Source organism: Glycine soja, chromosome 18 (genome assembly GCF_004193775.1).
Source record: "Glycine soja cultivar W05 chromosome 18, ASM419377v2, whole genome shotgun sequence".
NCBI classification, from domain to species: domain Eukaryota; kingdom Viridiplantae; phylum Streptophyta; class Magnoliopsida; order Fabales; family Fabaceae; genus Glycine; species Glycine soja.
In genome coordinates, this window is record NC_041019.1 from 12,955,277 (window position 1) to 13,088,698 (window position 133,422).

The 133,422-nt window shown below is 31.5% G+C and overlaps 4 protein-coding genes, 2 long non-coding RNA genes and 1 pseudogene across 10 annotated transcripts; 4 read left to right on the top strand and 3 right to left on the bottom strand.

Moving 5' to 3' along the window:
- The first annotated feature begins 16,680 nt into the window (after nt 1-16,680).
- Nucleotides 16,681-19,831, top strand: LOC114396946 (G-type lectin S-receptor-like serine/threonine-protein kinase At1g34300). The gene is made up of 3 exons (XM_028359105.1): nt 16,681-16,718; nt 18,841-18,953; nt 19,512-19,831. The coding sequence occupies exons 1-3, from the start codon at nt 16,681-16,683 to the stop codon at nt 19,829-19,831; spliced, it is 471 nt and encodes a 156-aa protein (XP_028214906.1).
- A 6,479-nt stretch (nt 19,832-26,310) lies between these two features.
- LOC114396947 lies at nt 26,311-58,574 on the top strand (annotated as a pseudogene).
- LOC114395453 lies at nt 56,523-57,030 on the bottom strand. Its single transcript, XR_003663022.1, has 2 exons — nt 56,925-57,030; nt 56,523-56,827 (listed from the first exon to the last, which is right to left on the bottom strand). It is a non-coding gene; the product is annotated as an uncharacterized LOC114395453 (long non-coding RNA).
- A 678-nt stretch (nt 58,575-59,252) lies between the features above and the next one.
- On the bottom strand, nt 59,253-61,020 carry LOC114395452. Its single transcript, XR_003663021.1, has 4 exons — nt 60,777-61,020; nt 60,619-60,710; nt 59,915-60,009; nt 59,253-59,660 (listed from the first exon to the last, which is right to left on the bottom strand). It is a non-coding gene; the product is annotated as an uncharacterized LOC114395452 (long non-coding RNA).
- A 21,537-nt stretch (nt 61,021-82,557) lies between these two features.
- On the top strand, nt 82,558-92,916 carry LOC114395334 (GDSL esterase/lipase At2g42990-like). Of its 5 annotated transcripts, none has more exons than XR_003662997.1 (5): nt 82,558-82,992; nt 84,046-84,538; nt 86,873-86,962; nt 92,338-92,466; nt 92,568-92,916. XR_003662997.1 is itself a non-coding variant. In XM_028357084.1 (4 exons), exons 1-4 carry the CDS (start codon nt 82,609-82,611, stop codon nt 92,346-92,348), a joined length of 978 nt encoding a protein of 325 aa, XP_028212885.1. In that variant the 5' UTR covers nt 82,558-82,608; the 3' UTR covers nt 92,349-92,467. The 5 variants fall into 5 exon arrangements, 3 of the variants coding, with proteins under 3 accessions (XP_028212885.1, XP_028212886.1, XP_028212884.1); XR_003662998.1 differs by having other exon boundaries at nt 92,349-92,466; XM_028357084.1 differs by lacking the exon at nt 92,568-92,916 and having other exon boundaries at nt 92,338-92,467.
- A 17,002-nt stretch (nt 92,917-109,918) lies between these two features.
- On the top strand, nt 109,919-110,730 carry LOC114396948. Its single transcript, XM_028359107.1, has 4 exons — nt 109,919-110,036; nt 110,163-110,210; nt 110,327-110,396; nt 110,472-110,730. The coding sequence occupies exons 1-4, from the start codon at nt 109,919-109,921 to the stop codon at nt 110,728-110,730; spliced, it is 495 nt and encodes a 164-aa protein (XP_028214908.1).
- Nucleotides 110,731-112,200: 1,470 nt separating this feature from the next.
- On the bottom strand, nt 112,201-117,794 carry LOC114395586 (transcription factor JUNGBRUNNEN 1-like). The gene is made up of 3 exons (XM_028357410.1): nt 117,538-117,794; nt 116,889-117,175; nt 112,201-112,827 (listed from the first exon to the last, which is right to left on the bottom strand). The coding sequence occupies exons 1-3, from the start codon at nt 117,728-117,730 to the stop codon at nt 112,393-112,395; spliced, it is 915 nt and encodes a 304-aa protein (XP_028213211.1). The 5' UTR covers nt 117,731-117,794; the 3' UTR covers nt 112,201-112,392.
- Nucleotides 117,795-133,422: the final 15,628 nt, after the last annotated feature.

The following is a 133,422-nucleotide window of genomic DNA, read 5'->3' on the forward strand; positions in this document are numbered from 1 at the left end:
TGACTTCAGAGATTCAGTATGTCAGGCAAGCCCTCGACACATTCATCGCATGGCCCACACATCTTGTGAAACTTATATCTGATGAGGTATTTATATTTTTTAACATTATTAAGAGAATGTTGTTGTGTTAAAAAACTAAAAGAAAAACCCTAGGTTAATTAATTCATTTTTGATTTTATCAATATAGGATTCATAAAAAAGTCCACAGAAACCGGTTGAACCTAGTGAAAGGTCCAATACCGTTGTTGTAGTTGATCCCTTAGGTGAATTGTTCAAGAACATGTATGACATTTATTAGAAGCCTGTACAGTTATTATGGGATGCGACTAAATTTGGGCTTGTTGATGTACAAGCACCTTTGTTCATAACATATTCTGATGTGAATGAAATAATATCAGGTGACCAATGTTTGAACATCTCTATACTACAGTTGTGGATCATGCTAGAAATTTAAATTTCATAGTATCCTTTGATTAATTAATAACTTGAATTTGTTATGTCCTATTTCATTAGCAATTTACATTAAAACTGTTCAAAATAGGTTTATGGATGACTGGAGTACAAAGTTGGGTCATGGTTCAGTGTATGGATTCTTTGAGCCTCAATCCATACACAATGCAAATGATAGACGCAACCAATGTCAACAGTACATTGAAACAGGGGTCAAGGAATCAGAACAACAAGTCTACCTAGGAGCTTACTTGAACCAGTAAGTCAAATGTATGAAAGGCTTTAAAAACATTAATGGAACTATATGTAATTGGGTCTTCTTTGATTTAGGGCGCATTGGCATCTTTTTGTTGTGTGTCCTGGTGACAATATTGTTGTCTGGTTTTGTTTGTTGTGTAGGAAGCCTGATATTCACACCAAAGCTACAATTAACAAGTTAAGTATTAAATTATACATTGTTAGACAAGTGGCCTCAGATATCTTAAGAAGGGGGGTTAAATTAAGATATTACAAACTATTTCCCCAATTAAAATTCTATTTTAATTTCAATGCAAGTTCCAAGTTCCCTTAAAAATGAACTCTTAAATAATGATTCAAATTAAGCAATCTGAATATAAATATAAAGCAATAATAAACAAAAGAGTTTACGGGAAGAGAAAGTGCAAACTCAGATTTATACTGGTTCGGCCACACCCTTGTGCCTACATCCAATCCCCAAGCAACCCGCTTGAGAGTTTCACTATCTTGTAAAATCCCTTTACAAGTTCTGAACACACAAGGACAATCCTTCCTTCGTGTTCAGATTTCTTTACAACAAGAGACCCTCGGTCTCTCAATCCCTTATGAGAATTAGAAAGAAGAGAAGAATAAATCTCTCTTGAAAGAGATAGATTGTACAATTTGAGCACTCAATTAATTCCTTATTGAATTGCAAGTGTATTGGCCAAGGAATTCTTAAGAGGATAAAATGTTTTTGCTCTTTGAGAGAATAAGACTTTTTGTTCGGAAAAACTCTGGGCAAATTTGTGTTCCAAGTCACATATGAATAGACCTTTGCTGGCCATGTAAAAATCATTTGAAAAGTTGTGACTCTTGGAAATAATTTTTTGAAAATCTCCTCTGGTAATCGATTACAGAATTTGTGTAATCGATTACAGGCTTTAAAATTTGAATTAAAATTTTTATTAACTGCTGGTAATCGATTACCAATATTGTGTAATTGATTACACATTGTAAAATTTGAATTCAAATTTCTAATAGCTGTTGTAAACCATTTTGGCCACTGGTAATCGATTACATCCTCTGGTAATCGATTACTAGAGAGTAAATCTCTTGAAAAAGACTTTTTAACTTAAATTTCTTGGCCAAACCTTTTGCTATTTCAATTAGGAATTCCCTTCCTAAAATACTAGAGATCTTTTTGATATTGTATCTTGTATTCTTGGATCGTTGTCTTGAATTAAACTTGAGAAGTGCATTTTCATCAAATCATCAAGATCATATGGCATCATCAAAACATCAAAGACAAAGTCTTTGCTTCTACAATCTCCCCCTTTTTTATGATGACAATTTAATTCCTGAAATCAAGATACAAGTAATGATATATTGTGTTCACTCATTTCATACTCCCCCTATGTTTTGGAATTGATGATCACTTGATTTCTAAGCTTAAGCTTCTATACCACTCGATTTCTCTCCCCCTTTGGAAACATCAAAAAGCCAAAGTGCGTGGTAATTAATACAAGATAATATAATGAAGTGGACAAAAAAATCAATCATAAGTCATAACCAAACATATGCAAAACATAACATGAGTCATAACCAAAATAATTCAAGCATTCGAAAGTGAAAAAATATAATCGAAACAGTCATAATTCAAAAACACATAGAATCCAATCATAAAAGACTAAAGTCCAAATACCAAAAGTTAACTAAAGTGCAGAAAATGATAGCCTAAAGATCATAGCCAAATACACGGCTTATAAGAAAAGAGAATTATAAACTAAACACTAAGAAGATGGTGGTGGTGGTGGAAGATCGAAGCTCTGACGAATATAACCCACATCTTCTTCAAGCTGTGTGAGACGGATATCCATTCCTGCAAAGTGATTATCTAAAGAATCAAAACGCTCACCAACATAAGTGTGAAGACCCCGTAACTCTGAAAGAACTTCAGTCATAAGGGCTGAATCATATCGCTGAGGAGGAGGAGAAGGAGTACGCTCATCTTGTGGAGGAATTGCATCTTTCTTCAGCCATTGACTATTACGATCCTTACGGTAACCAAATGAAGTGACAGCACCAACACATATAGCAAAGGAACGCTTGACTTGAACAAAAGGTTCATCATCAAGAGGAATTTGAAAATGACGGAGAAAGAGGGTGACCAATTGAGGATATGGAAGAGGTGCATTGGCCTGTAATGCCTTATGCATTCGGTACCGAACCAAGTGAGCCCAGTCGATCTGACGACCGGTAAGGAAAGCCCACATCAAAATCAAGTCCTCCTCAGAGGCTTGAGCCAAATTTGAAGACCTAGGAAGCAAAATTCTAACAATAATATAGTGCATGATGCGATTATCAAAGGTCAATGATCCGGCCAACAATCTACCGGTCATTTCAGCCTGATCATTACAAACCATACGACGAGCATCATGACTAGAATAATCGAATTTCCAGTCATCAACAATGGTGCCCTCAAAAGGTGCACCTTGACTGGGTAATTTTGTCAATGAAAAGAACAAAGATTGATCAATGATCATAGAAATGCCATGCACCTCAGAAGAAATAATACCATCCTGAATTTTTAAATTGTTGTAAAAGACTTTAACAAGTTCAGGATAGTAAGGCAATTTTAAAGACATGAAATCAATCAATCCAGAGTTTTGAAACACTTGATAACAGTCAAAAGTCTCATCATTGAAGAAATCTATGTCTAGGTACTTAGGGTCTAGAATGATCCTAGAAGAAAATTGAGAAAGGTACCGTAGACATTGATCATCTGAAGAAAACAAAGTGGATGATCTTGGAGATGATAAGGAAGGATGAATAGGTGCTGTGGGTGCTTCAGATGGTCCGTGGTGGCGATGGCCAGCAGCAGCGGTGGTGGAGGATGATCCCTTTCGCTTCTTCAACGATTCTGCAATTTGATGAAGTTTTAGCGAATTTTTATCGGTGGAATCAAAAGAGGAGTGAAAATGATGAAGATTGGGCTTTACGGGACGTGTTTTGGTGAAGAATTGAGGAAGATATGAGGGTTTGAAGATTGGGGATGAAGGAGGCACGAAGAAGATATGGTTTGAAGATATGACGTGTTTTGAGGAAGATATGAGGGTTTGAAGACTGGTTTTTGTAAGTATTTATAGAGGAGGACGTGATGTAATCGATTACAAGGTTTGGTAATTGATTATAGGAGTGGTAAGCCTTCTGGTAATCGATTACAGGATGTTGTAATCGATTACAGGCTGTCTATTCTCGTGTAATCGATTACACTGAATGGTAATCGATTACCAGAGCATAAACTAGGCTTGTTCCTCTAAAAATTATCTATGTCTATGCTAAAAACATCTAATAATATCAAGCATTACTACTAATATGTATTTAACTCAATTATTCAAACATTAAACACACAATAATGCATCAATCCATCATAACAAGAATTTAAACAAAATCAAGCAAAGTAACATACTTAACACAAACAATCAATCATTTTGAAAAATAGATAATTCAATCAATCAATCCTTATTTATCCAAATCACTAACATCTAAGAGGCCTAATTCCCTTATAATAGAGAAGAATGTTTCTTTGGGGAGAGGTTTTGTGAAGATATCAACAAGTTGATTCTTTGTATCAACAAACTCTAACACACAATCTCCCTTGAGAACATGATCTCTTAGAAAATGGTGCCTAATTTCTATATGTTTAGTTCTAGAATGTTGAACTGGATTTTTGGAAAGATTAATTGCGCTTGTATTATCACACTTAATAGGTATATGGTCAAGAAGAATTCCATAGTCAGAAAGTTGTTGCTTCATCCATAAGATTTATGCACAACAACTGCAGGCAGAAATATATTCCGCTTCTGCAGTGGATAAAGCAACACTATTTTGTTTCTTACTATGCCAAGAAACTAGAGCAAATCCAATGAACTGACAAGTTCCACTTGTGCTATTTCTATCTGTTTTAGAACCGGAAAAGTCTGAATCAGAATATCCAATTAAGGTGCATGTGGAATTTCTAGGATACCATAAACCTATATTCATAGTTCCTACTAAATATCTTATGATTCTTTTAACGACACTAAGATGTGATTGTTTGGGATTTGATTGAAATCTAGCACACATACACACACTAAACATTATATCAGGTCTGCTAGCAGATAAATAAAGAAGTGATCCGATCATACCTCGATATTTCTTAACATCTATTGACTGACCGATTTCATCTTTATCTAAATAGCAAGCAGTTCTCATTGGTGTAGCCATGTGCTTAGCATTTTCCATGCCGAATTTGTGGATTAACTCTTTGCAGTACTTGGATTGATTGACAAAGATACCATCCTTGGTTTGTTTAATTTGCAATCCAAGAAAGAAATTAAGTTCTCCCATCATTGACATTTCAAACTCACTTTGCATGTCATGAGAGAATTCCTTGCACAATAATTCATTAGTAGACCCAAAAATATTATCATCAACATAAATTTGAACTAATAAAATATCATGTAATTTTCTCTTTATGAAAAGAGTAGTATCTACTTTTCCTCTAGAGAAGTCCATTTCTAAAAGGAACTTACTTAAATGCTCATACCAAGCCCTAGGGGCTTGTTTCAAGCCATATAAAGCCTTTTTCAATTTATAGACATGATTTGGCTTATCCGACATTTCAAAACCTGGTGGTTGTTCAACATATACTTCATCTTGAATTAAGCCATTTAGAAAAGCACTTTTAACATCCATTTGATAAAGCTTAAAATTCATTATGGATGCATAAGCTAAGAGCATTCTAATGGCTTCTAATCTAGCAACTGGAGCATATGTTTCTTCATAATCTATACCTTCTTCTTGATTGTATCCTTTTGCAACTAATCTAGCCTTATTTCTAATGATTATGCCATGTTCATCTAACTTATTCCTAAATACCCATTTTTTTTCCTATGATGGGATAGCTTTTAGGTTTCTCAACAAGTTCCCACACATTGTTTCTTTCAAACTGATTTAGTTCTTCTTGCATAGCAATTATTCAATGATCATCTATTATGGCTTCTTTTATATTTTTAGGTTCAATCATAGACACAAAAGCCATATTATTGCATAACTCTTTAAGAGAATGTCTAGTTGTTACCCCTTTTGAGATATCACCAATAATGTTGTCAAGGGGATGATCTTTTGAGGCTTTCCATTCTTTTGAAAGTTCATCATTTGATTTGGCTTCTTCTGGAGGATCTTCATTGCTTCCTTTCCCTTTTCCTTTAGAATCTTATCCATGAATATGAATTTGTTCTAAAGATTCTGCAATATCATCTACTATATTCTTTCTTGACAAAATAACATTAGATTCATCAAAAGAAACATGAATGGATTCTTCAATACTTAGTTCTTTTGTTATATATTCTATATGCTTTACTTTGCAATGAATATCCAAGAAAGATGCCTTCATCAGATTTTGCATCAAATATTCCTAGATTATCTTTACCATTATTAAGCACAAAACATTTGCAACCAAAAACATGAAGATGTGAAATGTTAGGTTTTTTACCATTATATAACTCATATGGAGTTTTCTTTAAAATGGGTCTTATTAAGGCCCTATTCATGATGTAACATGCAGTATTGACGACTTCAACCCCAAAATATTTTGGAAGAGAAGTATCATTTCATAAAGTTCTAGCAATTTCTTCCAATGACCTATTTTTCCTCTCAACAACTTCATTTGGTTGAGGGGTTCTAGATGCAAAAAAATTACGCTCAATACCATGTTCATCACAAAATAATTCAAAATCTTTGTTTTCAAATTCACCCCCATGATCACTTCTAATAGATGCAATCTTAAGATTTTTCTTGTTTTGTATAACTTTAGCAAGTTTCCTAAATGCTTGGAATGCATCACTTTTATGAGTAATGAATAATGTCCAGGTATATCTAGAGAAATCATCAACTATGACAAGAGCATAGTAATTTCCTCCAAAACTCATAGTTCTAGAAGGACCAAATAAATCCATATGCAATAATTGTAAGGGTTGGGTAGTTGAAACAATATTTTTGGGTTTGAATGAGGCTCTAGTTTGTTTTCCCTTTTGACATGCATCACATAGTCTATCTTTTTCAAATTTTAATTTAGGCAAACCAACAACTAAATCTTTTGAAATTAATTTATTTAAGTGATCCATGTTTATGTGGGTGATTCTTTTATGCCATAACCATGGATCATCATCTTTGCTAAAAAAACAATGATTGTTATCTAGTTTTAGACTTAAGTCTATCATATATACATTGTTGACTCTATATCCTACATGCTTTATATTGATGTCATGCTTATGTTCTATAAGACATTTTTTAGAATCAAATGATACTAGATAGCCTTTGTCACATAATTGACTAACACTACGCAGACTATGCTTAAGACCTTCAACAAGTAGAACATTTTCAATGGAGTTTGAAGAATTTGTACCTATTTTACCAACTCCAATGATTCTACCTTTGTTGTTGTCACCATAAGTTACATGCCCGCTTTTCTTGGGAGAGATATGTGTGAACTTTGATGCATCTCCCGTCATATGTTTTGAACATCCGCTATCTATGTACCATTTCTTCCTCAAAGATACCTCTTCATCGCTTTCATAACTTTTAGCCATTAGACAGAGGTTTATCTCTTCATTTTCTGAATCTTCAGAAGATTCCATATCATTGTCATCCCATGTGATGTAAGCCTTCTTCATTTTCTTTTCACTAAAATTTTTCTTTTCAGATTTCTCCATCTTTTTCTTGAAGATAGGACAATCAACCCTCAGATGTCCAGGTTGATTGCATTCAAAGCATTTTGGAGTAGAAGATGAAACTTTTGTCCTTCTTTTAGATTTAAAATTTGGTCGCCTTTGATTTCCTCTGATTTTTAGAAACTTGTTGAACCTTTTTACAAAAAGGCTAAGATCACATCATCTTCATCTAGATCAATTTCCTTATCACTTTCTTCTTGGATTGAAGATGAGGCTTTAAGAGCAATTCCCTTCTTTTTCTTGTCATTTTCTTCATGTTGATTTAATCTCAACAATTCCATTTCGTGTTCCTGTAACTTTCCAAATAGAGTAGCAAGAATCAGTAATGGCTGTTACTTTAGGTTGCCATTCTCTGCTTAAATATCTCAATACTTTGTTTATGAGATCTTCATTTTGAAAATTTTTCCCTAAAGATGCAAGATGATTTACTATATGTGTGAACCTCTTTTGCATGTCTTGTATGCTTTCATTTGCATTCATCCTAAATAGTTCATATTCATGAGTTAATGTGTTTATCCTATATCTTTTAACATCTGTTGTGCCTTCATGTGTTACTTGTAGAGTGTCCCACATTTCCTTAGCACTCTTATAATTTGAAACCCTAAAATATTCATCCATTCCCAGGGCAGATGTAATTATGTTTTTGGCTTTTAAGTTATATTGTACTCGTCTTCTATCTTCTTCAGGCCATCTATCTCTAGGTTTTTCTATTGTTGTGCTTCCACTTGTTGTGCTTCCATCTATTGTGGTTCTTTCTACTATGGTGGGTATATAAGGTCCTATTTCTATGGCTTCCCAAATGTTTAAGTCTATTGCCTCAATGAAAATTTGCATTCGGGTTTTCCAGTAGTGGTAACCCTCTCCATTAAAGATTAGAGGTCTATTGATTGAATTTCCTTCTGGAAATAAGAAGTTTGTTGAGGCCATTATTCTTGAAGCTTCTAAACTTTATACAAGAACGAAGCTCTGATACCACTTGTTAGACAAGTGGCCTCAGATATCTTAAGAAGGGGGGTTGAATTAAGATATTACAAATTATTTCCCAAATTAAAATTCTATTTTAATTTCAATGCAAGTTCCAAGTTCCCTTAAAAATGAACTCTTAATTAATGATTCAAATTAAACAATCTGAATATAATGTAAAGCAATAATAAACAAAAGAGTTTAAGGGAAGAGAAAGTGCAAACTCAGATTTATACTGATTCGGCCACACCCTTGTGCCTACGTCCAGTCCCCAAGCAACCCGCTTGAGAGTTTCACTATCTTGTAAAATCCCTTTACAAGTTCTGAACACACAAGGACAATCCTTCCTTCGTGTTCATATTTCTTTACAACAAGAGACCCTCGGTCTCTCAATCCCTTATGAGAATTAGAAATAAGAGAAGAATAAATCTCTCTTGAAAGAGATAGATTGTACAATTTGAGCACTCAATTAATTCCTTATAGAATTGCAAGTGTATTGGCCAAGGAATTCTTAAGAGGATAAAATGTTTTTTCTCTTTGAGAGAATAAGACTTTTTGTTCTGAAAAACTCTGAGCAAATTCGTGTTCCAAGTCACATATAAATAGACCTTTGGTGGCCATGTAAAAACCATTTGAAAAGTTATGACTCTCGGAAATAATTTTCTGAAAATCTCCTCTGGTAATCGATTACAGAATTTGTGTAATTGATTACAGGCTTTAAAATTTGAATTAAAACGTTTATTAACTGCTGGTAATCGATTACCAATATTGTGTAATCGATTACACAGAGTAAAATTTGAATTTGAATTTCTAATAGTTGTTGTAAACCATTTTGGCCACTGGTAATCGATTACATCCTCTGGTAATCGATTACTAGAGAGTAAATCTCTTGAAAAAGACTTTTTAACTTAAATTTCTTGGCCAAACCTTTTGCTATTTCAATTAGGAATTCCCTTCCTAAATTACTAGAGATCTTCTTGATATTGTATCTTGTATTCTTGGATTGTTGTCTTGAATTAAACTAGAGAAGTGCATTTTCATCAAATCATCACGATCACATGGCATCATCAAAACATCAAAGACAAAGTCTTTGCTTCTACATACATGCCTTAGTCTATTATGAATTGTCAAACTAATTTGGGGTACGATCTCATATTTACATTCATGGTTTTTCTTACCAGTGCATTGAAGACACTAAACAGTACTTTAATCGGTAAATCTGAACAACCTACACCTCACTGGGTAGAAGTAAAGGTTAGTCTTTTAAACAATGCTACTATCGGATTTACATAATTGGGAAAATTTGTAACTGTTTATGTTTATATTTATTTTCCATTCAATTTAGAGTCATGTTCAAACGGGAGGCTATAACTGTGACTATTATGTCATGCATTGGATGTCGAACATAGTCTGCGGCAATTTGACAAACGAATGGATGAAGGTATATTTACTTTAACAAATTTCAATTGTACCAATTGATATCAGTTTTTAATCATTTAACATGTATATAATTAATTTGTATATTTTTCATTTTGTAGATGGAACACTGATAGAATATCGAGGCCATAATAGAAATTCACCAGAAATGGACAGCTTTTTTTTTTTTTACAACTTAAAAACATGTCATTTAGAAAGCTTTAGATGACCTCATCTTAAATTTTTTGCAACAATACATGTTTATTGATAACATTATAAAGAACTTTGTTAGTTATATGACAATTATTTAAGAAGTAATATAAATTTGTTTATTACAAATTGCTTATTATAGTGTATTGCCACATGCCGAACATAAGGCCAGAGACCTTACCGTTTTTTCCTTCCAGGCTCAACAAAGTTTACAACAACAATGATGTTTGAGTTTCATGTTTATACATAAGAGAAGTGACGTGCACAACTACCCTAATATTTGTGTCTTTTTCTGTTGTATTAGTTATTATGTACTTGTTTTATATACCTCATCAATATATTGTGACTGATACCAACACAAGAAACGAGCTACGTGTCAATTACGTTAAGGTTTGTTCTTTTGATTAGCATCTTTGATTTGCTTGCTATCAGAATTTTCATGTTTTGCTAATTGGTTTGATTCTTGATATGGTTTGTTGCTTTACACAATGTCTTATTCACAAGATAATAGGTTGACAATGAACATGGGAGTTAAAAAATTGCAGGAGAAGGTGAAGAAATAAAGTGAGAAAGAAGGAAACAAGTTAGCTATTATCATTTGCTTTGAATTTGCATTTCCACTAACCATTGATTTAGGCCGCATTTTCTTTGCATATCTTTATAGGTGCATCTTTGAAGAAAATTGAAGAAAGAAAGAGTCATTGTGTGATTTGTTATTGGTAGAAGGTTCAAGTTCCTATTTTTAAACTTGTTGGGGTTGGGATTTGTCAATTGGAACATTGCTTATAGATTACATACACTTTTGCAGTGAAAATCGTGGAGACAGTCAACATAAACACATTGATCATGAGAATAGGCTGATTACTGAGTTCTTAATTTTCGTATGTTCGGTTAATTTAAGGATGCATATTTGAGTTGTCACCAATGTTGAGTTCATATCAATTGGTATATTATATGCATGCTATACTCTGTACGATTTTTTAAAACATTAGTCTAGATAAGCATTTAGATATGAGATTAAAAGTAATTTATTTGTGGTTCTAGTTGCTTAATATGCTTGGTGCTCATAACTATGTTACTATGTTCTGTATGTTGTGTCTTCTTTTGAGTGGAGAATAAGGTTCAAGAAATAAGGTTCATTGATCACCTTCAAAAGTTATGGTGACAGGATAATCATGTGGAAACAAATGGTGCATTCCAAGGAAAGGCAAAATTGCTCTTTGCTCTCATGCTGGAGACAAATGGGATGTTGAGTTTTATGCAAAAGTCAATGATGATGTCTATGTAAATATTGGTTAGTTTTTCTTTGACTTAAACCCTACATTAAGATTGAACTTACTTAAGAATGTTTCCATGAACTTAAACCCTACATTTTTTAGGAATGTAGGCTTCATGGTTAATGAGTTGGATAGAAGGAAATGTTAACTTAGGGGTTGCATGTGCATGCATGCTATTAGCTAGTTGTTATTGTTGTGATTAACATATTTTTTTGGAGTATTTTGAGTTTTGTTAGTGGCAAGGGTTTTTGTTGATTAATTTTCAAAAGGTAGTGGTTGTAATTTGTAGATTCATTAGTTTTACAGGTGGTTTACTTTGCTCATCACATTCCCACAACATTGGTTTACTCAAATCCCTCTCTGTTGTTGAATTGGTTAGTTGAAATAAAAATACAACTCAAATCTATTCATATAGAACTCATTCCTAATGTTCTACATTTTTCCTTTTTAATATTCTATATTAATTGTGTTGCTAATTTGAGGATTTTATATTAATATTGTTTTTTATGTGCAAGTTAAATTAATGGTCTATATAATAGGTGCAACATAAAGAAATAATAATTAAAAAAATTACACTTTCTAAGACGGTTCTTTCTGAAACCGTCTTAGAAAGTGATGCATATTAAGACGGTTGACACGCCAAAATCGTCTTAGAATGTAAGGTGTTCTAAGACAATTTTAAAGTAGAACCATCTTAAAATGGATCTGATACGAAGACGATTACGTCATATAAACCGCCTTAGATGAGCCTCTTTCTAAGATGCTTTTCACGAAAAAAACCATCTTTGAATGGAGGTGATTTTAAGACAGTTTACATTATGTAACCGTCTTCGTATAAGGCGCATTCTAAGATGGATTAGAAATTGTTGTCATAGGTGTATCAACATTCAACGACGTCACCTACGACGACGGTCAAAAACTAATGTAATATGCCAAAATTAACCGTCATAAAAAACAGGTTTTTTAGTAGTGGTATGAAAAACAAAATTGTCTTTATGTATTATCCTTGTTTCTTAAAGATTTTTATGTTATTTTATGTATGTGTATTCTTACACAACTAAACAAAAAAGAAAACAGAAAATATTAAACTCTTTTTCTTTCATTTTTCTTACCAAAAAATTTAGAAAATTACTCTTTTTGTTTTTTTATCATTTTTTTATTTTCTTTCTTAAACCAAACATAACCATAAAAAATCAATAATCAAATGGCTAAAACTATAGTAAAAGTTGCCACATGCATGGCAATTAACCAATTGAATGGTGCTCCTTAATTGCCTATTTCCATGGTAAAACTACACTTGATGGAGTAATATATTGTAGTGTGTTTGGATATCCTTGGGAGAGCACCCAGAGTGTTCAAACTAATCGATGGTATGTGGTAACACACTTTTCCTGTTCAACTGACTTGGAATCCAACACACTTTGCCTATTTCCATCTTCAACTGAAAGTTATACATATCCCAGCAATAAAAACTACGTATCCCATTGCCCAGAAGCAATCATGTCCAAAAAATCATACTTGGAAACTGCTAAACACAGATCCAAAACATAAAATAGCTAGCTAGCCGGTAAGATTAATAGATAGACAGACTTAGTTCTAGAATTTTAATATTGTGCTCAAAATTGCAGTTGTAAACGGTATTCAAACTTCAAAATCTCAAGGATAGTTTGTAGTATGTTTGAATTTTCCAAAACAAAACACTAAATATGATGTACAAATATATACTACATATAGACTGAGAAATTTGTTCTGACTTACATACATATGGACAAGTGAGAGATAGATAGATAGATAGAGAGAGAGGGAGAGGGAGAGAAAGAACACTATTTCTTGTATATGTTGTGAAGTATGGCCTTGAATTTGTCAGCATCACATGTGATTTTGAGCAAGCCATTTTGGTATCCATACTCCTTTGCAGACTGCTCCAGTAACTCAACAATGGTTTGATGCTGAATCGCTTTGATAGTTACCCAAATCTTCTCCATACCTTCTTTCCCTTTGCCTACAAGCACGGGAGCGTACCCTCTGCGACTTCGAGCTTCTTCCATCTCCCTGGTACTGTTTGCCCCTTTTTATTCTGCTTTCTACTTAATCTGTGGAAGCAATATTTATATAAGTTATTTTGGTGTGAACACAGAAAACACTTTTATGGCTTTATTGGATCAACGTGTGTGCAGAGATCCACTTGCCCTAGAAATAATTAAGTATTATTAAACAAATTAATTTTGGTTAAAGTTTTTTTTATGGATATTGAATTTTATAAATTTAATTGTTGGGTTGATACTTCATATTTAGTAGATTAAGTTTACAATTTTATATAAGTTTTAAAACTAAATATTATATTTCAATAAATAATATATTTTTTTCCAAATTTAAATAAATATTACCTCTATATATATATATATATATGAATGCTTATTTATTTACATGTTGATATACATGATTAGTATATATTAAGATAGTGTTACGTAATTTAATCGCTAGTTTTGTTGAATACTTAAATTCATATAATAAAAAGGTAAAATGGAGTAAGAATCTAAGACTTCATAGAATATAGATGAGATAATTGAAATTTATTAAGCTACTATAAGATAATGTGGATCTCAAAGATATTTTAATTAGTCACATTCAGTAATAATTTTACAGTGCTCAAGAAATTTCAATTAATGACAAAAAAGTGTTGAAAACAGTGCCGTCCTCTTTAAAAAACAAAAAACAAAAAAGCAGTATCGATCATTCAGTCATTTTCAATTAAGTGCAGTTGGTGCGTGCATAAAGCTAGTGTAAGTAGTTTACCATAGGTATAATTGCATTGACTTTATGAATGGTAAGATACAACGATTAGTATAAATTTTGGATAAATAGTCAATTTTATTTATAAATGTGTAATTCGTTGATAAATATGTCTATCAAAGATAAAAATATAAAATTTAATTCCTCAAAGTGTAAAAAGTGCGACAAATATATCCGATCGTTAACTTTCATCCGTCACCGTTAATAAAATAGTCTACATAGCACGGAGGGACAAATTTGTCATTGAAATGATTGTCAGCGTAGGGGTATATTTGTCATAATATTTTATTGATTTTTTGTATTTTCACTCTACTGACAAATATGTCCTTGAAAGATGAAAATGTAAAATTTATTCCTCGAAAGTATAAAAAGTGAAATAAATATATCCGGCCGGACGTTAATAATGAATTGTATAGGAGACAATCTAGGGAAAAAAGAATTAAAAAAATAGTAAAATACAATTTAAGATTTGAATTCTTATACTTTGATTTATCTATCTATTTATCCATCTATCAAATTGTTAATTAGTTTTTTAATTAATCAATATAACTACTTACTTTTCAAAATAAAATAAATTTCTTTGGTTTTGTGATATAAAAAAATTGAGTTATCATTTAAAAAAAATGAAAGTCTTTTATTTCTTGAAAGTTTTTGTTTCTTCAATTAATTATTAATTTGTATTACGTACTCTATCACAGTATGCCAATGGAATGCAAGGTCGTTGTAACCCCTAAATCACCGAAAGATACAACTCTACGTCCCAAAGGCAAAGATTAAACTTTTATATTAGTATTTTTTATTTTGTTTTGAAGTTAACCTCTGTATTAGTTTGAGCATTATTATACTTTTATTTAAATTTATTTGGGTTATTTATTTGTTAGTAATTGTTTTAATTTCATTCATATTATGTATAATAAGTGTTGTCTCAAGTGGAAACACATAAAGTTTATCTAAGGGATTCTTTTATATTTGAGGTATATATATACATTTTATTGATTAAGGAAAAAGACTTATGATTCCACTTTACCTTTATCTAGTTTAAATTTTGTGAGACTTTTTTTTAAAAAAAAAATAGTTAATTAATTTTTTTTTAAAATAAATAAATAAATAAATTTGGTCCCACGGCCAGTTGTATTTTTCTACTCAAAACTCTCGATATATTATTTTCAATCTAAATATAAAGGTACTTAAGTTGGAATTGGGATATGGAATAATTTTAAAGATTAAAAGTAAGAAATTTAGTAGAAAATTGATAATATTATAAGATATAAGATAATTTTTGTTAACAACAAAGATTAATGTTTGACAAGGAAATCAAAATAATATATATATATATATATATATATATATATATATATATATATATATATATATTAAGAGGCAATTTAAAAAATATATTGCATAAATACTAAAGGAATAGGAGCAGTAACTTACAAACACAATAATAATAATAATAATAATAATAATAATAATTAGTCACAATCTATTATTAACATCCAGCTATATTTGTTGTATCTTTTATATTTTCAGAGACTAAATTTTGCATCAGAGACACATTTGTCAATGGAGTAGGAAGACAAAAAGTCAACAAATATTATGACAAATATGTCCTTATGCTGGCAATCCACATTGACAATCATTTCAGTGACAAATTTGTTCCTCCGTGCCACGTATGTTATTTTATTAACGGTGACAAACAAAAGTTAACGCTCAGATATATTTGTCACAATTTTTACACTTTTAGAGACTAAATTTTGTATTTTCATCTTTCACTGACGTATTTGTCAACGAATTACACATTGAGAGACCAAAATGTCTATTTACCCATAAATTTTTGAATCATTCTAGCTAGGCATTAACTTGTATACATGAAAAGGACACCTGAAGCTCCGATCCTTGATTAACTACATGAGTGGTTTACCAAAGGTATAATTGCATGACTTTATGAATGGTAAGGTATAGCGATATGTATGAATCTTTGAATCATTTTATCTAGGCATTAACTTGTACATATGAAAAGGGCACCTCAAGTTCCAATCCTTGATTAACTACATGAGGTCACAAACTTAAAGGAGAAAATATAAATCGTCCAAACCTTTCAAATTGTAACTAGAAAAACTATATATATGAACATATGTTAATGAATTTGTAACTCCATCATTAAATAATTATCACAACCCGCTAAATGATTTTCTTAATATGAAGCAGTTGCATAGTTTAGAGAATTTCCTCAAATTTTGCCGCGAGGATAGTCTTATAAAATCATCACTAAAAATAGTAAGGATAGAGTGTTCCTTCGAAATATGTATTATTTTCACATGTTCCAATGCTATAATTACAAAATCATTATTCTTCAATAACATCAACTCAACTAAGATGCACGACATTGTTAGACAGAGAATATAGAGGGTGCCAATCTCTGTCTCATCCATTTTTCACAGGCTATTAATATCGTTGTACTCCACTTCCTTCAAGTTATTATAACATTGGAAGAGATTGCTACAGTGAAAACCATAATCATGCTGAGGTTCAAACAAAGAACAACAGCAATGATTAATAACAACTAAGGATATAGACCAATGGGAGAAGAGGGGCGGGCATCAAAGTCTTCTGTTAGGTAATGGACCATTTATTGTTTGTCTTGCATAGCTTTGCACGTACCGGCAATGTTGACCATGATGATAAGATGATGATGCTATGGATTACGTCAACCAAATTACAAGGTTTATTTTCATATTATTTGCTTTGAAAACTTGAACATTTATAATGACAACTTGAATATCTTTGCACTTTGTTGTTATTTGTATCAGTTATATAACTATGCATTTTGGTTCTAAATATATATTTTGTTTTACTTCAAATTGATTTCGATGTTGTTGGGCTGTTAAAATCTACTCCATCCAAACTCAAATATAAAACATTAAAAAATAGAACTCGTGTACAATGATTCAAAATATAAGATAATTAATTTTAATTAGTTTCACTATTTTTAATGAAATCATCCCCTGAAATATCTTTTATTTACTTTAGATTTTATTTGACAAAAAGTAACAATGTATAACTTGTTTTATCTTTCACTAGAAACAAAAGGTAAAACTTCATCTTCGATTGTCGTATAGCGACGTGATATGTTACGAAAATGTCTGTCTCTAATTCTTTTCGGCACGAAAAGTTGAGAATTTTCTAGTTGTGTGCAGTTGTTGAAAACAAAACCAATTACTGATAACATAGAGTGTAAACATGGGAAGAACAAGTTATTAAGAATTATATTATGTCATGACCGGAAGGTAAAGATAAAGTTCTTACGCACTCTTGAATGTTAACTTGTTAAACCTTGTGTCTGAATTTTTAAAGAAAAAACTAAAAAAAGAGGGAAAAGCAACAGATAATTTGCTTATCCAAAGTCTAATATTCAACTAATTAAAAAATCATTAACAAAACAATTATATATAAAAGAAGAGTATTAGATTGGAACCTTGTAACGCCATCCGCAGATATTTTATTCAAAGATGGATATGGAGGAAATGTCTTTTGGTTTCTTTTTGGGTACTCGTCAATTTATCATGTGATTTTGAATATTACACAGCATAATAAGGTTCAAGATCAGAAATAAAATATTGCAAAGAAAAATTGCAAGAGGTTGTGTGTAACAAATAGATATTGTTAAATAACCTTTAATTATCACCTAAAGCTCCTTTTTGTTTCTCCTATAAAATTAAGAAAAGGTCAATTACATATTTTATTACACTTTAGAGAGAAAAAGGATCATAAGAACATAATTTTTAAATATTTTTAATATCATCTATTAAAATACCCAAAAGAAATACTAAAATAATTGAGAGTCATTTCATATAGTGTGTCTAGCAGAAGTTAAAATGTCCAAGATAGTTTTTATAAGGTAAATTGAAATCATGACTATCTTTGAGAATGAATGTCAATAAAGTTTTAAATATTAGAAATATTTAATTAATTTGACTTTTATTCCTTTAACGTGTATTGTGTATAATTGTAAGCTCTCAAGTTATTTTGAAACCAATTAAGTCCTTCTATTAAAAATTAAGTGTTTTTACCAAAATTTAGAACCATGACATCACCAATGTTGAGATGATATGGACAGAGGTATGATATGAACAGAGTTGAGTTCTAGTTACAAAAGATACTTGGTCACTTATATCAATAACAATTTTATTAGACTCACGATATGTAATAAATTTTATTTATTTTTTCTTAAATATATTTTTATTCTTGATAAATATTCAATTTTTATGTTTATCCCTTAATAAATTTTATTTTGTATTGAATTTTTAATAAAATAATAATTTTATTTTTAGTCAATTATATTTTTTTAGTCCATGATAAATGAGTGAATTTTATATTTATTTTTTTGATAATTTTTTTCATTTATAATTGGTGAGCACTAAAACAAAATTCATAAATTTATTAGTAAACAAACATCAAAATTCATTAATTTATCCGAGACTAAAATAAAATATCAAGAACAAAAATAAAATTATTATTTTATTAGGAACTCAACACAAAATAAAAATTTATTAGAGATAAAAAAAATATATGTAACTTTTTTTTACACAATGTAATAAATTCTTAACATTGTGACCAATTAGCCTATTCCTTCTTGTTAGTCTTCCTACTTATTTGAACCTCTTCATTCTCATCTATTCCGCAACTTCCATTATGAGCCTTAAGATTTTTTGGAATTTTCTTACACTTTTTCTCATCAGGGACAAACCTAAGGGTCAAGTTTTGTTTTGGCATATTGGAAATGTTAGGATGGATGTGTCCAATGAGGTATCAGACTCTTTAAGAAGATTGAAAAAGGCCAATTGGCTTACTCGTATGTCTGTTGACTTAAACCTTTACCTAGATTGATAAGATTCTTCAATTACTAGTCTAATATCCCATTGTCCTAACTTCTTCTCCCTTTTCTCAGCCTTTTCAAGTTAAAATAAGACCAAGTCAAGGAGTCTTGCCCCCCCCCCCCCCCCACCAAAAAAAAAATTAAAAAGATATGATTACCTACTAAAGGTTACATAAGCAAGCACTCAAATTTGTGAACTATTGAAGTGTCGAGCTCCTTAATGTACATCCATGACTACATGTTCACATTATTAGGGGTAGGAGTTGTGGCCATATATTTCTTTCTTTAGTTTACCCAAATGGTTGGGGTCTTGACTCTTCTAAGAGGTTTCCAAATTCTCTATAAACACCTTAATCGAACTCCTTCAATCCTTATCCTCTCTTCTTTCTTCAAGTACTTCAAAATCCTATGGAAGTCAAGGATAAAGCTTAGGTTGGTTTGAGAGGAATTTAGGGTAAAAGGATCATGTCGACCTATATTATTGGTTGTACAAAAGGAAATTAAATAATCTCGTACAATAAAAATGTTCTACAGAATCATTCCAACAGCTGAGAGAAGCAACAAATGGATCCAAGGACAAACTCGGCCGAGATGCTTATGGTACGGTATATAGCGGGGTTTTAATCTTGGAGGGTCGACACGTTGAAGTTGCTGTCAAACAAGTAGAAGAGCAAGGTGAGAAAGAATTTGTTACAGAAGTTCAAGTTATTGCTCTGACTCATCATAGAAATCTTGGGTTATTGGGGTATTGCAATGAGCAGAATCACAGGCTTTTGGTTTATGAGAAAATGGAAAATGGGACACTTTTCAACTTCCTTTTTGGAGAAGGGAATAAACCCAAATGGGAGAGTTGAGTAAGAATTGTGCTTGAGATTGCAAGAGGCTTATTGTATCTGCATGAGGAGTGTGACCAACAAATCATCCATTGCGACATAAAGCCTCAGAATGTTCTTTTCGACTCAGTTACTCCCCAAAGATTTCAGATTTTGGGCTGGCAAAGCTGCTGATGAAAGACCACGCAAACAAGCACCAATGCTAGAGGGACAGTGGGTTATATGGCACCAGAATGGCTAAAAAATGCACCTGTTACAACAAAGGTTTATATCTACAGCTTTGGCGTTGTGTTGTTGGAAATCATATTTTGCAGAAGGCACATTGAGTTGCATCCAATGGAGGACGGAACAACGGGTAGTGATGACAGTTCTGTATCTGGCAAAAGAAAACAATTTAAGAGCGGCAGTGGTTGATGATCTTGAAGTTGAAAGTGATTTCAACCGGTTTAAAAGAATGGCAATGGTTTGATTGTGGTGTGTAAATCCCAATTCAACTCTTCGACCATCTATGAAAGTTGTGACACAGATGTTGGAAGGAAATATAGAAGTGGGTGTTCCACCACTCAACTGAGATTCATGGGCAAATGCTGCAACTTGCAGCTTGTACTCTGAAAGCATTGATTCACCTTGTGTTATTTTTCTTTTCCTTTTTTTTTAAAAAAAATTATGTAAGATGGTCAAGTCGTTTAAATAAAAAATCATATTTTTTTAGTTTTCCTTAATTGCAATTTTATGATAAAAGTCAAGAGAAAAATGTGTTTTACGCTATGAGTGTGCATCATTATTAAACTCAACTTAATTTCGTTAAACTAACCTTGCATAATTTGTTTTCTTGTAAAATCACATTAAATACTTACAAGCGTGGGTTTGGTCGCGTCTTCAGTAGGAGAAATTATTTGGTGATAGTCTTTGATTATCATCTATGATGTTGACCAATCTATGTGATAGTATTTAAGTTTTTTAATTTACAATAAAAAAAAACTCAATAACATTTAATTTTGTATGATCACGTAGAAATGCGTTAGAATCCAGGAACATATGGTATTTCTTTTTCGAGAGAAAAACATATGGTAGTTTAGGACTACTAATAATTTCTCTTTCCACAAAAATATAATAGTTTAATGTAATTGTTATTCTAGATATACAGGAAAAAAAATATTAATGATCGTATGGTAGTTTAGGACTACGAACCTTTTTTGCACGAAGCAATACATGTCTTATTTTTAACCAATAGCATATAGGTAGTTAAACTTGACGGAATACACGGGCTTACTATAATTTGAAAAACTAACCAATAAGCTTGTTTCGCATATTTCTTTTACCAAAATACTATCGTACCACTTAGCGTTTTCCATGATAGAAATACTCCTCAATCCCCCTTTTAATTGTCACTTGAGAATTTAGATGACAACGTATATATTAAAAAAATATGATTAATATATCAAAATAAAATAAGAATATCAAGTTATTTTAAAAGTAACTCTTTGTAAAATTACTTCATTTAACTACTAATTATATATATATATATATATATATATATATATATATTAAATTTTATTTATTCGTCAATTATGTATTTTGATATTATCTCAACCATCATGTATACCAAATTTAAAATAATCAGACAGGTGTAACTATCTTATAATATTGACATTTACTTATATTCTTAAAATGTATATTTATTTGTCAAATTGAGTTTTTATTTGTTGCAGTTATTCTTTAACGAGAACATTTTTAAGAGTTTTATTCAATGAAAATGCTTTTAGAAATATTTCTTAACTTCTTATCTTTTTATTATTTAATTTTTTTTCTCTCTCTCTCTTTTAATGTATTATTTCCATCTTTATTTTTAAATAATTTTAATGTTTTTAAAAAGAAATTATCAATAGTTAAAAATAATATCGTATCACAATATAGTTATTTATCCTAAATTTTAAATATGATTTATATGTTCAAAAATGAGTTGCTTACATTTAATAATAAAAAAGGTAAGTTTTAAAAAATGATTTTAAATTAGGTAGTTATGATATGAGATTAATTAAAAAAAAAGTAATTTAGGTTGAGATTTGAGAATATGAAACCCTTATGTAATAGGAAATTTTGAAAATAATTTTAGAATTTTATGAAATATAAAAAAATATATTAAATAAGAGTTTAGTGGTCTGTTTTACATTGTCAGCATGCATAGCCTTTTTGTGCAAAAGTCCATTTATGAATGTTTCCAAATATACATTGATCATGCTGTAGCGGTAGGAGTGTAGTGTAGGACTAAATTTGCATATATAATGAAGGTTCGGGTAAACATATATGAGACAATTCTTCCATGTTCCCTGAGTGACAACACTTAAAAGCAATTTGATTCGTTCAAAGTTTATCATCAGCTAATTCGTGGTAGCATAAAAATGCAAATACCGAGCTCTATAATCAAAATCATTTTCATCCAATTACTTGGATAAGAAAATTCGCAGGCTTGAACAAACTTGTATTGTGGGCAAGTTAGCTTTTTCTTTGTTCAACTTCAGCTTCTTTTATTTCTTGTTATTTTATACACCTTCACATTGATCTTCCCTCACTCCGCATCGAAAGCAATGTCTTCAGCTATACAAGAAAAATGACTTATACTTACAGATAAAATCTGTCACTAGAAATCTAAAATCCGTAAATAGATGTATAAAAAATTTTGTCCTACGAACATTTTTTATGTCAACTTCGAGGGGATATACACCTACAACTGATAGTCTGTCACTATAGACTTTACCTACGAATATATTTTTATCTATAATCAAATTTGACTATCACTATAGGTAACACCTACAATTTCAAATATGTAGGTAAAATATATTAATTTATACCTATAATCTCTAATTGTAGGTAAAAGTCAATTTACTTGTACCTATGGTCTTTTGTAGGTAAATGTCATATAATAATAATAAAACTAGTTCCTAATTACACTCTTTGCTAATTATAATTTTTAATTAAATATACATGAGCATAGATACATGAGCTTATTATTATGCTGCACAAAGTTAGAGATCTGTTTCAACATGGCCTTTGGAAAGTTACAACAACCTGCTACATACAATTAGATTTTTGTTAGCCTAATTTGTGATTATTGTAACTGGGTTGTGTGCTTTTTAACATATTGCAGCCCTTGATCCATTTGTCATTGTGAAATGATCTAGCATCAGTAGTACTATAGAAAATTTTCCAATTCACTTTACCTTGTTTTTTAGTACCATGTGCATAGTCCTTCCTAGGTGTATATTTTGGGTGCACCATGATCTTGCTCTTTACATGGAGGGAATCATCACTAAAATGTAACAAGCTTCTAAATTTCTAAATGTATAAAAGAGTTAATTCGAGCTGCTGGGCAAATAGACGAAGTAAAAACCAGACACTTGAACATTTTGTTGCTGGCTTACATCTTCATTTACCATCTAAATCATGTTCTTGAAATAACAAAAATGTCAACATATTAATTATTAAATGTCAACTTACTACATACATAGATAGTACGGATACACTACAAGCAATACCATATGCTAACAAAAATGGTATTGTCAACATATTAATTCTTAAATTTCAACTCACCTCTAGTTGAGATTGTTTGTAGTTTGATGATTTTTACTAGTAGAACCATTTGTAGGTACCTAAATTAAAAGAATGTTTTTTCTTTGTAAAGTATCATATAATAGTTAAATCGTTGAATTATAAATTCATACCTCCTCATCTATAGCTTCTAAGACTTGATTAATTTGTGGATCTTCTGCAAATCGCACTTTAAGCACAGCTACAAGGTTTTCAAGTAAATTCTCCAACTTTTGAATTTTATTGTTTACATAAGAGCTTTGAGATGAACTTGCTTGATGTGGAAGCTTGCTAGGTATAAGTCAATCACAGACATGTTAGCAACTATAAAGTAAAATAATATTTTTCACTATCACTCAATTATGCAAAACTACATCAGCTACTACTCACAATTACTTCACTTTTCGTTCAATCAAGAAAAGGAACAAGTAATACCATCATTTATATTTTACTCACAATTGCTATTAAGTAAAAAATATATTTGATTGGAATAAAAAGTTCTCAAAGCAAATCGTTGGACAGGTGCATAATATTCACATTCACATTCACGTCAAAAGAAAAAAAAAAACCCATATTAATGATGTCATATCATGAAATGCTGACAGTGAAGCAACAAAGCAAGGTTAAAAAATGGAAAAGAAAGCCATGATTATTCCATGCAACCTCCTGTAATTTTGGCACACCGAACACGATTCATCTTATACATCTCGCAAAACCCAATTTTAATATGTTGAAATAGAATTAATTTTCTTTAGGCCATCTAACCTTCGCCTAACAGCACAAACTCTCACATTCAATTAATAGTTACAATCATATGAAGCGAGCTTTCAGACGTTAGTAATTATCTCAATGGTGGATGGGCAAGTGTAGGGAACAAATAAATAATTAACCTCGTTTAATTTTTAACTTGATTTTCCTGTGTAACACACATGTGACATATTAATAATTTTAAAATTTTATTTCTTTAAAATTTTTAATAATTAGATTATACCACACCAACTAACCTTTCTATTTAGGAGTCATGTTCTGTACTAACAACTATGGCATCACCAGCTACAATGTGAGATGGTACCTGTTTCATACAAAACTCATCTCTCAAATTTTGTTAACCTCATTGTAAAGGGACATCAAAATAAACCCATGTACAATAAGTAACAAAAAAGAAATTCCCACAGAAATATAGGTTGACATTTAGACGAAAAAAAATATAAATCCTATACTATATCCCCCAAAAACCCTTACGAATTTATTGAGATAATTTGGATAAGAGAGAGCATCATCATGTAGATTTTCATTATTTCTAATAGATTAAACCAAAGACGAGAACAAGAACAACTAAACATGTAGAGTTTCTTAATAACCTTCAAAAACTTGGAACAAAATGATTGAGAAGCAAATGAGTCATAGCACTAATTTATTGATTGAGTCATTCACCATTCCACCTATCAGGTCCTAAATTTTCCCATTATGTGAAATTTAGGCCAATAAAAATAGTGTGAACTGAAAAGGTTTCCAAAAAGGCCATTAACTAAAGTTTAGGCCAGTACCAATATATCCTACAACCCAAATTAGAGCTTAAAATCCCCAACTAATTTGGGGAAATCATTCAACTCCATTCTCATAGACATAATCTTTTCAAACTTAAGGATTGAAATCCTAACAAGTTTGTAAGTACATGCAGAGGTGACACTGAACAAGAAAGAGATTAGAAAGGGTGAACATCACAAAATCAGCAGCACGATGATGGAAAACTGTATAATAGAACAAAGATTAAGTAACATTCAAATTGAAAGTTAAGGTTCCTGTCCCCCTTTTTCCCTCCTAATCTAGAGTGAGTCACACACAATTTTTTAGAACATGAGGATATAATTAAATGTGTTGTCTATACTTAGAACTGTAAACTGTTGGAATCTACAACATCTAAATTATCTAGTTATTAATTAGGATTTGCATCAAAACCTCACTCCCAATATGACATTCTAAAGTTCATGATATATCAGCTATGATGAATTCTTGAGGGTATGGGATTTAAGATCAATCTAAAAACCTGTTAATAAGACTTCAATCAACTTAGAGTGTTGGAAAATTTAATTACAACATAGGCATATCTCTTGCCTATGGAGCAGACTGGCAGAATTAAGGAGAAGTAAATCAAAGAGGTTGAGAAACCAAACCACTACTAGCTAACTTAGAGCTTTCAGACGTTAGTAATTATCTCAATGGTGGATGGTTGAAAATACTTCTATATATAATATATTTTAGAATTTTTATCAACATTAGACAAAATTGACTTTGGACAAACAATAAAATTATGAAGGGAGATTAAGCAAACATACCAGGTGCGGCGTTTGGCGCAAAAATAAAAATGAAAACTACTGATCAACCAATTAAATAATTAAACTAAACCAAAACCATACCAACCCAGCAACCCCATACAATTAATTAAAGACATGCACTACATGAAACAAATAATAGTACTTGTACTATACTACTATCAGCTTCTAAACGATACTAAAAAATAAATAAATAAAATAGCCATGAGAGTCCAACTTACATTAACTTGGTCTAAGCCCATTCATTAGAAAAACCAGAGGCTTATTGCTTTCACCATTTACAAATGTTTCCTCTGAACCCTACATATGAGGTTCACATGTTTCCATTCATATTTCTTATAAGACTCTTTTATGCACCTTATTCTCGCTGTCCCACTCCCCCTGACCCCTCACTCTTCCATACTATAGTCCTCAGATTTTTAGTTTGCACCATTTCCTAGTGTGCTCGTGTGCCTACAAATTTTATTCACTTCCTCCCACTCAGGTCCTTTCTTTTCAAACATAAAATACATATCTTTCTCTCTCTCTCTCTCTCTCTTTGTTTGTTGGTTATTAGTACAATTATACTACTACTATACTATGGCTTCTGCTAGTGGAAATGGTGTCTCTAATGGCTCTGGCTCTCCTTGCGGGGCATGCAAGTTCCTCAGAAGAAGGTGTGCTACTGATTGTATCTTTGCACCTTACTTTTGTTCAGAACAGGGCCCTGCTCGATTTGCAGCAATACACAAGGTCTTTGGTGCCAGCAACATTTCAAAGTTGCTTTTGCACATACCAACTCATGATCGTTGTGAAGCGGTTGTCACAATCACTTATGAGGCTCAGGCTCGTATTAGAGACCCTGTCTATGGCTGTGTCTCTCACATTTTTGCCTTACAACAACAGGTATACCATTATATGTTCTTCCAAAACTCATGAACTTTATGTTACTTTTTTCTGGATATGATACATCTTCTCATGTTCATTTTTTATGTTTATATATCCTGATAGACATCAAATAAGTAACGCATTAACACCTATTTAATGTAGGACAAAACTTAGATATGGAGTTCTAATGGTGTTTTTGATGTTGTTGTCTAATGAGAATTGAAGTTTTGTTTTGGTAATCTATGTGTAAACATTTGAACATTTGTTAAGCAGATTATTAAGATAAACCTTAAATTCTAATGGGAGAACAATGCCAAAAACACCTAAAATATTGTATGCAGGTTTTATTCTTTTATGCAAAATTAAGCATCAGAAAACATCTCACCACATAAAAAAACATCTCACCACAAAATTAAGCAAAAACCGAAACCTAAACACACAAGATGCAGCTACGAAGTAGATCCACACCAGCAAGAGCAAAGGAAGTCAAAAGAATTTCGATCTAGAAAACACAACAGAAGTTTACGGATCCAATAACCAAAAACAGAATGTAAGCACAAAAATTCATCCAAAATATAAGGTGAAACACACAAATCGCAGAATCGGTGATCGAAACGCACCTTGCGCAAACGAAACCCTATTTGTAGGGGAAGTGGTTCGGTGGTGGAGCAAAGGTAGAAGCAACAACAACAACAATTGCAAAGGGAAGTGATTCTAACCGAATACCAGGGAAACCATTTTCTCTCTCCCAAACCCTGCTCCTTTACATTCTTCTTTTTTCTTATCTTATTTTAACTTGTAAAATCTATTCTTTTGCACCGGATAATAAGATTACGTTGAATAAAATATTTCAATTTTTAAAAAAAATTATTAACTAAAAAATTTGCTTAATTTTTTATAAGAAAAACTTTTTTTTAATGAGTGTTTTAAAAATATTACTTGAAATTGTGTTTTTTAAAATGTTAACTTATAATTTTTTATATATTTTTACTCTTAATATAATTACCTAATTTATTAGTTATTCTTATTTAATAAATTATGATTTTGTAATTTAATAAATTAATTTTTTAGTTTTTAATTAACTTTTAAGTTAATTTTATCCCATGTAACTTATGTTTAAAGTTCGAAATGTATAACTTTTATATTATTATAATTTTTAAAAAATCATTTGAGGTTATACCTACACCAACCAATGGTAGGTATAAGACTTTTGAGGTTATACCTACACCAATCAATTATAAGCACAAGTTTTATGAAGTTTTATCTACATCACGCAATTGTAGGTATAAGTTTTTTAGAATTTTGCCTACACTGTTCTTTTGTAGGTAGTAATCCTTGAGTTTTACCTACACTAATCAATCATAGGCACAAGTTTTTTGGAGTTTTACCTACACAACGTAGTTATAGGTAGAAGTCTTTTTTTTTAGTTTTAATGAATTTGCCTACACCAAATAATAGTTGGTACAAGTGGTTGAGTTTTACCTACATTAGTCAGTTGTAGGTAAAAGTATTTTTGAGATTTACCTACACTAATTCATGTCTGTAGGAAAAAGGTGTCTGTAAGCATAGGTTATTTTTCTTGTAGTAATCTTTCTGCCTTTCATTATTGCACTACTTTCACTTTTGAATGGCTTACATGCCATACAATCAAATGCAAACATCATTGTCGATTCAAATTCTACCTGGAAGTCACCCTCGGGTGATTTTGAATTCGGATTCTATCCTCTTCCCACTGCTCTCTTTCTTGTGGGAATATGGTTTGGAAGAATCCCAGAGAAAACGCTTGCGTGGTACTACCAGAGTCCCTCTGTGGAACTAAATTCCCAAGTCCAATTCACTTATGCAAAAAACCTTGTGGTTGCATACCCGATCGGGACTATTGCTCAGACCACATACAGTGGTAGTGGTGCAACTTCTGATCACATGCAAGATGATGAAAATTTTGTCATGAATGACTCCAACTTAGAATCTGTGTGGAAAAGTTTCAATTCTCTTGCCAACATAATGTTACCGGGTCAAACGTTGCAGATAACTAAAGTCTTATATTCCAAGGCAAGAGGAGCTTCAATTCAAACTACTCTCATTGGGAAATTTCATGTTACAGATGCAAGACGATGGCAACTTGGTGCTAAAAGCGTGTCAATGGTCAGACCCTGCATACTGGTACACTTCAACCACGACCCGCAATGTGAATTTGGAGTTTAATGCTACCAGTGCTCTCTTGCACCTTGTTAGCGGCTCTAAGAACACCTACCCCTTAACCAAGAACACTTCAACCCCCATGGAAGATTACTATCACCGCACTACAATATATGGGAAAGGCAATTTCCATCAATATGCATATCACAGAAAGAACGGCACCGGGTGGAGGAGGGTTTGGAAAGCTGTGGAAGATCCCTGCAGACTGAATCTTGTTTGTGGTGTTTATGGCTTGTGCACTTGTAAGATTTGTGAAAATGAACCCACTTTTTATTGATTGGGGAATAATTCCCTATTTATACAAGAACTGTTACATTGGCCAAGAAGCTAATAAAGCTGTAAAGCAGAATTAGTCTATTAATAGATGCAGAGTTAGTTGTAGTTAATTAATTGACAGCTAATCTAACTACAATAATAACCAATAAATGAGCTGTACAATAAAAATATTGTCTTATTCCAACATCCCCCCACAAGCTGGATCATGGATATCAACCATATTCAGCTTGGAAAGAATAGTAGAAAAGCAAGGAAATGGAAAAGCCTTGGTGTGAATATCAGCCAATTGATCCTTGGAGGCAATAGGCATGAGATGAATGAGTCCATTTTGTACTTTCTCTCTAATTAAGTGGCAATCAATCTCTATGTGCTTGGTTCTTTCATGGAAAGTTGGATTTTGGGCAATTTTGATGGCGGATTGATTGTCACAATATAAGGAAATTGGGAGAGATGCAGTATGATGTAAATTAGTAAGAAGGTACTGCAACCGCTGAACTTCACATGCAGTATTTGTGAGTGTTCTATACTCAGCTTCACTTGAACTTCTTGAAATTGTAGGTTGCTTCTTGGACTTCCATGAAATCAAAGAAAGACCTAGAAATACACAATAACCAGTTATAGATATTCTGGTATTCGAACAAGCTACCCAGTCTGAATCACTGAAGGCCGTGAGCTTAAGATCATTAGTGGAAGAGAAGAAAAGACCTTTCCCTGGACAACCCTTGACATACCTAAGTATATGAAGTGCTGCATCATAATGACTTTGATGAGGAGAAGCAAGGTATTGGCTGAGTTTATGCACAAAAAAACACAGACCTGGCCGAGTATTTGTAAGGTAGATAAGCCTCCCAATGAGTCTTCTATAGCTTGTTGGATCAGGCAACAGAGTATCAGTAGAAATCTCAGGCTTAAAATTAAAAATCATGGGAATCGAGGCTGGTTTGCAGCCCAAAAGACCAACATCATCCAACAATTCAAGTGCATATTTTCTTTGAGACAGCACTATGCCTGATTTTGACCGAGCAACCTCCAGGCCTAAAAAGAATTTAAGAGATTCGAGGTCCTTAATTTTGAATTTCTGATCCAGAAAGGCTTTAACAACCACAATTTCATCCAAATTGTTCCCAGTCAAGACTATGTCATCCACATAGAACTAGAGAATAGTAATCAACTTGTCTTGGGTCTTAACAAACATAGAATGATCAGAGGGAGACTGGTGGTACCCCAAAAACAACAGTGCAGTAGTAAGTTTGGCATTCCACTGCTTGCTTGCTTGCTTCAAATCGTAAAGAGACTTTTGAAGCTTGCACACTAAACCTTCTTTAGGAGTTTTAAAACCAGGTGGCATTATCATGTAGACATCCTCAATTACATCACCATGTAAAAAAGGGTTATGTACATCGAGTTGATGTAAAAACCAATTTTTAGTTGCTGCTAAGGCAAGAACTAGTCGAATCGTTGTAAGTTTAACAACCGGAGAAAAGGTCTCACTGTAATCAACACCCTCAAGTTGCGTATATCCCTTGGCAACCAAACGAGCCTTATACCTCTCTATACTTCCATCTGCTTTCCTCTTGATCTTATAAACCCATTTAGAACCAATAGGCTTTTTAGCAAAAGGTAAAGCAGTAAGAGTCCAGGTTCTGTTACTCTCCAAGGCTGCAATTTCTTTGTCCATAGCATCTCTCCAACAACCATGTTTCACAGCTTGAGTACATGTCTGAGGCTTAGGGACAGTGGACAAAGAAAGTAAATACGCAGTGTGAGGAGAAGATAAATGAGTAAAAGAGGTAAAATCTGTGAAGGGATAAGGTGTACCTGAAAGATGATGTGCACTTCCCATGGAATTAAGTACATTACATTTGTATTCATTCAGGTATTTAGGAGTAGTTTTGATTCTAGTAGAAAATCTGGTTGGGACTGTAGAAGCAAGCTTCATTGCTTCATGATGATGAATCAAGATTGATTCAAGGTGTTTTGATGATAACAAAGATGATGACAAAAAGCCTATGAGAATGATTTCAAGATTAAGTCAAGAACAATTCAAGAATCAAGAGAAAGATTCAAGACAAGTTTCAAGTTTCAAGTTTTCAAGAATCAAGAACCAAGAATAATCAAGATCAAGATTCAAGAATCAAGAAAAGGCTCAATCAAGATAAGTACAAAAAAGTTTTTCAAAACATTGAGTAGCACATGAAGTTTTCACAAAAGCTTTTACCAAAGAATTTTTACTCTCTGGTAATCGATTACCAGTTTACTGTAATCAATTACCAATGGAAAGTTTTGTTTCCAAAAAACTTTCAACTGAATTTACAACGTTCCAATCAATTTCAAAATGGTGTAATCGATTACAATATATTGGTAATCAATTACCAGTGTGTTTGAACGTTGAAATTCAAATTCAAATGTGAAGAGTCACATTCTTTCACAAAAATGTTTTGTGTAATCGATTACAATGATTTGGTAATCGATTACCAGTGATAAGTTTTGAATAAAAACCAAAAGATGTAACTCTTCCAATGGTTTTCAAGTTTTTCTAAAGGTTATAACTCTTCTAATGATTTTCTTGACCAGACATAAAGAGTCTATAAAAGCAAAACCTTAACTTGCATTTTACATACATTTGAATACATTGATTTCAATCCTTTACAACCCTTGAGTCTCTTTGAACATCTTCTTGAATTTCTTCTTCTTCTTCCTTTGTCAAAAGCTTTCTAAAGTTTTCTGGTTTTCCAAACCTTGAAAACAAAATTGTGCTATTCATCTTTTTCATTCCCTTCTCCCTTTGCCAAAAAGAATTCGTCAAGGACTAATCGCCTGAATTCTTTTTGTGTCTCTCTTCTCCCTTTTCCAAAAGAACGAAGGACTAACCACCTGAAATCTTTTGTGTCTCCCTTCTCCCTTGTCAAAGAATTCAAAATGACACAGTTTGACAATTCTTTTGATTCTTCCCTTTCCCATAAACAAAAGATTTCAAAGGACTAATCGCCTGAGAATTCTTTTGTTTCCCTATTCACAAAGTTTCAAAGGACTAACCGCCTGAGAACTTTGTCTTAACACATTGGAGGGTACATCCTTTGTGGTACAAGTAGAGGGTACATCTACTTGGGTTATTGTGACTGAGAACAAGAAAGGGTACATCTCTTATGGATCAGTTCTAGTGGAGGGTACATCCACTAGGTTGTTCAAAGAGAACAAGGGAGGGTACATCCCTTGTGGATCTTTGCTTGTAAAGGAATTTACAAGGTTGAAAAGAAATCTCAAGGACAGCAGGTCGCATGGGGACTGGATGTAGGCACGGGTTGTTGTCGAACAAGTATAAAACTCTTGTGTTTGTCTTCTTCTTCCCTGCACTCTTTAATTTCTGTTGTGCACTCTAATTATCGCTTTTACTTTTGGTTAAGTTTCAATTACTATTCTTTACTTTCTTAACTTGGTAGTAAAAGCCTAATTAAATCTAGTAACATTAAGAAGAATAGATTTTTAATTAGTAAAGGTTCATTAATAATTAATTCAACCCCCCCCCCCTTCTTAATTATTCCGAGGCCATTTGATCCAACAGGGACAGGGGCTGCATTAGCTGCAGGAAAAACAAAATCTGCAGGGACTACAGTTGAAGCTTCAAAATCAGCAAGCAATGAGGCCGAAACAGGAGAAGAAGGGGTTGATACAGAGTGATCATTAATGGAGGATGATACAACAAAGGGTGCCTCTGTACCAAAAGAGTTAGACTCGGTTAAGGGAATGGAAGAGACTAGAGCAGAATTGACAGCATCAGAATTGATGTCAATAACAGGTAGATTGAGTGGGAAAACAGAATCAACAGAGAAAGAAGATGTATTGTCATGATAAGGAAAAATAGTCTCATAGAAAATAACATGTTTAGACACAAATATTTCTCTAGTATGCAAATCAAAGAGTAAGAAACCCTTGGTACCAAAGGAATGACCAAGGTATATGCATTTCTTGGCTTTAGGCTGAAACTTAGTCCTATGGGCTTAAAGAGTGGAAGCAAAGCAAAGAGTACCAAAAACTATAAGATTACTCAGATCAGGATGAGCATGGTAAACATGAAAATGAGGAGAGTGATTGTTTAAGAGTGGTGTGGGTAGCATGTTAATGATATGGACAACATATGTTACTAAAAAGGACCAAAAACATATAGGTAGGTGAGATTGAAACTTGAGAGATCTAGCAATGTTAAGAATGTGTTGATGTTTTCTCTCTACTGCACCATTTTGTTGAGGAGTTTCAACAAATGATGTTTGATGAATGATGCCTTTAGATTGGAAAAATGAAGGCATGGCAAACTCAAGGCCATCATCACTCCTAATGATTTTAATTACTTTATGAAATTGAGTTTCAACTAAAGCAATAAAATCAATAAGATGTTGTCTAGTTTCAGCTTTAGTTTTCTTAAGTTTAAGCCAAGTGTACTTAGATTTCTCATCAACTAAGGTAAGAAAGTACTTATGACCTTGAATAGAAGGAGTGGCATAAGGCCCCCAAATGTCAACATGTATTAAATCAAATGTAGACCCAATTAATGTTGTGCTGGAATTAAAATATAAATGCTTTTGTTTGGACAAGTGACAAGTATCACACGGTTTATTGATATGTGTGGAAATATTACAATGGAATTGCTACAGAATTTTGTAACAAGAATGAGAAGGGTGACCTAATCTATAATGCCACACATCATGAGTGGAAATATTGTTGGACAAGTGGCCTCAAATATCTTAAGAAGGGGGGGGGGTTGAATTAAGATATTACAAATTATTTCCCCAATTAAAATTCTACTTTGATTTCAATACAAGTTCCAAGTTCCCTTAAAGATGAATTTCTAAATAATGATTCAAATTAAACAATCTGAATATAAATGTAAAGCAATAATAAATAAAAGAGTTTAAGGGAAGAGAAAGTGCAAACTCAAATTTAGACTGGTTCGGTCACACCCTTGTGCCTACGTCCAGTCCCCAAACAACCCGCTTGAGAGTTCCACTATCTTGTAAAATCCCTTTACAAGTTCTGAACCACACAAGGACAACCCTTCCTTTGTATTCAGATTTCTTTACAACAAGAGACCCTCGGTCTCTTAATCCCTTTTTAGAAATAGAAAGAAGAGAAAAAGAAATCTCTCTTGAAAGAGATAGATTGAACAATTTGAGCACTCAAATAATTCCTTATTGAATTGCAAGTGTATTGGCCAAGGAATCTTAAGAGGATAAGAAGATTTTGCTTTTTGAGAGGATAAGACCTTTTTGTTCTGAAAAACTCTAAGCAAATTCGTGTTCCAAGTCACAAATAAATAGACCATTGATGGACATAAAAAAAACCATTTGAAAAGTTGTGACTCTTGGAAATAATTTTTTGAAAATCTCCTATGGTAATCGATTACAAGACTTGTGTAATCGATTACAGGCTTTAAAATTTGAATCATAACGTTCAGTAACTGTTGTTAATCGATTACCATCCATCTGAAATCGATTACACAGTGTAAAGTTTAAATTCAAATTTGTAATGGTTGTTGTAAATCATTTTTGGCCACTGGTAATTGATTACATCCTCTGGTAATCGATTACCAGAGAGTAAATCTCTTGCAAAAGACTTTTTAACTTAAATTTCTTGGACAAACCTTTTGCTATTTCAATTTGGAATTCCCTTCCTAAAATACTAGACATCTTCTTGATGTTGTATCTTGTATTCTCGGATTGTTGTCTTGAATTAATCTTGAGAAGCATATTTCCATAAGACACCAGAACGTCATGATCATATGGCATTATCAAAACACCAAAGTCAAAGTCTTTGCTTCTACATTCTCCCCCTTTTTGATGATGAAAATTTAATTCCTGAAATCAAGATACAAGCAATGTATATGCATGATGATATATTGCGTTCACTCATTTCATACTCCCCCTATGTTTTGGAAATGATGATCTCTTGATTTCTAAGCTTCTATTTCTAAGATTCTATACCTGATGATCACTTGATTTCTAAGCTTCTATACCACCCAATTTCTCTCCCCCTTTGGCAACATCAAAAAGCCAAAATGTGTGGCAACCAACACAAGATGATATAACTAAAGTGTCCATAATCAATCATAAGTCACAACCAAATATGAGTCAATCATCCATAAGTCAAAACCAAATATTATCCAAGCATAAATAAGTCATAACCAAATATAATCCAAGCATAAAAGACTAAGTGCTAATTATCGAAAGATAACAAAAGTTCAGAAAATGATAACGTAAAAAACATAGCCAAATACACGGCTTATAATAAAAGATAATAACATCCTAAAAAAAACTAAGAAGGTGGTGGTGGTGGTGGAAGATCAAAGCTCTGACGAATATAACCCACATCCTGTTCAAGCTGCATGAGACGGGTACCCATTCCTGCAAAGCAACTATCCAACGAATCAAATCGTTCACCAACATAAGTGCGGAGACCCCGTAATTCTGAAAGAACTTCAGTCATAAGGGTTGAATCATCTTGCTGAGGAGGAGGAGAAGGAGTACGCTCGTCTTGTGGAGGGAGTGCGTCCTTCTTTAGCCATTGACCATTACGATCCTTACGATAACCAAATGAAGTGACTGCACCAGCACCTATAGCAAAGGAACGCTTGACTTGAACAAAAGGTTCATCATCAAGAGGAATTTGAAAATGACAGAGAAACAAAGTGACCAATTGAGGATAAGGGAGAGGTGCATTGGCCCGTAATGCCTTATACATTCGGTACCTAACCAAGTGAGCCCAGTCGATCTGACAACTAGTAAGAACAGCCCACATCAAAATCAAGTCCTCCTCAGAGGCTTGAGCTAAATTTGAAGAACGGGGAAGCAAAATTCTAACAATAATATAGTGCAAGATGCGACAATCAAAGGTTAATGAGCTGGCCAGCAATCTACCGGTCATTTCAGCCTGATCATTGCAAACCATACGGCGAGCGTCATGATTAGAATAATCGAATTTCCAATCATCAACAATGGTGCCCTCAAAAGGTGCACCTTGACTGGGTAATTTAGTCAGTGAAAAGAACAAAGATTGATCAATGATCATAAAAATACCATGCACCTCAGAAGAAATAATACCATCCTGAATTTTTAAATTGCTATAAAAGACTTTAACAAGTTCAGGACAGTAAGGCAATTTCAAGGACATAAAATACACCAATCCAGAGTTTTGAAACACTTGATAATAGTCAAATGTCTCATCATTAAAGAAATTTGTGTTTAGGTACTTAGGGTCTAGAATGATCCTAGAAGAAAATTGAGAATTGTACCCTAGACATTGATCATCTGAAGAAAATAGAGTAGATGATCTTGGAGATGAAAAGGAAGGATGAATTGGTGTTGTGGGTGCTTCAGATGGTCTGTGGCGGCGATGGCCAGCAGCAGCGGTGGTGGAGAATGATCCCTTTTGCTTCTTTGACGATTCTACCATTTGATGAAGTTTTAGTGAATTTCAATCGGTGGAATTGAATGAGGATTGAAAAAGATGAAGATTGGGCTTTGTGGGACGTGTTTTGGTTAAGAATTGAAGGAGATATGAAGATTTGAAAATTTAGGGAAGTGGAGGCACGAAGGAGGAGTGTGGCTGCGCAGCGTGACTGGTTTTCGTGAGTATATATAGAAGAGGATGTGATGTAATCGATTACAAGGTTTGGTAATCGATTACAGGAGTAGTAAGCCTTCTAGTAATCGATTACAGGCTGTTGTAATCGATTACATGCTATCTGTTCATGTGTAATCGATTACATTTAATGGTAATCGATTACCAGAACACAAACTAGGCTAGTTCTTCTAAAAAATTATCTATATCTATACTAAAAACATCTAATCAGTATCAATCATCATTACTAATATGTATTTAATTCAATCATTCAAACATCATATACACAATAATGCATCAATCAAACATAATAACATGAATTTAAGCAAAATCAAGCAAAGTAACATACTTAACACAAACAATCAATCACTAAGAATAGATTATTCAATCAATCAATCCTTATTTATCTAAATCACTAATATCTAAGAGGCCTAATTCCCTTCTAATAGAGAAGAATGTTTCTTTGGGGAAAGGTTTTGTGAAGATATTAGCAAGTTGATTCTTTGTATCAACAAACTCTAGCACACAATGTCCCTTTAGAACATGATCTCTTAGAAAATGGTGCCTAATTTCTATATGTTTGGTTCTAGAATGTTGAACTGGATTTTTGGATAAATTTATTGCACTGGTATTGTCACACCTAATTGGTATATGATCAAGAAGGATTCCATAGTCAGATAGTTGTTGCTTCATTCATAAAATTTGGGCACAACAACTGCTAGCAGAAATATATTCCACTTCAGCAGTAGATAAAGAAATACTATTTTGTTTCTTACTATGCCATGATACAAAAGCAGATCCAATAAATTGACATGTTCCACTAGTGCTCTTTCTATCAGTTTTGGATCCGGCAATGTCAGAATCAAAGTATCCTATTAAGTTACAAGTTGAGTTCTTAGGATACCATAATCCTAAATTAATTGTTCCTACTAGGTATCTTATGATCCTTTTTATTTCACTCAAATGTGATTGTTTGGGATTAGATTGGAACCTAGCACACATGCATACACTAAACATGATATCAGGTCTACTAGCAGATAAATAGAGAAGAGATCCAATCATACCTCGATATTGTTTCATGTCTATAGACTGACCAGATTCATCTTTATCTAAGTAACATCCAGTACTCATAGGTGTAGCCATGTGCCTGACACTTTCCATATCAAATCTTTTGATCAATTCTTTGTAGTATTTTGCTTGATTGACAAATATACCTTCTTTAGTTTGCTTGATTTGTAACCCCAGGAAGTAATTTAGTTCTCCCATCATTGACATCTCAAATTCGCTTTGCATATCAAGAGAAAATTCTTTGCACAATGAATCATTAGTGGATCCAAAGATTATATCATCAACATATATTTGAACTAACAGAATATCATCATACTTTCTCTTTATGAATAGTGTGGTATCCACTTTTCCTCTAGAAAAATCTTTTTCTAAAATAAATTTGCTTAAACGTTCATACCATGCCCTAGGGGCTTGTTTCAAACCATATAAAGCCTTTTTCAATCTATAAACATGATTTGGCTTATCTGATATTTCAAAACCTGGAGGTTGTTCAACATATACTTCTTCTTGAATTAAGCCATTTAGAAAAGCACTTTTAACATCCATTTGATAAAGCTTAAAATTCATTATAGATGCATAGGCTAAAAGCATTCTAATGGCTTCTAATCTTGAAACTAGAGCATATGTTTCTTCATAATCTATACCTTCTTCTTGATTGTATCCTTTTGCAACTAATCTAGCCTTATTCCTAATGATTATGCCATGTTCATCTAACTTATTCCTAAATACCCATTTTGTTCCTATGATAGGGTAATTTTCAGGTTTCTTTACTAATTCCCACACATTATTTCTTTCAAACTGATTTAGTTCTTCTTGCATAGCAATTATCCAATGATCATCTAATATGGCTTCATTTATATTTTTAGGTTCAATCATAGATACAAAAGCCATATTGTTGCATAAATCTTTAAGAGAATGTCTAGTTGTTACCCCTTTTCAGATATCACCAATAATGTTGTCAAGGGGATGATCTTTTGAAGCTCTCCATTCTTTTGGAAGTTCATCATTTGATTTGGCTTCTTCTGGAGGATCTTCATTGCTTCCTTTCCCTTTCCCTTTAGAATCTTTTCCATGAATATGCATTTGTTCTAAAGATTCTGCAACATCATCCAAAATATCCTTTCTCAGAGAAATAGCATTAGACTCATCAAAGGAAACATGAATAGATTCTTCAATAGTCATAGTTCTTTTATTATATATTCTATAAGCTTTACTATGCAAGGAATATCCAAGGAAAATTCCTTCATCTGACTTAGCATCAAATTTTCCTAAGTTTTCTTTACCATTGTTTAATACAAAGCATTTGCAACCAAAAACATGAAGATGTGAAATGTTGGGTTTTCTACCATTAAATAGTTCATATGGAGTTTTCTTTAAAATGGGTCTTATTAAAGCCTTATTCAAGATATAACATGCAGTGTTAACGGCTTCAACCCAAAAATATTTTGGAAGATGAGTATCATTCAATAAGGTTCTAGCAATCTCTTACAAAGACCTATTTTTCTTTTCAACAACTCCATTTTGTTGAGGGGTTCTAGGTGCAGAAAAATTATGTTCAATGCCATGCTTTTCACAAAATAACTCAAATTCTTTATTTTCAAACTCACCCCCATGATCACTCCTAATAGATATAATTTTGAGATTTTTCTTACTTTGAATAACTTTTGCAAGTTTCCTAAATGCTTGAAATGCATCATTCTTATGAGTGATAAATAATGTCCAAGTATATCTAGAATAGTCATCAACTATAACAAGGGCATAGTAACTTCCTCCAAGACTCATGATTCTAGAAGGTCCAAACAAATCCATGTGTAATAATTGTAAAGGTTGAGTAGTTGAAACAATGTTTTTAAATATGAATGAAACTCTAGTTTGTTTTCCTTTTTGACATGCATCACATAGTCTATCTTTTTCAAATTTTAGTTTTGGCAAACCAACAACTAAATATTTTGAAATCAATTTATTTAAGTGTTCCATGTTTATGTGAGCAATACGTTTATGCCATAGCCATGGATCATCATATTTGCTAAGAAAACATTTATTATTATCTAGTTTTTGACTTAAGTCTATCATATAAACATTGTTAACTCTATACCCTATATGCTTTATATTAGTATCATGTTTATGTTCAATACGACATTTTTGAGAATCAAATGATACTAGATAGTCCTTATCACATAATTGACTAACACTAAGCAAGTTGTGCTTAAGGCCTTCAACAAGTAGAACATTTTCAATGGAGTTTGAAAAATTCGTACCTATTTTTCCAACTCCAAGAATTCTACCTTTGTTGTTATCACCATAAGTAACATATCCACTTTTCTTGGGAGAGATATGTGTGAATTTTGATGAATCTCCCGTCATATGCTTTGAACAGCCGCTATCTATGTACCATTTCTTCTTCAAAGATACCTACATGATTAAGTTTGTGACTTAGGTACGCAAACTTTATTGGGTCCTTGTGTGTTAGTGTTGACTAAAGATCCTTTTGGGACCCATATCATTTTAATATTGTTGCAATTTTTCCTAAAATAACAAGTAGATGTGCCATGCCTTTTTCTTCCACAATAGAAACATGTAATGAAAGGAGAATTGTATTTTTATGAGAAAGAAAAGAAATTTTTGTAAAACTTTTGTTGTTTTTCTGGTTTGTATCCAATTCCTGCTTTATTAAAAATACATCTTTGATTTCCTAATATGACATCTAGATTATTCTTGCCAATTGAAAATTTTGCAAGTGATTGTTTCAAATTTTTAATCTCTTCTACATATTTGCTACAACATTTACATGAATTTACTTTTTCATTAGTCATTATAGAAATATAATCTTTATCACTAGATTTAGAGATTGAAACTTCAGTTTTAAAATTATCTATTTCTTTGTTTAATTTTGAATTTTCTTTCTCTAATTCTGAAATTGTTTTCTTAGATGAAGAGACAAGTTTTGCTAGTTTAATTGATTCACTATGTAATTCAGCAAATGCATCTTGTAACTCATCAAAAGAAATAGATTTGTTAGAAGATGTTACCTCTTTGTCGCTTTCATAATTTTTGCCCATTAGACATAGATTAACCATTTCTTTTTCAGAATCATCTGACGATTCTAAGTCGTTGTCATCCCATGTGATATAGGCCTTCTTTGCCTTCTTATCTCCAATAGTCTTCTTTTCAGACTTCTCTATCATTCTCTTAAGGATTGGACAATCAGCCCTCAGATGTCCGGGTTGATTGCACTCAAAGCATTTTTGGATTTGAGATGACTCTTCAGTTCTTCTTTTAGGTTTGAAGTTTTGTCTTCTTTGATTTCTCTCATTCTAATAAATTTGTTGAATCTTTGGACAAAGAGGCTAAGATCTTCATCTTCATCCAAGTCAATTGAATCTTCTATGTCACTTTCCTCTTGGATTGAAGATGAGGCTTTAAGAGCAATTCCCTTCTTCTTTTTATCATTTTCTTCATGTTGATTTAGTCTTTGCAACTCCATCTCATGTTCCTGTAATTTTCCAAATAGAGTAGCAAGAGACATAATAGACAAATTTCTAGATTCTGTGATGGCTGTTACCTTTGGTTGCCATTCTCTTCTTAAACATCTTAATACTTTATTTATGTGATCCTCGTTTTGAAAAGTTCTTCCTAATGATGCAAGATGATTAACTATATGTGTAAATCTTTTATGCATATCTTGTATACTTTCATTTGTCTTCATCCTAAATAATTCATACTCATGAGTTAAAGTATTTATCCTAGATCTTTTGACATCATTTGTTCCCTCATGTGTAACTTGTAGAGTGTCCCACATATCCTTAGCACTCTTACAATTTGACACCCTAAAATATTCATCCATTCCTAGGGCAGAGGTAATGATGTTTTTAGCCTTTAAATTATACTGCACTAATCTTCTTTCTTCTTCAGACCACTCTTCTCTAGGCTTCTCTATTGTTGTATTTCCAGCCACCATGGTGGGTACATAAGGTCCAACTTCTATGGCTTCCCAAATGTTTAAATCTATTGCCTCAATGAAAATTTGCATTCGGGTTTTCCAGTAGTGGTAACCCTCTCCATTAAAAATGGGAGGCCAATTTATTGAGTTTCCTTCTGGGAATAAGAAGTTTGCTGAGGTCATTATTCTTGAAGCTTCTAAACTTTATACAAGAATGAAGCTCTGATACCACTTGTTGGACAAGTGGCCTCAAATATCTTAAAAAGGAGGGGTTGAATTAAGATATTACAAACTATTTCCCCAATTAAAATTCTACTTTGATTTCAATACAAGTTCCAAGTTCCCTTAAAGATGAATTTCTAAATAATGATTCAAATTAAACAATCTGAATATAAATGTAAAGCAATTATAAATAAAAGAGTTTAAGGGAAGAGAAAGTGCAAACTCAGATTTATACTGGTTCGGTCACACCCTTGTGTCTATGTCCAGTCCCCAAACAACCCGCTTGAGAGTTCCACTATCTTGTAAAATCCCTTTACAAGTTCTGAACCACACAAGGACAACCCTTCCTTTGTGTTCAGATTTCTTTACAACAAGAGACCCTCGGTCTCTTAATCCCTTTTTAGAAATAGAAAGAAGAGCAAAACGAAATCTCTCTTGAAAGAGATAGATTGAACAATTTGAGCACTCAAATAATTCCTTATTGAATTGCAAGTGTATTGGCCAAGGAATCTTAAGAGGATAAGAAGATTTTGCTTTTTAAGAGGATAAGACCTTTTTGTTATGAAAAACTCTAAGCAAATTCGTGTTCCAAGTCACAAATAAATAGACCTTTGATGACCATTAAAAAACCATTTGAAAAGTTGTGACTCTTGGAAATAATTTTCTGAAAATCTCCTTTGGTAATCGATTACAAGACTTGTGTAATAGATTACAGGCTTTAAAATTTGAATCATAATGTTCAGTAACTGCTGGCAATCGATTACCATCCATGTGAAATCGATTACACAGTGTAAAGTTTAAATTCAAATTTGTAATGGTTGTTGTAAATCATTTTTGGTCACTGGTAATCGATTACATCCTCTGGTAATCGATTACCAGAGAGTAAATCTCTTGAAAATGACTTTTTAACTTAAATTTCTTGGTCAAACCTTTTGCTATTTCAATTTGGAATTCCCTTCCTAAAATACTAGACATCTTCTTGATGTTGTATCTTGTATTCTCGGATTGTTGCCTTGAATTAATCTTGAGAAACGTATTTCCATAAGACACCAAAACGTCATGATCATATGGCATCATCAAAACACCAAAGTCAAAGTCTTTGCTTCTACAAATATGACTAGTAGTGATGTTTACACTATGTAATTGAGAAACTTATGACAATTAAAATGCTCAGGAAGAATCAAATAGTAAAGACCTTTGAATTCCTTAGCAGTACCAATCATCTTTAGGCATGTATTCATTAGCAAAAGACACGGATTATGGGTGAAGATTGCTCTACAATCAAGAGCTTTGGTGAGTTTGGTCACAAAAATGATATTCACAGAAAAATGTTCAACATAAAGAACATTGTGCAATATCAAAGAATCGATTAGAACAATGGTGCCCTTATACAAAGCCACAACAGTTTTTCCATTTGGCAAAGAGACAAGAACTGGTTTAATGGATTGAAAAGAGGAAAACCAGTGTAGTGAACATGTAAAGTGATCTATAGCACCAGAATCTAAAAGCCAAGTGGCTGTACCTGAAGATGGTTGAACAGATATATTGTGAGAGCTTACCAAATTTGCTGAGCTCACAATAGTGGCAGTAGGCTTTGCATTAGGAAGCAGAGCAATCAAATTAGCGAGTTGATCTTTGGAGAGACTAGAAAATGCCTCAGAAATAGCAGATGAATTCAGTTCTTCAGATGAGCAAGCAAAAGCAAAAATTTGATTAGCATATGCTTTCTTGGACTTCCAACTAGGAGGATAACCATGATTTTCAAAGCAAGTATCAACTGTATGATTGTTTCTGCCACAATGTGCGCAATGGCGAGATTGGCCTTGTTTACAGTATCCTCTGCCATGACCTAGAGAGGCAGTAGTATATGAAGGTGCAGACTGCACAGCTAACACAGCAATAGTAGTGGGAAGAATTGCCAAATTCATATGCCTTTCTTGTTGTATGATGATGGAGAAAACCTTCTCAAGAGAAGGCAGGGGATCAAGCATAAGGATTTGAGACCTAGCCTGGTTGTAAGGATCATTGAGGCCTTGAAGGAAACACAAGACACTATCAATGCCTCGATATTTCTGCATAGCCACAATTGATTTGCATGAACCTGTGGGTGAAGAATCACATGAAGGTATCGACCTGAAATTGCAAAGTTCATTCTAGAGAATCTTGACCTTTGTGAAGTAATTGGTGATAGAGAGATCACCTTGCTTCAAAGAATAAAGATCATAATGTATTTGAAGAATTCAAATGTAGTCGCCTTGAGAAAACTGATTACGTAGTGCATTCCACACATCAGAAGCTTGAGTGAACCAAATGACGCTGGTTGCAATTTCTGGTGTCACAAAATGATTGATCCAATATCAAATCAGGTTGTTGCATCGTTTCCGTTGATCGAAATTAGGATTGGAATCACTAGGTTTCTGAATTGTACCGTCAATAAACCTTAATTTGTTCTTCATTTCAAACACCATGGTCATCGCTTGCGCCCAGTCATGGTAATTCAATCCATCAAGCACTACTGTAACAATTTTGTTCGAAGGATTTTCATTAGAGTGTATGAAATAGGGATTGGAGAAATCTTGAACAAATGAAATGGTGGAAGTCACCGCGGTTGAAGGAGTAGAAGATGTGGAAGCAGAAGAAGCCATTGAAAGATTGCAATCAAAGAGTCGCAGAGATCGCGAACGAAGAATTGCAAGAAAAACTCAGAGAATCAATGGCGCAAGATGAAAAGAAAGACATGCAGAACATGAAAATCGTGAATCGCAAGAAAGAGAGAGTTCATCAGAGAGAGCAATTAACAACTGATACCATGTAAGATTTGTGAAAATGAACCCACTTTTTATTGATTAGGGAATAATTCCCTATTTATACAAGAATTGTTACATTGGCCAAGAAGCTAATAAAGTTGTAAAGTAGAATTAGTCTATTAACACATGCAGAGTTAGTTGTAACTAATTAATTGACAACTAATCTAACTACAATAATAACCAATAAATGAGTTGTACAATAAAAATATTGGCTTATTCTAACAGCACTTCTCCTGACAATGAATCAGTAAAGTGTGAGTGTATTCCAAGTTATATCCCATTGGATAATCAAGATGTGTCCAAAGAGTGTCACCCACCAACTACAATCATTTATTGTGTAGAGAAGAACTTCAAGCTAGAGGTGTTTGAGGACACTGATTTCCAATTTGATACTAATTGTGTTCGCGTAACTAGTGTTGATTTGTAAGAAGTCTGTAATGGATGATTGTAATATCGTTGCTATAACTTATAACGCTTCCACCTTTACATGTGCCAAGAAAAGGCTTTCCTTGTTGAATGCTAGAAATAGCTCTTCTTCAAAGGGACAAAAACCACTGCTTAAAGTTCCAAACAATGAGTATGGGACATCTAATAAAGCTACCAAGAAGAAGAGTTTTAATGTAAAAAACTTTTTTAAAGTTATGATTGCAGTTACTGACACACTTGCGTGTTTCTTTGGTGCCCTTGTTGTTGACTATCATCCTTTCACTCAGAGACTAGCAAGAAGAAAGCAGTATCTAAATGCAAGCGCAATTGGAATCAACTTCAGAGAGTTCACCTTCCAGGAGCTGCATGAAGCAAAAGATGGATTCATTAGGATTCTTGGAAAGGGATCTTCGGGCAAAGTCTAACAGGGTACTTTAACAATAAACAACACAGAGATTGGTATTGCAGTAAAGAAAATTGAGAAAAATGAAAGTTAATTCATGATTGAGCTCAAAGTTATTGGTCGTACCCATCAAAGAAACTTGGTGAGGCTTTTGGGCTTTTGCAATGAGAGTAGCCACTGAATTCTTGTGTACGAATTGATGTCGAATGGAGCATTGTCAAGCTTTTTGTTTGGAGAGGGAGAAAGGCCTCAATGGGGTCAGAGGATTGAAATGGCTATTGAAGTCACAAGAGGCTTACTATTACTTGCATGAAGAATGCCACCACAAAATCATACATTGTGATATCAAACCCCAAAATGTGTTACTTGATGCCAATCACACAACAAAGATTGCAGATTTTTGGCTTTCCAAGCTATTACTCAAAGACCAAACTAAAACAACCACTAATTTAAAAGGAACAATAGGTTACATGGCACCTGAATGGCTAAAGAGTGCACCAATAATTGCCAAAGTTGATATATACAGTTTAGGGGTTATGCTATTGCACATTATTTGCTGCAGGATGTGACACCCTCTACCCCTCACATATATACTAATAAGGAAAAAAAATTCAAATATTAATTAAAAGTATTTTTAAAACATTTTTTTTACAAGTCTTTCAAAGGGGAAAAAGGCTCACATTCATTTTCTTCTGCATCATATTCAAACTTGTCCAAATAAATAATAAAGTATTCTCGACTCAAACAAAGTCGTCTAAGCTTCATACAATTAATATAGAACCTATATCCTAATGTCACATCCTATCAGAGCGTTGTGTTCCCGTGTCCTTTAGCATGAGGTTCTTCATAGTCATTCACCTATTTATCTGCTCCCCCGAACACAAGTTCAAGATCATCACAGGATCCAAACACAACAACACACAGGGAGTGAGTTATCACATTCCTAGCTAATAGAGAAACAAGACAATTAAATATACATATTATATAAATGAGATACCACTTGCTTAAACATAGCTCACGTAACTTCACCACTTCGCCATTCAAAATTCACTTTTCAATCATCAATCGCATTACACAAGAATCCCACACTTCGATCATGATATAATAACACATCAATTAGCAAGCATATGCAACAATTATGCTAAGACTCAATCGTATATGCAATGTGGTACCATATCAGTGAAAAACCACCCTGGGGCGCTTAGGAGTACATAACAAGACACACCACACCATGGGTTTGTCATGTCACTCTCACTAAGTAAGAACATAGGGAGACCAGTCACGATGTTTTGCGAGAATGCTCCAACCATATGGGATCAGCATAGGCTTAAAGGAGCACTCAAACCCGGTGACCCCCAAGGCTTACACTCCGAAGAGTCCGTCAGGGCCTCTCCCTCCTGATTAAGGTCCAACCCCTAAAATAATTTTTTGCATGCAGACACTGCTCATGAATTATACAATACACACGACCTTACACTCGTGTTTTAAACACGTTCAACACAATTGCGCTACGATTTAACATTGGTTCCTAAATAGGAAACCTACATTTTCTCTTTAACACTGCGCATCAACGCTTTTCTCAAGATAACGCTGGTCGGGTTATTGTATAATTCATAGCTTACAACACAAGTAATTTCACATCAAGTGTTAACTACACACTTATCCACAACTAGAACTCATTCACAATTTCACATCTCATAGTGTCACAATCCACCATCACATGTTTACACGTATCTCACAAATTACCACATATTCAACTTTACACTTATACTCAATCTCAATAACAATATTATAATCTCAAAGCAAATGTTATTCTACAATTCATCACATACTCACAATTTGAATCATCATTTTATATCCTCAATATAACAATTTATATAAAAGACTATCACAACATGAGGACTAAAACCCCTCAAATAATATTACACAATTATATCAAAATCATAGGTCAAAATATACAAATATCAAGAGCACAATTTATCAAGCAATTTTCATTAGGACATCAATATTTTATTTATAATCATAAAGGAAAAATTGCAACTTAACAAACATCCCAAAATAAAACCTCAATTTAATCCTCTAAGAACTCCTACACATGTTCTCACTAATCCCCAACTGTGAATAACTCATCCCTTACCTCTAAGCGGACTCACGTGTCTTCCCACAGCGATAGCGTCATCTCTAACGGTTCCCTAAGATTCTTCCAGTTTTTCCTCCGACTGCTCCAATAGAGTTCCCAAACGTCAGAGAAACGGAGAAAGGATTAAAGCCTCCATTTGGACTATCTTCATGCGATTCCTTTTTCTCCCTCCACGAACATTATCTCACAAATCCCAACGTTTAAAGCGTGCGCAACTGAATTTCGAACAACATTTCCAAACTTTACGACAATCCAACGGTTAACGAAACCGAGATCGTAGTTTTACCAAGACAGCTCTGGATTTCTGAGGGAAAGAAAAATGTTACAATGAGAGGGGTATTTCTCTTAGCTCAGACGTGATATCCAAATTCCCAACGGTCAGAATTCTCCTAAATGGGTTTTGAACATGCTGTTTAAATTTCACGACAATCCAACGGTGAATAAGTCCGAGATCATCATTTTTCTGAGACAGGTTTGGTGGCCTACGGGAAAAAGAGAGGGTTTTGGGAGAGGAAGAGAGAAAAAACGAAATTGGTAGGCAAAGGAGACTGAGAAGTTAGTCTGAAAATTGACCTAGTATGTCGCTATTTATAACTAGGGATATTCACAACCTATTATTTACTTTATTTATTTATTTTTATTATTTTATAAAAAAAAAGAAACTCTATTTTATTCTCCATCAAATGAATAATAAAATACCCTTCTTATTTTCTCTCAAACCATTATTTTATTATAACTATTTTTCTTTATTTATTTAATTATAAAACATCATTATTCTCTAAAATTTTATATACGAAAAAAAATGGGATGTTACACAGGAGGCACATTGAATCTCGTCACGATGTAGAAGACAACAAAGATGATGATTTGGTTTTTTCAAATTTGGTTTTGAGGTGTGTGATGTCTAGGAAGATAGAGGTAGTGATGAGACACGACTCAGAATAGTTGAATGATTTCAGGAGGTTTGGGGAGATGGCCTTGATTGGACTATGGTGTGTTCATCCAAATCTAGCTCTTAGACCTTCAATGAAGCATGTGATGCAAATGCTAGATGGAACCGTGGAAGTTGGGATTCTATTGTGAGTCGAAAATCAGCTCAAGGCAATCCTAGACTTCGAGGGCTAGGTTCCTCTAAAGAACAAGAGAAGAGAAAAGTGATTTTATTTCTATGCCTTTCTTTACATGATTCATGTCTTTTTATAGCACTGCGGCTTATTGATTTAAAGTTGCTAACCAAATTCTAACAAATTAGTAACAGGTTCAAGGCAAATAACAGAAAGAAGATTCTAGTATCCTAGCAAATAACAATAAAGGATAATGGCAGACAGAATATGTTTGTGGAGCCAATGAATTCCTGCTAGGTCAACACCCCCTATCAAGGTTAGTTACACAAAATCATTCAGGTATTATGGCTTGGTCACCACCCTTTGATTTATGTCTGCTTGCTATGTTTCTGGTTGTGATTGTTTGGTTCATTTCATAACATTCCCATGCTCTTCGAAAAGCACCTTGTCCTCAAGGTGGTAATCAATCTTAAAAGTCTCCCATGATTCCCACAAAGTATCATCAGGAAATAGCCCTTTCCACTGAACCAAGACCAGTAGCTTACACTCTTCATTTGAGTAATCCCATTTAGTGTTGAGGATTAAAGGAGACACAATTAGTTCATTGTTAACTGATGAAGGTGGTAGTTCAGCAGTGAAACTAGCCATGTCAGGTGCTTGGTGTGATAGTTTGATAAAAGAACAGTGGAACACTGGATGAATGCGAGAGTTAGGTGGTAGTTGAAGCTGGTAAATCACTAGACCCACCTTCTGCAAGATTTGAAATGGTCCAAAAAATTGTTTAGTCAACTTAGAATATGTAGCTCCTGTTACTAATGTTTGCGGCGTGGCCTTAACTTCACGAACACCGAATCACCCACCTGAAAGTTTACATCGCGTCTCTTATCATCAGCAAAGTGCTTCATAGTATGTTGTGCTTTGAGGAGCTTCTTCTTTAGATTGGCAAATACAGCTTCACGATTAACCAGAGATTCATCAACAACATCAATGTTGGATGTTCCCGCAACGTACTAGGCAATATTGGGAGGTCGCTTTCCAAAAGTAATCTCGTAAGGTGACATCTGAGTTCCTGAGTTGATGGACGTGTTATATGACCACTCTGCCCATGATAGAAATTTTCCCCAAGTTGTCGGCCGAGAATGGACGAAAGCTTGTAGATACTATTCAATGACTCTATTTAGCACTTCAATCTACCCTTTTGACTGAGGATGATAGGCTAAGCTCATTCGAAGCTTCATGCCACTTAGTATGGATAGCTCTTGCCAGAAGCGACTAAGGAACAGGGGATCTCGGTCAAATACTAAACTGTGCGGCATACCATGGATTTTGCCGACATGTGCCACAATGAAGGCTGTATGGTGAGGTGGAAGAGTACCCAGGTGTATTCCTTTGGAAAATTGATCCAAAACTACCAAAACCATTGTGTGTCCTCGAAACGCTGGCAAGCCCCCAATGAAATCTAGGGACAAGTCCTCCCATGGTCAAGAAGGTACCGGATAATGATACTATCACGGTGATTGTGAGGATCCTTTTCTATTTTCTCACGAAAAGCCAAATATTCTGGATGAAGACATAATTCCTTCTTCAAGTCCTACAAGAATATGAAATTGGGAATGGTTAGTATTAACAATTTTCTAGTGGGGTTTTCAAGAATTCGTGAGAGGGCATCGACGGCGGTATTGGTTTTCCCTGAGCGATACTAAATTCGATAGTCATAACCCAACAATCACGCCAAATAAAGTTGTTGTTTAGGGATCTGCACCACTTGTGACATCAATTCTTTCAAACTCCGGTGATCCATTAGAATCGTGAATTGATGGCCCAACAAGTGTTGACCTCACTTTTTCACCACAAAGGTAATGGCGGCGAGTTCTCTGACATAGGTTAACGAGTGAAGAAGTTTGGAACAAAAAGGCTTGTTGAAGAATGTAATTGGGAGATTTTTTAAGATAGAATGGCTCTCATTCCTACCCTAGAAGCATCAGTCTCTACAACAAAGGGTAATGAAAAATCCGGCAACCTGATAACAGGGGCTTAGCAAATTGCTTCCTTTAGGGTGTCAAATGCCTTTTGCGCTTCCAACGACCAATGTAAATTATCTTTGGCCAAGAGATGAGTCAATGGGGCCGCTATCGAAGCATAACCTTTAATGAATCATCGATAAAAACCAGACAAGCCTATAAATCCTCTCAAGGCCCTGGTGGAACGAGGTGTGGGCCATTGTTGAATGGCTTCCACCTTGGTTGGAACGGGCTGAACACCATTTTGGGAGACCAAGTGCCCCAGATATTCCACTTGTCTCTGAGCGAAGGTGAATTTGGATAATTTAAGGAAGAACTGGCATGCGAGCAACACCTGAAAAACCATCTCCAGGTGTACCAGAAAGTTTTACTATAGATCAAGATGTTATCAAAAAATACAATGATGAATTTCCATAGATAAGGTGCAAAGACATTGTTCATCGTGCCTGGAATGAAGATGGTGCATTGCATAATCCGAATGGCATGACACAAAATTCATAATGACTGTGGGGCGTCCTAAAAGCCGTTTTACTCACGTCACCGTCATTCATCAGTATCTGTGATACCGCTGCAACAAGTCCAGTTTCGAGAACCAACAAGTGCCTCCTAATTCATCCAACAACACGTCTATGTTAGGAATTGGAAATCGGTCCTTAACGGTAATGGCGTTCAAGTCCATGTAGTCAACGCAAAATCACCATGATCCATCACGCTTTTTGACTAACAATACCGGAGAAGAAAAAAGGCTTGTGTTGGGTCTAATGATTTCCCTCTGCAACATTGCTTCCACCTATGCTTCAATCTCTCGCTTCTAGAAGTAGGGATAGTGGTAAGGTCGCACGTTGACAGGCTTTGAAGTAGGGAGTAAGGGGATGGAGTGGTTGGTATTTTGAGATGGAGGGAGGGTGGTTGGAGTTTGAAATAAGGATCCAAACTTATGAATTAAATTTTCAATTTTAGGATACAAAGGTGAGGTGGTTTTGGTTGAAGGAAGCTTTGGAGGTAAGAGGCGAATGTGGAAATAAGCACTGGCATTGTCGGTGCGGGTCATACGGCAGAGCTGGGGAGGGGTGAATGAGTGAAGACCACAGTTAGTGTCTCCCTTCAACTTGAAAATTTGACCATTACTCATGAATCTCATTATAAGGTCATTATAATCAGTGAGAATGGGTCTCAATGACTTTAACCATTGGACCCCTAGCACCACATCCACGCCACACAAGGGTAAGACATGAAGGTCCATGGTGAAGTTCTGCCCCTGTATTTGAACCGCAACTCCGACACACAGTTGGTGGCAAACAAAAACCTCATTGCCATTTCCTACCACGACCCAAAGGGGATGAGTGGGCTGAGCAGTGAGGCCCACGAAATGGATGAGGCGGCCTTACACGAAATTGTGCGTGCTTCCACCGTCAATTAGGATGTGGAAGACAACAAAGATGATGATTTGGTTCTTTCAAATTTGGTTTTGAGGTGTGTGGTGTCTAGGAATCTAGAGGTAGTGGTGAGACACGACTCAGAAGTGCTGAATGATTTCAAGAGGTTTGAAGAAATGGCCTTGGTTGGACTATGGTGTGTTCATCCGAATCCAGCTCTTAGGCCTTCAATGAAGCATGTGATGCAAATGCTAGATGGAACCGTGGAAGTTGGGATTCCTCATTTGGTATGATCAGATGATGGAAGATCAGGTAAGCTAATTTTGGTAGAACTATTTGTTCATTTCTTCATAGTTTTCCTTTCATTGCCAAAGATCATACAATTATGGGTTCTTTTTCTTTCATTAGTCAAAGATTCCTGGCTCTATTCTGATGAATTTCTCTAAGAACTCATGTTGAATACCGTAATGGAGTTTGTCAAAGTGGCCAATAAAGGCATTTTCTACTCTGCAATTATATCACAAGTTTCTCCATTGTTTTGTAAGTTAATTACATTGATACTAGCATTTGTTTGTGCCATAGCTTGATACCTTTTTTGGAAGAAAAATAATTTAGAATGAGACTTGACTCTTTGAGAGAAGAACTGCTTCTAATATTTGGATGGGAGGGAGGTAAGGTAAGGATATGTACATTTTGTAAATAAGAGAGGTATATATATATATATATATATATATATATATATATATATATATATATATATATATATATATATATATATAATGGTAAAATAAAATATTTCGTAAAGTGACTAATTGATACATGCATGGATAGTGTATAAAGGTTTTATGTAGTTTTATCAAATGAAAAAGTTATTATATATAAGTTTTTTCTTACAAAATTATATATAATAAATTTAACAACTTTTATAATAACCAAATGTGAGACCGTGCAAAGCACGATTTAAAACAAAATGTTATAAAAAAAATCAAAGTGAGAAAAAGAAAATAAAAGAAAAAAGAAAAAAAAACAAGAACATTGAATCATCCATGTCACAAGTTACTGGAATATATATATATATATATATATATATATATATATATATATATATATATATATATATATATATATATATATTATAAGTAAAAGTTACACTATCTTTTAATAGTTGATAAGCTTAAATGTAATAGTTACATTAAATATCTACAATTTTGGTAAAATATGCAATTTTAGGATTTTCCTCAAATTGAAAACATTGACAGTTAAGAAATTAATATTGACTATGACTATCATATCACTAAATTTAGATCATACCAAGTTAATTTTTTATCCATCAACCTTTTTTAAATTTAATGATAGAATCAAAATTGTTGATTTTACAAAACTAGAAAATTAAATATCTTTGTTTTAAAATAGAAAAATTAACATTGCGAAGTTTAAAAAATAAAAAGATTAAAATTTTTTATTTTGAAATAGAGGAACCAAAATTATATATTTTTAAAAATAGAGATATCAAAATTGTATTTAAATCTATTTGATTATTAAATAATAAGACTTTCACTTTATTCCCAAAATTTAGTTTGTTTATTTTATTTGTTATTTAAGGTACAGCACAAAATTAATAAAATGCTTAATTATGTCAATTTTTATGATAAAAACAATAACATATCATCTCATCTTACCAGAATATCTTAAGTCTAGCTAATCAAGTGGGTTTTGGCTTCCTTTGCTCAGCCTATTGATGATAGGATACGTTTTTTTTATGTTTTTTTTATAATGAACGTATTTTTTATGTTATACCTTCTTTTATTGTTAATACCAATATGGCAGATGTAATTTCTTCTGCATTCACTAGCGGGTTCTAGTTTTTCCTTAGGATTTTCCCCCTTGTTTTAAGAAAAAAAAATTACAGTAGTAGTAGTAGGTTTTCTTAGGAGAAATTACAGTAGTGTTTTAAGTGTATAATTATGAATTAATTAATGTATTATACTTTGAAATGTCAATAAATAAAAGTAATTAATATTTTCTTAATATTCTCAAAAATAAAAATATTTAACTAATTTAAGATAATAAAAAATTCAAAAATAACACAAAAGAATAAGAGAGTAACTAGTAACTACTAACTAACATGATATTTTTACAAAATTATTGCATACCAAATCCCGCTTCATTCTGTTTTTTCTTACATAACCCAATTTATTGGGCTCAACTAGGTAGGTAACCCGAAGGCAAAATACATGAGATATCTGGCTTTCACCTAGGAGATTAAATTTCTTTATTTTTTTAATTCAAGTTCTACACTTCTACATCAACATTTTTACCAAGCGAGGAGACTTCCATTTCCATATACATTACACAATACCTATGAATGAGATATGTGGAGAAAAAAAAGTATAATAGCATTAAAAAAATGAATAGAGTGAAAAATCATATAAAAAAAGGCCCAAATATTAATTTAATATTATTATCCAACTTTTTCACTTTTTTGCTGGAAGTTGGTGAAGAAACTTAGAAACAACAGCCTTTGACAATGAGAATTTAAGTATTAATGAGATGAGTAGAAAAAGTACAATAACATTAAAAACTAATGAATAGAGTGAAAGTATAGAGAAAAATAGAACAACTGGTACTGCTAGTACAAAGAGGCCATCTTACATAAGTTAAATGGACTATATTTATATCGATTCCAATCTGGTCGTAAAAAGTATTCCCATTTTACATTGTTTCATAATTAATGTAAAAATAAATCATTTAAAAATTGTTGTTCAAACAAAAAAGACTTAAATATAATGTCAATTTTTCAAATTTGGACCTTAATTTTTTTTTTTTTTGCTGTCTAAAATATTTTACTTTTTTTAGACCTCAAAATTTTGAAAATTTGTTTTTAGTCCATTTTTATTGATGCGTTAAAAGATGACAAATAACAATTTATGACAGCTTTTGAAGGTCAGGAACTTGGTTTTTATATCTTTAAATAACTACTAGAATAAGTAATTTGGGCTCAGGGATTGAAATCTCTTGAATCCAAAATTCAATCTCTTCTTAACAACACTCAAAAATCCTAACAACATCCAAAAATCGTGTTGTTCCTAACAACACCCATTTCACCCAAAAATTGAAATCCCCTAATATGTTAACCTTCTACTTTGATATATATGTACTTACTTACTCTGATATGCTTATTATAAAAATTTGTAATTTTTTGACATCATAAAAAGGAAGAGATTATTAGTTTATAGGCTGAATCAATATCCTTATTTTGTTTTGATTTATAACAAACAAAAGTATAAATTTTTTATATGGAAAAATCATTTGTCTTTAGGTCTTAAAACGAATGATAGTAGGATATCATCTTATGGCTAGATGATATAAATAAGCTTTTATTATTTTATATTGATTTCATCTTTGTTTCTAAAGTATGAAATCTTATCAGGATTATGGACAACGCACTTATGATTCTCAAAGTATACCATAGAAGTTTCAAACAAAAGGTCAATGAAAAGGTGTTCACGTAATCTCTTAATGGGTCTACCAAGACTAGAAGAAGAAAAAAATATCAATTTACTTTTTTACGCTAAAGCAAATATGCTTACTACAACATGAGATCTTGTCTACGTGAGAAAGTGAAGATACGCTATATTTTTTTGTTGGAATTTTTAATAAACCATATACAATATCAAATAAGCACAAAAACATATTACGTCAGATTATCAAGAGATTTTAAGGAATATCTGGATCCATAGAACTTGATTAACACGCAGCGGAATCTGATAGTGGTCACGAACAATTGGTTTAATGATTTTCCTCAACCAAATCATCTTCTTCCCACTACAAGAAAAATGACCTATACCTACAAACAAAAATTGTCACTATAAATAGAAAATCCGTAGGTAAATGTATGATAGACTTTGTCCTACGGACATTTCTTCCGTCAACTTTGAGGGGGTGTATAATGACGGTTAATTGTCTGTCACTATAGGTTTTACCTACTATGTATAGTGTGTAGGTAAAAGTCATTAACTTCTACTTACATCTCCTAACTGTAGGTAAAAATCTTTAATATGTACCTATCATCTTCAATTGTAGGTAAATGTTTAGATCTTAGAAAGAGCTTAGAACATACATAATTGAATGTGGGCAGTGCAACAACCCAACGATCCTTCTAGCTCCAACTCCAACTAGCTTTGCCAAGTTCATAATTACCTAGGCCTTGGCTAGAGTAGGCCCCATGCTCATTCAATAAATTCATCTATTCCCAGTATAAAAAAAAAGTCCATAACTCCATCCCTTAATCTTACATGAGAATCGAGAACTAGCCATCGGTACAAAACTTAAGAGAATAACACCAAGCACAAAAGTTTGAAAAGGAACACATGAGCCAAATGTAGGTTCTTCAGCTTATAAAATCTAGCAATACCAAGTGGTAAAGAACTAACAAGTTCCCTTTAGCACGCAGGAAAAACAATCATGCTTTCTACAGAATGTAGTCAGTGCACCACTTTGTCATACATATTCACTCATACCTTATGAATTCTACAATTTGATACATGACATAACTGTACAGAAAAATTCTCCAAAACTAATTATTACAATTATAACTATAATAGAAAAGGAAAAAGCAATTACAGGGTTATTTCCAGAAGAACTATCCAAGCACCCCTCTCCTACAGTCCTACATACTTTAGGCATCAAAATTCAGTTACAATACTTAAGTAGAAACCAAGAAATGAAGCATTGTTGACAGGTACTGACAATAAATAAGTAAATAAATCTCACCCATAAGTATACTCTTGATCGGCTTTCTTCCTAGACGCGGCCATAACAAATAACAAAAATGTAAGAAGACCACATCCAAAAGTCAAGTGAACCGCATCAAGCACTAAACCTGAAAACGCCAAAAGCAGAGATTCAATATGAAATAGTTCATTTTAAACCAATCATCCAAAGCAAACAATTCTGAAAAGTAAAATTATCGTTGTAATGAAAATTGAGCGCTGAATCTGACCTACGCGACCGGTGAAGAGTCCAAAGAGCCATTCGGTGGTGGAGTACGCGACATTGAGCGACATTTTATTACCAAATTTATCCTTCAGCTGCTTCATTTGTAACTCCCCACTCTACCATTCAAACTCATGACATCCTCTCTCTGATGTTTGGTCTCCACTTTTTCAAAACTTGTTTACTCTTTAGCTGTTACTGCAAATTATGCCCATTTTGTTTCAATTCTCAACTCTCACATCAGTTATATTGATAAAAAAAACTACTAATTACATATACAATAAATTAAATTCCAAAAGAGAAACACAACACAGAATATTCATGTTAGAGTAGTTAGTTAAGTGCTTTAGAGCTTATTAGGATTCTATTTGAACTCTGTTAAGCTTGTCGACAGCTATATCAAACAACTGAGTTTCCAATGCAAGCATCCTACGCTCATATAAATACTGTTCACTTTTGTTAATCAATGTAATTAGTATTCTCTCATTCCAGAATATTATAAGTTAGAACTCTCTCTCTCTCTCTATCTCTCTCTCTCTCTCTCTCTCTCTCTCTCTCTCTCTCTATATATATATATATATATATATATATATATATATATATATATATATATATATATATATATATATACACACACACTTAGATTTCTAACAATATGAGCAGTTGGGTATATTCAAAAACAACCTTTGAATTTTCAATAACAATCATGTTAATCTTATTTTGAAGTTTAAATTCACTAATATAGTGAATGGGCACCAAATTTAATGTCCAGCATCAATTTCCAACTTAAAACGCAAGATACTATAACATAACCAAGCTGCGAAGTATAGACTGTATAGTTGTTAATATCAGTTAGTATAGAAATTAATTAAAATATCATGTCAAAGTTACTGGTCAAAAGTGTAAAAGTCTAATGAGAGACGCAAACCAGAAAACAAGAAAATGTCGTAAAAGGTTTACCTTGATATGCGCATATCACTGTTGACATCACTGATGACTGTGGGTTCATAAAAAGTAAGTCCAAGGCTATGTCTTTTACCCCCAAGAATTACTTTTGCTCCCTTCAGATAAAAAGGATTTGAATAGTCACTAGTCAGAACTATTACCATTTGTTACTAGACCTCTTATCCATCTTGCTATATTTGCAAACAGAAAAATAAAGGAAAATGTACATTTGAAAAAAATACCGGTGTCACCGATGATGATGTATTTGAAGAGATAAGCGTAAGACATTCTTAGAGGTTAAGGTTGAAAATTGAGATCGATGGTTGGAATCTCGAATTGTTGTGCAGAGAATAAAAAGAAGGGAAAATGATGATTAGGAATCAAAATGAAATGTAAACAGTTCCAGCCAAGCGAAGCCAGGTGAGGCAAAAGAATACGTTTTCTTTATACTATACCCACTTTCTCTCTCCACATTTTGGATAAATTATTATTAGGTACTTCTAGATTATATAATATGATATATAATTTTAAAAATTAATAAAAAACATGATAATAGTATATAATTAAGTGTTATTAATATTTTTAGATTAAAAAATTTAAATATGTGTCATGGATTAATTGAAACCATAGAAATTTAATACTCCTGAATTTTCTAATAACTTTTCCCTCATTCCTTCCTCCTCCCTTACCACTGTTACGGAACTTTGCTGCAAGCTGCAATCAAATTAATAAAATATTATGATTAATGATATGATCAAGTATATCAGTAGAATTACAAAAACAAGAAATGACACGATGGGAAATTTACCAAATACTTAGATTTAACAACAACAAGTGTATGGATGAAATCTCTCTCTCTCTCTCTCTCTTGCAAGGATCAAAACGAAGTATATATCTGTTTCGTGTAGGGACAAAATAAAAAAATATTAGCAAGCACAAGGACTAAATCTAATAGCTTTATAACGTTGGCAAATGATGAAACAATTTGTAATCGACTTTTCATGTAGCAATAAAATGTTTTTCCATATAGGAACAAAAATAAAAAGTAGCATCAAATGTAGGGGTCAGATTTTTAATTTAACCCCCAAAAGTATTTCAAATTGTAATTTTTTTGTCAAGCATAGAAAAGCATTTTCTTGAATAATGAAGAATAATTCCCTTCAAACTATTAGTGGGTGTGTACACTAGTATACTAGTATTTCAGTCCATCAAAATTCCCCTATAGATCTTGGCAGGAAAAAAAAACCAGGTAAGTGGAACTGTCTATTCTCATTTCTAATTGGGATTTCCTATATATGTGACAATATCTAAAAATAATCCTATATATGTGACAATATCTAAAAGAAGCTAATTTATTTGCAGAGTTGTCTTTCCTATATATGTGACAATATCTAAAAATAATCCTATGAGTGATATCTAGATAGTTTAATCATCGTTTTGTAAGCTTCCAAGGAACTAAATCAGGATTTCTAAATGCTTGGATGACCAGCAACGAGTCGTTTTCCAGCCAAAGAAGATTCCAACCCCTTTGAAAAACAGTTTCTATGGCCAACATAGCACCATTTAACTCTGCATGTAAAACAATTGAAACACTAAGATTAAGAGAAAAACAACCCATAACAGTCACATTGGAGTCCCAAAAAATACCACCACAGGCCGTGGGATCAGGGTGGCCTTTAGCAGCATCATGGTGTTACATTTAACCCAAGAACAAGGCGGGGGAATCCAATCAACTTGAAGGATGGAAAAAGCTCTAGGAGGGTGCACCGTAACATTAAAAGCCTTTAGAATGCTTAAATCAGCTATGAAAGACCTCATAGTACCTTTGCTAAGATTACCAATGAGTTGAACCGAGGCCAAAATCAAGCACTTGGCTGATTGAAGAGTAACCATGGCGTTGTCAAACCTGAGTTTCTTCCTGGAAAGCCATATAGTAGAAATAATATAAACAACAACCGCAATATAAACATGAGTTAGTTGAGAGCTCTAATTCTGATCAAAAGCCAACAAAGCTTCAAGAATAGATGGGGACTACACGTTTTTTTTTAAACAAAGAGAACCATAGCCAAAGAGATTTAACAAAAACACAACCAAAGAATAGGTGATCCGAAGTTTCAGCTACTGAGTGACAAAGGCTACAACAGAAAACAATAGTGCAACCCCTTTTTCGAATGACATCATCAGTTGGCATCTTGTGGTGGAAAATCCTCCAAATTAGAAAGGTTTGGAGGGGGGAACCACATCATTTCAGATCATCTTGGTCTAATTAAGAATCGCACCTTAAGAATTCAAGAAACAGAAAACAACCTTGAGGGAGAGGTTCCAAGAATCAGAGTGGATCCATATTAGTTTATCAGGATAATCCTGAATAGGGATACAAACAACATTGATCTATTGGCTAAGATTTAGCAACTTATGAAGCAGAGATTGGGGAATGAACGAGTTGTTGCAAAGCACTCAGAAAAACAAAAGCTCAGTTAAAACCTCATAACGAGTTTGAAATTGGGATTGAAATTCCAATACAAACCTGCAACATCCTATTCTCCTCCAACTCTGTTTGTTGTGCCTCTATCGCATTCACTTCGTCCTCAGTTTCCAAGATAGTTCAACCTCACGTCCCTGAGATCGAAAACACCACAATTAGGTTTTCTCTTAATTAAGCGAAGGAGAAGTTAAAAGACTAACCTATAGGCACCAAAATTGAGAAGAGCGTTGGTTCGATGAGGATTCGGCGTGACGAGATCGGCAAAGGTGATTCCCCTGGGCACTCAAGTGCTCCTTGATGTTGTTGTGGAGTTTGACAGCGTGAACGAATTCGAAGTGGAAATCGGGGTTTTCGAACGGAGATGAAAAAGGTGCGAAAAGAGGGGAGAGAGATAGAGAGAGGAGAATGTCAAGATTGAGACTCGAGAGTGAGAAAAGGGTTTGATCCTTTGAAAGATAACAAGTCTAGAGAAACACATGTATATTTTATTTAATCTAAATTTAAATTAATTCTTAAAACTATTAATTAATATATTTTATTTTTATAATTATTTGTGTTTGCATATTATTAAATTAATTATTCTTGGTATATATATTTTTAAATATGACTGAAATATTCTAAAAATATTATTAATAAAATATGTATTGTAGAAACTTAGGTCATGCACTTTACTAAATTGTTTGATGATGATGGAACTTATTATATGATTGGATAGCATTTGGTGGTGTATAATTATTTTAGTTTTACCTACATCAAATAATTGTAGGTATAAGACTTTTGAAGTTATACATACACCAATCGACTGTAGGTACAAGTTTTATGAAGTTTCATACACCATGTAGTTGTAGGTATATGTTTTATAGACTTTTTCCTACACTAAGTTTTTGTAGGTAATAGTATTTTTGAGTTTTACCTACACTAATTTATGACTGTAGGCAAAAGAAGTCCGTAGGCATAGGTCATTTTTCTTGTAGTGTCCTTATGGGATCTTCGTTTTCTCTTCAGAATGGGAGAGGAGAAACCGTTTGTTGATTTGGTATATTGGAGACCATAACCATGCCTTATGTTTTAAACCTATTAGGGTTCCCATTATCCCCTAATGGACCAAACTGGTTTCCGCTCATTATGACCATATCAATTATCTGTTGGCAGTCTAATGGGCTCACTTAAATAAATCACTTTATATTGAACCCATTTGAATGTAAATAACTAATATAAATGTTATAATATAATATGTAGCCCATATTAATTAATTAGGAATTATAAAATTCCTAACAATCTCCCACTTGGGCTTCATATTAACCTTAGACATTTATATCACAAAATTCTTTAGGCGCGCAACCGTATATTATTTACTTTTAGACTCCTTTTATACAATCTGGTCCATCTCATATAGCAACAAGAAACCACTGTAGTTTTCATCATAATTTAGCTTGACTAAGCCACAATGATCACCACTGTTACTCATACTCGATGACATAGATCAAATATGGATAAGCGGCATGGAAATTACATACAATGTGATCTTAATCATGTCTATTTCCAACTAGTCCAAACTTTATTCTTTATAGAGATCAATCCAAAATGCAATACAAATATTGCACACAAACAAACTTATAATGAAATGATAAACTTCAACTTTATTTCTGCAAAAAAATCCAAATAACAAAATATTTGCAAACCGTAATATATAGAACATGAGTAAAACTCTCACTAAACTAAGGTACTATCAGGAATTACACCCATATGAGCAGTGTACTCGTGAAAAAAAAAAACTTTAGTATCATACCTTTAATAAGTGGATCAGCTAGCATGGAATGAATTCCTATATGTTCTATACAAATCTATATTTTCTGGATTCTTTATTTAACAACCAAATACTTTATATCGACAAACTTTTATTTGGTTGAATCCTTAATAAGACTGCTAAGATATTGTCTCAATAAACACCTGATGGCTACTTAATGTTGGCGACAACAAGTAAGCCAGTTACAATAATTTAGCAATCATAAATTCTAGTATAATGTCTCATAGCAAAATATTAACTCCACCAACATGATCAAATGTGAATCCTTATGTGAAGTGATTGCTATTAAAACATTCTAAAATAATCAAAGTCAGAATACCCAATGATCTCTAAACTTTTAGACTTTCGATATGAAAACACATAGTTTCTTGTTCTCTTCAATTAACGCATAATGCGCTTTATTACTTCTAGTGTTACATACCAAGATTACTCATATATCACCTTAGGATTCCCACAAAATAATTTCAAACTCTAAATTTTACACATGTAAATTTGGGATTCACATATGAGTAATTTAAACCATAGTAGTAAGAACAACGATAATTAAAGAAGAGAACAATAAACATGTAACGCACAAATAATCTTTATGGTAAATTTCAAGACCCAAACAAGATACCTAGTGCACCATTAATCCTCAATCTTTGGATTGAAAAAGACTAACTGCAAGTGGTACTCTCAATGCATTGATCAAACATTGGTGATAAGTCCTGTCAAACAAAGGTTGTCTTTGGACACTCCATTGCTCACATGGAAAACATTGGTGATAAGTCCTGTCAAATAATGATTTTCTTTGAACATTTCATTATTCACATGGAAAATCACACTATTTATAATCACCACATGTTTACCATTGCAAGCATGTAATTATTCTGTCAAATTGTGTCTTCCTTTGGGCCAAGCACAATTCACATGAATAATTTCATGCAACATCTGTGTAAATTCAATCATATAAATTTATGCAACAGAGGTTACTTTGGCAACATGTTGTTTCAATCAATTTAACCAAAAATACAAGACAATTTAATACAATAAATGGGAAGTCTTAAAATTACACAATTTAACCAAAAGAATCCTTTAAAGATACTAGAGAAAAGGTTTCTTTATAGTCAATGCCTTCCTTTTGAGAAAAGCCTTTAGCAACTAGACGAGCCTTATATCTCTCGATATTACCCTTTGAATCCTTCTTGATTTTAAATATCCATTTACAACCAATAGGTTTCACACCTTTAGGCAATTCGATTAGATTCCAAAATTCATTTTCACTCATAGACTTCATCTCATCCTTCATGGCATCAATCCAATTTTGAGAGTTAGAACTGTGCATAACTGTGCATAGCTTGACAGAAGTTGATTGGATCATCCTCTGTTAAACCAACACCATCCTTATGTTCTTGGAGAAATATAATATAATCATTTGAGATTGCATTTCTCCTCTCTATAATGGATCTTCTTAATGACACTTCTTGAGGTTGTTGAGGTTGCTCTAAAGGTATTTGAGGGAAAACCTCTTTGTTGTCCTGTTCTGGAACAATGTCAACAGTTTGAACATTGTCTTCTATTGCTGGAGTTGTGTCTTGAATAGCAATAGGTACGAGGACTTGATCATTGTAAATAACAGGTTCTTCCTCAAAGACAACATTCCTTATGTTTTCTTCCTTCCCAAACTCAACTTTCTCAAGAAATCTCACATTTCCCGTCTCGAAAAAGGATCTTAAGGTGGGATTGTAAAATTTATAGCCCCGAGAGCGTTCAGCATAGCCAACAAAATAACAGCTAATTTTTCTTGAGTCCAGCTTTCTTTCATATGGCCTATAAGGCCGTGCCTCAGCTGGACAACCCCAAATGTGAAAATGTTTAATGCTTGGCCTTTTACCAGTCCAAAGTTCATAAGGGGTTTTATTAATTGCTTTACTTGGCACCCTATTAAGGATGTAAACTGCGGTCTTTAAGGCTTCTCCCCAAAGTGACTCTGGCAAAGAGGAATGACTAATCATACTTCTCACCATATCCTTAAGAGTACAGTTTCTTCGCTCTCCTACACCATTCATGCTGGGTTTGCCCGACATAGTGTATTGCGGAACAATTCCACACTCTTTGAGGAACAGCGCAAAAGGTCCTGGACGTTGTTCTCCTGATCCATCATATTCCACACTCATTTATTTCCAAGTTGAAGTTCAACCTCAGCCTTGAAAGTTTTAAAAACGTCTAGGGATTGGGATTTTTCATGTAACAAATATAGGTAACCATATCTAGAGTAGTCATCTATGAACGTAATGAAATATTGTTGTCCATTCCAAGAAGTTGTAGGAAAAGGACCACAAATGTCTATATGCACTAGTTCTAAGACGTCTTTAGCTCTTTCGGCACCTAATTTCCTTATGTTTGTTCGTTTACCCTTTATGCATTCAATACAGACCTCAAAGTCTGATAAATCCAAAGGGTCAAGAATTTCATCCAACACAAGTCTCTGAATTCTTTGTTTAGAGATATGGCCTAAACGCTTATGCCATAAGGTGGCTGAATTCTCATTCAATTTTCGTTTTGTACCATGTGAACTTATTTGCAGTATTTCATTATAGGAACTAACAACATCAAGCATGTAAAGATTATCAATTAAAGAACCAGAACCAATCATATTTGAATTTTGGTAGAGACTAACTTTATTATTTCCAAATGAACAAGAAAATCCAAATTTGTCCAAACTAGAAATAGAAATCAAATTCCATCTAAAAGACGGTACAACAAAAGTCTCAAACAAATCCAAATAAAATCCAATTTTTAACTGTAATCTAAAAGTTCCAATAGCTTCCACTGCAACCTTATTGCCATCACCCACAAAGATGAATCTTTCATCATCACTTGGTAGTTGGCTCCACAGGCAACCCTGCATAGTCATACTTATGTGAGTAGTAGCACCAGAATCTACCCACCAAGTATCTTTAGGTACAAAAGCCAAATTAACTTCTGAACAAACTAGAGTAAGAAATTTATCTTTCTTCACATGTCATGCGGCATACTTGGGACACTCTTTCTTCATGTGTCTCGACTTCTTGTAGAAGTAACAGGTAAATTTCTCATCCTTATTTTGCTTCTTTTGCTGAGAAGTCCCTTCCGCAGCACCCTTAGCCTTTTTCATTTTCTTATTCTGAGAGGTTGAAGTCAAGTGAGCACTTTCAGTCCTATCTCTCTACAGCCTCTCCTCCTCTCGCACACAGTGAAATATAAGCTCATTGAGAGACCATTTGTCCTTCTGAGTGTTATAGCTCACTTTGAATTACCCAAAGTGTGCAGGAAGCGAGATCAAAACCAAGTGCACGAGCAGGTCTTCACCAAGCTCTAACTTAAGTGACTTGAGTTTTGATGCGAGATTAGACATCTCCATAATGTACTCCTTTATGTTTCCTTTGCCTTTATACTTCATGGAGATAAGTTTGGCCAAAAGGTTACTCGTCTCCGCCTTTTCATTTTTGGCAAAGTATTGCTAAATTTCCTCAAGGAATTTCTTTGCACTTTGACCCTCAGAAATAGAGCCCCGAAACGCCTCTGGAATGGAGCGCTTTATGATCATAAGGCACATTCGGTTGGACCGATCCCACTTCTCAATTTTTTCCTCATTAGAGGTTTCCGGAGTGGAAATGGGTCGTTTTGTCCTCAATGCCAAGTCCAAATCCATACAGCAAAGAACAATTTTTACGGCTTCCTTCCAGACCTTAAAATTTGTCCCATTTAGCATTGGGATAGAATTCACTTGGGCAGTAACATTTGCAGCACTGGTAATATTAACTAAACAGAGAACACAAAAAAAATGTTCACAGATAATCAAAGAAGTCATATAAAATATATATAACAAGACATGCAAATATTTCCCATAACAGATCCATCACAAGATACCTAGCACAACATTAATTCTAGTCTTTGGACAGAGAAATTAATTTGTAATTGGTACTCTCAACGCAATGATCAAATATTGACAATTAGTTCTGACAAATAATAGTCTTTCTTTGGACCGACTATTATTCTCATGAAAAAAAAACTTAATAATTGTCACATATTTATCATCGCAGGTATGTTATTATTTGGCCAAATTGCGTCTTCCTTTGGGCCGAACACAATTCGCATAAATAATTCCATACTAACATCCATGCAATTTAATTAAATCAATTTACACAATAAAGGTTACTTTGACAACATAATGGTTCAATCAATTTAATTAAAATTACTGGACACACAATCAAATGGAAAAGATCTGTAATGGTTAAATTTGCACAAATTTGCACCCAATTGTGATAGCAGTAAATGTTTGAAAAACTACATCATAGTAAACTAATTACGCACCCGAAACAAACATATCACGATACTATCATAAATTTATACCAACCACATGAATAACATAAATTATCAGCTTATCATTTATGAAATTGTGTCACGTACTAAATGTCAACACGAGATACGTAGAACCTTTATCCCAAATAGAATAATATGTCAGCAGATGCAACACAAACAAAACAAAAAATTGTACAATCCCGTAAATCAAATGTAGAGGCCTTTTATTAATTCTAAAGAGGAGAAAAACTTTGTGGCCATAACACATGAATTTAGGGGTTTTACAATTTTATTGATCAAAATAGTTTCTCCCCAAAATAAAATTAGGGTTCATATAACTAAAATGATCCAGATATAATACATATCAAATAGAGCTTTAAATCCCAATAATCTAACAATAATGGTGGCTCTGATACCACTTGTTGGAATTTTTAATAAACCATATACAATAACAAATAAGCACCAAAATACATTACGTCAGATTATCAAGAGGTTTTAAGGAATACCTGGATTCATAGAACTTGATTAACACGCAGCGGAATCTGACAGTGGTCACGAACAATTGGTTTAATGACCTTCCTCAACCAAATCACCTTCTTCCTTATGGGACCTTCGTTTTCTCTTCAGATGGGGAGAGGAGAAACTGTTTGTTGATTTGGTATATTGGGGACCATAACCATGCCTTATGTTTTAAACCTATTAGGGTTCCCATTATCCCCTAATGAGTCAAACTGGTTTCCGCTCATTAAGCCCATATCAATTATCTGTTGGCAGTCTAATGGGCTCACTTAAATAGATCACTTTATATTGAACTCATTTGAATGTAAATAACTAATATAAATGTTATAATATAATATGTAGCCCATATTAATTAATTAGGAATTATAAAATTCCTAACATTTTTATCTTATCAGAATGATTAGTTGGTGAAAGATATTGAATGCAACATTCATTGAATCTAATGACTATTTTCTCTCTCAAGCTCTCACACGAAGAGAGGAAGAAGTAAGAAGGCACAACAGGCAATGACTATTTTTTCATGCCTATCTATAAATACTTGCATACCTCAAAGCACAAAAGATAGAATATCTAGTTGTTTGTAACCATGCATATGAAAAGCTTTCTTATAATACTTGTGCTTTAGAATATCATGAATTTAACTTGTATATCCATTTGATAAGATAATATGATTGTGAAATCTATCCATAACCATATTTGAGTGTTTGTTTGAAGAGGTAATTGTAAAACTACTTAGGCAGGAAAAGTGGCTCGGAAAGAATATTTATAACTTGTAAACATACAGTGAAACCTAGTAGTTTAATAAGAATTAAGCATAATTTCAATAGTAGAGACGAATCATATAAAAAATTCTCTTGTGTTGGATGCTTGAGCTTTCTGCTATCTTTATGTTTTATCTTTGTGTTTCAAAAAGATCTTTTTGGGTTTTTTTTATCAGAAATGTTTTCCAAAAAGATTGTTTTTTCTTTAAAAAAGCGTCTTAATTCGTAACAGATATAATCTATTTATGATCTTTACTTCAGACAGAATTGAAGTCCTTTTGCGAAAAGATTTGCAAAAAGTTTTTGAAGTATAAAATAACTACTACTTTTATTGCAGTCGATCTTTAAATTAAAAGAATTCAATAATGTTAATTAATTAATTCATCTTAACTTAGTAGCCTCTCATTCAACTACTTATTTTCTAAGTTGAGCAACTCATCTAAATGTTAATCAGCTAATATCAATTATCATTTGACCAAATAGTAATAATTTTTCTAGGTATGCCAACATATACAAATAATTTTGAAAATATGATATTTGAGATTGCTGCAAGAAATTATTTTAGGTTAGCTAGTTATAGAGATAGTATGTAAAATACATTCGATTAGGAAAAGAAATAGAATATTGAAATAATTTATTGAAAAAGTGAGGAGAATGAGATATTAATTTATATAATTTAATATAATATAAGATTTTAATAATTTACATTATTTAGAATAGAAAACATTAAAAAAAATGTTAGGTCGGAGAGTAGGGAGAGTGATGTTATGATCATTCAATTCAAATTTATATATATATATATATATATATATATATATATATATATATATATATATATATATATTGACAGTTGTTGTTATAATTGGAATAGAGAATCTTTTTTTTCAAAAAGAAAGAAGAAATTTTGATTGGTTTTGTATCAATTCTATTATATTTATTGACGGTTGTTGTTATAATTGGAATGGAGAATTTTTTTTTCAAAAAAAAGAAGCAATATTGATTGGTTTTGTATCAATTTTATTATTTTTATCTCATTAAGAAAAAAATCATTTCAGATAAATAGAGATGAAGTTATACTTAAAACCAACAGTAAATAACCGAAATAACTAGTTATTTTGATATTCTTTCATTTATCAAGTAAATTCACTATTATATTATAAACTAGTATATTTTTATCAAGCATGTAAATCAACTAGTAAAATATTATTTTAATTTAACTAGGAGTTTTGAATTCAAATTCTAGATATACAATTGGGTTGAATATTCAAAAAGAGATCAAGTATATACAGATAAAGACAAAGAAATGTAATTTGAGATGGTTGAGGGAGAATTTAGTTAGATAATTGTGGAGATAATGTGTGAATGTACCATCAAATAACTAAAGAAAAAATATTAAGAATGTCTAAGGGAGAGAGAGTGTGAATTTCACTCTCTAAATTGTTTATCATGAATATATTAGAACGGAGAAAGTGTGAGAATTTTACTCTCTAAATTGTCTACCCTTATTTATAACATGAATTTATTGGAATGTTCAACATGAAGAGTGGGAATTTTACTCTAGTGAATCTTCCCCATTAGACATTTTAAATATTTTCTTACACATCTTTAAATGTGCATTTCACACACTACTTCCACAATTTGCTTAAAAAACAAAAATCTCTTTTAACCATTTGAAACTACCCTTTTTAGTTTTTGTATAGTTGACCTGCTTAACTACCTATCCCTTTCCATCTATCTCTTTGTCTCTATCTCTAAATTGGTTTTAGTATATTTTTTAAAAACAAATTGCAAGTCTGCAATATATAGTAAAAAATAATATTTTACAACAATTTAAATGATTCATTGTAAATCTAAAATATAATTTATTTATTTTAAATTATAATTTTTATATAAAAAACTATAAAATATTTATGTATGATTTGACATAATTTTTGTTTTGGATTGGGCCTAAAGAATGTCTCAGCCCATCTATAGCAAGTTTTGGCAGTTGCATCATTTCAACGACCAAGTACATTTTGAAATGCGATCTATCTATCTATCTATAATTTTTATAAATGCAACTAATGCTACTATATTAAGTAACTATTATTTTATTACACATCATCAGCCTTTTTTGGTTTACAATGGCAACAATAAGATTAAACTTAAAACCTTATATAAACTAGGTTGCCAATAGGCTGGCCCGAGTGATTCTCACATTGTAAGTATATCAATCCCTATTAAAAAGCTGGGAGTTGCTAGGTGCACCCAGTGTTATTGTTAGTGCACCCAACAACTTTTTAAAATTCCCAAAATGCCCCTATTACTCCTTCTCTCTGTCTATCTCGTCAGTGAACAGTGTCACCCTGAGTTTAAAAATGGCACAATGCTATCATTTACGCATTCTCTTGTTCTTTTCTATCTCCGGTGCGCAGTGCTTTCCCGTTTTGTTCATTTCGGTGAAGGTGAAGATGGAGGTAGTGGCAGTGTTCGGTGTTGCAGTGGTCGTTGGCGGCAGCATACGAGGTACGCAGTGTTGAGTGCATTTTGGTGTACAGCGTTTCACGCGGATCAAGTTAATCCGTAAGGGATTTACGTATCAACTTTATCCGCATGTATATTTCATTGTTGCAGATCAAGTATGAACTTACGGATCAAGTTGATCCGCATACTTCTTAGGAATCAACTTGATCCGCAAAGGACATACAGATCAACTTGATCTGTAAATGAGTTATTGATCAATTTGATTCGTATGTTCTCTGCGGATCAAGTTGATCCGTAAGAAGTTTGCGGATCAACTTCATTCGTAAGTTTATTCGAAAGTGTTTTGCGGATCAAGTTGATTCGTAAGTCACTTACAGATCAACTTGATTCGTAACAGATTTTATTTTAAAGTTTTATTTTTTTTATTTATTACTTTGTTTGTATTGTCATTTTTTATATGAATTTTTTATACGTGTAGAATGAAATAGGGTTTTGGCTTTTTGGTAATGATGAGTTATTATGTATAGTTTTGTATGTTATGTGTTGTATGTTTGTGTTAAAAAAATTTATTTATTGTTAAGATAAACGAAGATCAGTGGATGTATGAAGGTATAATGCCTAAAGAAGTGGATATGGATGATGAAAATGAAGAAGAATGTGGTGTGAATGAATCACATGTTGATTGTTCGGGTGCATTCAATACTTCTCAGGTAATAATGTTCATGATTTTGAGTGATTTAATAAAATAAATATGTTGTAGGAAACTGAAATTATCAGGATTGGTTTGCAGGTGTTTGACAGCCGAGAGGATGTTTTGCGGTGGGCTCGATCCGTTGCTTATGAAAATGGATTTGTGGCGATGATTGTAAGGTCTGACACAAACACAGGTAGTAGAGGAAGGACTTCGTTTATGTTAATTGGCTGTGAAAGGAGTGACGAGTATAGGTGTAGGAAGGAAGAATTTGTTAGAAGAGACATTGGGACTAGGAAATATGGGTGTCCCTTCAAGCTTCGTGGCAAGCCTGTGGTTGGAGGACAAGGGTGGATGGTGAAGTTGATTTGTGGGATTCATAATCATGAATTGGCCAAGTCATTAGTTGGACATCCATATGCTGGGCGATTGAGTAAAGTTGAAAAGATACTTATTGCTTATATGATGACGTCAATGGTCAAACCAAGAAACATTCTGTTGACTCTGAAAGAGTACAATGCGAATAGTTGTACGACCATCAAAAAAATATACAATGCAAGAAGTACATACCGTTCTTCCATAAGAGGAAGTGATAATGAAATGCAACATCTAATAAAGCTTCTTGAACGGGATCAGTATATCCATTGTCACATATTAAAGGATGAAGACGTGGTTCGTGATATCTTTTGGTGTCACCCTGATGCAGTGAAGTTAGCCAACACATGTAATTTGGTGTTTTTGATAGACAGTACCTACAAAACAAACAAGTACAGACTTCCATTGCTCGATTTTGTTGGGGTGACACCAACTGGGATGACATTCTTTGCCAGTTTTACATATATGGAGGGTGAACGTCTTAATAATGTGGTTTGGGCTTTAGAACGCTTCCGAGGTATATTTTTAAGACATGATGTCCTCCCTGGAGTTATTGTCACTGACAGAGACCTAGCATTGATGAATGCAGTGAAAAATGTATTTCCTGAGTGTACAAATTTATTGTGTACCTTTCACATAAACAAGAACGTGAAGGGCAAATGTAAATCGTTAATTGAACAAAGAAATGCTTGGGAATATGTCATGAATGCCTGGGGAACTCTTGTTGATTGTCCTTCGGAGCAGCAGTTTGATGAGTACCTGAAGAGGTTTGAAATGGTTTGTTCACCTTGGCCAATGTTTGTTGATTATGTGAAGGATACATGGATAATTCCACACAAGGAAAAATTTGTTACCGCGTGGACGAATAAGGTGATGCACTTAGGGAACACAACAACAAACAGGTATGAAATTATTCACTTATTTCGATTAACGTTAATGAATTGATGGATTTTTATTGTTGTATATGTTTATTGTTATTTGTGTATTTGAAATGTAGGGTTGAATCTGCTCACTGGGCTTTAAAAAGAGTGTTGCAAAATAGCCTTTGAGACTTATGCAGTGTATGGGATGCCATGAACAACATGATGACGCTACAGCACACGAAAATTAGAGCATCATTTGAAACAAGTATACATGTCGTTGGACATGTCTTCAAAAAAAACCTTATACAAGAGCCTTCTTGGAATGGTTTCAAGGTATGCTTTAAATCAGATTGCTGCTGAATTTGAGTGTGTTCACTATACTGGCAACAATCCTTCCAGTTGTGGTTGTGTGATGAGAACGACGCACGGTCTTCCTTGTGATTGTGAGCTATCCAAATATGTTGTTGGTTGCATCCCGTTGGATTCAATCCATATGTTCTGGAGGAGACTCAGTTTTTCAGATCAAGGGATATCTAAGCCCAAGGTGAGCATCAAGGAAGAAATCGAAACAATATCCAAAAGATTTGATGAACTTGATGTTTGTGGTAAGTTTACTCTGAAGACAAAGCTTCAGGGAATTGCGTACCCTGATCAAAATTTGATGTGTCCTCCTCCAGCAAAGGTTAACAGAAAAGGTTCATCAAAGAAACCGATGAAAATAAACCCAAGGTCAACAAAGCGTGATCCATCTTATTGAAGTATGTAGATGTTTTTCATTCTCAGCAAAATAGCATTTCGTCAGTGAGGCGTAGTTCATCATCTTCTGACCAACCCAATCCAAGAAGGATGATGCCAATGTTGGATCAATTTCAGCCATTTATCCACGACTTCATTGATAATATTGTTGATGTCGGAACTGATGGAAATTGTGGATATTGGGCGATTTCCGGTTTATTAGGTATGGGTGAAGACTCTTGGTCATTGGTCCGCACCCATCTGCTTATAGAACTTGCCAAATTTGCAGAAGACTATATCAAGCTCTTTGGTGGCACAGACAGATTTGAGGATTTAAGGATGTCACTACATGTTGATGGGTTAACCACGGTATTTAATTTATGTTTTTGATTTTTAAGACTTAACTTTAAAATAAACTTTGACGTCTATATTTGTTTCATTCAGGTCACTATGGATAAGTGGATGGATATAACCGACATGGGATATGTGATTGCATCAAGGTATAATGTAATCCTTGTATCCTTGTCTCACCAACAAAGCATGATGTTCTTTCCTCTTAGAAGTCAACCACCGGGAGATCCTTCGGTGCATCGCATAATTTGTATCGGTCACGTCTATGACAATCATTTTGTTCAGGTACATTGTAGATATAATTTTTTTTATATTTATGCAATCAGTTGTGTACGATTGAGTTAATACTTATTTATTTTTGCATGTACGATAGATTTATTTGAAATATCGTTGTCCTTTACCGCCGATATCATTATTATGGTCTACCAATTGTCATACTCAGGCGAAGCAGTGACCAACTCCATAAATTAGTAGAATGCAACATTATAGAAGCTTGATGTTGTACAAAAGAGACTATGTTGACTTAAATGATGATTGAAAATGTACCTTTGTTTATTTGTTATGTTAACATAAAAATTTGTTGCTTATTTGAAGAAAAAAAAATAAGTGCTGCAACTAAAATAAAGTACGCATGTATGATAAATCATTGTCTGAGTTGACAATATATTGGGAAATGCAACCGTGTTAACATAAAGCGTGACAGGACACTGTAAGACTTGACTACACATTGGGAAATGCAAGTGTGTTAACATAAAGTGTGTTATCATGTCACGTCATTGGTGTGGTTGACAACACAGATAGAAACCATGTGCACGCGTATGTATTTATTCTAAAAAATTGAATCAATAGTACTAAAACTCATCTATATCTATCACACAGCCGAACATGGTAAAAAATCAAACATTCATTCCTAACTCAACTCTTTGAGCAAAGTATGACATTTTTTGGAGAAACAAGCAGTCAGACAATTGTGAACTCCATATTAGGTTTTATTTTTCCAAATGGTTCCATTGTTTACAACGATAGTAGTGTTTATTTTCAAACCTCCACTCCAGTATCTTTTCGAGTACCTAACGCTTGTGATTTTCAAACGTTAAAAACCAGAATACACAATACCCATCAACTAACCGACGAACAATATTTGGATGAAATTTACTACCGGCAGTAATTCACAGATATAGGTAACCATGTTTCGCTTTCAATGTATGCAACTAAAAAATGATGATGATGTTAACACAATATTAATGTGTAATCATCAATTTTCAAGTGTTGGTCCGATTGAGTTATTATGCACCACTGGTAGAACACCATATGGTATATTAAACATACTTCAAGCCACTATGACCCCTACTCATGATGCCCTGCGGTATTACAATGGGAGGTGGAACATGCCATGCCAAAATGACTTTGTTGATTACTCGTTCACAAGAAAAAATCTCAAAAAGTTTGACATTCCTTCCGGATGTTCCATGGATGAACTGAAAGATTTGATCAAGCAAGTTGCACCTCATGGGATTCCTCCTTATGGTATTCATGAAACACAAATGGTAAGGCGATTGTTTTTTCGACAACCAAGTCACTATGAGTATTCACATGAAATTATCAAATTCGAAATTATTTAACTGAAATCCAACGATGACGTCTTGAAGGTGTTAGTGCATTCTAACTACTGGAAAAAATTTGGGCCAATAGAAATTTTAGTTGTTTTAAGTAAGCATGTAATCGAAATAGAAGATAATATGTCTATGTCCTTGTTGCAAAATTAGCATGGCTTAATTGTCGAATTTGATGCAAATTTTATTTCTTTCCACTTTCTTTAAGTTAATGTAATGTTTGAAGCTAATGTAATATTTTATGTTTGGAATGATTTTATGTTTCAATTCGTGCAAATTTTATGTTATTCTTATTCAAAAATAAAATAAAATCTCCATCTAAAAAAAAAAAACAAAGACACAACCTGCTTGCGGATCAAGTTGATCCACAGGCTACTTGGGGATTAAGTTGATCCGCAATCTTGCGGCGGATCAAGTTGATCCGCAAGCGACTCGCGAATCATCTATGTCACCTACGGATCAAATTTTTCTTCTGCGGATCAACCAAAACCAATGCGCGGATCAACCTCAATGACCTAGTGCACAAAATTATTTTAAAAAATACACGGGGGTATTTTTGTCTTTTCACGGGGGGTGCTGGGTGCACCACCAATAACGCTGGGTGCACCTAGCAACACCCTAAAAAGCTTCATAGTCATCAAATAATCTTAAACCTTGGTCCATAAAAAGGACATCTTAGTCAACATTAAGTAGAGTTAAGTCAAAAAGGTAAAAAATAAAAATAAAAAAAAGATAGAGTTAAGTCAAAGTGACCGATCTTAATCTTAGTTTTAAGTTTTTAATTTTTGATTTTATAAATTTTATAATTAATTTAGTAATATATATTACATATAATTTATAGGGACTCAAAGAATTATAAAGATTGAAAATAAAAATGAAATAATTTATAGGGACAGACTAAAAAAACATAACTTATAGAGACTTAAAACAAGAAGAATATAATGTATTCTTTTGACAAAAAAATATAATTTATAGGGACAAAAAAATGACATATTATATTGACCAAAAAGGCATTTGAGTGTTACATTAAGACTTGATCTAACTTGGTTGAAGTAGCTTGAAAGCCTATTTTGTCCTATTTGAAAGTCTAGCATATGACAGATTGTTTAATACTCTAAGCTAAGTTTTAAAAATGATCACATCAAGCCTAAAACATAGCCAATGATAAATACTAGACAATATTTTGCCTTAATTTTTTAAACACTTGAGACTTATTTAAGCCAAGTGTGGCTCAATGAATGGTATGAAAAAAATGATGGAACTCACAAATTAAGAGGGGAATAAATTAGTTTTCAAAACAAAACAGACTTTTAAAACCAGAGTTACAATAAACTTCTTTTACGCGGATCGTTTCACAAAACTTTGATATACCAAACTTAATTAATGCTGAATCAATGATCCTTTACACTAGATCCTTCGTTAAAGTTCTTTCTTTCAAAAAGATATTTTCTTGAACCTTTAGTACATTGATTACGACCAAGATGAGAAAGAAAGATAAGATCAATAGAAGAAGTACAAAACTTTTTAGACTGGTTTTCTCTTTATCACTGGAGAAGCTAATGCAGTTATCTAATCCAAACCTGAACTAGATTTTTACTATACATATAAAATTCTTAAGCAATCACGAGCAATCTCAGTTTCTACCCCAGAAAACGAGACTTAGGCACCGAACACCAGAGTCCTCTATGGATAAGAGTTTAAGAAAAACCTACCATTAGCCCAAACTAGAAACACCTATTCTAGCATGCCTTCAGAAATTCATGCACAAACAAGTAATGTGTAAAATCATACACGACAAACTAGAGTAAAAGATAGACACAACCTGATCAATCATTTCCACAAAACCTTGCTTGACTGAATAAGGTGTCTTCTTAAACTCAAGAAAGTATCCCAACTCACTTATCACAAAAAGATCTTTATAATCAAAAGATTAAAAGTTGTGAGTTACTATTTCTAAGCACTTCTCTTCTCTTTTTTCTTTAACTAATATTAGCACGAGATTCTTGCTCACTTAGAAGTTCATTTCGTTGTTGTATAGAAGAGGACACAAGGTGGTTATTTATAGATTAAATCTACAATGTAATCGGTTATTTCAATAAAGTAATCGATTTGATTATCTTTTTAATTGATTAAAGTATTCTTCCCAAAAACTGGAAATAACTCAAGAACAATGTAATTGATTATATCCTTAATGTAATTGATTAAAGTGTTCTTAATCACTTCTAAAACACTTATAGAAAGAGAAGTAATCAATTATATCACATGGTAATCGATTAAAACAGAGACTCCTGAATGAATCAGTCATTGTCTCAAAAACAACTGTGTAATTGATTATGATAAGGTTGTAATCGATTAAATCGATACGAGACATAACTCTGCATACTTATAACAACTTGTGTAATCGATTACTGTAAAGCTATAATTGATTAAAACAAAGAGTTTTTCCTTCTGAAGAATTTTCTAACTTTTTTGAAATTTTCTCCTTACTCACACATGATGATGATGCATGATGCACATATGATATGATAAAGACTAAGATGCAGCATACAAGATAACAATAAAAACAAATGTCACTCAAGAGAGTTGGATATGTAAAAGACTAAACTTCTTCAGGGCTAAGTCTTCATGTTACTCATGTTGTTCCCCCTTATCTCTAATAGGGTAATATTAGTTGTTATGATTTTTTGGATGATATTCATAGGTGGTGTGACAGTGGTTTAAGGATTACACTATGGATTGCCTCTATAATGAGAATTTGGAGAAATAACAAATCACAGAGCCTTCAAATCAAGCGGGTTATAAGAAGGCTTTTAGGCGAAGCTAAATCTTCAAAACAATTTCTTCTTGTTGTAACTATGAATTAACATTGTAGTTTCGTAAACTATCATGATTCATGTTCATGTAAAACCTTTTAGAATAGGTTGGACTTTCAAATAAGGCACACTAGGGCCTTAAAAATTAGCTTGTAGCAAGAAAATAAACCAAGCTAAACTTTTACAATTTTGAACCAAGACAAACTTGAGACTATCAAAGCTAGCTTGTTTCCACCACTAAATATGTTCATTTCATATTAAATTTTTTAGATAGGTTTATCATGTATTTAATTAAGTATTTATTTTTTCTTAATATTTAATTAAGATTTAGTTTTTTTTATTGTCTTACAAATATGTCACTATTAGTTCCTGTAATTTATTTTAATTTTGATTTCTATAATTTTTTTAGTCTCTTCTAACATGATACTAGTGACATGACTTTTTTGCTAAGGTAATACTTGTTGATGAGACTCTTACAAATGCCAATAATGGATAGCCACATCAACTCCCATTAGAAATTTTTAACAGTAAGGACCAAAATAAAATTAAAAAAAAAATTGAGCTTTTTAATAAAAAAGAAATAGAGAGATTAAAATAAAAAAGAGTAAACTATAGGAACAAAAAATACATTTAAGCGTGATAATAATACATTGTGTTGGACAAGTAGCCTCAATAACTTAAGAGGGGGGAGTGGATTAAGTTTTAAAATTTTCCGATTAACAAATTTTAGTCCCCTTTTAAATGATATATGATGGGCTCAGAATGCAGAAGAAAAAGAAGAAGAAGAAGAATCAATCAATTTAATAATGTTCTTTTAAATGCCAAGACAAAGTAAACTGCAATAAAATAACTTAGATAAAGGAAGAGAGAAATGCAAACTCGATTTATACTGGTTCAACCACTTCCTATGCCTATGTCTAGTCCTCAAGCAACCCACTTGAGATTTTCACTATCTTTGTAAAACTCTTTTAAAACTTTTGAACTACCTAGGGATTCTTCTCCCTTGTGTTCAGAATTCTCACAATACAAGAGACAAACAGTCTCTTGATCTCAACAATTCTTTTCGGAAAGTACAGAAGTTTTTCTCTCTTTTTAGAGAAGATAATACAAGTTGAAGATCTTAGAAGAATACTCAATTGAATTGTAAGTGTTTGGCCAATTATTTGTTTATGAGAGAATAATACAATAAGGTTTTGAAAAATTCTGAAGATTTTCGTAAACAAGTCACATATTTATAGGCTTTTGATGGATTTTCAAAAACTTTAGAAGAGATGTGACTTTTCAGATTATTTTTCAAAAATTCTTCCATTGGTAATCGATTACACTATTATACATTGAAGAGTCATGACTTTTCAATTTGAATTTCTAAAGTTTCGTTACTATTAATCGATTACAAGAAAGTGATAATCGATTACAATATTTAAATTTCAAATTTTAAACTTCTTTTTGAAAAACCTCTATAGTAATTTGTCTTTGATAATCGATTACAATATCTGGTAATCGATTACCAGTGAAAAATACTTATTTTGTACTTATAAAAACTATTTCAAGGCTTTTTATAAAATCATTTGGAAATCAAGTTTTGAGGCCAAACCTTCTTTAATCAATATGAGATTCTTTAAACAAAATAAACTAAGTCTTATCTTTTTCTTGATCTTGAATTTAGGCAAGTAATCTTGTGTTGCTTATATCTTGGCATCATCAAAACCTTCATACACATACATTCACACGTTATTGGCTTAAATATGATTTTAATCTCTTAAATTTGGAGCATTTTTTTTTAATCCATGAACTAAAAATTTGTTTTGTTTAGATCCTCAAATTCACAAAATGTTATTTTTTGTCCCTTGACTTCATTTTGGAAGACTAAAATTTTTCTTTTTTTTTAGTCTCTCAAATTAACTCTAATGACTAAAAACAACATTATATGAATTTGAGAGACTAAAAGCAAAAAATAATTAATTGGGAACCAAAACCAAAAATACATCTTTCAAATGCTTGATTTTGAAATAATAAAATTATATAAATCCAAGATTACATAAATAGAGTGAAAATGTATTTTTTTAATATTATCATCTAATGAAATAAATTTTTTTTTAATGAGTTCAATTATGAATAAATATATTAAATATAACATAGCAAAACAGCATTGAATAATACTACATGATTTTTATGCTTTAAATATATTAAAATTGAACTTATAAAAAATAAAGAACATTTTTAGCAAGGATTAATGCTTATAATATCTTATCATTGAATAATACTATATAATTTTTAAATATATATTTAGTATACTTTTCTAAGTTTTCTACATGCATTTTCTTTGAGTATAATCATTAGTCACTAAATTAATTATATTCTCTACCAATTTTGATATTCTGCGCTTCAATTAACAGAGTGAGAAATGTCATTGTTTGTAACTTTGACCTTATTTAGATAAGCTCCTTAATAAATATTTGTAGAAAAAATAAAAACAATGAATTAAACTTTTTTTATAAATTAAAATCAAGTTATATATTTCAATTTTTCAAGAAATTACGCAAGGGGACTTTTACAAACATTAAACTACCTAAATTCCAAGTTATTAAAGAATTTTAATTTATTTTATTTTATTTCATTTTTTATATAAGTACTTATAACAAAGAATTTCTGTATAATCTATGAAAGAAATAAAACTTGTACTTTCTCCATCCTAAAATAATAGTCATCTAACATTATTTTATATAGGTAAAAAAATAATAAATAAATAAATAAATAATTTTATAAAATTAACCTTAAATTATCATTAGTTCATTTATAAATTTTATTATTCATCATTAATATTATAAGGAATATAAATAAGAAAAAATAATTAATATTATATTAAAAAATTAAAATAATAATTAATTTAGATAAAAAATTTCAATTATACGATAATTATAATGAGATAGAGGAATTATTATTTTTTTGGTAGACTTTTGTTTATCTCTTTCAACTATTTTTACAATGCATTATCTAATTTTTATTCTTGTAATCTGTTCGTTAAGTATTTAATGCCAACAGGTCCTAATAAATACATTGAGAAATTTAAGAAGATATTAGCTGTAAACTAGAACAACCCCGATTCAGAGCTGGCCATACTATCTACATCAATGCATGATTGCATGACCTTTACCTTGACCTGCCTTTTACCTTCTTGGGTCCCAGAAGAATTTAATTCACTGAACAAACTTTTGTTGATCTGTCACCTTCCTTCATAATCCAAATTCAAATCACTCATCCTAGTTCTTTTCAAAAAAAAAAAACAAAAAATCACTCATCCTATTTTATTTTATAAGGCACTGTTTAATACACAAGTAAAATCAATACTACAGGGGCATAGACTCTCTTGCTCTCTCCCTCACAGAGAATCAAACAAAATTAAAAACACAGTAGTATGAGAAAAAATTGGAATACACCAACTAGTGATTCCATTAAAAGGAGTTTAAATACATGGACTTCAATTAAGATTCAAGTATATAAAAAAATGCTAGTATTACTATTAAAAAGAATTATTCCTTTAATGCTTAACTGCATTATGGTGTATTAATATCTCACCCAGCACAGGTCACAGGTAATAGGGTGCTTTCATGAACATAAAATCTAATTCGTTCCACGTAACTGTCTTCTTGATTCCACTATCATTCTCTCAAACTTTATTAGTAAATATTTATTTTTTATGGGTCTTATTAAGGAAAATAATTAAGAAATCAATAACATTTTTTTTAATTGCATGCATTCAAAATCACTGTGAGAATGTATATAGAGTTTAATAGATATGTATTATGAATGTAACGTTTTTAAATTTTGAACCAATTAGAATATATCTTTTATAAAATTTGAGATAAAAATTATACAAGATAATAAACTTATTATACATAATAATTTATAGATTTGACAAAATGAATACTTTGATCCAACCCAACATGAAAAGTGATCAAGTTGAATTGTATTGGCCTGATGTTCATATAATTTGTTGATATGTTGGCTTGATTTGGCTTGTTGAGCCTCACCCAGCCAAATTGGTCTAATTTTCTTTTATAAGAAAAAATGAAATAAAAAAATATTAGACCAAATAGGATTGATGTTTGTGGATTTTTATTTTACAAATTCAGTTTTACTCATTTGGTCCATCAAGTTGGATCATATTGGTCTATCAAGTTGAACTAAATTGATTTGTTTCTTTTTTTATTGTAAATTAAAGTGTTCGACTCAACTTAGTCCATTAAGCTAACATGTTGGATTCATCATTTAAAAAAATTACATTCTCAATACATATAATATTTATTCATATATTAATAATATTTTTAAATAAAATTTTTTCACTTTTGATTTCTTAATTACAACTTTTGAGTACTAACATTTGTCTTTATTTTGTCTAACATTTCTTTTTAATTTTCTATTCCAAAATATCTTGAATGAAAATAAAGCAAGGGAACATGTTCCTTTTCACTCAACGGCTTAATAATGCTTGGAGGTTGCAAGGTACTATAATGCACAACAAATATCCTTAATTGCTAAACCTGCCACCTAATTAATTAATTTTTGTCTCCATTTTTGTTATTGATCACTTTCAAAGTAACATGAGCAGATCAAAAAGTGCCCACTGTACATAACAGCTTCTTCCCATAAATAGCACCGGTATCTATCACAAGCCCTCTAGCTGTGTGCACCCAATACCCAATTGGTAGATAGAAGAAATGGGAGGAAAAGGGTATGCTCTATGGCTCTTCATTATTGAAATCTTTGTCCATTTTTCCACATCAAGCAGTAGTAGTAGTGGCAACAAAGTTCCTGCAATAATAGTGTTTGGAGACTCCTCTGTGGACTCAGGTAACAACAACTTCATTCCAACCATTGCAAGGAGCAACTTTGAGCCATATGGTCGTGACTTTTTCAATGGAAACCCTACTGGCCGGTTCTCCAATGGACGCATTGCCCCTGATTTCATCTCTGAGGCCTTTGGCATTAAGCAATCAGTTCCTGCATACTTGGATCCTGCTTATAACATATCTGATTTTGCCTCTGGGGTGTGCTTTGCTTCTGCTGGAACTGGATATGACAATGCTACTGCAATGGTTGCTGTAAGTAATTGATTTCAACTAGTCACTCTTGAGATGCATTTTCTTTTATGAAAAATTATAAACATATATTTATTTCTCTGATCTATTTCATTTTCTTTGTTCGCTTTATTTTTTTTCAATCATGTCGCTTTTCACATTTATTACTTTCTATTTTTTCTTTCTTTCTTCCTATATCTCTTACTTCCATCCCAATCTATTCCATTTTAGGGTTTTTTTAGGGGTGGACAGTATCAGAGTTTTTTTTTTCTTAAAAAAATAATTCTTGGATGCACTTTAGGATCTACTTGGATTGAGAAAATAGGTTTTTATTTTTGTATTTCATAATTTTACAAGCTACTATAAAAAAATTCAATTTTTATTTTTATTTTTAAAGAAATACAAAAAATATTGAAAAATAAGATTTTGTTAATTTAAATAAAAAAAGTAAAAAATCTTATATTTTTATAATTATTTGGAAAACAACAGAATAGGAAATATTTTCTTAAACAAGACAAAACTTACCTTTTCTCGTAACTGTTTTGAGTTAAGTCGAAGATATTACCTGACAGCTTACACAAAGGTACTTGTACAGATAATATATTTGGGGTTAAAATATTTTTTTATTTTTTGGGTCTTAATGTACTTCTTTAAGTTTAAATTTTTTCACTTAAAGTGTTTATACTAGATCAATTGTTGAGTCAATGGGTTAAATTCAATTGATTGAACTGGGTAAGTTATTATAAACTTTTGATATTATTATTAATTCTCACATAAAAAAAAAGTTTATTATATTAATTTGACCAACTTATGCAATGCAACAAATTAACTGTAAAAGATATCACATCAAATGTTTGTCAAAATTAACATGGTCGTACAAATAATTGACAGGATAATCAATTTAACCTAATGGAGATAATTAAAATAATCAATATAACAAACTAAATAAAAAAAATATAATGACAGGTCAAAAGTATTATAGTTCAAGTATACTTTTTTCTTTAACTTTAGCTAATGCTAATAAGCTGTGCTAAAATTATTTATATCCTCAACCATTCTTTAATTTGAATTTTGCAGGATGTCATACCTCTATGGAAAGAAGTTGAGTATTACAAGGAGTACCAAAAGAAATTGAGGGCACATCTTGGTGATGAGAATGCCAATGAAATAATAAGAGAGGCTTTGTATTTGGTCAGCATAGGGACCAATGACTTCCTTGAGAACTACTACACACTCCCTGAAAGAAGGTGTGAGTTCCCTATTGTTCAGCAGTATGAGGACTTTCTCATAGGGCTTGCTGAAAGCTTCTTCAAGGAAATTTATGGCCTTGGGGCAAGGAAAATTTCTCTGACTGGGTTGCCTCCTATGGGGTGTCTACCACTGGAGAGAGCAGTAAACATTTTGGAGTACCATAATTGTGTGGAGGACTACAATAATTTGGCCTTGGAGTTTAATGGAAAGTTGGGGTGGTTGGTTACAAAGCTCAACAAGGACCTCCCTGGGTTTCAATTGGTTGATGCAAATGCTTATGATATCATACTGCAAATCGTTAAACACCCTTCTCGTTTTGGTAAGTTTTATATATGTCCATTAATTGCTCGTACTATATAGTAGTGTCTAATTTTTTACTCGAGTAGTAGTAAATTCCTTTTCCCTTGGGTGAAATTTCATTTATTATATAGTTCTCTTTAACTTCTAGCAATAGCAGAGATAATGCAAAGCAATTTATAGTCTAGAGATTCGTGTGTTATTTACTACTCCCTCCCTCTCATAATATTTGTTTGATTAAATTATTCATTTAATTTCATGATTCCTATATGCTTACCCTTCATAGTTAGTCTTTTTAATCTCTATAGTTTATATTTTAATTTTTTTTAGTTCCTGTAGTTTAAAAGTATTTTTTTAACCCTTATAGTTTGTATTTTAATTTTCTTTTAGTCCTTATAATTTGAAAATCATAGGGATTAAAAGAAGTAAGAATCATGAAACTATAGGGACTAAAAAGATCATTTTTAGACCTACAGAAAATAAAAAAGAATTAAAATATAAATTAGAATTAAAAAAACTATTTTTAAACTATAGGAACTAAAAAAATAACAATCATGAAATTATAGGAACCAAATAAGTAATTTAATCTATTTGTTTTGTTATACTCTATTTTTTTAATTATAGAAAAAAAGATAATAATAATTTTATAAAATTAATATTTTTTTCATTAATTTATTTATATATTTTATTATTGTTATTCATATCATAAGATATATAAGTGAAAAATAATTAATATTAAATTAAAATTTAAAATAATAATTATTTTAAAATTTATTTTTTTTCTCACTCGACAATTATTATGGCACATAAAAAATATTTTAAAATTGAATTAAATAATTAATGACGAATATATGTCATTTTAAAATATTAAATATTTATGTGATTCAGATATGCATGTAGTTTTACATGCATGATTGACTTAATGCACATAACTTTATAAAAAAATCATTAGAAGTGTATTTGATTTAACTTTTTTTTTACTTAAAATTTATTTTTAAATTCAAATTAAAAATAAGAGTTTAAAAAAATAGAATTTTTTGTCAGTGTTTATTTGTTTTTTTTTTTACGTAAAAGCACTTTTACGATAAAAGTTGTTTCGTAAAAAAAACTTTAAATTTATTTTAAAATATTTATCTAGTCCAATAAAAAAATATTTATAAAATAAAATATTTGAAAATTTTATTTATTTTTCATAAAATGAATTTAACGATGATAAAAATAAAAAAAATATGAAAATTACTTTAATGATGATAAAGTAAAATATATTAAAATTGTATATTTATTTTTTTATTTTTAAAAATGTTCAAAAGTATTTTAGTAATAATTTCTTCTGAAAATTAACTATTTATTTTTGAAAAGAAATTTTATATAAACAAATGTTTCGTTCAGCTTCTCAAAAAAAAAAAAAGCAGAAAAATAATTCGAGTCAAATGCTACCAGAAATCGGCTTTGTGGAGGGGATTTTAATAATTAGAAGTTATTTGATATCACATAATTCCCATCCCACCATTGTAAATTTGTAAAAAAAATAAAAACAAAAAAACGGCATTTGGTTGTCTCAAGCATATATAATTTTTAGTCTTGTCAACAATGTTGGTTACGAGGGAAATTGGGTCTCTCCGAGCACTATAAAAATTGAAAAACAGTTCATACCATGTCCCAAAAGTTAAAAATACTCTACGGAGCACATTGTTTTTTTTTTTTTTTTTTTTGAGAAATGAAGAACACCTTCTAAATCACATTAAGTATTTCTATTTTACTGGGTATAGTGTTGAGTGTTTTTTATTTTAATATTTTTATAGTCAACAAGAGTCACATTTGAGATTGTAATTAAACTCATACTTGACCCAAATCAATTGTGTTAATATAAATCCAACCCAATCAAGTCCGTCAACACATTCCAACTTGCCTATTTCTCCTTGAGCCGGAATGCTGGATCGAGGTGGTCCAATTGTCCCAACCTACATCATTACCCCGTCATAACTATACTGAAGGAAACTTATTTTTTGTGTCGTTTAATTTAATGCAATAAATTTAGTTTTGTACTTATCCTTATTTTTTCTCATTATTTTAATCACTATTCACAGAATAAAATAAACAAATAATCATGATAAAAAATAGTTATTTTAATCACTATTCCTATAATAAAGGTTATTTTATCTTTTTTTAATGTAATACTCCTAATAAATTAATAATGATAAAATTAATTTTGTAAAATTATTATTCTTTTTTGTGTATTTATTAACTTAATTTCTATAAAAAAAATTAGGAAGACACTTGTTAGAGAATAATGTGAGGATGATAGAAAGTCTCAACAGTCTATCACTATGTACATTGTTTTTTAATTAATTTGCAGGTTTTGAGGTAGCAGATACAGGATGCTGTGGAACAGGGAGATTTGAAATGGGTTTCTTGTGCGATCCTAAATTTACATGCGAAGATGCAAGTAAGTATGTATTTTGGGATGCATTCCACCCATCAGAAAAAACAAGTCAGATAGTCTCAAATTATTTAATAAAAAAATATCTAGCAAAGTTTCGTTGATTGAATTATAGTATATAGGGGGCACTCTGCTGTGTGATTTTGTCTAGCAAATGGCAATAGGCAAAACAGCTAAACATAATCATGTAATACATTGATATACTAAGTATATATAACATTCTGTGTCGTCGAAGTGGCGTCAATTCAATAAGATATGGAAAATAATAATCGCATATGTACGTAATAACTTTTATATGTTTACATATGTTTAAATAATTCTTGATCCCTCATTCAAAAATAAGACCAATATTTACTCGGCCCAAAATTATATGAAACTTCCTTTAATAGGGAACAAACTTAACAATCATAATCTGAGAGAATTCCACACCAAAGTTTGAAAGTAGTTACATATGACTATTAAGGATAACAAAGACATGGCCATAATAAAGACCGAAACATTCTCAGACACAAGGGATGATTCCGTTTGTTACAAACTTCTGCAAATACTCACCCACCATCCTTAGACGCACGTCCAATCTATTCTTAAATCAGAGGTTAATTAGTATGCATTTTCATATAGAAACAAGAGAATGCTAACGAAACTATCCAACATTCTCTTCTCAAAATTCTATTTGACTGACTAAAATTTGTTGAAAATTATCAATTTTGAAAAGATTCATTTCACATAGATCTACTAAAATTGGTGATAATTAATAAATTTCAGTTAATCACATAAAAAATGTTATAAAAATATTAGAAAAAATATCATTAATATCTTATTTATAAACAATGATAAGTCATTACATTTATATGTGTGGTTAAATGCAAAAAAGTATTGATTTTTTTTATTATTAAGGAGTTTTTCTTTATGGTCTAAAAATGCAGAGTCAAAAATTACAAAAGTTTTAAAAAAGAAAATGGATCGACCTTATAAAAAAATACAATATAAAGTAGGCCTTTTGACCAAAAGGGGTAATTTTATTTGAAATATATTAAAGGAGAGTAGTTTTTTAATTAATTTTCCAATGAGGATAAGTCATAAGGATTTTCACCGGTATAAAGTCATAAAATAATTCACAACTTTAACTTTTTTTTAGTGAAGTCATAAAAAATTTAATGTCTTTAGTTTCTTTTTTTCAAAATTGTTTATGTAAAGTCATAAATTTTTCACGACTTAAAGTCGTGCTAATTTTTTTTTAAAAAATAAATTAGTATTGAATGACTTTAAAGTCGTTTTAATTTATACGACTTCTCTACATTGTTTTGTTTAATATTTTTTATATTTTTATTACTAATGTTAAAGATTATTATTTGTTTTATAAATTAGAAAAAATGATGTAAACAAAAGACTTAACTTTAAATAAAAAAAAGCACAACACATATATTTGTTTAAGAAAAACATTAATAGTGGGATGATGTCCCACAACAAGTTCTTCTGGATATATGTCATGGTCTTTCATCTTGTTGCACTTGATTTGTTAGTGATTGTTGTTCTCTTGTTCTACGACCTCTTCCTCTTCTTGTTCTAGGATGATCACGTGTAACTGTTTGTTGTTGTTGTTGATGAATATCATCACTACCATAACCATCATTATCATCATCATCATTATTGTTGTGGTTATCATCATCTTCCTCCTCATCCTCATGATCCATGCCATGCATCTAAGTAGGATGATGGACGATAACAAGAGCTTGATGGTAGTAGGTTGTATGCAGATGACGAAGAATTGAAAATGGTAGCAAACATTTGTAAGTGTCCTTCAAAAACAGTTGAGATAGAAGGAACTTGAAATGAGTATTAAGACTTATATGATGAGACTCCCGATGTTTGAAAACTTTGTTCACATCATTGAGGCATATATCCAAAGAAGTCTGCTAGTTGATAAATAGATTGTGCATGTGACTGATGATGCTAGGGCATATATCTAGAAATAAGCATTGAAGGTACACTAGGTTCAACATGTGATTAATGGTGGTGATGAACTGGATAACACCGAAAATTAAGAATTATCAAGTTAGAAATAATAATGAATAATAATAACAATGATTTATGAAAATTCTTACGTAAACTTACAACCTCAATAGATGGTGTCCCTTCACGCAATATATATTGGCTAATTCGACGTATGTACCATTGCATATATTCTGAATTTTCATGCAAAATACCGTGGTGAACTTCACCTTGAACAATATAATCATTTCAATGATTTCATTTGTTAATCCAGTGATGATGATGACGGTAAGGCCAAAAAATATATGTTCTCCCTCTCATATCTATTTTGTTGAATTAATCTAAGTTTGGTGGCTCATCTAAAATATTTTTTCACAGTCCAAATTGTCTCATGATCCTATCTACTGCATGTCATTCCACAATTGCAAAGCATATGAGAGGTACTTTTGCACGAACAATCATAGATACCTCAACATTATTAATTAATCATCTTATTTGAGGTGCCTCATAAGGTGTCTATAAGAATTGCAAGATATATATTATTATTGTTACATATTTATTAATGAATAAGAAGCACAAAGAAATAATAAAAAATGAATCTCATTCATATGTAGTCTATCAAATATGATGTATATAAGTCTGACTGCATGGGTGGGAATGTTTGTTCGGCTCATTGTCCGAGACCATCTTTGTGCAAGAAGAAATCCAAGTCCTTGTTGTACTTCTTCGTCAGATAGGTCATCTATGCATGGGGCAATGCATTTAATATGGTCCTACGCCCATCATTGTAGTAGTAACAAACATCCTTTGATATCAATTTGTAAAGGCTTTACGACCCAATCTAGAGCTCAAAAAAGGAAAGCTAATACTACTGCACCCCAACTATAATGACTTGTCTCTATAAAATTTTCTAACAAAAGGAGATACATATAATGAACTCTTGCTCCTGATGTATCTACATCAAACATCCGCCTATGAGCATCATGATATGAGCTCTAGCATGTTGTGCAATCACAACATCATCAGCATCAATAGGAAGTTCTTGAAAAAAAATTTGCAACCACATAAATAAATCATTTTTCCTTTGATATACTTATTAGGTGGAATATCCCCTAATAAGGCCTGACAAGCAAGACGTACATCACTGGTACGGGCACCAGTTACAGGCAGTTCGTCAATCTTGAGGCTTAGTTGCAAGGCCACATCTTCTAAAATTATGGTTGTCTTCCATGTGGAAAATGAAATGTGTGTTTCGGGCCTTCAACGTTCAACCAATGCACTCATCAAATGTTGGTTGATATCAATATTCTCAACAATTACAAAACCAAAACCAGCTTTATTTATTAAATTTTGCATGCGATTATCTATTTGCTCCAAATGCATAAAAGCTTAGACAAAATTACACCTTGGACAAATCATTCTTTCTTCTCCCTCCCACACTTTATTGGAAATATGATTTTGTAAGCATAACAATGAGCCATCAATAGGTCCAGGTTGTATATGTGTCATTGCTTCACAAATAAAAACAAGAGATTGCAAGAAGGATGAATGAGGCGGGATGTTAGAAAGAGAAACAAGCTCCACAACAAAAGAAGGATGAATGAGGTGGGATGTGAGAAAAAAGGTCCAATGCGAAAGAAGTAGCCTTTGGTAGTGAAGTGATTCATCCTCATGATGACAAATATCTTGTGATGGCATGCCCTTATATCATTCAATTCCATACTTCCATTCCATCATTTATACAAACAGTAAATAAAATAGATATCCATAACATATGTGTAAAAACATAAAGAAGTGGAGAAGATTTGATTCTCACACACACACACACACACACGCACCAAATAATGAAAATTATGGTTAAAACTTTAAACTAAAACTTATTGAATTTCAAAAGAAAGAGTTTGAAGTAGTTGGATCTGGAGGATCTTTCACTTCAAGAAAAGTCACCAGAGCAGGACAGGTTATTATAATCATTGCTTCTAAAGATGAAAATTTACATGAAGAAGGAAATACATTGGAGAGCTTTGTTAGATTTTCAAGATAAACGTCCTTCAATTGAGAAAAGTTGGTTTTCCCTGTCATTCCTTCGTCTTTATGGATGATAATAATTTCCTCCAATGCCTCACATTCTGAAATGTCCATATATTTTAGCATTTGACACACTGGTAGCCAATTAAGAGACTGACATTGTTGCACTCATAGAATTTGCAGGTTTTGGTAGAACCTGAAAAATTTTCTATTAATGATTTGAGTTATTTTAGGTAGATTGGTCAAAATCAATTTATCTAGCAATTGCAAGATCCTTGTAGAATGAGATGTTTCACTGTGAATGTTGAAAACCAATTTCAATTCCATACAATAACTCATGATGAGTTTCTTTAAATTCCTCAACTCCTGTAATGTCTTAGAGGCAACAACACAAACCAATGAGTTACAATCATGTACTTATGTTCATTCAACTCAGAAAAAGACTTCTCGTCAATCATGGCCTCTTTATTTATCATTTTTCTATCATCAAAGTCTTTTGCAAATACAAACCTAGTTGCAAATTCTACTAAAGGACATTTTTCTATAATGAAAGTTTTCAAACTTGGAAATTCTAAAAATAATCGTCGTAAAAATAGGTCAATCTTGAGAGAAACTGGAACTCCTCCTTTCTCAGTGCTGGGAACTTAATTTTTTTGGTAAATAGTCATTTTCGTTCTTGATTGTGTAGAGCACTAACAAATTCGTCCCCCAAAAATAGAAATTTAAATTTTAGTCTCCAAAAGTGAAAAAAGTACGACAAATCCATCCACCGGTTAACTTTCGTCTATTACCGTTAATGAAAGAGTCTATGTGGCATAAAGGGATGGAAATGTCACAAAAATAATTGACAATATGAATGTTAAATAGATTAGACCAAATTGATAGTAAGTTACCATGGGACCAAAATGTCAGTTAGTTATCATTGGATCAAAATGTCAATAATTTTCCATTGGGCCAACATATCAGTAAATTTTTTTGGACCAAAATGTCGACCAAAATATTAGTACGTTTCCATTGGACCAAAATGTCAGTAAGTTATCATTGGATCAAAATGTCAGTACATTTTCATTTGACTAATTTGTCATACCCCAAATTTCATTTCATTTAAGGGTAAAATATCATTTAATCTTCATCTTTTTCTTCTTTTTTTTATCGTTGGAAGCATAACATTACAATAAACACTTAAAAAATAGGAAAACAAACATAAGTTAGAACATACATAATAATAAGTATTAATATTGATTAATAAGCATAATTACTTTAAGAAACATTGTAACTCAAATGCAACCACAACACTAGTAACATATATTTTAAAATTTGATTGATTATTTTTATTTTTGCTTACATGTTATTTATGTTAGATGTTACATAGTTGTGGGATGAGATTATCTGCCCTCAATATGCTCCACAAGTTGAACAACCTCCGGCTAATTTTGAAAGTACTCCAACTCCTAATGTTGAAGGTACTCCAACTCCAACTACCACTCAAGGTACTCCAACTCCTAGTGTTGTGAGTGAATTTTACATATAATTGATTAGTTATTGTTAAATTTTGTTATGCATAACCAACCACCATTTATAATTGTTGTAGGAAACAAACTTCATACCTCCACCATTGTTAACTATGTTTAGACCACCTCCAATTAGGCCTTCAACATCAATTTGAATTATATTTCCAGATGTATCATTTCATGGGATGAACCAACTGAATTACATAAGCTTCATACCCACACCAAGGCTGCCTCGCCACCAAGATTCAAAGAAGTGAAATATGAGATATGTTTGTCTTTTGTTTATAGTAGATTCTGACTAATTATTATAATTTGAATAAATTTGTAATAATTAGTACACAATTACAATGTTTATTTTTGTACAATGGTAGAATGTTTATTTTGAAAAATTTCTATCGTGATAGCATTATGTAATGGTAAAATCAAGTTGGGTCTCATTTTTTTGTAAGGATTAACTTAATGGTTCTGTATTTTTGTTTAAGTATCATATTTTGGGTAAAGTATTATCACATTAGAAATTTTATAGTAACAGACAAATTATGTTTATTAATCAATGTTATACTTATTATTATGTTTGTTCTAACTTATGCTTGCTTTCCTATTGTTTAAGTGTTTATTGTAATGTTATGCTTACAACAATAATGAAGATTAAATTATATTGTATCCTTAAATGAAATGAAATATGGGGTTTGACAAATTAGTCCAATGGAAACATATAGACATTTTGGTCCAAAAAAAAATTATTGAAATTTTGATCCAATGGAAAATTACGGACATTTTGGTCCAATGATAAATTATTGACATTTTAGTCCAATGAAAACGTACTGACATTTTGGTCTAAAAAAAGAAATTACTAACATTTTGGTCCAATGGAAAATTATCGACATTTTAGTCCGATGATAACTTACTGACATTTTGGTCCAATCTATTCTGTAGTCATGTTGGTAATCATTTTTGTAATATTTTTGTCCCTCCATATCCCGTAGGCTCTTTTATTAATGGTATGGATGAATTTGTCGCATTTTTTTTTCACTTTTGGGACTAAAATTTAAATTTCTATCTTTTGGGGACGAATTTGTCACTACTTTACATATTCACAAACAAAAATGACTATTTACCTATCTGGGTTTGAGGTCAAGATACTACTTTATTTAACTTGTCATATGTCTCTAATATTAATTCATTTAGTTGGTGGAGCTTTGTTGCTTCATCATCAACGATTAGATATAGCAAAGAGGGGCAACTTTTGATGTGTATTATTTGTAGATTTTCAAGGCCAAGATATCTTCCTGGAATTAATGGAACTCCATATGTAATATTACAACCAATATAGTTATGTTAATTTTAGTTCCTTTAGTGGCTGAAATATTTTTTGTACCCATCCTCATCAATGATAACTTCTCTATGTTCAAACAGAAACTTTAATGTTTTGCACTTCTCAATGTTGATAGATTCGAGTTTGTTTGACCTAGACAAGAGTGTGTTTAGCCTTTCATCATAATTTTTTGCCCCAAACAGTATCAGGTTGATGAAATGTGAAGGCTTAACATTAGCAATTGCCTTGCTTAATTCCTCATTGTCAACAATATTGTACTTAGTAATAGTTGAGAATTCATCCTGCAAGATTTTTCCACTCTTTTTATCATTTTGTGCATCTTTGAATTCAAGCATCATGTCAAAGACTAGCCAAATATCCAATTCCTTGGAAGAGGTAACTTGGTCCCTAATTTTTTTAAGGTAATTAAAACTATTTTTGAAATAAAAAAAATCCAGTTCTCTTATAAATTTTTTTAATTATCTAAAGCTCTCTAATTAGTTCTCATTTTTTTTCTAAATATTTAGAAGTTTATAATGAATTTAAGATAAAAAACAATTTTGGAAGTAAAAAGTTAGTAAAAATTTAATAAAATATGTATGGATTTGAAAAAGGAAAATTTTGAAAAAACAATTAGTCAAAATTTAAAATTTTTGAGTTGAAAAAGATTTTAAAATAATTGAATCAATTTAATTTAATTATAATCATTTGTGGCATATATATATATATATATATATATATATATATATAGACAAATTTAATTAGTAATGTGTCACTATAAATTACTAATAAGTTGATATTTGTTAAGAATACGACGTTGGTGTTTGCATTCAAGGAGTATTATTCTTTTTAAAATTATATGTATAGCCACCGCACATAAACATTGGAAAATTATCTTCAATTATATATGCTATAAATTATGTGTATTTTTCAGAATGCATAGATTAATAACTATACTCAATAAGTTCTAAAAGGCATATAGAGGTTAATATACTAGCTAGGGAAATTACAATTAATAATGGAAGAATTTAAATAATTTTTTTAAAATAAATTGTTGCTAAAATTTACTAATCCTGAAATTAGAGAAAATTTGTTAGTACTAAATTTAATCATTATTTATATTCATTAATTTTTAAAAGTAATAAATTCTCACACTTATTACATACCCCTTCCGACCGTGGAACCCAAACTGTTTGGCTCCTTTGAATCCTGGAAATGGAAGATACTCCCAGACAATATCTTCAATTTTGATCAGTGCGTCCATAATATACCAATGTTTTGGCTTGTTGGTATGTCAGGTCTTTTACTTCGAATGGAAGAAACTCCGGTGTTCTTTTACAGAAAAAGCTGAAGTAATATAACAGTCCTATATTAGCTTAGTACTATGAGGAGAAAAGAAGAATATATAATACTAGTTAAAAGAAATCATGTCGTGCGACTAGTAATTAAAAATATTAAAGAAAAAAATTAATTAAAAATTATGATGATAGTATGTAGTGTAAAGAAAATCACAATAAATTATGTTGATACATTTTTCATAAAAAATAAAATCTTTTTTATTCTTTAATCCGTGTGCTTAAGACATTAACTAACATTTTTAATGAAGTGATTATTTTATTAATAATTCTCAGTTGAGTTTTAGATTTTTAAGTTTAAACAGTGTTTCATTTTGTCTTTTCTAATTTATTAATTCTATTCGGAGTTGTGATTTAAAAATTCAAAATTAGATCTAAAGTTTGAAAGCCATTTCAAACTCATCTCTTTTTTTTTTTTTTGTAATTTAGTATCTTTAATAGAGTTTTTTCCTTTAAATTATGTTTTTTTAATTATCTACAAAGTTGAAACTCAAATCTGTGTTGGCAAACTTGTTTATTCAGCAACTATTAAGATAAACTTAATAATGAGAGATTACCATAGATACATGAAGATTTAAGTTTATTGTATGTTAAAAAATATTAATCTATTTAGTAAAAAAAAATAGTCTTAAGATTTTGAATGCAACTCAATTTTTACCCTGCCATACACGGGTAAACAAATGGTTTAAGTGTTTTTATTTAGATTTTATCTTTTATTTAATTGTAAACTCAATTTTTACTTGTTTTTTTTATCTAATTGAGGTTGCAATTTTATCTAAATGGATTTACTTTTATTTAATGGAACTAAAAAATTAAGAAATATTTAGAAAGAAAATATTTAAAATATGAAAAACCACAATAGAATTTATAGAGCATGTATAGTAATTAACTTGTACATAACATATATGTAATAAATTTTGTTTACATTAAATTTAAACATAAATATCTAAATATCTAAGAGTATATATATATATATATATATATATATATATATATATATATATATATATATATATATATATATATATATATATATTCTAGTGTATTTTTCATCATGTGACAAAGATGTTTTGAAAGATAAACATTATTCATAAAAAAATTTGTATACATTAAATTTAAATATAAATATCTAAAAATCTCTTAATAATAAAAAATCAATGATTATAAAAACAATATTAATCATTACAATTGTCCTAGGATGGTGGTTACCCATGTGATAAATAGATATTAATATAGATTAGGATAACATAAATAAAATATATAATAGTTTAGAAATAGAATATTAATACTTTCACATTCAAAAAGTAAGGATATACGTTTTGATATAAAATAAATCTAAATATCTTTCATATAAAATTTATATACATTAAATTTAAATATAAATATCTAAGAATATATTGACATAAAAAACTGATAATTGTTGGAAGAAAATTCACTCAAAGGATTTGTCCTAATATAGAGACCTGTACATGGATGAATATAAATATAGATTATCACAACATAAATAAAATATATAATAGACTAAAAAAATATATTGTTCATACTTTAAATTAAAAATATATATTTTGATATAAAAAGAATATATAAAAAAAAACTAATCATCCCAAAAGATTTGTTGATAACTCATGTGAAAGATAGATATAAATATGGATTAACACAACATAAATAACACATATAATTATTTAAAAATAAAATTTTTATACTTTTAGATTTAAAAAATGAAGGATGTTTTGATATAAAAAGACATATAAACATCACTCATATAAAGATTGTGTACATTAAATTTTAATATAAATATCTAAAAGTCACTTGACATAAAAAAATACAATGATTATAAAAATAATTAATCACTCAAATAGATTTGTCCTACTGTGTGATTACATGTGTGTCAGATAGATATAAATATGAATTAGCGCAACCTAAATAGAACATATAATTGTGTGAAAAATATAATTTTTATATTTCAAATTAAAAAAATAAAGGATATTTTGATATAAAATGAATTTTAAACATCATTCATATAAAATTTTATACGTTAAAATTAAATATAAACACCTGAGAGTCTTTTGACATAAAAATCAATGTTTGTAAAAACAAATCATCCAAGTTAATTTACCCCTGGTATGCATATTTCTTGAACAGATGAATATAAATATGGATTAGTGCAACTTAAATAGAATATATAATAGGTCAAAAATATTCTTTTTATACTTTCAAATTAAAAAAAAATAAGGGTATTTTTATATAAATTTTGTATACATTAAATTTTGGTATAAATATCTAAGAGTCTCTTAACATAGAAAATCAATAATAATAATAATAATAATAATAATAATAATAATAATAATAATAATAATCCCAATGATTTGTTCCAGTATGGTTACACGTGTGATAGATGAATTTAAATATGAACTAGCAAAATATAAGTAGAATATATAATTATTTAAAAAATAATAATTTTTTACACTTTAAAATTTGTCATAAAATGAAGGATGCCTTGATATGAAAAGAAATATAAACATCATTCAATTAAAATTAAATTAAATTAATCATCCCAATATGTTTGTTCTAGTGTGATTATCTATGTGGTAGATGGATATAAATATGCACTAATGCAACATAAATGGAAGATTAAATTGTTAAAAAATATAACTTTTGGTATTTTCAAACTTACAATAATGAAGACTATTTGAATATAAATAAATTTAAATATTATTTGAATAAAATTTGTATAATTAAAATTAAATATAAATATGTAAGAGTCTCTTGATATAAAAAAATAATAATTAAGCATATAAATAGATTTATCTTAGTATAGTTTCCATGCAATAGAAGCATATAAGTATGGATTAACACAATAAAAATAAATAAATTAACACTAATTTTACTCACAGCAAAATAAGATGGTTCTAATTTCATCCACTTTACCTTTTTAATTTCAATCATTCCCAATTTTTCTAATTTCTCTAATACAATTAATATGAAAATGCATAGAGAATAATTATAAATGGTAGAAATTTGGGTATTTTGGTTTCTTTGTCATGAAAATACTTATTTTGTAAAAACTAATAATATTCTTTTCCGGTGAAAATATTATAGTCTATTTCTTTGCTCAACTAAAAAAAATACTAGATTTGCCACTGATCATACCTATCCATCTAATTGATATATGTAATGTTATTTTTATTATTTAAAATGTAAATTGATAAAGTTACCTACCCATTTTCTTTTTACTAAATTTTTTACATTCCTATAAAAAAATGAAGGTTGTTTTAATATAAAAATAAATTTATATACTAATCATATAAAAATTGTATAATTAAAAATTAAATATAAATATATAAAAATCTCTTCATATAAAAAACAATAATTAAGCACCCAAATGGATTTATGTTACTATGTTACCTTGTGACGAAAGGATACAAATACAGATTAACACAACAAAAATAAATAAATTGACACTAAGTTTACTTACAGAAAAATAAAATCTTTTTTTGGTATTATTGTATGAAATTCTTTTTTTTAATTATTAATTCATAAACAACCATATATAGTTGTATTAATTAAAAAAATATAATCAATATATGATATTTACGATATCAACCTTCAAATTGATAAGTTGAAATTAATTTATAGCATATATAAATAAACAAAACATGCCAGATTTATTTTTATTTCATGATACAAATATAAATATATAATTGGTCATTTACAATATTTATACATGTGTGCGGATACAATTTTGTATAATCAGGCCTTTTCACACTATAAGGAATAAGTTTTTTAGTGACAACCAAAAATTGTTGCATTGGTATAAGCCAAAACATCATATGTATATAAAACTATTCCAACATATATTTGTTTTTGTCGTCAATTAATTTGCTATACCTTCAGTTTTGTCTCTATCAATATAGATTTTAGTGACAAATTTTAAGGTTATTAGAAAAGTACTTTATCATGTAACTACAATTTTATCTACCGTTAGTATAAGTTTTAGTCACCAATAATAATTTTCAATACTTACCATTTTAACATTTTTTTTAGATTATAGTGACGAAATTTAAGATTGTTACACGATAACATATATTTATTGTTTATCTTTCATTAATATTTGGTTTTAGATGATAAAATGGGATACCCAGTCCAATAGAAGTTGTGAATTATAGCAAGTTGGGCTGAAAAAAAAATCTGAATTTCATGGGAAACTACTATTGGTTCCTATCAAATTAGTTTTTGCCCTACCACGTTCTGAAAACTCTTTTTTGCCCCTCATTTCAAAACTCCTCCTCTCCTTCTTCGCTCTCCCCCCCTTTCTTGGCACTCATCTCTCTTCTCTTTTCCTTTTCTCCTCTCAACCTTTTCTTTCTTCCTCTTCTTCCCTTCCCCAACTTCTCTCCTTTTCAACCATCCTCCTTCACCTCCCAACCGCGCCCAACTCTTCTCCCTCTCCTTCCCCAACTCCTCTGAGGTACCTTTTTTTATTTCACAAATTTGCCTTCAACAGAATCGTGATTCCATTGTAGACATAGCTACAACATAATCACGATTCCATCTATATTTTTCTAGCAAAAATAGGTAACAAAATCATGATAACATTGTGTATTTTGACATAATAGAGCCTATTTGATTTTGGGTTTGGAAAATCACAACAAAATCATTATTCCGTTGTGACAGTGGAAAACAATATAGCAAAATCACGATTCCATTGTATGTTTCACCAAAGAGTATAACAAAATCACAATTCCATTATGTGTTTCATTAGAATGCACAACGAAATAAATACACAATGAAATCGTGATTCTATTGTGCATTATGATGAAACACACAACGAAATCATTCTGTTGTATATTTTTTTATTACTTTTAGACAAATTTAATGTTTTTTTATTTATTTTATTGTCTTAGTTAAATATAATTGTTTATTATAATGACTTTTTTTTTCATTTTTTATAGATGGTTCGCATGAAGCAAACATCATATATTATTGGACACGACCCCTCCCATGAAGGCCTATCATAGCAAGGGGAAGACATGCTAGCGCTGTGATGATGAGCCTCGATAATAGGCAGAGCCAAAGCCACAGTCAGGCCAACTACTGGTAGGATCATTGGACCTCTATCCAAAGGAGGACTAGTTGATTGTTCCTTCTTCAGTCTATAGGGTCCATTGTGTTAGGCATGTTTAGATCCATCAAGAGCGGCCAAAGGTGAAGCTTGTAAGCTATGATGGCTAGGTGCTACTGTCCCCTACACATCCGTAAATCATGGTTTACATGGACCAATTGGGGTTAGCAGCCCTTGCTATGTGCGTGGTATCATGTCACAAACAAGGGCTTGGTGAATGAGTTTTTTGAGAGGTAGCACCAGGAGGCATCTTCCTTCCAGTTGTCCGTTGGAGAAATGATCATCACTCTAGATGATTTGTCTTGTCTACTGCACTTGCCTATGACACGTAGGCCCCTTGATCATATGCCATCATTCTTTGTCAGAGAGGCAGTGAAGACCTTGCTAATGACTCATCTGGGCATTCCAACAGAGACGAAGGCTTTTATGGTGGCAAACGCAAGTGCCATGGTGAGGTTGGCATGGCTAGAAGACCTTTATCACCGCTACATTGAGTCAGGCTCTTAGGCTACAATGACTTATCTCATGCACTTGATCAACAATATGATATTTGCCATAAGTTCTCGACTTGCATTCATGTCGCCTATTGCCAGTACCTCAACAACCTGGATGCTTGCCATAAGTACCATGGCAAGTAACTACTCTAGCATACTTGTACAACCATCTCTCCTAAGTGAGCTAGTATAGCCGCAAGTAATGTGGAGGTTATATGACATTACTCATGGTAAGTAAATTATTTTAGTATTTTAATTTATTTTTTTGTTGTAATTAATATTGTTTACAGTCATGGGTATTTGTGCATCTGCCCATTGTTAGCTACTCAGAGTTGGAGGATTATGTGATGAGGGATGTGATAACCACCAGATAGAAGCCAATGAACGATACCAAGCATGCCCTTCGAGTCAGGTAGAGACTAGATTACTTACAAATGGATGTTGCCTTGTGGTGTCCATATGAAGACCACAGGGTAGTGAGGCCTTTTGCACAACTGCCCTCTTTCTCTGGCTTCATTCGATGTGGGACTAACGTGAGGACATATCATCCAAAGGTGTTGGGGGAATTTTGGCCATGTCCAGAGGATTCCACGCTAGCCACCTCCCCGTCCTACCTATCATCTTTGTGATTGAGCATGGGCAGAGTGACAACAACATATCATTCCTCTTGGGGATGTTGTGGCACCTGAGGGTCCTTGGGCTTGCACCTATGACTATCTACCTTGATTTTACAAGGTTTCCCATCCCTATGTCATTCCATCGAAGGATGGACAACCACCATGTGGTCTTGTACGTTTATCGCCAACCTAGGCAGCCATTGATTGACTATGTACCAGGTGGAGACTACTCTTGTCTGGTAATGCAAATTGGATTTGGTTGAGCTTTTTTCTACTTTGTCATCGAAAAAGTAGTTACTAATTGTAATGTAATTGTTATTGCAAGATCAATTCCGAATACCGTCAAAAGCTATGTAGAGCTTATTGGACCGTAGAGTTGTGCTAAAGGGCACAAGTCATCATTAGTTCATACAACAAGCTTTGGAATTGTTGCAAGAGGGCTTAGTAGTTGGGTGCAACTTAGACACATAGAGACCCAAGTAGAGGACTAACAAGAAGGGTGGCAGAGGTGGTTGACGTTTCTTATTATTGTTATTAGTATATTTTGATGTATTATGCATAATTTTTGTTGTTTTGACATTTTTTTTAGTTTATGCTGTGGTTGAATTACTTTTTTTGTGTTCAACAACTGTTTAAACAACACACGCCAAGTAAGAACAACTTTTCTTCAATTGGTTCATAAAAAAAATATCAACATCAACAACTAAAGAAGCACCTATAATGCAAACTTTTCTTAAAAAAACCAATGAACGATTTTTATAAAGTAAAACATAACTACACAGATTTATCATACATTAAAGTATTGATTTCATCAGCAGATTTGGGTTTCGTTGGTTTGAACAATAGAGCAAAGACTTCATCTAGAGATTAGCCAAAAGTTGCATTCAACTCAATTGGACCTTTGCTACTAAATTCTGAAAAGATGAAAAATATTTTCCCACATAATCGTCATGTTTAAGCTCCATACACTCATATTCAACACAATCATCACCTACATAAATGGGTTGGCGGTAAAAAAGGTCAAGTAAAATTCTCTTACCTTCAATGGTGTCCATAATTATTTTCCTTAAAACATCAAATGACATTCCTCACTTATTTTGATCATCAAATGACATTCCTCACTTATTTTGATGACTTTAGAATGAATATGGCATTCAAACAATACCCCTTTAGATGATGAAATCATGTCACCATCGCAATACACAACAACATGTATGTTCTCCATGTTTTCAACAATATGGTGAATATTAGGGAAAGAAAAGCAATTGGAACTCTGGGAACAGTGATAACCAAGCTTCTGATCTAAGCAATAGCAATTGGAACTCTAACAAATCCTCTTGGAGTTTTGGGAATGAAAACAAGAATTCTAACTAGAGTTTTGGGGATCTTAGAAATAAAGAATTCTAACTAGGGCAGGAGAAGCAATAACAACTGGAACACAACAAATGCCTCAAGCGATGATGGTGTAAATGAAGGTTCAAATGAAAATTTTGATGGAATAGGTGGTGGGAACTGGAGAGGTGGTTACCAAGGTAAAGTGGCTCCAACAAAGGTGACTTTAGAGGTAGACATTTTTGGGGTAGAGGAGAACACAATGGCTTTGGTCTAACAATACAGACACTAATTTAGACTATTTCTATATTTAATATAGTTGGTATGTGTATAAAAAATAGTGTTCAGTCAATATGTCTAAAGAAAAGCAGTATTCGGTTAATAAATGCAGTGTTGCAGTGTCTAATCCATAAAAAAAAATGTATTTTTTCCTTTTTTATTCAATTTTTAAAAAACAATACAACAAAATCTCAATTTTGACGAAATTACAATTCCGTTGTGATACGTGGGTGCGAATTTAAGCATTCAATGGAATCAAAATTCCATTGTGTATTTTATTCAACGAAATCATGATTCCTTCGGAAGGACATTTTCAGAATAAAAAAAAATTGTCAACTAGGGATGACAAAGTGTACTCGAATCCTATGGATACCTGCAAAAATATCTGCTAGCAAGGCGGGTAATTACCCGCAATATTTGGATTGGGTATGGGGTGAGTATATACCCACAAATTTACACAGATATGGGTGCGGATACATATACTATAATACCCAACCCATCCCACCCCACACATATTATATCATATATATATATATATAATTTGTCGTGAAAAATAATTATATTTTTATGACTACTACTCTAAGTCTCTAATCTCTAATAGTATCACTATTAGAGAGTGGAAAACACTAAACCTTTAATTAGAATTTTTGTTAAGCGATTAGAACATTAACTTTAACAAATGATATGTTGAATGATTATCTTTATAATTTCATTTATTTATGACTTGAATTTTGATGAACCAATATTATGTTTATTTGTTTTTAATATTACGTGTGCATTCTTTTAATGTTATGTTTGAATTATTTAAGAATAAATTTTATTATAATTGTAGTAATTGTTTTAATTAATTTTATCATTAAATTATTATTATTAACCTTTTATATAAGTAAACTGCCAACATAAATGTATAGATACCAAGGATACGGAGATACAAATTAAAATTATTACCCGCGGAAGTATGAGACCGAATCTAGATATTATTTTTAAATGAAAATATGAGGACAAATACTATAACAACCTATATAATGGAACCAGAAGTAAACCGCCTGTTCCCTAAAATGAAGTTTGAGGGCTCGTTTGGATGCAGCCCAAAAGATCTTTTATCATCTTGTCTATTTGAAAAAGATCTTTTTTTATTTTTTAAAAGTGTTTGGTTATTAACTTTTTTTAGCTTTTGGAAAAGTGAAAGCTATGAGCAGATCTTTTCCTGAAGTTCAAATATGCAGCTTATGAAATTTTGCTTTTCAGGAATCTATTCCCTAAACAATGCTTGGACAATTATATCCTCAAAAAATTTCAAAATGACATAGCATGTCCTCCTCATTTTCTAAACCCTCAAATTTTCTCTCTCCATCCCCTCACAACCCGTGCGTGCTGTGCCTTCCTCAATTCTCTCTCATGCTTCAATCTCCTTCCTCATCCTTTCCGATCTCCTTCCTCATCTCTTTCGATCATCCTTCATCATCTCTTCTTCTTCCTTTGTTAGCATCACAGGTTAACCAATTCTTCATTAATTTCTTTTTCTTCTCATTAAATTTTGAATTGTTATGGATTAGGGTTATACTTTTGTTTGTTTCATTAAGCTTGTGAAATGTCTCTCAATCAAGTTCCTGTGAAAAGAAAGAAAGCAGAATGGTGTTATAAAAATACTGAGGTTATGTTGAAAGTGTGCATAGAAGAGGTGAATTCTGGAAATAAACCTCATAGCCACTTCACTAAGCTTGGTTGGGAAAATATTGCAAAAAAGTTCAATAAGGCAACAAATTTGAAATATGAATATAAACAATTCAGAAATAGGTGGGATTCTTTGAAAAAGGAATGACAATTATGGGTTAAGCTTATAGGGAAGGACACAGGTCTTGGCTGGGATGGGGAGAAGAAAACCATTGCAACTAGTGATGAATGGTGGGAAACCAAAATTCAGGTATGTATTATTCAACGAAAATAGAGTTTTCGTGCAGGCCACTCTTTTGTTTTTTATGTGTGATTCTTGACTTTGCTAGCAAAAATTGAAGTTGTAGACTATTTTTTAGAAGCTTGCGTTTGAAATTTTAGTTGATAATTAGGTTGGTTATTACTTTGTTACTTGTTGCAATTGAGGTAGTTTACATGCAAAGAAATGAATGTGTTGATATAGTGATGTTTCTTTTAAAACCTAATGAAATGGAAATGTATTGGCATGTTTTTTATTACTCTGTTTTTATTGTCTGCTGCATGTTTATCAGCATCATTTGGTATTGCATAAAGGCATGTTTTGTTATCTGTAAATTTATAAAGGAATAGTTCTCTTTCTATTGATTCATGTAAATGTACAAAATATAACCAAAGATTGGTCTAATGGGTAAAAAATGAAATGCACCATGCTGATGCAGTGGCCATACCTGTTGGACACTTCCAATTTTATACATGTTGGACAGATGATTTGCAAAATGTTGCAGCTTCAGCAACTGCAAAACTCTTATCATGATCAGTTGTTTAATGCCACTTGCAATCTCATCACAATGGCAAACACATGAGCTGTTCCTGTTACTACAAATCCATGTTCCTCCTTTCACTTTTGTGCTAGCAATTTTCATAACGTCTAAAGTAATGGCTAGACAGATGTTTGTGAATACCATCATTTTCATCTCATTTGCATCATGAGGTAATATGTGCACACCATTTTTTATTTTTTTGACATTTTGTATGGTTTCCTTACTTGATTGTATGGGACCTTTGGAAGATCCAAAGTTATTTAATGGCATAGGGACGAAACAATTGTCATCATTCTTCAGAGAAATTCCAAAAGTGCAAGTTACTTCTCTGTCAAAATCTACCCAAAGGTGTAAATATATATAGTCATTCGTCATGATTTAAAACCTATTAGGATTTTTTTTTTTGTTCCAACATGTAAATAGAAAGTAGGCAGAAAAACAATTTTCCAACTCTATTATTTTTGCTTTCGCAGATGACTGAAGTGAAAAGATGTTACTGCCTTGTTCTTTTTTTTTTTAAAGCCTTGGAATGGTTTGAATATCTAATTCGCAGAAATATATTAGTATCTTAGAATTTAAGCAATGATTTGGTTTGTTGTACTCGTGCTGGGTATTTTTGGAAATTTTGGTGATTAAGGTAAGTAATTTTGGACTTTAGAGTAATGAGATTATTGATTTCTTTTTTGGTCACAAAATGATAATTGTTTTGTGGTTATTAGTTTTTTCTAGTGTCTAAAATCTAATTTGATTTCATGGGAGTGGCTATGAAGTGAAAGGAAGCCCATGCTTTTTGTCGGGTTTGATGTTTATGACATTATCTTTTTAAATCCAAATTTGAGTTTTGGTTGATGACGTGGTCTTCATAATTACTGGATGGAGTTTCTATGATGATGATGATGGAGTTTTATTAGAGTTGAAGTAGAAAAAAGATGTATGTGAGAAATAGAATAAGATGCTGTAGACAGTGTTAGGATTCTGGAATATATCATCTACACCCCATATTATTATTAGTTCAAGAGGCAGTTGTGCAGACATGTGTGGAAGCATTATTGGGGTCTAGTACTGTTCTTTATAAATTGAGATAGTAAATGTTGCATCATTTTCTTAATCAAACATTTATATTAAAAATTCTGAGTTAGCTTTATTTACAACATCAAAATGCCTATATGTCTCCTCATTTTCATTCATGTCTACCTTGTCCAGGAACCACCTTCTACCAATTTCTAACTCACTAGCACATTTGTGTACATCATTAGCTATTGGCTTCTCAATGTGATGGTCCCTTGAGTTTATTTGGTCCTAAAAAATTGCATGCTCTTCATGTGTATGGACATTGCTACCTTGCGATGTTTTCAAGCTATCTATTAAAATACTTATCTTTTCTTCCTTCAAAGATCTATGCTTTTTATTCATTGATTTAGAATTCTTACCTTTCACCAATGAGATTAATGATGCATCACCAAAACCATTTAATGAATGAGGAAGCACTCATACCTTAATTTAAGGCATGCATAATTAGGATTATGGTCATTATAAACACAAAGCCTTAAAGTGCTAATTAGTTTGTCATGTTCCACATGATATGTACAACAGCTCAAGAGTTATCCTATCATAACTTATGGTCACTTGCCATTATGAATATTTGTGTTATTAAACATAAATAGAAGCCTAAATCTCTGGCTTGGATGTGCCAGTATGTATTCCATTTCTTACCGAATATGTTTTACATAAAACAACTCCTTGGACACCAATGATTGTGGAAGCAGATGTAGTTCATCGTTTCCTTTTGATTTGGGCACTGCGTAATAATCTGGTTTTGTAGGATGTGGTTTGTCATCAAATTTGTAATCTATTTTGGGTTTGGGGTTCTCAAGCTTTGAATTTCACTATTTATCATTTTTTTTACAATGAAGGCAACACAGCTTTAAACCTATAAGAAGCATGTTTAGTTTTTTTTTTACCGTAATTTCTATTGTATTGTCATGTATTTTTTTTAAGAAGTTTTAACTTTATTGATCTTTGTGTGTATAACCTATAATTCCTTATATGCTCATGTCATAAGATAATTATCATGGGATTAAGACTGCCGTTAAATTTTTCTTTTAAGACTGGACTAGACTATTTATTAGTAGTTAACAAGACTTTTTTATTAGAATGTACTGAAATTTAACTAATACTAGTAGTAATAGTATTATTAAAGTGTATGTACCAACAAAATATTAAAGTGTGTTAGTAGAATTAAGGATGTGATAGTGACTTTTTAATTGAGATGATTTGCTTATGCATTCCACGTAAAATTACTTCTGAAGTACTCAAAATGACAACACACTATGGTGAGCTCAATTTTTGTGAGAAGTTGTGTCTTGTGTGTGCTATTATAAACTTTGTGGTACCCATAAGATGTGTATGATTACCCTTCCAGGTGGTAGATTAATTTGACTAGAGAGATTTTTTTTAATGTAAAGTTTTGAGGTTTGTGGGGACTACGCAGAAGTTTTGAACCTGCAAAAGTTAAAAGTTTATAGCTTTTTTCTTTAGGGAGAATCTACCCCAGATGACGAATCTTCTTACTCTCGGTATATTTGGAATTATGGATTATGGAGTTGAGAGGTACTGGACTACTCTAGGGAGATAAAATATTTTAAACTTGATTCCATAATTTGTTGCCTGATTTCTGGATTTTATTTTCTAAGAATAATAAATTATATGTGAGACAATTCTTCCAGTGGTCCTTATTGTGGGATTCAAATCCCCTCACCTAGGCCAGGGCCACGGGAATATGTCATTTTCCAAATTAAATCTGTTTGAAGAAAAGATCACCCACAAATGTATGCTCTTGTAAATTTCATGCTTGAAATGTTTAAAGAAAAGAACTAAAATAATAAAAATTATGATACCAAATAGGACTAGTTGTTTATGAACTAAAATAATAAAAATTATCATACCAAGGAGTATGTATTTCATTGATGTAATTACCCCTTAAACAAATATGATCTTTACAAGCACAATGGTTATTCTTTCTTGTTTTCAGTAATATTCTTCAGCTGTTGTTGCTGTTATCTTTATTTTTTGGCCACAGCCCGCAAACATAGATTCCTTTTTCCTTGTTGTGTGCCTTAGAAATGCATGACGAGAATCTATGATGCAGGACTAAGTGTAACATGAGTAATATTTGAAGGCACTTCTATATATTATAATGAGATTGATTTTTATCTCTTCACTTCCATGCCAAATATATATTATAATTCTTATTTTTTATTTTATAGGAGGATCTTGAAGTAGCAAAGTTTAGAGAGCAAGGCCTCAAATTCTTACCTGAGATGGAATTCCTTTTTAAGGGTACTATTGCTACTAGTTTTGCAGCATATGCACCATCTGAGGATTCAAGACAATATGAAGGATTCAACACAAGAACAGAAGAGACAAATGATAACATTGATGATAACATTGACATGGAAGTGAATGAGCCTGAGATAGACACGACAACTCAGAACATGTCTTCGGCAAAGGAAAGTGGACAGAGGAAGAGAGGTAGAGAGGGTGACAAAAGAATTGGGTTTGCTGCCAAGCTTTCCTCACAATTAGATTGTATTATTCAAACATTTGAATCTAGCGCATTTGCTCAAGACCCAACTAGCATTACTACATGTGTAGCAAAGTTGAAAGATCTACCAGGACTTGAGCGTGGGAGTGAACTATTTTACAAAGCCACTAGACTTATGAAAAAAAGGGCAAACAGGATCACCTTTGTTGCTTTAGAAGAGCCTGAGCTACAACTTGGATGGATCAAGTCTGACACTTAAGCACAAGTTCCTTAGTTTCTCCTCTATTTGATATCATTGACACTTGCTAGTTTTGCTTGGTTATGAACCTTGGTTGTGTTATGGATCTTAGTTTTTAATTTCAATTATGTCATAGATCTTTGATTTTAATTTTGGTTATGTTATGGATATTAGTAATGGTTTGGCTCTTGATTTTTTTATTTTCAGTTGTGTTATGAATTTTTTTTCCTTCTACAGGATGTCTTCATCATTATCATCAAATGACTCTTCATGTGACGATGACGATCACATTACGAAGAACAAAGTGTTGATGTTTTCTGTAGCTAATGTTACCAATTACTTCATGAGTTATGTTGTGAAAAATCCATGTAGAGATTCAAGCATGACAGGCCATCGTTGGATATCTAAAATTCTAAATGGTCATCCAATACGTTGTTATCAGATGTTTAGAATGAAGAAACTTGTCTTTCTTGAATTATGTGATATCTTGGAAACCAAGTACAACTTAAAGAAAACTCGAAATGTCAGCATTTATGAGCAAGTTGGCTTGTTTTTATACATGTTGAGTTAACCAGGTTCTGTTCGTAATTGTGAGGAAAGATTTCAACATTCAGGTAAAACAATATCTAGACATTTCCATAATGTCTTAGAAGCTGTGTGTATGTTTGCAAAGGATATAATTAAGCCTGTTGATCCATCATTTAGGGATACTCTTCATGAGATTCTAAAAGATGCCAGATATCGCCCTTACTTTAGAGATTGTATTGGTGCAATAGATGGTACTCATATACGAGTTTGCGTTCCCTCTCATCTACAAGGAGTCTATATTGGTCGGAAAGGCTACACTACCACTAATGTCATGGCTGTTTGTGACTTTAGCATGTGTTTCACTTTTGTTTGGACAGGTTGGGAAGGTTCTGCACATGATACTAAGATATTTATGGAGGCTTTACGTAAGCCTGCATTGCATTTTCCACATCCTCCTTAAGGCACTTAAAATTTATATATTATAAATACATGTATCATTATAATTTTGTGTTCTAACATGCTCTATTGTTTTATTCTTTAGGTAAATATTATCTTGTTGATTCTGGTTACCCTACTTTTATGGGTTTTCTAGGACCATACAAGAAAACTAGGTATCATCTCTCACAATTTAGAATTGGGCCTAGAATTAGGGGGAGAGTTGAAGTTTTTAATTATTATCATTCCAGTCTTCGAAGTATAATTGAACGTGCATTTGGTTTATGTAAAGCAAGATGGAAGATATTGGGTAATATGTCACCTTTTGCTTTGAAGATACAAAATCAAATCATTGTTGCTTGCATGGCTATACATAACTTCATTCAAAGAAATGACAAGAGTGGTGGAGAATTTGATTCGCTAGATGAAGATAACGAATATATAGATAGTGATGAGGATGAAAGTGAAGTTGGTCCTAGTACTACAACATGGGAAGAATCATATGCTTAAAGTATTCTACAAATGAAATGATTTAGAGAATCTCTAAAGAATATGTTTCCAACACGTATTTAATTTCTTTATTTTTTAATACTACAAGGTTGTCTGTTTATGGTATGGGTACATTTGAACAATTTTATATTAGAAAACATTATTGATTGTATTATTACCAGGTTAATAATATTTTATATTTTGTTATAAATTATAATTACATAGATAATAATTAAATTATAAATTAGAATGTATGTGGCAACATTACTAAAACAATAAATTAATTAAATTTTAAATATGAAAAGTAATTATGTAGAAAGATGTATAATTATATTTTTATGAGATACATTTATTTTATTTTTATAAAAATAATTATTTTTCAATCAAAATTTATAGAAAATATATAACAATATTTTAAATATAATGATAAAGTTAAAATATTTTTATAAATGAAATAGAAGAAAAAAATAATTTTTTAAATTTTTAATAATATTTAATTATTTAAGGCATTTAATAATTATATAATAATGTTTAAGTATTTAATTATTAGTTTTAATAATGTCAAAGTATATAATATCCTTTTTGGTAATTTTAATTATGCAAAAGATCTTCTACAATTTCATCCAAACACTATATTAATTTAAATAAGCACTTAATAGTTTATCATTCAAACATCAAATTAACTTATGTAAAAATAATTTTTCAGATAAGAGTTTCTTGATCTATAAGATCTTTTACAATAATGCATTCAAACAGGTCATGAGTCCAACAAAATAAAAAAAATTGGATTTTTTTTCGAATTTTGTGTGCTAAAGCAAAATCAATCTAAAATAGCTCGTGTTTGATTCAAATTCAAAATTTAAAGGCGAATTCATAGATTTTATCGAGCGGGTTCGAACAACCTAATAAATCCAACTCATTTTACACTTCTAGTTTTTAGTGACAAAATCATAATTTATTATATCCATATAAGATGTTATTCTAAGAAAAAAATACACAAGATTATATATCTTTAAAATATTTTTACCATACCCTTATATAAGTTTTTGATAGGCAATTACCCTGTATATAAGTATTCAACCATTAATACAATCAATTTTTTTTTTTTTTGCTTTCAAATACTTTACAATGATTAATATTTGTTAATGGGTTGAAGTGCAATCTTTAGTCCACTTTAGAGTTTATACTGTCATTTTGACAAACCTTAAGGGGTGAGTATCATTTTCTAAAAAATTTACTTGTAATACTTACGTTTTTAAGATGTTTCAAATTATTTTTGATACTTGTGTTCAAGCATATATGTTTAAATTTGTAAAGGCTATCCGTCTTCACTATCTAATCATATATTGAAAGATTTGTCTTTCACTTATCATATGAGGAAATACTTTAAGATCGAAAACAAAAAGCTTTTGTGACTCAATCAATATATAATAGTCAAGTAAACTAAATTGATAAATCAAGGTATAAACGTATTTATTGACTCAATCAATGGAAAAGGGATAAAAATGACAAGATACAAGTCAATATTAGGTTTTACAACAAAACTAGTAAAACCAGCAAATTTCAACATATACGTGTTCTCATACAAGAAATTAAAAAACTGTAAGAATAATGACAATTATAACCTCTATATATGTTCATACATCATATATAACATATCTACCAAAGTTACTCACTCCAACCCTAAGAAAAGTAGGGTGGAATATATGTTTCGGTACAATCAAACACCGTGGATGGATCGATTGCAAACTGAACCACAGATCTTAGGTCATCCCAATTCTCATTGGCAAATGCGTGGTCCTCAACATTATTCTGGTTCCAAAAATTTGGGTAAGGGGTGGTTGATGGGGCCTGAAGATGGGATAGTGGGCCAAATTGGCCCAAAAACAAGTGTTTCTTTTCATCAACTTGTCCAATAACTGGTTTTCTTTCTATTTGTTGCATCATCATAGGGTCTCTGCAAATCAAATATGGCTTGCAGCAATTGTCAGAATCTAAGATGGATGCGTTGGAATTCACAGGGTTTGGTTTGGTGGCTGGTGTTGAGTCTTTCAAGTTTGGAGCGTACTTCTTGAAAGATGGGATGCGTTTGAATATCCTGCAGAGTGTCCACACCTCCTGCAAACACATAAATGACATAGAGTCAATGATATTTTAGAGTTATTATTTATATTCATATATATTTAACTTCATTTATAATTTACTTTTCCCCATTTTTCCTTTTCTTTTTTCTTCTTAATGTCCATCTTATCATTTATTGTATCTATCAATTTTTTCTCTCTATCAGTCTTTCTTTCCCATACAGTACAATCCAAAAACGAAGAAATTATTAAATAATCTCATATCACTACATGTCTTTGATTGGTTAATTTTAATATGACATATATTTAATTTTTTAATTTGTGAAAAAATCAATAATTCTTAATTATATATCATATGGATATTAATTTGGATCATGATGGTGCCCGATTGACCACCTAATATTTTTTCCAAAAAAATACGATATATGTTTAACATTTTTCAACACTTTAATGGTTACTTGTACAGCGGGATTTTGGGGTATAGAAAACTCACTTTGAAAATTTTAAGTAATCTTGTCATACCAAAATTTTGTGTATATTTCTCTCATTCTAATAAATTTTGGTAAGACCGCACTTATTTAATGTCTATAAGAAAAAGTTGGATGCAATTATTTTTTGAAAAAGACACAATTTTTTGTAACAAGATCATGAAAAATATTGAAGACTCATTCCGAGAGACTGGGTCATGCTTAATAAAGGGGAATTGCATGTGTTTTGTAAGTCATGACAGTTACGTTCAACCAAAATGTCAGTATTCAACGGGGTTGACTTTGCCATATCTGTAAAGTTCATTATATGGGAAGCAATCGACCAGAAAATTTCCTGTCTTATTTTCAGACGTTCTATATAAATGATCATTATTTTACTATTGCAAAAGCTTTTTTTTTTTTGGTATTTTCTAATACCTATTCCCATGTATTTTTTATTTTGTATTTTTTTTTTACATAAATGACATCATTCAAAATAAAAATTTCAAGATACTGCATATAGCATCAAGCAATTAAGCATGTTGTAATATTTTGGGGAATCATAAGATGATTTATTAGTTAGAGGAGGGACATAAAAGTTGAAGTGATGCTAAGGAGGTTATGCGTCTGAATTTCTTTGCTAACATAACATTTTGATTATTAATATTTGTCGATGAAAAAGTTTTAATTTTTTGGTATTTAAAAACAAGTTTTAATTTTTTTTGTTGTTGTTGAATAAAGCAAGTTTTAATTTAGTTCTATATAAAATGATGCAGAATAAAGCAAGTTTTAATTTAGTTAATTCTATACAAATGATGCAGGAATATAAGTTTAAGATAGTACAGTAAAAAAGTTAATCAAGTAAATATTATTTATTAATTTAATTGTAATGGCTTACTAGGCTTAATTAATTTTTTTAAATAACCTAAAAAATAAATTAGTGTTTGATTTGATTTGATTTATTTTTTAAAGTTTTTCTTTATCTTAAATGGAGAATGCAAACCAAGTAGTCAAGTACAATATAAAAAACTATAAATAAAAGTATTTTTAATGAACATGTTCTGAAAAGTAATGTTTTTACTTTCTATAAAAACTAGTTGGAAGAGTACTAGAGAATTTTTAAAAAGTTGAATCAAACAATATCTTAGCTTAACTTACTAAATAAGTTAAGTTAGACCTATTGCAAATTGGCTCATAGACCCTCAACATCATCTAATTTATTTCTATCCTAACCTAAAATACTTTTACAAAAGTTAATTAAATTTTGAATGCAATGTAATATATTTGACTAACCTAATATTGTTCTATAAAAACAAACTAGATAGGAAACCTAGAAGTGGTCCAAATCTGGCTCAACAGGCTCAGACATTTATTTTAACTGACCGAATTTTGATTGATACAAAATGGTCTTATAGTGAATATAATGCAATTATGAGATTAGACCATAACTGGATAAATATCTGGTTCCTAGTCAAATCAGATTCGATTCATTTTGTTAATTAATATTATTACTTATCAAAGAAAACCTATATATGTTATGACTATATGAAATCAATTAATGGAAATCAGAGTTTTTATTTCTTTTATCAAAATAAAGAATTTTATTACGTAGTATAAGTAGTATTCCTATCCATTGTAATTAAGACCATCATAAAATGCAATAATATTGACATTAAGAGTGTAATTTTACTCATATATTAACATGACTATGTTGGGTAAAATATATTAAAAGCCGAAAGCATTTGATACTTGAATGCTTTTAAATTGGCTTATTAAATTATAATTATTTAATAAAATTATTTTTTGAAATAATTGATAAACATAAAAGGACATAAATGAACATATTTCATAATATTTTTATATAAATTTTATTTTATTTGAAGATTAAAATACTTTTTTGAGGTGTTATAATTTTAGTTTTAAATTAATTTTAAAATTTTATAATTTTTTATTTATAGATAAATTATTTCCATAAATTTTTAGTTTCAAGTATTATATTTTTTTCGTATCATGTATTCTACTATTAATATTATACTACATCTTAAAATATTTTTTAATCAAGTTTAAAATAAAGTATAAAAACACACTATTTTTATTATGTTAATAAATGCAATGGTTAAAATAAATAGTCAAATATAAAATTATTCAAAATATAATAAAAATTTCAAAAAATATAATATTTATCAATTTCAATTTTGTGAAGTATAATGTTGAAATATTAAATTAAATATTATAAATGATATAATGATTAAAGTAAATAGTGTAATATGAAAAATGTGTAGAAGCTAGGAATGAGAGACAAAAAGAAAATAAATAATAAAGTTATGTTTTATTGAAAACAGGTAATAAGAAAATTTAATAAATATTTAAAGGATATTTTTTTAAAAAAAACTTAGAAATTAATATTTTAAAAAATACTATTTCAAATAGACTTAAAAAATCACTAAAAATTACTAAAAAGAAATTTCTTTATTAAATAAATTTTTCAATTAGTAAAAAAACTAAAAGTTAACTAAGATGAGTATAGTCTAACTATTTTCACGTCACCATTTAATTATGATTAATTAAATGTAAAAATTGTAATGAATTATAATTGTTATTATAGTAAAGTCAATATAAACTATAATGATAATCTAGAAAAATATCACGCCTTAGACTATTATAGTTGAATAAATAGACTCGTTTAATCAATATGAATGATAGTTTAGAAAGTTTAACTTCATTCACACGTTATCGTAAATTTCAGAAGAAGAAAAAACAGAAAGAAAATACAAACTTCCTCTATTTGACCACACATGTGCACATCAATTGTTTCCACGTATGGATAGACATGTATACAATAATTCCTAAGAAAACCAAAGTCAAATCTTATTGTAAATAATTAATACACTGGTTATTTACTGTTGTAGGTAAATTAACAAGTGTTTAAAGTCTGCGTTTGCTTATAGTTTTCCCTCATAAAATGGGTCTGACCATGCTACCTATCTGGAATAATTTGAACATACACTAGTAAGCTTTTAGTGACTTGAATATGAACAGATCTCTGACCAAGAATCTCAGCATTTGTTATAATTTAAATATATGCTCTCCCTATATTAGTCTTATATATGGTTCTAGACGGTGTGCCTTTCCAATTTTTGAATATAAAAAAAGGAAAAAGGTAAAATAAGAAATATGAAGTTAGTTTTAGTCATACAATGATGCATGTATATGGCCAAAGATTATTTTTATTAAATTTTACTTCAATTATATATGTTTTTATTATGTGTTCAAGACAAATTTTTTAGATTAATTTCTCTGCACTGTGGTAAAAAATTATCCTATTAATTAAACCAATCAGAAATCATATTAAATAAGATTTTTAATTTAAAAAAATTATTGTAAAATTTAACCAACTTATCATAGATAATAATTTCTCATTGATGGGTAGTATAAAAACTTTTACAGTATATATTCTATTTTTTCATAATTTTTCGGGCATCTCACTTAATTAATATGCTTGTTAAAAAATATATTTAAAACACATTAATTGTACATATGATCTTATTGTAATTAAACAATAATTATATGAAATCATATATATATATATATATATATATATATATATATATTGATTAATTGATAGACTTACTGCTTCTTGAACATCATTGGGGCTGGATTTTGCATTGGGTGGAAGGCGAAACTCATGCATCATCCAATCAGTTTTGGTGCCTTTGCCAGCACTTCCACGGTAATAGACCAATGACTTCTTCAGGCCAATGCATTCATGGGGTTCTTTCACGCAATATATGGACTTGTCAATCCCTGTGGCCTTCCAGAACCCTGACCTAGTTACCCTGTTTGGCCTCACGCTGTTTCTGTACTTCCTCCCTCTTATGCAGAAAAAATACCACTCTTTGTCCCCAAAAGAATTCACCTCTTCATGCATTACCACAAAAAAGAAAAATTAATTAACATATTTAGAAATAATGAATTAACTATATATATTTATTTGCCTTGAAAATTCAAAGTATGGTATATTTCTTATAAAAGAAGTTGAATCAACCATTACATGCACTTTCATTTAGCTTAATTGTGTTAAGCGCCATATCTCATCGTTTCATTCAACAAAATCAATTTATCTTCATCAAATGACACTCAACTCCTTAATTATTTGAAACAATCTTATAAATTAAGAAACCATTAACAAAAATTTAGCAGCAGAAGGATACCAAAATACTTATTATTTTCCACCATATTGTGTACTTACAAGTGGAGCTTATAGTGGAAGCAGATCTTACTTGGAAGATCCCATGGATCATATTTGTAGATATCAACCTGTTTGATGAGTTCAATTTTTAGAGGCTTTTTGTCCACCTTTCTCTGCAGATAAAACCCAACAAGCTCTTCATCCGTGGGGTGGAATCTAAAGCCAGGAAGCACAACCTCTTCATCCTTCTTGGTATCATCAGAGCTATGCACCTTAACATTCATTTTTTATATTTTCTCTATTATTTGTTTCCAACCACACGCCAAAGTACTTTTTAAAACCGATGGGAAGATTCTAATGATGTGAAAATAATTTTCCACATCCCCACATATTTATACACATTTTTGAGATATTTTTTGGTTTCGTTGTTTGTTTTGAATATTGGCAACTGGAGTCAAGTCAAACATTTCGATTATGAGATCATATGTATCCCTAAAGGGAAAGAAGGTTGGTCCCAATGCTGACAAGTTTATAATTATGAACCACACTACAAGACATTAGGATTTTTCTAGGGTTAGGGTGTGGCACGGGTGATGCATATGCATATGGTGGTCCTCCCTATGTACCATCATGGTTAATTAACCATATTGATGGTGAAAAGCGAGTGACATGAGAATTTTTGAAACATAGTGAGTTTTCATTGCCTCAACATATTGGAAAGTCAAGCAGAGGAGGGCACCATTTTGACTATTGGAGATATGAATGGAATAAATATATATAAACAACACTGTCAATTGAGGGGAAAAGTCAAATTACATTTCAAAGACATCAATACTGTTGTAGAAAAATTTCCTGGGCTTTATCTCAAAAAATAAAATTAAACAAAATTGAAGGCTTAATTACTTTAATAAAAGGATCCATGCATTAGTGATCGACCAAACTGCCTGTAAAGATATATATGTTGTCCCTCTCTGACGAATATAGTAATCAGTGCAAACTTCTGGTGGTATTAGTTATTCTAGTTTGAGTCATCTTAATTATAGAACGTTGAGTTTTTCAGTGTGTCTCTTTGCAGTTTTTGGAGAATCCAAACAATTTTATTTTATTTTGTATTGTTTCATGATTCCCTGAGCATTTGACGGTTTGTGCTATCCATTATTGCATGCATAGCATTTTCCTTAAGTGATTTTGGTTTACCACCATAATAATATTTAGAAAGATATGAATTGAACACAGTGAGTGAATTTCATTGCCTCTACAAGTTACAGCATCAATTAATATACCAATTAGAAAAAGAAAATTGAACTTTACTTGTCTTGGTAATTTATAAACCATGTCCGTGATTTGAACATTATCAAATTTAAAAAGCAGTAAAAGTCGAGAAACACTCTGAAACATAACTTTGTAACACACATAATCTAAGTAGATTACACCATAGCATACAAAAAAAATGAGCAGGATGCAATTTTTTCTACTTAAAAGAGATCTAATTAAGCTACATGTAATGAGCATATAGGAAAAGACTCCAAAGGTGAAACAAAACACTAGACATATGTCTTGCACTTGAGACACAACTGATCTTGTACATAATAATATTTAGGATAAGGCAAGCATTTTTAGTATGGTTGTTAAACTTGCGATTCTACGTAGAATCGTGGAGGTTCTGTAAACTCGACTCGTAGAATCGAATCGTAAACTCGTAAGAGTTTACTCAAAAGGCAGCAACAGAACCCACTACCCAAAAGGCAGCAACAAAACCCACTACTCACCCTTGATGAAGTCAGAATTTCAATTAACAGATAATTTGTCCATGTCCAGGGGACCACCTTAGCGTTGCCAGAATTCAACACTAAACATCGTTTCAAACTTTCAATTAACAGAGATTTCAATTAACAGATACTCCCTTAATTTAGCAACAGAACCCAAAACTCAACACTACAATGAAACTAACAATAGTCTTGCCAGAATTTCAATTAACAGATACTCCCTTAATAAGCATCGTTTCAAACTTTCAATTAACAGAGATGAATTAACAAAGAAGCTTTGAGAAATAAAACACCTTAGCGTCGTGGAGCAAAGCTTGGAGCTAGGTCATGAAATGAGGCCTTTCGATGAGTGAGGGCTTTCAAGTTTCAAACAATGACGACGAGTAGCTCAGCAGTCCAGCACGACAACGATGACGACGACCACTACGATGCGAGTAGCTTAGCGAGAGTCATTTTCGGGGGTTAGCAGCTTGAACAAGGCAGAGTGAGTGAGTAGAGAGTCGCGAGAGTCATTCTCGGGGGTTATTTTACGATGTCGATTAGGATTTTCGTAAACTCGTGGACTCGGAGTAGACTCGTGAGTCTACCCAAACTCATCAATCGGACGAGTCTACTCCAGTTTCGATTCTACTTCCGATTTAAATCGTCAACCCTTAGTAGAATCGTAAAATCGTACGATTTTACGATTTAAATCACGAGTTTAATAACAATGATTTTTAGAACTCTTCCAAAACTTTAACTTTTGAAAATACCATAATGAAGAGAAGGCAAACTTCCAGACAGCAACCAAGACAGTAAAAAATTCTCTATTAATTGGTTATTTAATTTGTTTAGATACATCTTGCATATAATGTGTTTGATTATATATATATATATATATATATATATATATATATATATATATATTACAATAAATATTAATTGTTAATTTATTAATTTTTGTTTGTGGGAAAGATTCGAATTCACAATCGAATCTTTCCCTTTATTCATTTAACCATTAATTCAACCTTAATTAATTATAATGCCTTAACATACATTATTATATACAAGTGATTTTTTTATACATTTACTATATGGAAAACTCATACTTTTATAGAGAAATTGTCAAATAATTTTTTATTGCTTATTTTCAAGATAAATGCTTTAAAAAATTTCAAAAATTAATGATAATTAATTAGTATAGAAATTGAAAAATATGATGGTATGCTTTATAAAATTCAACTCACAACTCTCCGCAATTTCGAAAAGACGATGATATGCTTTTCAGTTTTCATATTTTTGTTGAAACAATTGATTCTAATTTGAATTATTTCTCTTTGATAGATAGTAACAGTAATGCTGAAGTTTTCTTTCATCCTTCTCTTTTCAAGTGTTTGATTTAATGTTTACCAACTTATAATTTCTGGCGTGACACATGATGCTGAAGTCAGTTTTTTAATTTTTTTTACAAAGATATTCCCTCTATCCTTAATTATAATTTTTTTTAGAAATTTATTTGTTCATTTTTATAAGATTATTTTCTAATTTTTAGATGTATTAATTATTTTTTTTCTAACATATTTTTACTTAATTATTCTTTATCTAAATATTAACGAGAAACAATTAAGTAGACAAAGAAATGAGAAAAGAATAATTTTGGAATAATAGTAAAAATAATTGATAAATTTAATATAATTAACTAAGACTCTATTTGGGGTAGTTTTAGTTTTGAGTTTCAAAATTTTTAAAAATAACAACCTACTTTTTAGTTTCAAAAACATTTTAAACTAGTTTTAAAATATGATTAGTTTCAAATAAACTCATTTTGAAAGTTTTATATCATATTAAAATTAGTTTAAGAATATTTTTGTGTGGTGGTAATGACAGTGGTGATAATTAGGGGTGGGAATAGGTCATATCAGACTTTAAAAGGTCTGAGCCTAGCCTACCATGAACTTTTCAGGCATGAGTCTGGCCTATAGCCTATCAAAGACTTTTATTTTGATTCGGCCTAACCTTTTTAAAAGTTTAACCTAGCCTGATAGTCTTTTTAAAAGTCTTCTTCACATTAAATCTTTAATATTCCTTCATGGAAAAGGAGGAGAAGCGCTAGTAGGCTTTCACCAAGAAGAAAGAATATATACATGGAAAAGAGAAGGTAAAAAGAAGATGAAATTAAAAATGTTAAAGGAATAAGAAGATGCAAGAAAAAATGGTAAGGTTTTGAAGTTTTACCTCTATCAAAGCTTGAAGTGAAAAGGATATGATTTTTGTTTGCTTTGGAATAGGAACGTAATAGAAAAGTTAAAAGGAAAAGGAAACCTAATAGGAAAAGGAAACGTTAGTAGGAATACGAAAGCCAATAAAAATAATGAGGAATGTAAAGGGTCACATGACTCACACCTAAATTATAATTAAAGTCTTACTTGATTATAGGAATGAAAGTTATGGAGCAATGTGTAATCAAAGTCTGCTAGTTTCAAAAAAAAATATTAATTGTACCAAAAAAATAATATAAGTATATATACATATATATAGGCCGGCCTATCATGCTTATTAAGGCTTTTTAATAAGCCTAAGCCTGGTCTACTTAATTTAATAGGCTTTTAAAAAAGTTTGAGCCTAACCTTTTAATTATATAGACTAGTTCAGGCTAGACTTTATGTAGGCCAGGTCGTAAGCCCCTATAGGCCGGGCTGACCTATTCCCACCCCTAGTGATGATGGCAATATTAGGGTTTCGAGCCCATGACTTACTAGATATTGGAATACGCACAAGCCATTAGACTGTTGAAAGTTTTTTGATATTTATTTGTTTTTCATGTTATATCCTTACTCTATTTACCTTTATAATTTATGTAGTTTTCATTTATTTTATGCATGAATATATTCTCGAAAAAATTTATTCTATGCATATATATATATATATATATATATATATATATATATATATCAAATGCATAATATTATGTTTCAATTATAAAATTATATACGAGAATTTTATTCATCATTGTATTATATCTTGATCTTGAAATGTATAATATGATTTATTCTTGTATGATTAAGTTTTATGTCTAAGTGACATTTATGATTTTGATTAATTATGGATTAGTCACAACATCTATAATTTGATTCAAATTATATATTAAGATGTTTAAAGATCATATAAGGAATTAGACATAATATTGCGAATAATTGTACTTTATATAATAAATTTTATCCCACATGAATTTTTATTATATTTGTATAATTAATTGGGATAAAATGACATATTATTTTTCATGGTTTATCCACAGAGATCATGAGGTATGCATAATTTGTCAATTTTATCATAAAGTAAATATTTGCGATAGAAAATTAAATTATTTTCATGTTGTGCATGAATTTGAGTATGTAATTTGATTATTCTATCATAAAATTTAATTATTTCTTACTGAATTAAAAATTTAGCCCACAGACAATTTTTATGTCACAAGATTCAATTTTCTGATATGTTTACATTGGTAAAACATACAATTAAGATTAATATGCCTCAAATTTTGACATAATCCTTTGGATTTTATAGCTTCTCAAACTATTAGTTTTTTTTTTTATTCAATGTGATGTTCCCGAACTCAAAGGAGATAACTATAAGATATGGAATGAGAGAATTCTTCTGCAATTGGGATGGAAGGACATAGACTATGCTATAAGGAAAAACGAACCACCTGTAATCACTCATGAAAGTAGCCCAGCTGTTGTTGCGCTATATGAGCAGTGGGAGCGATCCAACCGGCTCAACATGATGTTCATTAAGACCAAAATCTCAACCAGGATACGTGGTTTTATCGACTATCATTAAAGGGTCTGAGACTTAGTTAAGGCCATTAATGACCAATTCATCACTTCAGATAAGGCTTTAGCAAGCACCCTGATCATGAAATTCTCCTCTCTCCGGCTCACCAATGTGAAAGGTGTGCGTGAGTACATAATACAAATGCAAGATATTTCAGCTCAACTTAAGAAACTGAAGGTTGATATGTCTGAGTCTTTCCTGGTGCACTTCATTTTGAACACCCTTCCGTAGGAATATGTACCATTTAAGATTTCCTACAACACACATAAGGACAAATGGTCTATCAATGAATTAATGACCATGTGTGTTCAGGAAGAAAAAAGGCTTGTAATGAAGATGGGTGAGAGTGCATTGCTGACAACTGCTTGTGGGAAGAACAAAGCAGCTAAGTTTCAAGCTAATCAGAAGGGGAATGGTAAAATATCACCTCAAGTTGATATTAAGAAGGTGGTAAAGTGTTTCTTTTGTAAGAAGAAGAGAAACATGAAGAAGAATTGCCCTTGATTCCAAAAATGACTTGAGAAGAAAGATAAATCAATCTCATTAGTATGTTATGAATATAATATGGCTAGTGTTAATATTAACACCTGGTGGATTGATTCTAGATCTACTATCCATATTGCAAATTCTTTACAGGGTATGCAAAACCTAAGGAAACCAGTGGGAAGTGAGCAAAGCATTTTATCAGGCAATAAGCTAGGCTCACCTGTGGAGGCTATTGGAACTTGCATTTTAACTTTAAGTAGTGGCTTTATTTTGAAATTAGAAAGGACCTTTTGTGTACCAAGCTTTTCTTGAAACTTGATTTCTGTTTCCAGACTCGTACCTTTTGGATATTCCTTTAATTTTAAAGACACATCGTTTGAGTTATTTTATAATTCTAAATGTGTTGGGAATGATATCTTGTCTGATGGTCTTTATCTTCTTGGTTTGCAAAATTATGCCACTTATAGTTCAATGCATGTTCAAACTGGTATTAAAAGGTGTAATATTAATGAGAATTCCTCTATGTTATGGCACCGGAGATTAGGACATATCTCCATTAAGAGGATTAAAAGGTTAGTGAAAGATGGGGTACTCAATACTCTAGATTTTGCTGACTTTAAGACTTGTATAGACTGCATTAAGGGTAAGCAGACCAACATGTCTAAGAAAGGTGCTAACAGGAGTTCAAGCATATTAGAAATAATTCATACTGATATTTGTTGTCCTAGTATGGATGCACGTGGTCAGAAATATTTTATCACCTTTATAAATGATTATTCACAATATATGAATGTTTATTTGCTTCATAACAAAAATGAAGCATTAGAAGCCTTCAAAGTCTTTAAGGCTGAATTTGAGAACCAATGTGGCAAGCAAATAAAAATAGTGAGATCGGATAGAGGTGGAGAATATTATGACAGATATATTGAGAATAAACTATGTCTGGCAGATATTAACACCTTTTGTAAAGTTTCTTCAAGAACATGAGATTGTTGCCCAGTACACTATGTCTGGTTCTCCAAATCATAATGGTGTGGCAAAAAGAAGGAACCGAACATTATTGGACATGGTACGAAGTATGTTCAGCAACTCCAATCTTCCTAAATCCTTGTGGGCTGAAGCACTAAAGACGACAGTGTATATATTAAACCGTGTTCCAACCAAGATTGTCCCAAATACACCTTTTGAGTTATTTAAAGGTTGGAAACTGAGTTTGAAACATATGTGTGTTTGGGGTTGTCTGTCTGAGGTGAGAATATATAACTCATAAGAGAATAAACTTGGCCCGAGGACTATTGGTGGGTATTTCATTGGATATGCCAAAAGGTCTAAAGGTTATAGCTAGGTTTTATTATCTAGATCATATTACTAGGATTGCGGAATCAAGAAATGCCAAGTTTCTTGAAAATGACTCGATCATTGGGAATGATCAATTGAAGGACTTAGATTATGAAATTGATTATATAGAGTCTCAACCTTTTCACATCAAGTGAAAGATTGGTTGTAATTCATACCCCCCAAGTTCAAAAGGATGATGAATAACACATGACTAGTATTCCAAAACCTGTTGCTGATAATCCAGTAGATCAAATTGATCATCGAATTCCAGAAAATGATGAAAAACCAGCTGAACAACATGATCCCCAAGAAAATGTTGATGCAACATTAAGGAGGTCTACTAGAGTAAGAAAATCAGTTATTCCAAGTGATTATATTGTATATTTGCAACAATCTGACTATAATATTGAAGATGAAAATGATCCCAAAACTTTTGATCAAGCCATGATTTGTAAAGAGTCAAATTTATGGTATGATACCATGAAGGATGGGATGAATTCCATGCAGAGTAACAGAGTTTGGAACCTTGTAGAGTTGCCTAATGGGGCCAAGGCCATTGGCTATAAATGGGTCTTTAAGACCAAACGGGATTCATTAGGATACATTGAGAGATACAAGTCAAGACTCGTTGCTAAGGGATTTACTCAAAAAGAAGGAATCGACCACACAAAGACTTTTTCTCCTGTATCTAAGAAAGATTCTCTTCATATTATCTTGGAATTAGTTGCTCATTTTGACCTTGAGTTGCAACAAATGGATATGAAAACAACCTTTCTTAATGGTCATTTAGAGGAGGAGATTTATATGAAACAATCTGAAGGCTTCTTCTTAAGTAGTGGTGAGCATTTGGTTTGCAAACTTAATAAATTTATATATGGTTTAAAACAAGTCTCTCATCAATGGTACCTTAAGTTTCATGGGATAATTTCTTCATTTGGTTTTGATGAAAACCCCATGGATCAATGCATATACCTCAAGGTCATTGGGAGTAAAATACGTTTTCTTGTTTTATATGTAGATGATTTTTTACTTGCAGCCAATGATCAGGGTTTGCTACATGAGGTGAAACAATTTCTCTCTAAGAATTTTGACATTAAGGATATGGGTGATGCATCTTATGTCATCGGCATTAAGATTCATAGAGATAGACCTCGAGGTATTTTAGGTCTATCCTAGGAAACCTATATTAAAAAAAATTTAGAGAGGTTTCAGACGAAAGATTGTTCACCAAGTGTTTCTCCCATTGTGAAGGGTGATATGTTTGATTTGAACCAATCCCCAAAGAATGACTTTGAGAGGGAACAAATGAAAAACATTATTTATGCTTCAATTGTTGGAAGCCTCATGTATGCTCAAGTGTGCACAAGGCCTGACATTTCTTTTTCAGTTGGAATGTTATGAAGATATCAGAGTAATCCAAGAATTGACCACTGAGAGCTGCAAAGAAAGTGACGAAGTACCTTCAAGGGACCAAAGATTATATGCTTATGTATAGACAAAGAGACAATCTAGATGTGATTAGTTATTTAGACTCAGATTTTACTGGTTGTGTTGACTCTCACAAATCAACATCTAGGTTCATTTTCATGATGGCAGGTGGAGCTATTTCTTGGAGGAGTGTTAAGCAGACTTCGACTACTACTTCTACCATGAAAGCTGAGTTTGTCCCTTGTTTTGAGGCTACATCACATGGTGTATAACTTAAGAGTTTCATTCATGGGCTGAAGATAGTTGATACTATTTCAAGGCTTGGAAGAACCAAAATAAGGTAGCTCTTTCATGGCAATGGCTGGAGGTACATTTTGAATTTTGTTTTTCAGCATTTTGTTAATGACATGTATTTCATTTTGTAGTTTGCAACATCACAGGTTAAAAAATTTAGTCTAACAAGCAGCAATATCAGTTGTAGAGATACCAGTTGTGGTCGATTGGTCACGGTGGCAATGACGATACTGGCGGCGATTGTTGAGGTGGCATTAGTGACGGTAGTGATGATGGTGACAGTGATAGAGGTAGTATTAGTGGGGATGGTAGCAATGTCGATGGTATTGATGGTGTCGGTGACAATGGTGGTGGCGGGACGGTGGTGGTAGAGGTGTTGGTGGTGGTTACGATGACATTGATCGTGGTTGTGGTGGTAGTGATAATGGTGATGGTAGTAGTGGCATTGATGATGGTGGTGGTGGTAGCAATGTTAGTGGTGATGGTAATGTCGGTGGCGACGATGAAGACAATGACAATGATGGTGATGGCACCAAGTGGTGGTGGTTGCATCGTTGTTGGTGATGGTTGTGGTAACAGTGATGGAGGTGATGGTGGCAATGACAATGACGATGACAGTGACATTGATGGTGGTGGTGGTTGTAGTTGTAGTTATGTCGGTGGTAATGGTGATGCCAATGACGATGGTGATGGTGGTAGTGGTGCAAGGTCGTGTTGGTGACAACCAATTATTGCATTGACAACCAATTATGGTATTGATGGTGGTGGGAGTGGCAGTATCAATGATGGTGGTGGCAACAAAAAATGTCATTGTCAAATGTAGAAAATGTGTGTATTTTTTTTAAACTAAAAACCAAATACCTTTTTTTTTAATTTTGCAAATAAGTATAAAATGTTTTGAAAATGATTTAAAACCATTTCAAATTCATTTTTGTCAAACACGTTTTGTTTGAAAAATTATATTTGAAAACAAAAATAAAAAACTCACAACCAACCAAACAGACCCTAAATTAACTACTTTTCTTAAAGGCATGAATTAGTTGAAAATATCTTATAATTAAGGTCGAGGGAGTGATATATATATATATATATATATATATATATATATATATATATATATATATATATATATATATATATATATTAATTACAAGCCATTTTTTAATGTTTGTTAATTTAAGACAATCTTATCCAAGGCATGATTAACCATTAGTTTAGACACTTTTCTTAAAGAAAATTTAAACCTTAATTACATTGTAAGAAATTATTTTTTTCTGTTAGATCTATTCTGGTTAGTTAGCTGAAGAGTAATTTAGCATCACTTACCCAAGATATAATATTTAAATCTTATGGACAAAACAAATAAAGAATAAATAACTTTTTCGTAACTTAATTCAAATAAATGCCACTTAATTAATATGAATTTTGTACATGAGAAAAAATAATAGTATTATTCACTTGTTTTGTTGTTAATGACTAATTTTCTTCAAAGAATCTCCTTGACCACCTTAATTTAGTGAGATATTTCATCCATAAAACTGAAATCTAAGTCCTTCCTTCTCGGATCCAAGCCCAATTCTAGTCAAACCAACATGTTGATTAAGAGATTCATTAGATAAATAACTAAATAAAACATTGATTAAATAAGTATTTATCACATAAAAACATAAGTTAATTATTACTTTTAGGAAAAAAAATATTTTTGACCCGTTAACTTTTAATCAAAGTTGATTTTAGTCCATATACTTTTAAACTTTAGCCCTCTAACTTTTGAAAATGCATGAATTTAGACATTCTTTCAACTTTGTGACAATAAAAGACTGTTATTAAATATTAAGTTTAAACGTGAAAAAAAACTAAATTCATCAATTTTAAAGGAGAGGTATTAAAAAAATTTAACTAACAGTTCAAGGTAATTAACACATTTTTTCCTTACTTTTATAATCGTAAAAGAAATACATCACTTAAATGATTTTTATGAGTTCTAAGTGTTTTTTTTTTATAAATTATCTTAAAGAGCTTTTTAAAATAAGCTAAAAATAACTTATAAATATATCATAACTATTATTATAACTTTTCCCAATTATATAAGTGTTTGTGTCATTCAATAAGTTTAAATAAATTATGTATATTTAGAAACACATGTAAGGAACTAACAAATTGTTGATCGCAATGATATCGAGGTCAATTCTTAAGTAAAATCTCTAATTTTAATCTTGTAGATAAAAAAATATAATAAGAAGGAAAGATTTACTAAAGGTTGTTAACCAGATTTTCAATAAAAATAATTTATTAATAAAATTGATTGATACTTTATATCCATGTCACGATGAACAAAAAATACAAATCTAAGAAACATAAATTGATGTTAACAAACACTTACGGAATAATAGACACATTTAATTCCCAAACAAGCTATATAAATAGGTTATTTGAAAGTCTAAATGTGAATATGTCAGGCTAAACACATATTGGGAAATTTTTGTTGAAAATGATACTAAAGATTGAAAACAATGTCTTCTTGAGGTGTGTATGAACACTATTCTAAAGGATTTATCTGTTGTATATCATGCAAGTTCCTTAGGATACAACAAATTCTCAATCAAGTTGAGATTACAGAAACTTGCAATGACAAAAATTTGAACCCAGAAACAGAACAGAGAAAACGAAGTAAAAGAGGAGAGAACATTGTTGGTGTGAAAAAACTCGGTCAAGAGACAAGTATTTATAGGATAAGAGGTTACCCATTATCACACGCACAAAGGGGTGGCAAATAAGTGAATTTATATTACGATAAGCCTACCTGACTTAAGCTCATGGCGCGAAACTTTCATTTCTTGTTAATCATTTTAAAAGTTCATATCACAAAATTGTATATAAACACTCGAGTCAAAGTTATCTCAAACAATATATTACTTTGTCTTTTATAATACCATCAAACTACAACAAATTTTACGTCTAATTCATAAAATTGACACAAAACCTAATATAATTTGCTTCATAGGACGCACGCCATTCTTTTCGAATGTGCAACTAAACACATTATTGGTAAACTTTTTTATGGTGGCAACATGAATTTTATTATAAGGGTAGGTTATATATGTAAGAATTTAAATTTTATTAACAGTACATTGGAAAAAAGGACAATGCTTTCGACTATTACGCGAGAAGCCTACAGTAGCAAAATTAATTAGGTACAAATCGCCTATGAAAAGCATGTGATTAGAGTGGGCGGCGGTTTAGTTGTTAACTTATTATTATGATTTATAAGTCAAGTTTCGATAATTGCTACGATTATATTAAAAAAAAGGATAATTATCAATTTCTATCCTATTTTAAAATAGATATAGATGGCACTGTATTAGAAACAAGGGGATAAATGAAAGACAAAAATAATAATAAATGTAATAAATGATGCAATATAAAAAGAGATAAAAGAATGAGAGAGAAATAAACGAAAGAGATCTTTTTTTTACATCATTTTATCGTATATTTTATCATAGACAACACTCAAACTGTGTATAATTATTATTGACGGCAATCTATTTTCTGTGTGTATTTATAATGTAATTGTATGCCTATTTACAATTCCAACTCAAAACTAATAGTTAAGTTAGAATAATTTTGTGTTAATTGAATCATAATGTAAGTAAAACTTTATAACAATCTTATGAAAATTAATTGACCCTTTTAAAATAAGTAAATGAACAAAGTAAAAAAATAAATATATATTTCTTGTTAATTTAAATTTAATTAAAACTAGAAAATATTTTAACTACTATTGGTGAATATATTTCTACTTTTTCATTTCAAAACATTTGTTAAAAGAATCAAATTTAAAAAATAAATATTCTCTACACACACAAAAAAAGGTTAGGTGAGACATAAATGATCCCACGCTTTTCTTTAATTTGTGCGTGTTTTGGGTGTTGGAGAGGTTGAAGTTTATGACTTTATATTCTACAGAAAAATATATATGAATTTGTCTAATTTTCACAGTGTAATAAGTACGAATATGGAAAAAAATATATTAATCCTTTCAGACAATATTTATTGGAAAAGAGAAATTTTGCACTAAAAAAATTAATTTGCAATAATATAGACCAAACAGAAAATGAATTTGCAAATGATAGATAAATTTAAAATCTTGTCCATGCACGAATTCCATTTTGAATATACTTTAGAAGTGGATTATATAAAATTTCACCTACATATTAATTATTTCTTCTCCATTATTCGCTTTTTAGGTATAAGACTACTTATGCGACATCATGTATTTGTAAATGGGTTGGTACTTCAATAAATTTATTTGTCTTATCAAAAGAAAAAGACTACTTAAAAGTAAGCTTATCTTTAAAATAAATAAGGGTGTATCTGTTCTTGAATTCAAAGTGTATCATTTTCTTAAACCATTAAGATTGGATACATATTTCCTTATTAGTTCAATTTAAAGACTTAATTAATTGTTTTAGAAGAATAATTTTAATTTTTGATATATTTTTATTTTACTGTACTTACACTAATCTTCCTGAAATAGGAAAGCAGTGTGGTAAATCTGAAATATAAGTGTATGTAAATCAATTTGATTCAAAATAGTCAAGTTTAATCAGTTCAGTTTGAATTAAGTCCTTTCTAGTTTGAGTTTTCATTCCAAACTAAACTAGTTTGATTACGATGATTCTGTTTCGGATTGGGTCATCAAAATTATTATTAAAATAAGAAATAAAAAGTGAAAAAAATAAATAAATTAGGAATTAACTGTGAAATGTGAATTGAGTGTATTGTAACTGTGAAGGGTGGAAAAAATTATTAAATGGGTTGGGCTAAAGCCCTAAACTCTAAAGGTTAATTAATAATATATATATATATATATATATATATATATATATATATATATATATAATATTATGTAATCAAGTAGATCAATAAGACTCAATCAACATGATCAGATTTGTATTTTTTAACCCAATCTAAACCAATGATTTGAGCCAATCCAATTTTTCTAGTTTGAATTGTTTTGAATTCATTTTACACACTTTATCTTCTTTTATATACATTGATTTGAAAGTTTGAACCTTTGCAAGTATTCCATTGAAACTTGACTAGTAGAAGATCAAAAAAGATTCTTGAATTCGCTTCGAATATGTATCATTTTCAGCTAGTGCAAAACATTTGGTATCAAATATGAAAAATATTTGCCTTTTGGATACTTTACATTCTATACCCACCACATTCATCCACCTGTGGCCAATCCTTGGGAGCAAACTTCCTCTCTCGTGATTAAACTTGATCACATTATATATATCACTGATCCTAATCTAGGAAGCATCGCCTTTATAAGAAGAGATCCAGTCCCATAACACAACCTTGGTCAAGGTTCTCAAGATCATCATTGAACTAGTTCGACTTCTAGCATCTAGAACTATAACATGCATGAAATATCTAATTCGATTATGTAACTCGATTAACCAATAATCACCGTCAATGCTCCCTTAATCATCCACACTAAACCCAAATATCTATCACAATGCAATGTTGAATGTCTATTATTAGGAGTTATGCAAAGACCCTATGCAAAAACCCTAAGTATGAAATGAATCAATGATAAATGATAAAGGAATTGAATTGAATACCCAATAATTATATCAATTAAACAATTACAATTAGGTCAATTTCAATTACCCATGGTCATTATTAGTTCATTCTCAATATATCAAATTCCAATCCAAGAGAACTAAAAGAGATACGGGTTAAGAAAAAGTGCGCAAAAGATTTATAATGATTCATTGTCTACATTGAGAGCCACATCTAATCCACAATAAAAGATTGAGAGTTTTCTCTAAATAATTTCTTTGTATGTGATACATCACTTACAGAATAAGGATACCTCACCCAAAGCCCTAAATCTTGCTCGCAATGGATACACAGCCTTTATAGCTTGATAACAATGCACTAAGACTTAATCTCATGCAAAATCCTAGTAAAAGTAAACAACCCGATCTCAAAAGAGTGAAATCTTTCATCAATCTCGAAGAATTCTAATGAGAGAAAATAAGTTTTAGCAACAACATAATTTTCCACAATTTCACAAATATTTGTATTTTTATTTTATTTTTTCACACTCATACTAAAGTTAGTTGTCTTTGAAAATTTCACCTAATTTATTCTTGAAAAATTCACCTCAGTCCGTAATACTAACTCAGCTTCTCAAAATGCTCTTAACACAAAACATTTTTCAATGATGGCTCAAAAAAGAATAATGTATCATCTAGAAATTCTAGCAAAGAAACTTCCACCTACTCCTTTCCCACCTTCATACCTAATAACAAACCTCTTCTTACAGCTTACCTCACCAAACCTGTCAAACCTTCAACAACAATTAGAAATAAGAAAGGTGTCATTTGATCTCCCTATCTTAATCCTCTTTTAATGTTAAATTCCTCCGTATGAATTCTATTAACTAACATTGATATTGACGTTGATGCAATGCAATCTGTAATCCACCCTATCCACTTCCTGCAGAATTCAAATCTTTGTAATACGAAAAGTCCCAACACATTGAGTCATATATCCTTTCAAAGTCAACTTTAAAGATCAAACATGATTCCTTTTTACTTTTAACCTCATGAACCACCTCATAAGCGCACATTGTTTATCATCAATAAGTTTTCCCAAGATTCTTGTAATCCTCTTTGCGAAGATTTGTGTGTGTGTGTGCACGCCCAACAAATACAAAAGGACCATCATATCGTCTACCGGAAACTATGCCAAGAAAACAAACACATCCCAAATCCAATATTACAAAAAGCATGACCCCCCAACAGGTTTACATATATCCAATTTCCATCGAA

Excerpts from the sequence above, each read along its gene's own strand:
- LOC114395334 (XM_028357083.1), top strand. The coding sequence starts at position 82,609 with ATGGGAGGAAAAGGGTATGCTCTATGGCTCTTCATTATTGAAATCTTT. Across the intron at positions 82,993-84,045 it reads ATGCTACTGCAATGGTTGCT|GATGTCATACCTCTATGGAA; the intron begins GTAAGTAATTGA and ends TGAATTTTGCAG. Across the intron at positions 84,539-86,872 it reads TAAACACCCTTCTCGTTTTG|GTTTTGAGGTAGCAGATACA; the intron begins GTAAGTTTTATA and ends ATTAATTTGCAG.
- LOC114396946 (XM_028359105.1), top strand. The coding sequence starts at position 16,681 with ATGGGAGAAGAGGGGCGGGCATCAAAGTCTTCTGTTAG. Across the intron at positions 16,719-18,840 it reads GCATCAAAGTCTTCTGTTAG|GGACAAACCTAAGGGTCAAG; the intron begins GTAATGGACCAT and ends TTTTCTCATCAG. Across the intron at positions 18,954-19,511 it reads AAAGGCCAATTGGCTTACTC|AATCATTCCAACAGCTGAGA; the intron begins GTATGTCTGTTG and ends AATGTTCTACAG.
- LOC114396948 (XM_028359107.1), top strand. The coding sequence starts at position 109,919 with ATGTTTGCAAAGGATATAATTAAGCCTGTTGATCCATCATTTAGGGAT. Across the intron at positions 110,037-110,162 it reads TTGTATTGGTGCAATAGATG|GTTGGGAAGGTTCTGCACAT; the intron begins GTACTCATATAC and ends TTGTTTGGACAG. Across the intron at positions 110,211-110,326 it reads GATATTTATGGAGGCTTTAC|GTAAATATTATCTTGTTGAT; the intron begins GTAAGCCTGCAT and ends TTTATTCTTTAG.
- LOC114395586 (XM_028357410.1), bottom strand. The coding sequence starts at position 117,730 with ATGAATGTTAAGGTGCATAGCTCTGATGATACCAAGAAGGATGAAGAG. Across the intron at positions 117,176-117,537 it reads TGATCCATGGGATCTTCCAA|AGGTGAATTCTTTTGGGGAC; the intron begins GTAAGATCTGCT and ends TAATGCATGAAG. Across the intron at positions 112,828-116,888 it reads CCAATGATGTTCAAGAAGCA|GAGGTGTGGACACTCTGCAG; the intron begins GTAAGTCTATCA and ends ATGTGTTTGCAG.